The 121,210-nt window shown below is 62.7% G+C and overlaps 6 protein-coding genes across 14 annotated transcripts; 4 read left to right on the forward strand and 2 right to left on the reverse strand.

The window, feature by feature from the left end:
- The first annotated feature begins 2,707 nt into the window (after nt 1–2,707).
- Nucleotides 2,708–23,144, forward strand: LMNB2 (lamin B2). 3 transcript variants are annotated; one of them, XR_007123375.1, is made up of 13 exons: nt 2,708–3,037; nt 10,048–10,184; nt 15,074–15,230; nt 15,472–15,597; nt 17,808–17,978; nt 18,071–18,196; nt 18,485–18,705; nt 18,835–19,126; nt 19,209–19,316; nt 19,796–19,915; nt 20,171–20,284; nt 20,883–21,666; nt 21,902–23,144. XR_007123375.1 is itself a non-coding variant. In XM_047707216.1 (12 exons), the coding sequence occupies exons 1-12, from the start codon at nt 2,762–2,764 to the stop codon at nt 20,922–20,924; spliced, it is 1,890 nt and encodes a 629-aa protein (XP_047563172.1). In that variant the 5' UTR covers nt 2,708–2,761; the 3' UTR covers nt 20,925–23,144. The 3 variants fall into 3 exon arrangements, 1 of the variants encoding a protein (XP_047563172.1); XR_007123376.1 differs by having other exon boundaries at nt 22,099–23,144; XM_047707216.1 differs by having other exon boundaries at nt 20,883–23,144.
- A 237-nt stretch (nt 23,145–23,381) lies between these two features.
- TIMM13 (translocase of inner mitochondrial membrane 13) lies at nt 23,382–24,029 on the forward strand. The gene is made up of 3 exons (XM_047707237.1): nt 23,382–23,567; nt 23,654–23,722; nt 23,865–24,029. The coding sequence occupies exons 1-3, from the start codon at nt 23,448–23,450 to the stop codon at nt 23,961–23,963; spliced, it is 288 nt and encodes a 95-aa protein (XP_047563193.1). The 5' UTR covers nt 23,382–23,447; the 3' UTR covers nt 23,964–24,029.
- A 142-nt stretch (nt 24,030–24,171) lies between these two features.
- TMPRSS9 (transmembrane serine protease 9) lies at nt 24,172–54,744 on the reverse strand. Its single transcript, XM_047707201.1, has 19 exons — nt 54,634–54,744; nt 52,080–52,246; nt 48,778–48,905; nt 45,634–45,701; nt 45,353–45,528; nt 44,463–44,504; nt 43,512–43,625; nt 40,904–41,075; nt 38,267–38,541; nt 36,165–36,301; nt 35,226–35,544; nt 33,413–33,584; nt 32,706–32,977; nt 32,163–32,299; nt 29,153–29,552; nt 26,252–26,423; nt 25,483–25,748; nt 25,257–25,393; nt 24,172–24,890 (listed from the first exon to the last, which is right to left on the reverse strand). Exons 2-19 carry the CDS (start codon nt 52,219–52,221, stop codon nt 24,729–24,731), a joined length of 3,291 nt encoding a protein of 1,096 aa, XP_047563157.1. The 5' UTR covers nt 52,222–52,246; nt 54,634–54,744; the 3' UTR covers nt 24,172–24,728.
- Nucleotides 54,745–72,277: 17,533 nt separating this feature from the next.
- Nucleotides 72,278–87,860, reverse strand: SPPL2B (signal peptide peptidase like 2B). Of its 4 annotated transcripts, none has more exons than XM_047707261.1 (15): nt 87,716–87,860; nt 82,266–82,385; nt 81,430–81,612; nt 80,982–81,071; nt 80,294–80,433; nt 79,894–80,036; nt 79,575–79,671; nt 78,757–78,873; nt 77,590–77,671; nt 76,951–77,025; nt 76,807–76,869; nt 76,617–76,716; nt 76,326–76,403; nt 75,074–75,234; nt 72,278–74,046 (listed from the first exon to the last, which is right to left on the reverse strand). In XM_047707261.1, exons 1-15 carry the CDS (start codon nt 87,773–87,775, stop codon nt 73,780–73,782), a joined length of 1,776 nt encoding a protein of 591 aa, XP_047563217.1. In that variant the 5' UTR covers nt 87,776–87,860; the 3' UTR covers nt 72,278–73,779. The 4 variants fall into 4 exon arrangements, with proteins under 4 accessions (XP_047563217.1, XP_047563206.1, XP_047563235.1 ...); XM_047707250.1 differs by lacking the exon at nt 87,716–87,860 and adding an exon at nt 82,909–83,121; XM_047707279.1 differs by having other exon boundaries at nt 73,914–74,046; nt 75,040–75,234.
- On the forward strand, nt 87,838–93,044 carry LSM7 (LSM7 homolog, U6 small nuclear RNA and mRNA degradation associated). The gene is made up of 4 exons (XM_047707293.1): nt 87,838–87,936; nt 88,029–88,119; nt 91,465–91,536; nt 92,775–93,044. Exons 1-4 carry the CDS (start codon nt 87,931–87,933, stop codon nt 92,915–92,917), a joined length of 312 nt encoding a protein of 103 aa, XP_047563249.1. The 5' UTR covers nt 87,838–87,930; the 3' UTR covers nt 92,918–93,044.
- A 10,103-nt stretch (nt 93,045–103,147) lies between these two features.
- On the forward strand, nt 103,148–118,040 carry LINGO3 (leucine rich repeat and Ig domain containing 3). 4 transcript variants are annotated; one of them, XM_047707316.1, is made up of 3 exons: nt 103,192–103,249; nt 112,297–112,551; nt 113,847–118,040. In XM_047707316.1, exons 2-3 carry the CDS (start codon nt 112,532–112,534, stop codon nt 115,669–115,671), a joined length of 1,845 nt encoding a protein of 614 aa, XP_047563272.1. In that variant the 5' UTR covers nt 103,192–103,249; nt 112,297–112,531; the 3' UTR covers nt 115,672–118,040. The 4 variants fall into 4 exon arrangements, with proteins under 4 accessions (XP_047563280.1, XP_047563272.1, XP_047563285.1 ...); XM_047707307.1 differs by lacking the exon at nt 103,192–103,249 and adding an exon at nt 111,348–111,446; XM_047707324.1 differs by lacking the exon at nt 112,297–112,551 and having other exon boundaries at nt 103,148–103,249.
- The last annotated feature ends 3,170 nt before the right edge of the window (nt 118,041–121,210 follow it).

Raw genomic sequence — 121,210 nt, forward strand, 5'->3', positions numbered from 1 at the left:
GCTTCCTGCCAGCCTCAGCGTCCCCCTTCCCGCCCAGCTTCCACCTGCGATTATAGGTTCAAGCCCCCCAGGTCCCCGAAGCCGGCTCCTAGACTCCAGGGTTAGCGCAGGGCTCTGGAACCAGGGGTCCGGAGCCCCCAGTCCCCTCCGGGCTCGGGAATACGCCGCGCCGCCCAGCCAGGCTCCGGCGTCCGGCCCTTCCCCGGGCTCCGGAATCCCGGCCTCACAGATCCAGGCTCCGGAATTCAGGATCCGGGTTCTCGAGCCGGGCCCGGAGCCAGTGGCAGCCGTTGGACGGAGGTTTTTGAAAGATGTGGCGCCAAACCCTGCGCGGGGCGAGCGCGGCGGCGGGAGGGGCGCGGAGCGCACGGCTGGGACGGGGCCTGACGGGCTGCACCGTGCGGGCGCGGACCCTCCTACCCCGTACCCGCACCCCCGTCCACAGAGCAGACAGTCATCAACTCTCTTGCGCCCCAGGGCCGGCGGGTGGGGGGTTCGCGTCCCGCCTGCGCCCCGCCCCGCCCCGCCCCGCTGGGGGTTCCGTGCCTTAGTTTCCCCCGCCGGCCTTGCCCCGGAGCGTCCTGCTGCGTGCCTGGCGGGGGCAGCCGGCGCAGTGGGCAGCCCAGCCTGGCAGGGCGGAGGGAGCCGGGAGCCCGGACTTCCGGCTCCGCAGAGGAGGGGGGCGGGGGCCTGGCAGCCGCGGTTCCCGCCCCGCCCGTCCAGCGCCAAAATTTGAAAATTGCGGTCACCTCCCAAACCGCGCGGGGAAGGGGGAGCCCAGGGCCCCACCCACGGGAAGCGCAGGGCTTTCTGGGACTTGGAGTCCAGCCCCCAGGGGTCCCGCGTGTGTGGGGGCTGCTCCGGGCACCCGAGCCCAGCCCAGCGCCCAGGGGTCGGGGCGGGGAGTAGGGACCAGACTCGTTTGACAGACACGAGGGCTGAGGCCCAGGCCTGTCCGGGCAGCCCGTGCCGCCGGGAGGGGACTGGCCTCCTGGCCAGGGAAAGACCGGGAGGCGGAGAGGGGCGAGAGCCGTTCGCGGCGGGGTGGGACCCTGCAGGGCCCTGAGCGGGGGGGCCAGGTCGGCCAGGGCTCTGGGCAGCGGTCAGAGGAGCTCTGGTGAGGAGGGGGCTGCAGCTAGGTCTGGGGGCGGGGAGCGCTGACAAGGTGACCCCATGCCACCCTCAAACCTCAGTCACTTTCCTCCCGCTCCGGCCCTGCCCCCTGCAGTATCACGGATCCGTTTTAAGTGCCCTCGCACCCTACATCCTACCCACCGTCTCCTCTGTGTGATGACGGCACAGGCACCGATACCGGGTTTCAAGCACAAAGTCACTTTTGAGAAGGCAGCACAGTGACCGTCTAGCTGGGGACTGTTCCTGACTGGGTTCTAAGCTGGGGCCCTTGGCTTTTGGTGAGAGGGGAATACAGAGTGAGTTTCAGGTGTTGAAGACAGGTGAGCATCCCGGCCCTCCGAGGGCTGGAAGGGCAATCACGTTCTCGTGTGACATTTGCAGGAGTCCCCAAGCGAGGCTGTTTCAGCCCAATTCCCCAAGGTGGGATGTCTGGGAAGGAGGAGTCCTCCCCGCAAGTTCCAGGGTGAGGGGAAGGAAGTGTTTCTCCACTGGGGGTGATGACAGGGGGAAGTCATTTGGTTATTTGAAGTCATTTGGTTATTTGGTTATATATGAAGACATTTGGTTATTTGGACTGGAGTGGGGCAATGGTGCTGCTGGCATCAGGTGGAGGCTGGGGTGCCCAGAGGTGGTCCTCCACATCTTGCCCCACCACAGAGAACAACGGGGCCCCGGGTGGTGTGCTGAGACCTGGCCTATAGATTCCCCTCCGCGGGATGTCTTACATAAGTGGGATTGGGTAGTATGTGGCCCTTTGTGCCTGGCTTCTTTCAGTGAGGTGTTTCTTTTCTTTTCTTAAATTGAGGTGTCATTGACATGTTACGTTGTGGAAGTTGCAGGTGCACGACCTGCTGATCTGAGGTTTGCGTGCATTGTTGAAGTGATAACAGTAGGTGTGGTTGGTATCCGTCAGCGCACATAGTTACTTTCCGACCTACAATACAGTGTTATTAACCTCAGCCACCACACTGTGCCTTATATCCCTGGCACTTACTTATTTTATAACTGGAAGTTTGTGTCTTTTGACGGTTTCGCCTGTGTTGCCCACCTCCCACCCCTCCACCGGCAACCTCCAGCAACCTGTTCTCCGCATCTGCGAGCTCAGTTATTTTTTTTAACTTAATTAATTTTTTTTTTTTTTTTCGTAATCTCTACAGCCAAGCTGGGGGCTTGGACTCACAATGCTGGAGTCGTATACTCTTCCGGCTGAGCCAGCCTGGCGCCGCTGTGAGCTGTTATTTATCTTATCTTACCATTATTTTATTTTGATCGTACCTGTAAGTGACATCCCTGAGCGTGTTTGCGAGGTCCCTTCACCTTTCATTTTAACAGGACTCCAAGGAGGGAGGGAGGTTGTACAAGTGGGGAAGGTGGGCATTGGAAAGAAGCCCGTTGTCCCTCGGGGGCGAGCTGGGAGTTGCAGGTCCGGGGGCCTGGCCCTGAACGCTAGTGGTTTCAGGAACAGCGATGGACAGAGCGGGAAGCGGAGCGGGAGGCGAGAGGAGCCTTGCCGGCGCGGGAAACTACAGCTCCCGGCTTGCCCCGCGCAGCCGCGACAGACTACAAGTCCCAGGCTGCTCCGCGGCGGCGGGCGCCGGGCGCCATCTTGGTCGGCGGCGCGGATTGAATGAGCCCGCCGCGCCGCGGCCGCCGTCCCGAGCCGCGCGGGCCCCGAGCCGCCGCCGCCGCCACCGCCGCCATGGCCACGCCGCTGCCCGGCCGCGGGGGCGGACCCGCCACGCCGCTGTCGCCCACGCGCCTGTCGCGGCTGCAGGAGAAGGAGGAGCTGCGCGAGCTCAATGACCGCCTGGCGCACTACATCGACCGTGTCCGCGCACTCGAGCTCGAGAACGACCGGCTGCTGCTCAAGATCTCCGAGAGGGAGGAGGTGACCACGCGCGAGGTGGGCGCTCAGCCGGGGCTCCGGCCTCGGAGGGTCCCCGGGGGTTCCCGTGCGCGAGAGGGGACGCCGGCCAGGCCCCGCCCACCGGGGGGGTCCTCGGGGTTTCGGGGGGCCCTAGGGGCGCACGCGGGGCTAGGCCTCGGCCTCTGAGGGTACCCGTGGGGTTTCGGGGATCTCCCGTGGGTGAGGCTCGGAGGCCGGGCGGGCCCTGCCCATAGAGGGGATCCTCAGAGGTCTCGGGGGTGCCCCAGGCGACTGGTGCAGACTGGGGCAGGCCCCGCCCACCGCGGCGTTTTTTCGGGGACCTCGGAGCGAGGGGCGCACCCTGGAGCAGGCCCCGCCCACTGAAGGTTCCCCTGGGCTTTTCGGGGGACCTGTGAGCGAGGGGTGCGCCCTGGGACAAGCCCCGCCCGCCGAGGGGCCCACAGAGGGGTTCGTGAGCCCACCGAGTGAGGAATGCAGTCTGGGGTAGACCTGTCCTCTGAGGGATCCCCTAAGGGATCAGGGGCCCCCTGTGCGACTGGTGGATGGGGGGCAAGCCCGAGCCCTGAGTGGTCGGGGGGTATCTGGGGATCCTTTGGCCGAGAGGGTGTGAGCCAGAGAAAGCCCCGCCCCTAAGGGAGAAGCGGAGAGTCTCGGGGCTGTGTTAGGGTGTCCTGGCGTCCCGGGAGGAAATCTGGTGGGGTTCTGTGGTCTCAGAGGAGCCTGAGTTCAAGCTCTCTGAAGGGACCCCGAGGAGGGGTGGAGGACCTCAGTGGCGGGGGGAGGTCTGGGGGAGGCCACGGTGCTCTTCTCTGCGGAACTCTCCAAGGGTCCTGGGATGAATTCTGGGGAGTTGAGGGACTAGGGAGGTGGTTAGGCTGTAGGCTCCATCTCTTACTGGCACCTGGGGTGGGTGGGCACGGGAGGGGAGGGGGTCCGATGCCCCCGGGTCCCATGCCCCCCGGTCCCATGGGAAATTTGAGAGGTCCTCAGTTGGGCCCTGGGGTACCCGCTTGGCCGATGGGCTGGAGCCTGGTGGGGATGGGGAGATGTCTGGTCTTGGGGATCCAGTGGGAAGTTTGGGATTCCAGGTGGGTCCCAGGGCTTCACTGCAGACTGAGGGAGAAGGGGCTGGGTAATCCCCGCCCTCTAGGGGCATGGGAGGGCCCTTGTCTGGGGGTCCTGGGTGGGTTCTTTCCTTGCTTGGGGACTGTGGTTCCAACCCAACTCCCCCCTCCCCCTGCCCCAGTTCCCCCGGGCCCCAGGCTCTCTTCTCACTTAGCTGGACCCTGCTGGCCCCTTTCCAAAACCAAGTGTGATTGCTGGGAATCAGGATGGCTGGTGGGAGAGTGCTCACCTTGTGGTTCCCCCTGAGGGCCCCCTAGGAGAGCCAGGCCCCTATCCTGACCGTGGGCCATGTGACAGTCTTGTGGGGGTCATTTTGGGGAGCCACTTACCCTTTGGGTGACCCTGGGCAAGTCATTTAAACTCCCTGGGTCTCAGTGCCTCTTCTTTTTTTTTTTTTTTTTAAGATTTTATTTATTTATTTGAGAGAGAGAGATCACAAGTAGACAGAGAGGCAGGCAGAGAGAGAGGAGGAAGCAGGCTCCCTGCCGAGCAGAGAGCCCGATGCGGGACTCGATCCCAGGACCCTGAGATCATGACCTGAGCCGAAGGCAGCGGCTTAACCCACTGAGCCACCCAGGCGCCCATCAGTGCCTCTTCTGTAAAATGGAGATGACAGAGCCACCCCCGTTTTGTTCTAGCTGGCTGGCCGGGCGTGTTAATGCGCGTTTTGTAGAATAAAGGACGGGCGCCCCGGGGGACCGTGGGTTGTCGCCCCTGATTAACAGTAGCCAGGACGGGTCAGCTCAGAAAGTGGCCTGGGTTATGACGGGGAGGAGGTTTCGCTGGAAGGTGGTGCTGTCGGTGTTGCGGGAGTGGGTGCGGGGACTGGATTCAAACTCTGATGCAAACTCGGGCAAAGTGCTTTGAGTTTGTGTGACCTTGGGCAGGTTTTGTCATCAGTCTCATGAGGCTAGAATTGTCCGCACCCCCCCACCAGGTGGCCACCTTCCAGAGCGGTGCTGGGGTATTCAGGGTGCGGGTCGGGTTCCTGCCTGCTGGGGTGCCTTGTCTTTCTCCTGGCCTTGCAGGTGTGGTGCTGGCAGGCAGCCCTCTGAGGGTGATGGGCCGGCTGGGCCCACGGCATGGGAGCCCCCTGGGGCTGGGTGGGTGTTGTACCTAGAGCGCCAGCAGGAGGGCCTGGGGAACCGGATCCCGCTGGTCTGAGAGGGGCCGTTTCCTTCCCAGCTGGTGAGGTGAGGTCTCCCAGTCTCTGCCGGCTCCTGGGAACAAAGGATGTGTTGCCACCTCTGGTAAACCTGCCCCACCCTGGGCTCAGGGGCGGGCCAGGGGCTCTGGGTGTCCCCAGGCTGAGGGTCAGGCTACCAACTGGAGCTGGGGACTTGCCACCAGCAGGTTCTCCTGGAGCCTCCAGCTGCCCCTGAGGCCAGGTGATCAGTGCCCCTGGGAACTGGGCAGTGGAGGGAGCTGGCACCTGGGGAAGGAGGGGCGCTGGAGCAGTCCGTGCAAGGGGGGGATCAGTGGGGGGCGCTGTCACAGGCTTTCGGAGAGCACCCTGGTAGTGGCCTTGGCTACAGTGGGGCCCAGGCTGGAGGGGCCCTGAGAGGTGGGTGGGCAGAAGCCGGGTGGGGGCTGGGACTGGATGGTGGCTCCAGGAGGGATGTGGGCGGAGCTGGGTGCCTGGTGCCCCCAGGAGGATGGTGGTCATCATGCGGGGGCGCTCCTGGCATGGAGTGGGTGGGGGAAGGGGTACTGCTCACTCTATTCCCCCCCCAGTGCTCAGGATGACCCCATCCCAGAGATGTTCCAACCCCAAATCCCATTAGGAGAAGCCACTTACGGACCCCTTTGAAGATGCCTTTTACGGTGTCCTAAGTGTGCCCCGAGCCTGTAACAAAATCTGGACAGTGGAGGTGCGCGAGGGAAGACGGAAGCTCCCAAGCCCTTGCCACCCTCCTGCACGTGCCGCATGCGGGTCCCACCGGCCGCTCTGTGCTGAAGAGCCACGTGCTCGTGTCACTGGAGGGCTTCTAGAAGGGCTGGGGCCAGGCTCGATTTCTGTTTGAGCGAGGTCTTGGGTGCTGGCCGGGAGAGGGGGGAGTCAAGAGGGAGAGACAGTTCTCCAAGGAGCCTCCCCACTCGGGTGTTAAGTTCCTCCGACCTTCGGTTTCTTTTCTCTCACCTGCCCAGGTGTCCTGTTGCTGCCGGGGGGTGGGGGCAGGTAGGGCGCCCCCCCCCCGGGTGGACCCTGGGAGCAGGGGCGCTGCACGGCGAGCCTGGTGGGAGAAAGTAGCCCTATGGGCTGTCTGTGTCCGGGGATTGCCTGCAGAACCGTGGTTCCCGGCTGGGAAGGTTCCATCCCCCGGAGACGCAGGAACAGGGAAAGGCCACCTCAGGTTATCTGGACACCCCCGCCCCCACCATGCTCCCCCTCCCTGGCCAACACATGCTAACACATTTGTTCATTCTTGGTACTTGAATAATGCCATTAAAGACAAAACAAAAGGCCCCGGCCATCGGTCTCCGGTCGGCTGTGGCCGGGCCGCAGGGGCCATCGCAGGGGCCGGGCCACAGGGGCCAGGGGCCAGCAGAGCACCTGTTCGGGCTCTGAAAGACGCTCTGTGTGTGTGTCCTCCACAAGAGTTTTCTGAATCGTCCCAGGGCCACAGAGTGGGGTTGGCAGATGTTCTCTGAAGAGGGCCGGAGTCTGCATTTTCAGCTCTGTGGGCTGGAAGTCTCCGCCGTGGCTCCTCAACTCAGCAGTTGGAGTGGAAGCTGCCACAGACACTACATGAAGGAACGGGCCAGGCCGTGTGCCAAGAAAACTTTATTTATACACACTGAATTCCTGTCACCGGCCTGTGTCACAAAATCTCTTTCTCTTTTCTTCCCCTCAGCCACGGACTGATGTAGAAACTACTCTGGGCTTGCAGGCTGGACACACGCAGAGGGCGGGATGGGTTTGGCCGCGGCCCGGGTGTGCCCCTGTGAAGACAAAGGGACGTGCGCCCGCACGTGTGCGCCTGCACGCGGGGGTGTGAAACGCTGCGTGAACTTTGTACCTGTAGCTAGTAATCTCTGTGCCCATGCGGCTCGAACTTCCTCCCTGACACCGAGAGCCGCGGGACAGAGCCAGCCAGGCGCCCCAGAACCTGGGACTTGAACCAGGACACTTGAGGTGACTGCGAGAGCATGGCCTCAGAGCCTAGAGCAGTCAGGACGAGCGAATCCAGGGGGGACCCAGAAGTCTCAGTTGTGGAGACAAATAATACGATGTATTTTTACTTACCCAACTTTGTCAGGCTAGTATTGGATTTACACAAAAATGGCCAAGGACGTGCAGGGTCCCACGTCCCCCAGCACAGTTCTGTTAGCGTCTCACAGTCATGTCTCTGTCACAGTGGTTGTATCAGCGTTGATGCTGTAGCGACATCCTGGGCGAACACCCATGCTCTTTGGATGTCCTCCATTTCCCCCACTCCTCTGGCCCGGGACGCCCTCGGGACCTCACACGGTGTTCAGGTGTCACGTCTCCTTGGGCCCCTCTGGACCGAGAGTGTTTCTGAGATTCCCAGGGGTCGATGTCCCCCGGTAGCCACGAGGAGCGCTGGTCAGGAGTTTGGGGGCAGGCTGGTGTTTCCTCATGGTTAGGCCAGGCAGGGGGCCCAATAATATTTTAATGGATTGTTTAAAAAATTAAAATTAGTGGCACACCTGGCTGGCTCACTCAGTGGCGTGTGTGAATCCTAGTCTCAGAATTGTGAGTTTGAGCCCCATGTTGGGGGTAGAGTTTACTTAAAAAAAAAAAAAAAAAAAAAAAAGTTAGTGCAAACCCGCCCTGGGAATGAAGTATCGAGAACTTACGTACAGTGTCACCACTGCTGGCTTCTCCTGCCCCATGCCCCAACCTGGCTCAGGGCTCGGTGGCCTTAGTGACTGTCGTGTTGGTCACTAGTCATCCCGGGACCCCTGCCTGGTGAGGGGAAGGTGTGAGAGAAAGGGTGGGGGTCAGGGCAGGGGATTTTGTGCGTGCCCTCCCTCAGGCTTAGGAGAGTTCTGGAAGGTGAGATGGCAGGAGGCAGAACAAGGACACACGGTAAACCCAGGTACGCTTGGAGACAGGAGCGGTCACTTTTGTGAACTGAGCTTGATTCCAGAATCCCGTTCCCAGAGGTGCAAACATCAGGCGTGGCCACAGGTGACCAGCTCTGTGCGGGGGAGGAGCCTTGCTGTCCGGGGTGGGTGATGGCCACAGCCAGGGGACAGGAGGGAGGTTGTCTCTGCTCCCCTATCGCGTGTCCTCTTGGAATCGCCCCCAGTGGACATCCTCTGCCCTGCACGTGATGGGTCCGGAGAGACCAGTTTCTTTTTTTTCTTTTTTTTTTTTTTTTAAATAATTTTTTTTTTTTATTTGACAGACAGAGATCACAAGCAGGCAGAGAGGCAGGCAGAGAGGAGGAAGCAGGCTCCCTGCTGAACAGAGAGCCCGATGCGGGGCTCGATCCCAAGACCCCGGGATCATGACCTGAGCCGAAGGCAGAGGCTTTAACCCACTGAGCCACCCAGGCGCCCCGAGAGACCAGTTTCCTATTCCATGCCTCAGTTTCCCCATCTGTGAGATAGGGCCAGGAGCCCACATCCCGTCTCACCTATGGGATGAAGTGACTGGGAGCTGCTGTCTTGAGGCCCAGGATGCCCAGGCCAGTGGAGGGGGCTCAGACTGGCTGTTAAAACCCCAACTCTTCTGAAGCGTCCCCCCTCCTGGAGGCCCCTTGGTCCCTGGGCAGCGGGATGCTGCTTACCTGACCGTGCAGCAGATTGTCGGCCGCTCCCGGCAGTCCCCTCTGCTCTGGGGCCTTCCTGTGGGAGGAAGGGTCCCGGCCGCACCCGCACCCACCCCCCCAAACTGCTGGCGTTTCATGGGAGGGGACGTGGTTCCGCTTTGAGCGGCGGCTCTGTGTCGTCCTCCATCCGCCTTCTGCGCCCGCAGGTCACTGAGCTGCAGTTCCCAGTGCCTGTGGCTCCGACGCTCCGCAGGTCAGCGGCTGGTGCGTGGGGAGAGGTGCACAGCCATCCCCTCCGAACATTGCCGCTTTCCCAAAAGAAGTCCCGTCCCCATCAGTTGTCACCCCAGCCCTCCTCGGCCCCCATGAGTCCCCTTCCCGTCCGTGGAGGAGCCTGGTCTGGGTGTGTCACGCGTGGACTCACACCCCACGTGCCCCTGTGTGTCTGGTTCCCTCCCTGCGTGTCGTGGGCTTGCGATCCATCCCCGGGGCAGCACGTGGGGGCCCTGCTGCTGGTGGTGGCCGGGGACGCTCATGCGTGTGGGGACACGCCGTGTGCATCATGCGTGTGGGGACGTGCCGTGTGCATCTGCTGGTCGGTGGGAGAGTGTTGGGCTTGTTTATACCTCCTGACTTTGGTGGGCTGAGCCGCGAACACGCAGCTTCGTATGCACGCGCGTCTTCTCCGGGCATGGAGGTCCCAGCTGTGGGGTCGCTGGGTTCCAGGGTCCGCTGCCCACCTGGCTGCCCAGGGCCAGGCCCATTTCCCACTCCCGCCCGCTGCCCACGGGGGCCCGAGGTTTCCCGGTGTTGCCACCAGCATTTGTTACCCTTTGTCTCTTGGACTCTGGCTGCCCTAGGGGGACCGAGGGGCTCTCTCACGGCCCTAGTTTGGTTCCAGATGTTTGTAACACCCGTGCCTGGCCCTCCGCATGCGGACGCGGGGGAAGGTTGGGAGCGAGAAGGCGGCGAGAAGCATGAGCTGTGTGCGCAGCTGGCGGGGGACCCGGGACCCGGAGAGCTGGGGCCGGCTGGGGTGCCCCTGGGGTGGGGGTGGGGGTGGGGGGGCCTCGGGAGGAGCCGTGTCCAGGCCGGGAGGGCCCGCTGTCGGTGGGGAGGGGGTCTGTCCTTGACCTGGGCCTGGCTGCAACCCCGCAGGTGAGCGGCATCAAGACGCTGTACGAGTCGGAGCTGGCGGACGCCCGCCGGGTGCTGGATGAGACGGCGCGGGAGCGGGCGCGGCTGCAGATCGAGCTGGGGAAGCTGAAGGCGGAGCTGGAGGAGGCCAACAAGGGGTAGGCGTGCGGCCCTCGGGCATCCTGGACACTGCTGGTGCGGGTCGGGCGGGCTGGCCGCTGGCGGGGGCATGCTCTGTGGCCTGGGCCTCCAGCCGGCCCTTCCCACCACCTTTGGTCCCCCAGCATCACTCAGCCCAGGGAAGCTTTTAAACCTGAGCTGCCGGGGCGCCTGGAGGGCTCAGCAGGTTAAGCCTCTGCCTTCGGCTCCGGGTCATGATCTCGGGGTCCTAGGATCGAGCCCCGAATTGGGCTCTCTGCTCCGCAGGGAGCCTGCTTCCCCCTCTCTCCCTGCCAGCCTCTCTGCCTACTTGCGATCTCTGTGTCAAATAAATAAATAAAATCTTTAAAAAATAAAAATAAAAAAATAGACCTGAGTGGCTCCCCCCACTCCCTCAGGGAAAGGACGGCCCCGGGCCACGCGGCCCAGCCTCCCCTCTCTGCCCTGAGTTTGGGAGCCACCATTGTGCTACCCCCTCCCCACCACCAGGCTGCGGGCCCCACAGACCTTGGCGCGCTGCCTCACGTGTGGTGTGGGGACCCTCATCCTCCAAGGCTCCTGTGGGGCTGTGGGGCTGCCCGCCTCCGTCCCCGCGCCACATCCAGGCTGTGGTCCCCGCTGGGCCCGACTGGCAGCCTTCAGGCCTGGCCTTTTCTCTTCTTCCAAAGTGCTTTGTCTTCTCTGGCTGCTCATGAGAGACAGGCCCGTGCACACAGTGCGGAGAGCCAGGTGCTGTGGCGGGGACGGCACCAGACTAAGTACTGGGTAGAGGACACCATGACACCACGATGACACTGGTGGCCACACGTGACCAGGGCTGGACTGTCATTGTCCCGCCTCAGTGTGTGTGGGGGGGTGGCAAACCGGGCCAGGCTTGTCCAGGGCCCCTCTGGTTGGCAGTGACCTGGACCGAGGCCTGGCTCCCAAGCCCCGTTCACAGTCCCAGCTGCTGACAGAGTCACCTTCACGTTTGTGGGATGTTTTCCTTCTTCTCCATTTTTGGGTTTAGGCAGTTTTGCGTGTCTAGGAAAATGAGTGGAAAGGCCAGAGTTTCCAAAGTCTCTGCTCTGGTTTCCCCACCCAGTAGCGGGCAAGCTCCGCCGTCGTGACCCACACATGGCACCCATGTAGCGTCACTAACCAGAGCCCGAGTCGACATTAGGCTTCCCTCCCAGCGGGGAGGTGCCTTCCACGAGCTCGGACACCTGCGTCATGACGACGCGTCTGCCCTTACAGCTTTGCTGCCCTAAAAATCCCGTGTTTCCCCGTCTCTCCGTCCCGGTCACTGCGGTCTTGCCTTTTCCAGAACATCTCAGACTCAGAGCCCCATGGGGTGTGGCCTCAGCCCAGCTGCTCTGGCTCAGGGACGTGCCTCAGGGGTCCCTCCGTGGAGAGCCACTGGAGTGGAAGCGTGCGCGAGGTGGCCCCGCGGGGTCCGGAACCTGGTCCTCAGCCAGGGAGCAATGCTAGACCCAGGGTAGACTATAGCCCACCAGTTTCATAGGATTTTTGTTTTTGTTTTTTAAAGATTTTATTCATTTATTTGACAGAGATCACAAGTAGGCAGAGAGGCAGGCAGAGAGAGGGGGGGTGGGGTGGGGGGGTGGGGGGGAAGCAGGCTCCCCGCTGAGCAGAGAGCCCAATGCGGGGCCCGATCCCAGGACCCTGAGATCATGACCTGAGCCGAAGGCAGAGGCTTTAACCCAATGAGCCACCCAGGCGCCCTATCGTAGGTTTTTTAATTAAAAGGGGATTTGTGCTTCTTGGGGAAGATTGAGGGAATTCCAGAGTCAGCACTGCTTTCCCTGTGGCCACTGAGGATTCCAGAAGGCTCCACACACCTGGGACTCTGGGTGTGGCTCCTTGTCTGGGCCAAGAAGTCTTGCTTTTTCCTGCTTTGCGGTCCCAGGTGATCACTGGCGAGAAAGTGGAAAATGCAAGCTAGTGTAAGGAGAAAAGTAAAAGTCTGCAGCAGCCTTGCCCCAGACAGACCGCGGGGCCGGTGTGAGCACCCGCACGGCCTTCCGTAAACTCACGGCGGACGCCGGACGCACCGGCAGGGTTGGGCTTGGGAGGCCACAAGCCTCTCGTGGATGTCCCCCCAGAGTCATTGGGTGTCCTCCGTGCTGGGATTTTATCCCAGCCATTGGGATGTTCCCGCACCCGGGACAGGTTCACCAGGGAGCCGTGGCTGTGAGAGGCTGGTCCCATTGTTCCGTGACGGCTTCTGTGGGTGACAGCTGTGCCCATTGTCTGCCGCTTCCCTCGGCCTGATGCAGGGTGCGGCGGGCGGCAGACAGGACACAAGGAGCGGCCGGTGCAGCGGGGCTGGCGGTAGGGACTCTGCACGTCTGGGCCGTCACTTTCAGTGGAGGCCCCTGCTCCACTGGGAAGGCCTCCGGTCCGGCGGCCGCCCTCTGGCCAGCAGAGGCTGCAGGTGCCACACTCCGTTCCCTCACTTCCTGCCCCCCACAGGAGCCCTTCCCGGGCAGGGAGCGGCTGCACGTAGGTCGAGTGGGTTCTCTTCCTGACCCGTTTACCAGCACATCCCGGCGAGGACAGGAGCGTGGGTGACCCGACCGATAGGTCAGATGCTCCCACTCAACCCTCCAGGACTGTCCCACAGATGAGGAAGCCGTGTTTAGCTTGATGCTCGGGAGACGTGGCCCGTGGGAGCCCCTGGTGCCCCTGCTTCCTGGGCCGTTCTGTGTAGCTTTGCAGAATGCAAATACTGGATAGTGTTTAGAGATTTTCCGCGTCAAGGCGGCTGTGTCAGCCCGGCGGGAGAGCGTGTGTTGGGCTCATTTGGTCAAGCCCCACGATGGGTTTAGAGATTATTCAAATGAACTTAAAAAAATTTTTTTTCCACATCACCTGATGCCTCTGTTCCAGTCACCCTGGCTTTGTGGCTGATCTTAAACTTGCCAGGTACACCTGACCCTAGGGCCTTTGCACTTCTGCTTCCTCTGCCTGAGCGCTCCTCTCCTGGAAATAATGGATCTGGTTTGTTCTTTTTTTTTTTTTTTTTTTTTTTAAGAGTTTATTTACTTATTTGATAGATCACAAGTAGGCAGAGAGGCAGGCAGGCGGGGGGGGGGGGGAAGCAGGCTTCCCGCTAAGCACGGAGCCCGATGTGCAGCTCGATCCCAGGACTCTGAGACCATGACCTGAGCCGAAGGCAGAGGCTTAACCAATTGAGCCCTCCAGGTGTCCCTTGCTCTGGCTCGTTCTTAATGCTCCCCTCATCCAGGTCTGTTTCCAGGACGACCCCAGGTGGCTCGTGCCCCTCCCTCATGTCCTGTCCTGCTTCTCTGCCCTCCTGATGCGGAGGGCTTCACTGTCAGCTCCACCCATGAGAAAGTTCCGCACCAGGAGAGCCCGGTGCTCCAAGGTGCATCTCTGGCAGGAGAGCCGGGACCGTGTGGCATAAGCTCGGGTGAGGACTGCGGGGACCCCGAGACCCTCATGGAGGATGGCAGTCAGAGGCGCGGCTGGAGCTCTGTGTTCCAGGGCTGCTGCTGAGGACACGGCAGCTTGGTGGCCGAAGCCACGGGTCCCTATGCCAGCCCCGTCCCCACCTCGTGCAGCGGAAGCTGCGTCCCCAGCGGTTCTCACTGGGTGCGTGGTTGCGGGGCTGGCCCCAGGGACGCTGCTTGGCCCCCATAGCACCCCTGTGTGAGCAGCACTTGGGGGAGACCGTCCCCTTGTTGGGGACGGCTCCCTTGGCTCCTGGGTGGGGGGTGGCGCACATTCTGCTCCTGGAAGGTGGCGAATTCCTTTGAGAAACGACCAGGAGCCCCAGGCCTGTGCTGCAGACAGCTGGGCATTAAAGAATCTGTTTGCCTCTTTAAAGTCGGGGAAATTGTCTCCTGGGGCGTCAGCTGGACCTGTTTCGAGAAGTGCATTAAGTTTACAAGTGAGATCGACTTTTCAAAGGGCAGCATTGTAACCTGCAACTTTACTAAATTATATGTTTTTTTTTTTTTAAAGATTTTATTTATTTATTTGACAGAGAGAAATCACAAGTAAGCAGAGAGGCAGGCAGAGAGAGAGGAGGAAGCAGGCTCCCTGCCGAGCAGAAAGCCCGATGCGGGGCTTGAACCCAGGACCTGGGATCATGACCTGAGCCGAAGGCAGCGGCTTAACCCACTGAGCCACCCAGGCGCCCCTAAATTATACGTTTTTTTTTTTTTTTTTTAAGATTTTATTTATTTATTTGTCATAGAGAGAGAAGCGAGAGTGAGCACAGGCAGACAGAGTGGCAGGCAGAGGCAGAGGGAGAAGCAGGCTCCCTGCCAAGCAAGGAGCCCGATGTGGGACTCGATCCCAGGACGCTGGGATCATGGCCCGAGCCGAAGGCAGCTGCTTAACCAACTGAGCCACCCAGGCGTCCCAAATTATACGTTTTTTAAAACATCATTCTCCCTTACGTGATCCCCCCCACGTCCAAAAATTACACAAAAATGACATTAAAGGGGCGCCTGGGTGGCTCAGTGGGTGAAGCCTCTGCCGTGGTCTCAAGGTCCTGGGTTCGAGCCCCGCATCGGGCTCTCTGCTCAGCGGGGAGCCTGCTTCCCCCTCTCTCACTGCCTCTCTGCCTTCTTGTGATCTCTGTCAAAAAAAAAAAAAAAATGACATTAAAGCTCTTTCCTTGAGGTCTTTTTGAGCGCTTGTACTTGTCAGCTGGTGGAGTCCTGGTGCGCGGAGCGGGTCTGAGGAAGGGTCGCCTTTTGTGCCAGCGGCCCGGGCCCCGTTACCTCGGGAGGTGCGCGCGGCTCAGAGGCCGGAGGGAGCCGGTCCTGGGGCTTCCTGGCACTGCCAGAGGCCCCCATCGTGCCCGACGGCTCGCCCTGCCTGCTCCTGGCTAACGCCTGCCCTTGACTCCCAGCTCCAAGAAGAGGGAGGGTGAGCTGGCGGTGGCTCAGGGCCGCGTGAAGGATCTGGAGTCCCTGTTCCACCGGAGTGAGGCAGAGCTGGCCGCCGCCCTCAGCGAAAAGCGTGGACTGGAGAGCGACGTGGCCGAGCTGCGGGCCCAGCTGGCTAAGGTGGGTTTCCAGCGGCCCCAGTGGCGAGTGCAGGGGTCTGGGGCGGCGGCCGGACGTCCCATCGTAGGGGAGCGGCCCAGGGCCAGGATGCTGGTGTCTGCTGGTCCCCAAGCCCTTGACACCCCCTGGAGTGTGTGTGTGTGTGTGTGTGTGTGTGTGTGTGTAAGGGGATCTCTGGGCCCCGAGAGGCCACACGGTGCAGTAGACTGACTCTCACCTCTGCGTCTGTCCTGTGTCCCAGGCGGAGGACGGTCACGCAGTGGCCAAAAAGCAGCTGGAGAAGGAGACGCTGACGCGTGTGGACCTGGAGAACCGCTGTCAGAGTCTGCAGGAGGAGCTCGACTTCCGCAAGAACGTCTTCGAGGAGGTGGGTCCGGGGGAGGGTCCTGCTGCCTCTTCCAGCCCCGGGGGCTGGGGGACTCTAGGTGCCTCCCCAGGCTCGTGGCCGCATCCCTCCACGTGGGCCTCCGTCTTCACGTGCTTCCCCCGTCTCTGCTCTCCTGTCTCTCATGGGGACACTTGTCATTGGTGTAGGGCCCACCGGGATGATCCAGAAGCTCGGATTTGGAGACTCTTATAAGTCCCATCTCCCAAGCCCCCCTTTCCAAATAAGGTCACGCTCCCGCTTCTGGGGATTAGGACGTGGACACATCTTTTGGGGTGCCACCGTTGAACACACGGCAGACCCTCTCTGTGAAAGGGCAGGGAGGGCCCGTCTGCATCCCTTGCTTCCTGGCCCCCGCCCCCAAGCTTGGAACTGGCCCCAGGCTCTGGGGTATGGTGGGCCCACCTGCCCTTCTGGCAGCTAGAGCTGGGGTTTCTGTGTCCTCTGGGAGGGGATGTGGCATCGGGGCCCCTCCCAGCTCATCATCACAGAGCTCATTGTCCTGTCACGGCCCAGAACGGAACCCTGAGGCTGCAGCTTCCTGCACTCAGTGCCCCGGGCGCAGGTGGGGGGCTGGCAGGACCGATGCCCATACGTCTGAGGAGTGGGCTCCAGCTCCAGCCCGGCCCCCTGAGAGCCAGGGCCAGGACAGCTAGCGGGGAGCCCCTGAAGGCATCCGCTGGAGACCCTGAGCCTTTGAGGGGGTCTGTACTTGTGAGGAGGGATCCCAGGAAGAGAGCCATGCGGGGACCTGTGAGGGGAGCCCGCAGGACAACCTGGAAGGGCTCCTGGCGGGGAGCCACCATGGGGGCCGCCGTGAAGGTGGGTGTCCTGGTCCAACGTTCCCCGAGGTTTACGGGTTCTTTGAGAACAGGACTGGCTTCCTTGAGAAGCAGTCCTCTTGGTCTTACAAGCTGTTGGCACAGTGTGAGTGACGGCCGGCCGTTCGGAGCGAGTTTCTCCTTCCCTCGGAGCCTAAGGCTGGGGAACGGCGCCCTCCGCCCACATCTGTATCTGGGGCAGTTGTGCTCTGGGGCCCAGACCTCCCGCTGGGTTTAGTGTCACTGTGGTGTCCGGCCGCTGTCCTGAGGCCTGGGTCTCTATGTCTCTGTCCCCAGGTACCTGGGATGGGCTCAGCAGGAATTCTTACTTTAAGATTTTTTTTTTTTAAGATATTTATTTATTTATTTATTTATTTGACAGATAGAGATCCAAGTAGGCAGAGAGGCAGGCAGAGAGAGAGGGGGAAGCAGGCTCCCCGCTGAGCAGAGAGCCCGATGTGGGGCTCGATCCCAGGACCCTGGGATCATGACCTGAGCCGAAGGCAGAGGCTTAACCCACTGAGCCACCCAGGCACCCCCTTACTTTAAGATTTTATTCATGGAGTTATTTGAGAGAGCGGGAGGAGGAGCGCCTGAGTGTGCGAGCAGGGGGAGAGGCAGAGGGAAAGGGAGTGGGACAGAATCTCAGGTTGGGTCCCCACCAAGTGCACAGCTGGACATGGGGCCGGATCGCACCACCCTGAGGTAGTGATGTGAGCGGAAACCAAGAGTCGGGTGCCCGACTGAATGAGCCCCCCCCCCAGGAGCCCCTTGTCAGGAGTTCTTTTAACAACAGCTTTATTGGAATGTTCCTGTTCTATAAAACTTGTAAAGTGTACAGTTTGGCTGGTTTTAGTACGTTTCCAGAACTGCTCAAACTTCATCTCTAACTAGACCGTTCTGTCGGCCCCAAAGCAACCCGGTCCCTGTCAGCCGTCAACACCCCCCCCACCCCCCCCCCCCCCCCCGTCCCCGCTCCCCCCTCCCCCCAGCGGCTGGATCCCCCTTCCCGTCCTGGTCTGGGCGGGTCACCCGCGTGGACTCACACCCCGTGCGTCGTCCTGTGTCTGTTTCCCTCCCTGCGGCCGTGGGCTTGGGGCCGTCCCCGGGGCAGTGCGTGGGGGCGCCTGGCCACTGGTCGCGGCCGGGTAGTTCCCCTGTGAGGGGGCGGGGGCACGTTTTATTTATCTGCTTGCCAGTGGGGGACGCCGGGGCCGGGTCCGCTCTGGTGGCCGTGACTCCGCAGCGGTTCGGGGGTCTGGGCGCCCACGTGGACTTGGGGCTCGGGGAGGGGGGAGAATTGGGGTTGTGGAGGCCGGGGGAGTGGTGGTGCGGGGCCCAGGGCGGGGCACTGACCGCGGCCCCGGGCAGGAGGTGCGGGAGACGCGGCGGCGGCACGAGCGCCGCCTGGTGGAGGTGGACAGCAGCCGGCAGCAGGAGTACGACTTCAAGATGGCCCAGGCGCTGGACGAGCTGCGCAGCCAGCACGACGAGCAGGTGCGCCTGTACAAGCTGGAGCTGGAGCAGACCTACCAGGCCAAGGTGCGGGCCGGCGGGGGCGGCGGGGGCGGCGGGGGCGGCGGGGGCTCCCTGCCCGCGGCGGGCCCCTCACACCGCTGTCCGGGCCCATCCAGCTCGACAGCGCCAAGCTGAGCTCCGACCAGAACGACAAGGCCGCCAGCGCCGCCCGGGAGGAGCTGCAGGAAGCGCGCGTGCGGCTCGAGTCTCTGAGCTACCAGCTGTCCGGCCTCCAGAAGCAGGTGACTCCCAGGGCCGGGCCCGCCCTCCCGGCGTCGGGTGTAGGCGAGCCGGAGCGGCAGCGTGGGTGACGCAGCACCCCTTCCCTCCTGGCCCGTGGGGCTGTTGGGCCCACCGGCCTCCGGAGCCCCCGGCCCCACCCCACCAAGGCCTCCTGCCCGCAGTCGGGGCCTGCCCGCGTCCGCAGCAGGCGGGGAAGAACCCCGCAACCCGGTGCGCTTCTCTGCGTGACCCGCAGAGGCCAGCCTGACCCGGCTGCCCGGACCCCCCCCCCACCCCCCGCCCGCCAGGCCAGTGCCGCAGAGGACCGGATTCGCGAGCTCGAGGAGACCATGGCTGGGGAGCGGGACAAGTTCCGCAAGATGCTGGACGCCAAGGAGCAGGAGATGACCGAGATGCGGGACGTGATGCAGCAGCAGCTGGCCGAGTACCAGGAGCTGCTCGACGTCAAGCTGGCCCTGGACATGGAGATCAGCGCCTACCGCAAGCTCCTGGAGGGCGAGGAGGAGAGGTGGGCGTGCTCTGGGGAGGGGGCGGGGCCGGAGTGGGAGGGATGGAGGGGCGGGGCCAGGCGAGAATCGCCCCCTCCCCCCACCGGGCTAGCGAGTGTGTCGGGCCCGCTGTCCCCTCCGTCCCGCAGGCTGAAGCTGACCCCCAGCCCATCGTCGCGGATCGCCGTGTCGCGGGCCACATCAAGCAGCAGCAGCAGCAGTGTGTCCACGGCCGGGCGCTCGGGCCGCAGCAAGCGCAAGCGGCTGGAGGTGGAGGAGTCGCCGGGCTCGAGCGGCATCGGCACCGGCACCGGCACGGGCAGCAGCAGCAGCACCACCAGCTTCCACCTGGCGCAGCAGACCTCGGCTTCGGGCGGCGTCAGCATCGACGAGATCGACCTGGAAGGCAGGTTCGTGCAGCTGAAGAACAGCTCGGACAAGGTGAGGGGCGTCTGGGGCTGGGGTGCAGAGCTGGGGGCGCCATCCTGGAGCTGTGTGTCAGACGCCGTGTCCCCTGTGCCAGGACCAGTCTCTGGGGAACTGGAGGATCAAGAGGCAGATCCTGGAAGGGGAGGAGATTTCCTACAAGTTCACGCCCAAGTACGTGCTGCGCGCTGGCCAGACGGTCACGGTAGGTGGCTGCAGGAGGGCCAGTGGTGGGGAGAGTGGCCACTGGGGGCGGTGGTGCGGGCTGGAATGTGGGGGGTTCTTGGGAAGCAGGCAGTGGTTTGGGATGGGGTGACTTGGCTCTGAGAACAGCTGTGTCCTGTCACTGGACACCTGTGTGCCGTTGTGCCCTTGTACCGTCCCTGGAGCCCTGTGGAGCCCTGGGATAACCTGTCAGCCTCCCACAGTGGAAGAGGGTCTGGGCTGTCTGGGCAGGCAGAGACCGAAGATCACAGGTGTGGACCCCTGAGGCTGATGGGCCTCTGGTTGCTGCTCAGCCTACATTTGCTGACATGAGTCCTTGGGCACCGCACCTCAGTGTCCCCTATACCCTCTCAACTGTCCTCCTCCAGCGGGACCCAGGGGGCAGGGACCAGGAACTAACTGATGGCATGTACTGGGCCCAGAGCCAGCACTGATGGGGAGGCCCTGCTGTGTCCCCAGGTGTGGGCAGCTGGTGCGGGAGTGGCCCACAGCCCCCCCTCAACGCTTGTGTGGAAGAGCCAGGACAGCTGGGGCACGGGCGAGAGTTTCCGGACCGTCCTGGTCAACGCCGACGGGGAGGTAGGTGCCTGAGCCTTGCTGGGGCCACCGTCTCCTTGCTCTGGGGTCCCTCCTGGAGGCTCCCTGCCTCATCCTTACTGCACCACAGGCTGGGCAGGAGCTCTGGGGTGCAGCTTTGGCCCACAGGCCAGGGAGTGTGCGACCTGGGGTTTGCGATGTGGCTCTCGGTCAGAGCATCCTGCCTGCCCGTCACCGAGACAGGTGGCCCCCGCTGCCCAAGGGGTCAAGTGTTCAAGTGTCCTTTCTCTTGCGCAGGAGGTGGCCATGAGAACTGTGAAGCAGTCCTCAGTGGTGCGGGAGACGGAGAACGGGGAGGAGGGAGAAGAGGAGGCCGCGGAGTTTGGCGAGGAGGATCTTTTCCATCAACAGGTAGAGGCTCCCGGGTGGCTCACGTGGACGCACCCTCAGCGCACACACGCACGCCTGCCCGCCGGGTCCCCAGGGCCATGCTGCTCACCAGCTCCTTGGCCACCGCCCAGGCCTCCCCCGCCAGCCAACCCAGGCCACACTGCCCGCTGCCAGAGATGGCCTGTCGGGGGACCGCCCTCGCCTCCTGGCTCTTGCCCTTGTGTGGACCTCAGGGTGGTGGCCCGGGGCCCCCAGGAGTGGGGTGTTGAACCCCAAACACCACCAGGCGGCACCGGTGTAGCCCTGAGGGTCCCCAGTGAGCGGGCTCTGAGGCCACTGCTGCTCCTGCCTGGGATCTCCGGGCTTCAGTGATGGGTTTTGGGGGGGAAGGGCTCCTGAGGCCTGGGGCCGAGCTACAGCCCCTCTGCATGGTACGACTTGTGACGGCCTGTGTGCTCGGAACAGAAGCAAGGCGGACGTGGAAGGTTCTGGAACAGGGACAGTTGAGGTTGAAGCCACTGGCCCCATCAGTTTGCTGGGAGCTGGTGTCCCGGGGGTGGGAACTGCGTGGCCCAGTGGGCTTGTGCGTTCCTCTTAGGCTGCTGGCCTTCCTTTCCAGGGGGACCCCAGGACCACCTCGAGAGGCTGCCGCGTGATGTGAACGGAACACGCCTCATCACTTGTCTTTACCCAGAGCCACTGAAAACTATTTTTCTATCATTGGCTGTCTTTACTCCTTGATACATTTCTAGAGGATTTCTAAGCGTACTGCCAGAACGCGGGCTAGGTGTCCGGGGTCTTTCCTGCGGGTGGGCTCCCTCGGACACTTCCTTCATCGCCACTGGCCAGACATTTTTTTGGTGCCCCATTTCACCATTTGGTTGAATTCGAGGCCAAGGACGGAATGGCTGACGGGGGTTGGGTGTGGAGGTTGGAAGGCCGGGGCTGGGCTCAGGGACTGCTGTCCCTCTGCCTCCCCCGCACAACCGGCTGCTGGGGGCCGCCCTGTGGGCCTCGAGTGCACGGAGAGCAGGGCTGCCGTGTCCAATGAAGCTCTTTAAGAGCCCAGTCCAGAAGCCAGGTTCTGACCTTGGGGGACGGCAGGCGCATCCCCTGTGGCATTTCGGTGGCCTGGCTGCAGGTGTGGCAGGGGCCTGGGTGCGGGTTTTGGCTGCTCGGCCTGGGCTCTGGGGCTCTGGTGTACTTCCTGGTGTGATGGAGAGCTGCCACAGGCCACACTGGGGCACTCAGCCGTGGGCCGCCTTTTCCCTTCCTGGCTGTCTGGTCCTTGGGTTTCTGGAGCTTTCTGTAGTCCAGTTCCTAAGCTTGCAGGACCTCGAGGCAGGAGAGAGAGCTGGAAACCCAGGGAACAGGGACAGCTCCGTTTGGAGACTTGTCACCAGGTAATCAGCCAGGGGGCAGGTGGAAGGGGAAGTGGGATCACCTGGGAAGCAAGTGTCCCCCGGGTCTCAAAGCCACTGTCCACAGGGCACAGCCACTTCCTGCCCTCCCTCAGTGAAGAGTGAGCCACTCGGCCACCCACAAGCTGTTCTCCCACTCTGTGCCTTGTGCATGGGGCTGAGTCCTGACCCCCACCATGTCCCGTATGCTCTGTGTGTGTCTTGCTGTCTGTCCTAGCTTCTGTGGCGACCTTTTCGCTGAAATGCTGTTTCTCAGAGGCCAGTGCTGGCTGATTCCACAGGACGGCTCCACGAACCCCCACCCAGCTCCCGGCTGCCATGCCGCCTTGGCGGTCCCTCACCGTGTGTACCCCTCCCACACAGATACACAGAAGTTATTTTTTTAATGGATATTTATTTTTTTACATTGGTCAGTACTCAGATTGCCGGATCCCGCTTCAGGCCTCATGCCAGCGTCCCTGGGACAGCCCCCCCCCCAGGGGCTGGAGTTGAGGGGGGCCATCTTGGTGACCTCTGAGGCCCCAGACGGCAAATTCCTTCAGAAAGCGCAGCTCAAGTCTTAAAGACGTCACACTGAGCCACGGAGGCAGCTGCCCCCAGAAGGCAGCCCGTTTACAAGCAGCCCGCAGCCGGCCCTTCCCAGCTCGCCCGACGCCGCCCTAGGTCCTCCGCACGCTTGCCTCCCGCCTCGGGCGGTCCGTCTCCCGTCCCTCGGAACCTGCTTGTGGTCGGAGGGTTGAGGCTTCTGCACCGAGAATCTGCCCGCAACCCCTTGCTTGAGGTCTAGTTCTTTCCATGGCTGCCCAGTACCCAGGCCCGAGGTCGGTTCTTCTCGTGGACAGAAACGGCTCACCACCATTCCCTGCCTTTCTGGGGGGCCCTGGGGAGCTCGCCCCGCCCCACGCAGGACCTTTCCCAGGAGAGCCGCACGCTGTGCGTCCCCCACCCCCATCCCGCCTCGCCCACTGCGGGCCTGGACTGCGGAGGCCGAGGCCTCGGGAGCGTGGGGCCGGGGTTATCCAGACAGTGCGCCCTGGCCTCGGCCGCGTCCTGCGATGTGTCTTGGGAGTGCGGATCGGGAGCCAGCCGGTTCCCCGCCTTACGCCCGCCCCGTGGTGGGCCTGACGGGCCCAGGGGGTGGGGGGGTGCCGGTGAGCCGTGCGGGGTCCCGTGTGTCCGCGCCGGCCCGGGAAGCAGTTCGTAGTTGTCCGCATTCTTAGGTTTAAGCCGCTTTAAAGGACCCGGGGACGGTTCCCTCGGCCAGGCCCCCCCGCTGCCCGGCCTCGGGCGCGCCCCGCGGGAGCACCAGCACGACCTGCGGGGGATGGGCAGGGGGCCACCGGCGTCCGTGAATTTGCATGCCAAACGTGTGGTCTTTCCTTTCTCCCGTGTTTGTAATACGCGTTTTACGACCGGACACTTTTGTACAACACGCCAATAAACATTTGGTTTTACTGCTGCCCCCGCGTGCGCTCTGACCAAGCTGCCCTGTCCCCGCCGGAGACCGGCGTCAGACACCACCGCGGGTCGGCCCCCGCCGCGGGTCACGTGACGTGCTTGCCGACCCGCGCGCATGCGCGGCACCCTACCCGCTCCCCGCGCTTGCGCGCACGGGTGGAGGACGCACGGCCTTGTGGTAATTGTAGTCCGACTCCTCCACCAGCACAGCTGGACTCCATTTCCCGTGGCGCCCTGGGCGGCCGACTTCCGGCGTGGGTACGGGTCGGCGCACGCGGTCACGGTTCGTTTGACTTTGCGGAGCCATGGAGGGTGGCTTCGGCTCCGATTTCGGGAGCTCCGGCGGCGGCAAGCTGGACCCGGGGCTCATCATGGAGCAGGTGAAGGTGCAGATCGCCGTGGCTAACGCGCAGGAGCTGTTGCAGGTCCGGGGTCGGGCCGGGGCGGGCGCCCAGGGCGGTGGGGGTCTGCTGGGGGCGGCTGTCGCGGCTGAGCTCGCGTGTCCCCACAGAGGATGACGGACAAGTGCTTCCGGAAGTGCATTGGGAAGCCTGGGGGCTCCCTGGACAACTCGGAACAGGTGAGACCGGCGGGGCCGCGGGGAGGCCGCTGCGCGTGCGCGGGCCGTCGCGCGGGGACCTTTGCGCGTGCGCAGCCCGCTGTCCTGGGGCGGGGGCGCGGGTCGGGGCTGGAGCTGAGCTGCGCGCCCTCCCCGCCTGCAGAAGTGCATCGCCATGTGCATGGACCGCTACATGGACGCCTGGAACACCGTGTCCCGCGCCTACAACTCGCGACTGCAGCGAGAACGAGCCAACATGTGACCCCGGCGCGCCGCGCCCGGCCCTCACCCCCCGTTCCGTTTCCATAAATGCCCTTTGCGAAGCGGGGCCGCTCGTGCGTCCTTCCTGCCCGTGCTTCTGCGGAGACTGGCGCCGCGGCGCTCGGGACGCTGCTCCCCTCCCGCCTGCCAGCGAGCGCGGCGTGGGTCGGGGGGGCCTGGGACTGCGCCAAGCGCCCGCATCCCGCCTCGTGCCTTGGGCGGAGAATCCGCATATGGACCTCGGGATGGGTGGCAGGGAGAACCCGGGCGGTCCGCCCTGCAGGGGTTCTCTGCCGGAGGGGGTAGCGCGTGTTCCTGGGCGCCCCGCTAGCCTGAGTCTCTTCCTCCCGACCCCCCACCCCGCCTTCCCTCTGCGCGGCTGGGCTTTCGCGATCACTGGGAACATGGTGCTTGCGCCAAGGGGACCTTCCTTGGAAGACGAGGCTCGCCAGCTCCCTCCCCAGCTGCGGCGCCGCCAAAGCCTTGGAGGGTGGTCCTCGCCCCAGGAGGCCTCGCTGGTCCTCCTGGCATCCTTCCTCCCACCCCGGGTCCGGGCTGAGGGGTGGGTAGGGGTTCCTTGCTGGGACATGGAGGTGCTGAGCCGGTAGGCTTGGGACGAGGGGCTGTTTATTGCAACAAAATACGCAGTGAGACTGCACCCGGTTATCCGCAGTCCCTCACCTCCCGCTGGCGCCCCAGACTCCCCTCCTCAGGCAGAGGGGTCAGCTGCTTCCTGCTGCCTTCACCTCTCGTGTCCACTGGCTGGTCACTCCTGGATGTTCTGCCCGATCCAGCCTCTCACAGCAGCAACCCGGGTGTAGACACCGGGGAAGTGGGGCCGTCCGCAGCCGTAACCCCAGCTGGTGACCCCAGTTAGCACCCACCTGCCAGAGGGCTCCCTGCAGGCCAGGGGTCCCCCAGCGTCACCCTGGAGGAGAGGAAAGGCCTTAGAGCAGCCCAGCACCTCCCCCACCGCAGCACTTGGGCCAGGGCCCCTTTCCCGGGTCGCCTTCTAGTTCCTGGGAAGTGGGTTCTGTTAGGACCACCCGCTCCTTTGGCTGGCAGACCGTTCCAGACACTGGGCCTTGGTCCCGGGCTGCCCCTGCAGGGCCCAGGGGCAGGTTGCCCAATAAACGGTGGTGGACTGAGAATTCGAGGCCGAGATCGGTGCCCTACTTGGCGGGCTGCAGAAGCGGGCGCTGGAGGGTGGCACCTGGCTAGTAGGGCCCGCGACGGTGAGAACTGCGTCCCCACCCCCCACCCGCCGCCCTCCGCTTTGGCCCGGTGCGCTCACCGAGCAGCTGTCCACGCCGCCCTGCGGGAAGCCGGCGCACAGCATGCGGCTGCTGATCTGCACCGGGTAGAAGCGGCGGCACGTCTGCTCGCTGAGGAGGCGCACAGCCGCTTTCTGCAGCTGCCGCGCCATCGAGCCTGCGGGCGACACGGAGCTGGATGGGCCGGGGCGTGCTCGACGACGCCGCCCGGGGCGCGGGGTTGGGCGGGGGGGCGGCCGCGCCTACCTCCCTCGCGGACGGAGCCCCAGCCGGTGATGACGCAGCGCGCGCCGTCAGGGGGCCGCGGCGTGGGCTCGGGCAGGCAGATGGGCCGCACCAGGCGGCTGCGGCGCACGGGCCCCGCCAGCTCGAGCAGCGCCACGTCGTAGTCGAGCGTGTAGAGGTTGTAGAAGGGGTGCTTGAAGATGCGAGCCACGCGCTCCAGCTGCCCCTCGGCGCCGCTCAGGAACGGCGTGCCCAGGAAGGCCGCCCACTGCTTGGGGTCCCCGTAGCTGCGGGGGCACGGGACAGGCGTTGGCCGGAGCCCCCGCCTGCTCCCACGCACTGATGGGACCCCACAAGCTGTATCTGGGGGTCTTACATGCCCACCCCCTTGGACCCTGACCCCCAGAGGTGCACGGTGCCCCCTTCCGCTGGCTGTCCCCCTGGAGGATGGGGGCCATAGCCCTGTCCACCCTTCAGAGTGCCCTGCCCCTTTAGGTCTGGTGCCAAGTCCCAGTGGGGTGAACCAGGGATGGGAGGGCCCAAAGCTTCCCCAGACACCCCTGCCCCACCGTGTCCCCACAGGCCTGACCCCAGCTGTTGGGAGAGGCTGTGCCCAGGGTTTGGTGGGGGTCCAGCTCGAGGTGGTTCCTGTGCAGGGGAGGGCTGTATGAAGGGGGAGATGGCCTGGGGCAGTGGGTGCCCCGGGGGTGGGGGGGTACTTCATGGCCAAGGCATGGAGGGGTGACTCAGAAAGTCGGCCCAGTGAACCCCACGGGATGGCCGGACTCACACGTCAAAGCAGTGTGCCGCAGACAGCAGCCACCTCTCCGCCACCAGGACAGCCCCGCAGCGGTGTTCCCGGCGCCGCAGCCACAGGCTCACCTGCCACGGCCACTCCCCCTGGCCCGCGTTGCTGCCGCCCACAATCCTGGTCATCGCTGACATGGGTGCCAAGCCACAGTCTGAGGGGGAGTTGGGGGACTGCTCAGCAGGGCTCAGACCCCACCTCCCACAGTGCACGTGCCTAGGGCAGGACTAGTGGGCAAAGGGTTGGGGGTCCTGCCCTGGGTAAACCCCCCAGGCACTTGGTCCTGCAAATGAGCCCTCTCTGGGTGCTTCTGCAGGAACATCTGGAATGCATTTCAACTGGCCGCCTTCCTGGCTGAAGGTCTGGCCCGCACTCCTCTCGTCTCCCTCTCCCCACGCATCTCTGCGAGCGGGAGCCAAGTTCCCTGCGCCTCTGCCCACCCTCGGCTGCTGCCCAGCAGGCCCTGCCCTGTCCCTGCGGCTCCTGCGCTGACTGGTCTCCCTGGATGCCCTCCCTGGTTCTCCTTCCCAGGGTACTGACACCTGCCGCGACCCCAGAACAAGGCGCACTCAGAGCACAGCAGCAGAGAGAACAAAGTGGTGGTTTCAGCAGGTGCTGCGGGAACCCGTCACCACCCATGGGGGCACGCGGGGACCTGCCTGGTCATTCCCACAGGGAATCCTCCTCCTCCAGAATGGCCCCCCTTCCCCAGCCTGCTGTCCCAACCCCCACGTGCCTTCCCTGCCCCTCAGCCGGAGCCGGAAGGGAAGAAGGGGGAGACGAGAGGCCACCCGCCCCGTTCCCTCTCAGTCCCGAGGGCCCGACCAAGAAGCCTGGAGGATCGGATGGAAACGGCTCCTTTCTGGAAATGCTGCCCCCTGCGGAACAAGGCAGCCATGTGTGCCATTTCCAGGGGCTTCCTGCCCTCTTCTGGACCCCAGGCTCAGAACTTGGGGGCTGGGAATGGTATGTCACCGAGACAGGAGGCCAGACGCAGAGCAAGCCAGCTGCAGAGCCAGGGAGACACACGCCTGCTCTCGGAGCGGCTCTGCTGGAGACTGCGCTGCCGTCGGACCCGCAGCACCTGCCGCGGGGAGTCAGTGGCGGGGAGGGGGTGGGGGAGCTGCCCCTCTGGCCGGGCACACTAGTCCCGGGGACGCTAGCTTTCTAGCCCAGGTGCAGAGCCTCAGGGGGCTCTGGACCAGACGCTCTGCCTCCACTCTGCGGCTCCCCAGGAAACCCCTCACAGACCCTCGGCCCGCGGTCGACTGTACCCCTAGCTAAGCAAGACGCTTCCTTCCAACCTCCTCTATGCACCCAGGCCCCGCAGCGGCCTGCCCCTTCCTATGGCTCTGATGGCGCGCGGGCTGCCTGAGGCAGGAGCGCATCAGCCTGACTTCGTGGGGACTGCAGACCCCGGGCAGCTCCAGCTCCTCGGGCCTGGACACCGGACACGTGCGCCAGGGGAAAGGAGGAGGACAGCCTCGGGGACGCATCCTAATGGTTGGGACGGGCCAGAGGACTACTACCCCTGTGTGTCACAGTTTCCGTCACACACACACCCTGAACACAAGGACGACGGGGACCTAGGGAGGTGGGGAGGGAACACCGATGGAGGAGGACGGCAGGGGAAGGTCCGGGGGCCAGAGTCTCTGGAGGGAGGCTGAGAATGCGGGGTGGGGGCACGGAACAGCTGGGGGTTCTGGGAAGCTCATGAGCCAGCAGCGAATTGGGCCAACAGACCGGCGGCCCCGCGCTGAGCACCTGCTCTGGGGGCAGCTCCTGGAAGCACATCCGGTCCCCGCGACCCGCCTCCCCACCTGAATGAAGCCAGACCAGACACTGTCCCTCAGCTTCCGGCGGAGAGCTCGTGTCTGCTGGGGCGAGGAGGGGGCAAGGGGCTCTTGCCGAGGCCTTCCTGCTGCTCCGGCCCCCGGTCCCCACCCCACGCTGCCTCCCCTTTCTCTAGAGAGCCTATTGCTTGCCTCTGTGTCCCGCTCGGGTGACCATCCCATCTCTCAGAACCGAGGCTGGGTGGGAGAAGTGGGCTGGTCGCTAACACGGGGGGCCACTACGTGTCCCGCAGAAGCCAGGCCTGGTTCTCCCCTTAGTTCCCCCGCAGCCAGTGTCTGCGGGCAGGTCTCGGTCTGACTCCGTGAAACGGGCCGCATCTGATGGGTTTTATCTGGGGCCCGCAGACACGTCTCACGCACTTCCGCTTAATGCTCAATAAAACCTAACTGGGCACTTGAGAAGCTCCAAGATCTCCCGGGCGCGGTGTCGGTCAGCGTCCTGCGGGCCAGCTGGGCCGAGCAGGGCTGCGCCTCAGCCAGGGTGTCCCCTGAGGCCCCGCATGGGAGCCTGTGGGCTCGGCTTGCTCGCCTCACTCCTGCTGCCATCTTCCTGCGCGTCTGGTTCCCCACGGCACCCCAGACTTACCACGGGGCGCACACGGGAGGGTTTTGTGAACACTGGTTGGATGGACAGAGCGGTGGGGACCCTCCCACCAAGGGTGTCTGACCAGGGCCTGCGTCCCCGGCTTTCAGGGCCTATCGTGGGCTGACTCACGTCCTCCAGAATCCTACAGCAAAGTCGGAGCCCCCGGGAGCTTAGGATGGGACATGGGGACGCAGGTCTTTAAAAAGATCATGAACTTAGAACAAGGTCCCAGGCGGGCCGTGACATAGTGAGGACACGAGACAGACAGAGGGACAAGCCCGTGAGGACAGGGAGAGAGGACAGTGTCTACGCAGACTTCTGACCTCCAGCACTGGGAGAGAATAAATGTCTGCTGTTGTCACAACGGATGCAGGACCCTGCCACCCACATGTCCCTCCATCCCTCCCGCTACCTGGTGGCATGTCCCTCCATCCCTCCCGCTACCTGGTGGCTGAAAGCCCACGGTGGTGCCGGGGGCACTTGGAAGCGGTGTCTGTCCCCCTGCGGTGGTGCTCGCAGTGGTGGCAGTCCTGCTGGTAGGTTGGCTGGTTGCCCGGCTAGTGGCCCGTGGGGTGGCTCCGCTGGCCAGGACCCCTGGGGCTGTGGGGCCAGCCACCGTCCTGGAGGAAGGTCTGGTGGCAGGTGGGGGTCCCGTGGTGGGCGGGCGAGGGCTGGGTGGGTGGCCCGAGGACATGGTGTCCAGGATCCAGCCCTTCAGCCTGGTGACGCGCGTGTACACGCCCGGCCTCCCGGCCTGAGCGCAGCCGACCCCCCAGCTCACGATCCCTGCCAGGTAAAACACGCCGGGGGCCTCCTCGCAGGCCAGGGGTCCTCCCGAGTCGCCCTGCAAGGGAAGGGAGGAAGGGGAGGGTGGGAGCCAGCCCACGGCCAAGCTGCCCGCCCGACGCAGACACGGTGACGGAGGTGTGGAAACCGAGGGGAGGGCTGGCTGTGACCGCGGACCGCGGTGCCCTCTCTGCTCCGGGCTCTGCCAGGTACTCCCGTTCCCACATCACCGCGGCGGGGGCCCAGGACACCCGGTTCAGCCCCACGCCCGCCTGGGTGACCCTGATCCAGTCGCTTCTCTCCGAGTTCGTTGTTCTTGCTTTTGTTTGGGGGACGTGAAGAAAAATGCAGAAAACTCTAAAGACGATCGTGGTCACGGGTATTCCCATCGCCTGGAATTAACCGCTGCTCGTTCCTGCCGGCCTCGCTCCTGACGGCGCAGAAGGAGGCACACCAGTGACCCAGGGCTTTTCTCCAAGAATCCGGAACCTCGCGGCAAGGCTCAGGCCGCGTCTTCCCAGAGCTGTCAGGAGGGCCTCTCTCGGGCCACCCCCCACTCTGCCCGCCGCCCCGGGCGGCCTCTGCGACTGCCTTCAGCCCCAGGCCGTGGGGACAGCGACGCTGGGTGACTTCCAAAGTAAGGTCAGGCAAATGCTGGCCCCCGGAGCTACTTGCTCTCGGAAGCCTGCCGCCGCCTTTGGAGGGTTCTGGGCGGAGACCCCGTGGGGAGGCTGCATGCAGGGTGCTGCGGAGACCCTCGCCCACGGCCGGCGCCTGCAGCGCCAGGGGACACGCCGTCCACTGCTCCCGGCCCGCCAGCCTCACAGCTGCCCCGGCGGAGGCCGCCCCGCGTGGATACCGTGCTCGGAAGCCGGTGCCGGGTGGGGAGGAAGCCGGGGAGCCGCACCCCCGCCGCATGAGTGCACCCCTGGAGGTGGACCTTGAGCGACAGCTGGGAGAGCCCGGCAGACCCGGGAGCCGACAGCCCGCGGCTGGGGCTATCCACACCGCCCGTTCTCTCCTGGTGCTTTTGCGTCGCCGTTCCTGGCGGTACCCACGTTCCCCCCATTCTCCTTTATCAGAATCATCCCGCCCCGCCGTGTGTGTAACTTTGCCGAGTCACACGGCAGCCGCTGCTGGGACCGGCCCGGAGCCGCACTGGCAAGTAGGGAAAATGGGGAGAAGCGGGTGTCCGTGGCACCGGGTCCTCCCGGCCGTCAGCGCGCTGTTTTATCTGCTCAGACCTTTTAATGTTCTTCTGAGTTTCGTGATTTCCTCCAGGAAAACCCTGAACACCTCTTAGAGTTTACTTCTGGACACCAGACGGATGCTGGTCCCAGGGTCAGTGGGACCCTCGTCCAGGCCGCGGACGTTTGCTGGAAGAACAGCCCTTGACCCCGCGCGAGGCCCTCGTTCCAGCCGGGCGGCAACACTCGCGAGTCGCCATTTCTCCGCCGGCTGGTGTGTTTCTAGCATGTACGGTCTTCTGTTTGGGTGGTCAGCTATGTTCCCGCGGGTCACACGTCTGCCTACAAATGCCGTCTTTCCTCCCGACTTTCCGGGTGAGTCCAGACAGGCAACAGCAGGCGCTGTGGCCGAGGAAAGCTGCTTCGCCACCGAGCTTGGGGTCTGCAGTAGGTTTCTGTTCTCCAGCGGTCATCGGGCCACAACTGCTTAAAATGTAACTAGAAACGGTGGCTAAAAACTACCAAGTGCTGGCGCACCTGGGTGGCGCCGACTCTTGGTGTGGCTTCGGGCCAGCGGTCAGGGCTGCGGGATTGAGCCCCGCACGGCTCCACGTTCGGCAGTCCGCGTGAGAGTCCCCTCTGTGCCCCCCAAATGCGTACATCTTTTAAGTAGTCAATAAATTATTTTTAATTTATTAGATAAATCTCTCTAAAACAAGTCCTTTAAAAAATTATCGAATGCCGGGGCGCCTGGGGGGCTCAGTGGGTTGAGCCTCTGCCTTCGGCTCAGGTCATGATCCCAGGGTCCTGGGACCGAGTCCCGCATCGGGCTCTCTGGCGGGGAGCCTGCTTCCCCCTCTCTCTCTCCCTGCCTCTCTGCCTCCTTGTGATCTCTCTCTGTAAAATAAAATCTTTGAAAAAAAAATTATCGAATGCCTTTCTTTGGGGCTGTGGAGACACCGCTGTTTCTCCCCTGCAGTCCATGGGTGTGATGATGGAGGTACTGGGTTCTCCCGCGTCCGACCAGCCCTCTTAGGAGACAGACGCACCGCGGCTGATTTGTTTTCCTTTTAGCACATTCCTAGAGTTAATCTGCCAACGTCTACCGAGGGTTTTGCACTGGCGATTCTAGGTAAGACCGGTCTGTAATCTCTCAGCCACGGATTTCCCGGCTGTCACTGTCGCCCCGCGGATGAGGGCCGGCCCAGGCCGCCGCCTGCACTGGCTTCGCCTCCCGGGAGCACACGATCACCTCTGAGCCTCCTGTGCCTGGAGCACACACCCGGAACGTGCTTGGAAAGGACATTTCTCTGAAGCAACGTGAAAGACATCTGGGTTCTCGGAAGGGTTTCCCTGTCCGCTGTGTCCGCTGACGGCTCCTTCCCTGGTTTCCTTCCCGTCGAGGTCTGTGGAACCCTGGGTGGGAGCGAGGAGGAGGGACCGGCCGGCGGAAGGGCGTGGGCGGCTGCTCCGCTGCTCACCTGGCAGGAGTCGACCTTGCCCTCCAGGAAGCCTGCGCAGAGCATCCGGTCCGTGAGGGAGAAGTTGTAGAGGGCACTGCAGGCCTTCTGGTCTATGATGCCCACGGACGCCCTCTGCAGAATGTCGGGCTTGGTAGCTGTGACGAGAGGAGAGCCCCCGCCGCGGTTCAGCCAGCAGCACCCCCCAGAGACGGCGCCGTCCCCGGCCCGCGGACGAACCCACAGGGCCCCAGGGATTCCTGCCACGCCACGGGGTGAGGAGGAAGCTGACCCTGGCCCTCCTCACGCCCGAGACCCTCCCCGCCGCCCCCTGCACTCTCCCCGGTGCCGCAGGGCACCTGCAGGAAGGCTGTTCTGAGGCTTCAAAGCTGGCACGAACTGGAGGAGCTCGGGGCGCTCGGAAGGGCCCAGCACCGGGGAGCCCAGGTTCTTGGGACGGCCGTAAGCGAGTGGGCAGGGCCGTGGGCGGGCGTCCGTGGGCCCCGGAGGAGGGGGAGGTGAGGGGTCTGCAGACGGGGGACCAGGCACGCGGCCGGGGCTCACCGTTGCCCTCCTGTGTGCTGCCCCAGCCGGAGACCACGCAGCGGCGGCCCACCGGGAACTTCTGGATGGCCAGCGGCAGGCACACCGGCTGGATGAACGGGTTGAAACCCAGGGGCCTGGCCAGCTCCAGCACGGCCACGTCGAAGTCCAGGATGCCGGGGTTGTACTGGGGGTGCAGCACCGCCCTCCTGAGCCCCACCTTCACCGGGGTGCCGCCGACGCCCGCGAGGGACGCGGTGCCCAGCTGGGCCCGCACCAGCTCCACCCTCGTGCTGCTGACAGGGGCCGCTCAGACACCTGCCGGCACCCCCACTGCCCCCAGGGAGCTGGGCGGCGCCCCGGGCCCGGGCAGGGCACCAGGAGGACAGAGGGCCCACACAGCTGCTCCCCCAAAGCGCCTGAGCTGGGGGCCAGGCAAGGCAGGAAGCCCTTCCCCTGGGCTGTGACGAGAGTGAGTGGCTCCTGGCGCTCTAGGGACGTCAAGCACGGATGCCGGGAGCCCGGGGGGAGGGGCCCTCGTCCCCTCCTCTACTTAGCCCCCCTCTGTCCCCAGAGGCCAGTTCCACAGACTCTCCTCCTGAGAAGGCCCCCAGAACCCCTCCTTCTCCTGCTCCCCCTGTGTTGCGGCTGGACGAGCCCAGGGCCACCCCAGTGCACAGGGGCGGGAGCTGCTGGGGACACCTGGCTGTGGAGGGGGCGGGCCTTACTGGTTGAAGCAGTGGGCGGCCGACAGCAGCCAGCGGTCACCCACCACGGTCGCGCCGCAGAAATGCCGGGAACCTTCCTTCAGGCTGACCTGCCAGGGCACCTCCCCAGAGGCGGCCCCCAGCCCGCCCACGATCCGCGTGGGTTTCTCCATGGCCGGCCTGGCCCCACACTCTGTGAGGGACGAGAGAAGAGGATCTTGGCATCGCAGCCCAGAGTGGGAGCCTGGGGGCTTGGACACCAGAGCGCTGCCTCCCCATTATACAGATGAAGAAACTGAGGCCTAATGGTGGCCTCTGGTCTTACAGCAAGGACATGGCACAGTGGGCGCAGGTGGACTCAGGAGAAGATACGGTCATAGAGTGTCTTGGGTCTGAGGGCCCAAGCCCACCAGACACAGACCTGCGGCCCACGAGGTCGGGCTGATGGGCTCGCTGCGAGGAGGGAGTGCGCACGGGAGGACCCGGGGGAACTGGGCGCTGAGGGATCTGGGGACGGGGTCGGGGTAGCTGACATTTAAACGAAGCGGTGTTCTAACAGGCTCCGCATCGCAGGTGTGGGGGACCATGAAGGTGGACTGGCATCTTATCTGGGTCCTTGGAGACCAGAGAAGACAGAGACAGACCACTGTGTCCAGAAACCCCATCTCTGCAGCTCAGCCCCAGGTCGTAACTGGGGCAGCTTCCCGGGGCCGAAGACACAGGGGCCCCGAGTGAGAATGCGGGTGTGACCGTCACTGAGCGCTGCTGGAAGAGGCCACAGGAGAGCTTGCGGAGGGAAAGAAAGCAGGAGGGGCCCCCGCAGTGCCCCGTGGAGTGTCCTCAGGGGCCGGTGCCTGCACACCTCGCGCTGGCCTCGCCCAGGTCTGCTGTCTCGGGAACGGCTCGGGAGTTGCCGCTCTGTGAGCCGCTGGGCTGCAAACTAGCGGAGAACACGACAGAAATCTCCCGTCTGCCCCGACACCGCCACCGTTAACAAGGACTGGGCCTGCTCCTGCACAAACACCCCGCAGAGGGGCACCGGGGAAGGCGGGGAGACGCGGAGAGACAGGGAAAGACGTGCCGGTCCCTGCACAGGGAGGTCTGCCCGGGGGAGACGTGAAGACGCGGGTTCTCCCCAGGTCCAGCCGTAACTCTGTGTAAAATGGGGAGCACGGAGTGAACCGAGCCCATCACAAAAGGACCGACGTGCCGCGGCTCCTGGGAGGGAGCGGACAGCCGGTCGCCAGTCACCAGTGCGGTGCAGAGGCCGCTGAGGGCTAGGGGCAGGGCAGGGCGGGCTGCTATGTGGAGGCCGTGGAGCTTCAGGTGGAAAGTTCTGGAGACTTGCTGCACAAGGTGAGGATACGTAAGGCCACCGACCTAGACGGGCAAGCAGCTCAGGACGGCCCATTTTAGGTGTTTGACGCGGCAGTTAAAGATCAAATGAAAATTAAAAACCAGATAAGCAGACGTTGCTCCTCTCCTGGAAAAGGAGCACGCAAATGTGTGCAGGAAAATTTGAGGAAAAAAAAGAGAACTGCAGGTTCTCGGATGTTAAAAGGTCCGTGTGTGTGCACGTGTGTGTGTGTGGTGTGTCTGGAAGGACCCTGAGGGCACAGCTCAAAGTCGCCAGTCCCCGGCTGCCCCTGGAGGACATCCCATGGGCATCCCCGTGCGCTGCCTGACTTGGCCGCATGGTCTGAAGGACCCGGCACACCTTCACCTGTGCCCACGGCAGACATCACTAGCCCATCCGCCCTCCGCTCCCCAATACCAATTGACCCACCCCTGCAGGGAGTGGACGCCGACGGCCGCCTGTGTCCCCAGCAAATACCTTGTGGCTTAGAGGCGGTCACCGGATCAGGAGGCGCCGTGCTGGGACCCCGTGTCGGTCTGGTGGGGGTGTGGACCACCAGGCTCTCAGGACTGGTGGGCCAGGCCGTGCTGGGGGTAGCAGAGGCAGGAGCCACGGTGGGGGCCAAAGGCTTGCTCGCCATGGTGATGGCCTCCAGGATCCAGTCCCGCAGCCTGGTCACACGGGCGTAGACCCCGGGACGCCGGGCTTCCGCACAGCCAATCCCCCAGCTTACAATGCCGGCCAGGAAGAACCTGCCAGAGGGCTCCTCGCAGACCAGGGGGCCTCCTGAGTCCCCCTAGGAGACAAAGGGACGCCTTCAGTGGGGGTCGGGCTCCAGGCCGCAGCCAGACCCAATCCCAGGCCTGCAGAGTCGGACTTCTGAGAGCTCCCTGCCCACGAGCTCACGGAGCAGAGGTGGGCCGACCGTCCACAAATCAGAACCGGCTTTCTCTTCTGTAAAAATTCAATGGGCTAAGACTGTTTCCAGTTCCACCGTGGGCAGCTAAAGACCTACCCCAGATAAACACCCATCCATCTCCTTAGCCCACCAGATGCGTGGTGATGTGAGCGCCTGCTAGATGGACAGGGGGACAGGACGGCCGCTGCACTTCCCCAAGGGCCTGCTCCATGCTCGTGCCCCGTCCTGCTGCCCTTCCCCTTCTCCGCACACATGGCTCACCGGGACACAAGCTCCCCCCCACCTTCCCCAGCGTTCTCTCAGGCTTGGTTCAGCTGTGGCTTCCTGGCCACCTGCAGCGACCTCCCCCACCTTGTCCCCATCTGGCTGCTGAGATAAGACCAAGGGCAGGAGCTAAAACGAAGGCAGTCCGCAGCCGTGCTCAGAGTCCGGTAGGGGACATCTGGGCGGTGGACGGGGCCTGGGGCAGGCGGGGCAGGTGTGGGCTGCAGGCTCACCTGGCAGGAGTCCACCTTCCCATCCAGGTAGCCGGCACACACCATCCTGTCAGTGAGCGAGTGGCCGTACAGGCTGGCACACAGACCCTGGTCCAGCAGCTCCACAGTGGCTTTCTGGAGTGTTTCTGGCTTCACCACTGCCCGGGACAGGGGGAGACCGGCAGCATGAGCCTGGGGTCCGTGGGACGTGTCCGCACCGACCCCGTGTCCCCTGCTGGAGGGCACTCGCTGCAGCAGCTGCTCAGATACCAGCGGAGGCCACGCGCTACAAGCGCTCAGCGGTAACCTCCAGGCCCAGACAGCAAGGAGGCATCTGACTGGACACCTCATCTCCCTCCGAAGACCCCTCTGCCCGAGCCTCCCCTCACCAGCTCTGCAGCTCTTCTTGTGCTACTTTGCAGAAAGCTTTCCTCGGCCCGACCCTGGCTGATTTACGGTTCATCTCTGCTAAATGTGAAATCATTATGTTGCCCCTCCTCAAGTCTTCCAGGGCGCCCTCCCCCTGCCCCAGCTCAAACGAAAAGTCCAAGTCTGGCCACCGACCCCAGGGCCTTTGCATATGCCACTCCAGCTGCCTGGAATGTTGTCCCTACAGAATCTGCCTGTCTTCCTCCCTCATCTCCTTCCTCAGGAAGCCCCTGACTGCCTCTTTACCCCCACCCCACCCTGCCTTACTTTCCTCTGCTGTCTCCATCCCCATCTACCGTCCTTATGACCTACTTCCCTCTAAAGCTGTGCTGTCCAGAACGGTAGCCACCGGCTACACGTGGCTACTTAAACACAGATCTAAATGCGTTCAAAGGAAATAAAACGTACAACCGCGTGTCCGAGCCATACGGGCCGCACTGCAGGGCTGGTGGCTCCTACAGCAGGTGACACAGCTTAGGAAAGCACAGTCGCCCCAAGGCAAGTGCTCTTGCATGGCGCAGGTCTGGGCTGAGCCCCACACAGGGAGTCTCTGTTCTGCTCCCAGCCCGGGCCCCGGACCGGTGCTCGGTGAGCCGGGGAGGCCCGAATGTGTCTGGGTCATCTCCCTCCTCGCGGGGTCCACACGGCCAACGCCTTCCCTTCCCAGAAGGTGTGAGAATCACCAGCGCTTTTCCTTCCTTCTACGTCAGATAGAAAGGGACCCGGGAAAGCCCCAGAACGCAGGCGGCGGGCTGTGCGAGGGAGGTCAGCCGCGCTGGGTCCCCAGAACCTTCACACAGGGCAGAGCAGCCCCGAACACCGGGGGCCCCAGGGAGCTCCCACTCCCGTGCGCTGTCCATGGAAACCTGCACGGCCACTGAGCCGGCCCGTGGCTTGTGGCTACTGTGTTGGCCGGTTTGCTCTGGAATGCTCTAGACGGCATCGGCCATAGCACGTTCCACGATGATGGGCGGGCTTGCTGCAGGACACCCTCCCGTCCCACGGCTCTGCCTCCTCCACCAGCTTGGAGCTGGGGCGTCTGTCCGGGGGCCTTCCCTACAGCGGTCCCCCAGCCCATCTCGGGTTCCCCGCAACATGACACTCGGCTCTCTTCCAAGGCCGTTCCGTTCTGTGCAGTCACTGCAAAGCCTGGTTCAGTGAGCAGGAAGCAAGGCTAGTGGGGCTCACGGAACAGGTTCCTACGAGCCTCTGGTCCCCACGTTTTCGTGAACCAATACGGAACCTCGTGTTATGCGGCTTCTGTCTAAATGCACCCTCGTTGACACGCACCGTGGGGTTGCCCACCTGCACGCGGGCCACCACTCGGCCACGCACGCTAAAGGCGGCTGACGGACCACACGTTTCCGCACAGACGCACCCCAGCCTCCTTGCACTTCCGGACACTGGCAAGCACCCACCCCTACTCTAGGGGCCCTTTTAGAAATTACCCTCCCAAAGCACAAAAATGCAAGGGGCATTGCTTTCTGGTCTGAGCTGGAAGAGTAAGGTGGCACGATGCCTGGTCGGCCTCGGCCACAAGCATGCTCCTTGTGCACGCCGGTGACCCCAAGGGCGCCGCAAGGACCCCTCTGGGGCTGTGAATGCACCTCACTGAGCTGGGCGCTCGGAGCACAGAACCCCGGGACCCCGGAGGGGGTTGGGGGCTGGCCCAGCCGCGGGAGCACGGCACTTACGGAAGTCCTCCCGGAGGTAGCCCCAGCCGGAGATCAGGCACTTCCTGCGTGGCGGGAAGACGTGCGTGGCGGCGGGCAGGCACACAGGTTGGACGTGCCTGCCGAAAGCCAAGGGCCTGTCCAGCCGCAGCACTGCCACGTCGAAGTCGGCCGTGTCCGGGTTGTACAGCGGGTGCGGGGTGATGCGGGCCACGCGCGCCCGTACCGTGCTGGGCTCTGCGCCGCTCAGGTATGTCGTGCCGGCGTAGGCCACCCACTCCCTTGGGTCTTGGAATCTGCAGGACAGACAGACCACGGCTCAGGGGCCCACCCACGGGACAGGTGGGAGTGGGAGGTGCGGGAGGCACTCACCCGGGGGGAGCCCCGAAACCCAGTCATCACCACCGAGGTCTCCACGCAAGCTTGTCAGGAACAAGCAGACGCAGAAGAAATCCAGCTGGCGCCAGCGGCCAACACCCCGGCAAGCACAGATCTGGGGACGAAGTGCTAAGGGGGCACCAAGACCACAGACCGGCTGGAAAACAACCAAAGGGACGCTGAAGGCCCCCCGTGAACGAAGCAGGGACATCTGACATAAGCCGGGTGGGCCCGGCCCAGCTCCACTCACTGCCTCGCCCTCCCCGAGCCCCAGCCTACGGGGTCAGCGCTCGACTTCACAACTGGATATTCCGTTCACTGATTTTCATCTTTGCACTCATTTTGGTATTTTTTGCCACATGACGTGAAATACTACTTGTCACCATGGCGGTTTCTGGCGACCCCATATGTTTTGCCCTCCCTGGCGAGTGCCTTGCTCTCCTCACCCTAATCCCGGCCCCATGAGGCACCTCTTGGGCCCACAGCCGGTTGCCGGAACAGCACAGCCCCTGGCAGAAACCCGGGGCAGGGTCACAGAGCCCGCCCCGCTTTGCCCACCCTCGCTCCGTATCTCCACGAACGTGCTGCTCAGCGCTGGGCCAAAACTCTCGCTGCCTTAAAATGGCTCAAGTGGTAAATTTCACGTTTTCTGTATTAGAGTAAAAAAGAAAAAATGACGATGGCTGGAACAGGCCCTCGGGACAACCGGGGCAAGTCGGATGTGGACGGGACGCTGGCGGACGGCTGCGGGTGTGTGACTGCATCACGGGTGTGCGGGGCCCGTCCCTCATCTGTGCAGACATGAGCAGCAGAGTCGGGGGGGGACGCCTCATGGTCAGAAGGGACAGTGTCAAATGGTTTGGCCAAGAAAGGCGCCCACACAGCAGTGCGCACAGGTCCAGCTCCGGCCCAGGCCGCAGGTGGGAGCGCGGACCCAGCAGAACGAGGCCACTCGCCGAGATCGGGGAGGAGGTAACACAGGTATTGCCAGGACCGTTTCCTCCTCTTCTGCTTGCCTTGATACTGTCGTAACACATGGGAGGAAGGAGACTTCAAGGGGGAAACTCCCAGCTCCTACTGTCCTGAGCTGTCCCTGTCTCTGGCCTCTCTCCCCCGGACCGTCACCTCGAGGCAGACAGCAGGGCACACTTGGCGCTCTCCAGCACCCCACAGGAGAGGCCACGGTCTCTGGGAGGAACTGGGCTGCTGCCGCCCTGCCCTCTCCCCAGGACTCCCCAGACCACAGCTACCAAACAGCAATGCCTGGGGCAGAGACTTCTAGAACCTTCTCCCACCTCTGACCAGCTCCTTAAAGATTCTGACCATCCCCAACAACAAACCACAACCCAGTTCAAAAACGGGCAAGGGATTTGAACAAACATTTCTCTGAAGGAGACCTACAGAAGGACACTCCTTGTCACTCAGCGTCAGGGCAGGCAAATCATGACCATGGTGTGACCCCGCTGGACGGCTCAAGTCAAAATGGCAGGCGGGAAAAGTGCTGGCGGGGACGTGAGGCCGGAGCCTCCCGCACAGCTGGCCGTGACAGGAAATGATGCAGCCCCCAGGGGTAGAGGGCCCTCAAGGGTTAAACATGGAATTACCCGATGACCCGGCAACCCCACTTCTTGGTCTATACCCGGGATACCCGAAAGCGGGCACCTGAAGACAGACTTGCACGCCCTGCCAACAGCCTCAGGACTCACAGGAGCCAGCAGCTGGGAACAACCCACGCCTGCCACCAGAAGAGTGGACACCATGTGGTATGTCCACGTAATGGAGTGTCACTGCTGAGACGGAAGAAGAAAGGAGGGACCCTGACCCCTGCCACAGGCGGAGGGACCCCGAGGACACGGGGCTCTGCGAGAGCAGGCAGACCCAGGACACATCCAGCAGGACCTGACTCCTGGGAGGACCCCAGGGGAGTCCCATCTACACAGACGGAGAGGACAGGGTGGGAGCCAGGGCAGGGGTGGGGAGTCCGTGCTTCATGGGGACGGAGTTGCCATGTGGGGAGATGGAAGGTTCTGGGGACGGAGGGCAGGGGTGGCTGCTGGACGGTGTGAGTGTGCTTCCCGCCCCTGAACTGTACCGGTTAAAATGGTAAATTCATGTTACGTGTGTTTTACCATGATTTCAAAAATTAAATAACAGGAACACATTCAGATTCAACAACAAGAAATAAAGGAAAAGAAGAGAGCTCCCAGAGGCTCTGAGAATGCCAGGAAAGGTGGTGCCCCGAGTGGGAAGGAAGATGGGAACAAGGGGTACGGGGCTCACTCGTTGAAGCAGTGGGCCGCAGACACCAGCCACCAGGCCCCGACGACAGCAGCCCCACAGAAGTGTTCATTGTTTTCTCGAAGGCTGACTTGCCACGGGAACTCCCCGGGGGACGCTTCCACGCCGCCCACGATCCGGCCGGCCGTCTTCCAGCCAGGCTGCAGCCCACAGTCTGCAAGACAGAGGTCACCAACCAGGAGCTGCAGAAGGCTCGGCTGTGACTGTGCTCCCAGCGTGCCCACGCGGGACCTCTCGTTCAAAGATGCATCCTAGATTCCTGGCACTTGGCTTTGCCGACTCCTTCGGGGTCTCCCCGCCCCTGCTCTGCCCCATCTCCAGCTGCCCGACAGAGGTCGGACCCCCAAAGGCTGCACGAACCGGGGAGTGGCAGAGAACGCTGACCAGGACCCCGTGCTCAGCCTTGCGCGCAGCTGTCCGGCAGCTGTCACTCTGCCACGTTACACGTCGCAGGGCTCACGGTCACAGCCGGGTTAGGCGGGGACTCACACTTCTGAGTTGATGCGGGGATGTGCCAACTCATAAACCCAAGGGTCAACTCCTTGCTTTCTTGTGTTCCTCCCTGCCTAGGGCATTTTCCTCCTTCTCCTCCCGCCAGGGGCCCCTCCTTCTGAGGTCTCCACCGCAGCTCACGTGGCCACATGGTAACCCTGAACTCAGCAGCCCCGGCCTGTCCAAACACTCACATTTCAAAGAAAGTCTGGCCCTTGACCACCTCCTGGGGGGGCACCTCTATGCCCTTGGAATACTGAGTGCTAAGAGCGGCTTTGTCCTGGGGCATTAGGTCACGCAGGAAGTTTACGCTACAGCGTGACTGACTGACTAATGGCCGGGGGCCACGCGGGGGCCACGTAGTAGCCGCCTGGTGTCTGGAGCGGCTGTGAATGGTTACGGGCTGAGTTATGATCCAAAAAAGATGAAGTTTTAAGACCCAGGACCGGTGAATGTGATTTATTTGGAAACAGGGACTTCACAGATGACCCAGGTAAGATCAAGTCATGAGTGAGGGCCCAAACCAATGACTAGTGTCCTCAGAAAAAGGGGAAATTTGGACTCAGGCACCTGGGGAGAACACCGTGGGAACATGATGACAGAGATTGGGTGACCCTTCTACAAGCCAGCAAGTGCCAGGCATCCCACAAACCCCAGAAGCTGGGCGAGAAGCAGGACCCCAATTCTCCACCAGCTCAGGAGGAACCAGACCCTCGGACACCTTGAACTCGGGCCTCCAGCCTCCCGCATCAGGACAGGTGACATTTCCACTGTTTCGGCCAATCTGTTTATGGTACTTGGTCCTGCCAGCTCTGGGACTCTCCTCCATAAAGCGAGCTGTGCCAGGGCTACGTGGCCGTGGGAGCAACCCCCAGGACAGACCCTGGACACCAAGGCTCTGTGAGCCGCCCTGCTCGGAAACACTTTGTGTGTGCGGTCACATGCTGCCGCCGCGACAGTCAGCTCAGGGTGGTCCACACCGCACCACTGGGAGAGGACAGCCGGACGCTGGCTCACTCCTGCTCTCGCCCACACTCTGCCTGTGCACCTTTTCCTTTGAGGACCTTTTCACAGGAAGACGCAGTCACCATCATCGAGCACCCGAGTTCTGTGACAGCTTTCAGTGACCACGGCCCCTAGGGGAGCCTGGTGGACCCCGACCACAGCCCCCACAGACCACCCTTCACAGCCAGGGGCCACACGCAGCCAGTGTCCCCTTCATCGTGGGTTTTGCCAGTTCCAAAATTCTCATATGTCCCTCTCTTCAGGAAATCTCGGTCTCAGCTGGTTTTGCCCACGTCTACGTCCTTTGTCTGAGTTTTATAACTCTATGACGTCACAGGCTTGACACGGTTACTTCCTGTTGCTACTGATCATGAGTGGGGTTTTCTGCCTTTTCTCTTCTTTTTTCCTTTTTAATTTAATTTATTTATTTGAAAGACAAATCGCAAGCAGGCAGAGAGGCAGGCAGAGAGAGAGGGGGAAGCAGGCTCCCTGCTGAGCAGGGAGCCCGATGCGGGGCTCGATCCCAGGACCCTGAGACCATGACCTGAGCCGAAGGCAGCGGTTCAACCCACTGAGCCACCTAGGCGCCCCCCTGCCTTTTCTCTTCTAACCTATTGTTACTTGTATCAAGCAAAGCAACAGCTTTCGCTGGTGTCTGTCTCACTCCCTCTGGGGGAACCGACCTTCTAGCCGCTGCTGAGTCAATGTATCCATTCACTTACACAGTCGCGCCCGCTGTTAGGACTGCTGTTCCCCTTCCTCTCCATGCCTGCACTGCTGCTCTGACCCTAGTGCATGGGCTAGCATTGCTAGAAAACGTCACGTACCCTTACCGCACTCCGACCGTAAGACTCCCTTGCTCAAATCCCACGGCCTGTCGGACAGAGCCCCAGTTCCTGTGGCCTCCACAGTTCGGGGAGCACCTGACTGTGCACCATGTCATGGGTGGCCCCCTGTGCGTTTCTCAGCCAACTCCAGGGACTCCCGTGCCCGGGTGCCCACAGGTAACGTGCGCAGTGGGCCAGAGAGCAGAGCCAGCCGCTGACCCTGGAAAGGGGACATGGCCCAGAGACTGGCCAGACCGGACACTGACCACACTGAGCCTCGTCAGATCCGTCCGAGCAGTCCGTTCTGTCATCGCACTCCGGGTTCACTTTGGTCACACACTGGCTGTTCCGGCAGGAAAAGGCGTTCCCAGGACAGTGACCTGAGGGCAGAGAAGAACCAGGTTCTGCCTCCCCGCTCCGTCTCTCCAGGCTGCAGCAAGAGGTCTACTCAGAGCCTCTAGAGCATGGAAAACATCTCTTTTTTACTTTTTCAGCCCTGAACATTCCCGAAATAACTTTCTCAGCATTGGTACAGAGACGTAACACAAGCATGCTGGCCAGCACGAAGGCGAGGGCTACACAGCAGAAACACAGGTGTACCACCTGTGTTCCCACGTTTTCTAGCGCCCTCACTTTTCTAGAGCAAAATACTGACGAAACTGAACTTCTCAAGTTGCAGTGAAATACGTACAACATAAAATCTACTGTGCTAACCATTTCAAGTTTCCAGTTCACACTTCGGGGCTGTTCCTAGTGGGGGCTGGGCAGCACTCCTGGTCCTACCCACTCGGCGCCAGGAGGCCCCAATCCTTAGAACCACAGAAGTCCCCGGACGCTGCCCAGCATCCCCTGGGGCCTGGATCACCCCTAGTTGAGGACTCTGTGCGGCAAGCACCACTCTTCTTTTTTTCCAAACTGTTTTTGTCTTTTAACAGCAGATTTCCACCGCTTTAAAAAAAAAATCGTTAATGTTTTCTCTCCCTCGTGTCTGGCCATGTGTAATTCAAAGTGTCTCCTCTTTAAACCCTTTGCCCACACAGGACTACGAACCCGTCCCCTCCGGCCCCCTGGAGGAGACTGGTGCACAAAAGCAGCATGTACTGCGTTCGAGGGACTCCTCTGTGTACTGGAAAGAAGTCTGGGAAACCTTCCGCAAGCCCGCAATCAGACAAACCCTGCAGAGGGCGGGGAGCTCCTTGGGAGAGGGTAAGACGTACCTGACTTCAAGTCTCTTTCTGTCAGCGGCCCCTTCCGGCTTCCTGCAGGGAAACAGACAAGAGCTGTAGGGGCGTTCAGGGAGCTCTGTAGCTCTTTGAAAACGTCGGACTGCAAAGCCGAGAGCTGCACTGCCTACCATGGGAGCCACCTAAATTGTAAGTTAAATCAATTTAAGTTAAATCCAATGAAACGATCTCTTGTCCGGCCTCACTGGCTGCGTGACACGCGCTCAAGAGCCACCTGGGGCTGGTGGTCTCCTCTGTGGGCCACGCAGGCAGGAAACCGAGAATTCAGTCCGCGTTGGTGGAGAGGTTACCGGGACTCAGCTAGCACGTCAGGGCTGGTGGGGAAGGACCGTCCTGTCCTGCGGGGCAGGCAGGGTCAGTGCAATCGGTGTTTAACCGGACGACACACCGAGCTCGTGTCTGGCTCTCAGATCGCGATGCACGCGTCATCAGATTTAATGCGGTTCTGGTACAGGACGGGAATCTGCATCATCAGATTTTGGGGCGTAATCGCGTTTACTCTTATACCTACACCAGGGTTGCCAAGCAATGGCTACGAGCCAAGCGCAGCCCGTCTGATTCTGTAGATACAGTTTTGCCGACACACGGCTGGGCCCGTCTGTTTATGCACCGTCTGGAAGCTTCTGTCACAGCAGAGCCAACTGGTCTCAACAGAGGTCCCGAGGGTGGCCAAGGCAGAAGCAATCACATTTCGCCCCCCGCTGGCTGCGGTTACCGGCTCTGTGCTGCCCAGAGTAAAGCGCCCTGGGGGCGTCCACTTGTCATCGGAGGGAGCAACCCTGGAAGCCTGAAGCTCAATGCAACTTTCAGCTTCCGCTCCCACGGCCGCCTCCTAATCCTTCCAGTGTCCGCCGCCTACTTGCCTGTGAGCTCGGCGGACAGGATGGCGCCGTGGGCGGCCAGGGGGATGCCCCGGCCCTGCAGCTGCGCCCGGAGTCCCTGCTGCAGCAGCTCCTCCTCCAGGCCCAGACTCAGGGACCGCAGGCCTCGAAGCAGGAAGTGCAGCCGGAAATGCACGAAGACACTGGAATTCCCATCCCTGCAGGGAGAGAGAAGCCCGTGGAGGGGGGGCTCCTGCTGGAATCTTCTGGAATCTCTCGGGAGCCCACCGGGATCCCTTCCCCCGGAGGCGGCCCTGACTCACCTGTAACCCAGCACAGTGCAGCCCACACAGCTGGCCTCCAGCGCCGTCTCCTGAAAGCTGTTCGAGAACTGCGACAGAAACACGAGCAGCCCACCCTGAGGCCGCGGGGCAGACACGCCCCACGGGGACCTGCCGCGTGCGCAGAGCCAGAGCGCGTGCGAGAGCGCCCCTTCTCCCGGTACATGCGCCGGTCACAGAGCTACAGACTTTGAAACTATCTGGATGAGAATACTGGCCTATCAGCAGATGCACGGACAAGACATGGTCCATCCACAGGAAGAGCGAGGCCCCCTGTGCTGCCCCCGGGACGGACCCGGAGCCCATGCCACGCAGGGAGGGAACCAGACACAGGAGGCCACGCAGGGTGTGAGTCCACGCATGCGACATGCCCAGACCAGGCCCCTCCCCGCAAGGGAAGGGGGCTCGTGGGGGCTGAGGGCGGGGAGGGGGGTGATGGCCTACAGGGACCGGGTTGCTTTGGGAGTGATGGAATGTCTTGGAACTAGACAGAGGTAATGGTTGCACAATTTTGTGACTACACTAAGTGCCACTGAATTGTTCACTTTAAAGATGGTTAATTTGGGGGCTCCTGGCTGGCTCAGTCGGTAGAGCAGACTTTTATTTTTGAAGATTTACTTATTAACTTGGCAGAGGGAGCATAAGCAGGAGGAGCGGCCAAGGGAGAAGCAGCTCCCCGGTGAGCAGGGAGCTCCAGGACCCCGCGATCATGACCCGAGCCAAAGCAGGTGCTTAACCAACTGAGCCACCCAGGGGCCCCGAGCATCTTACTCTTGATTTCAGGGTTCTGAGTTCAAACCCCACACTGGGTGCAGAGATCACTTAAATAAAAAAACATTTCACAAGTGGTTAATTTATGTGAATTTTACATCAAGAAAATCCTACTTTGTGCAAACAGATGCTACTGGAACTTGCTTATCCTTCGTGTGCTGTTCAAGTGACCACTGTCCTCTTCTCCGGGGACGGTACCGGCTTAGCAGCGACAGGCCCCACCCTGGGAGTTGGTGTGGCTGTTGCTCCAGGTGCTGCCCCAGCAGCATCAAGGCCGGGGGTTCCTACGGCCCCCGGCACCTCATGGACCTCCACCGAGGGTGACAAGACGTCCCAATTTAGCTGCTCTCCCAGTGGAGTTACTAGCAGCGGCCCTGTGCACGGTCAGTGTTCCGGTGTGGCTGTTAAACCGGCCGCCAACCTGCCCTGAAGACCACAGTACACGGTTCTCCCTCCTCAAACTCCCTCCAACCTCGTTCCCTCACTTCCACTCTCCAGTCCACATCCCTGCAGCCCGCACTCAGACTGGCTGGCCTACACGCAGCCCTCGGATTTCAGCGGGTGCTCTCTGCTGCCCTGGCCGCGGGCCCACCACTGGCCACACTGGCTATGGCACTTCTGAAACACGGCTGGTACCACAGAGAAACTGGTTTTTACATTTTCATTAATTCATGCTTAAACTCTACAACAGAGGGGTGCCTGGGGGGCTCAGTGGGTTGAGCCTCTGCCTTCAGCTCAAGTCATGATCTCAGGGTCCTGGGATCGAGCCCTGCATGGGACTCTCTGCTCAGCGGGGAGCCTGCTACCCCGCCCCTCTGCCTGCCTCTCTGACTACTTGTGATCTCTCTCTGTCAAATAAATAAATAAAATCTTAAAAAAATAAAATAAAAAAAGAATATAACTTTCTCTTTAATCCCCACTTTGCCGATGTCAGTGACACGGAACGATAATATTCCAGATGTTCTGAGTTACATAAAAAAATTGTTAAAATTAAATTTACCTTTTTCCCTTAACATAGCTGCTAGAAAATTTTAAATTATGCACGGGGCTTGCATTCTATTTCTTTTGGACACTGCTTCAAGGTGAGGGGCTGACATCGGCAACCCGACACCCATGGGCCAAACTCACGTCATCACCTATGTGTGTACAGCTCACAAACTCGGAATGGTATTCCCGTCCTCAAAGGGTTGGAGAAAAATCAAAAGAAAAGGAAGATCTCGGGTCACGTGGAGGCTAGCTGAAGGGTGTGCTTCAGGGCCCACGGATCAGGCGTCAGCCGTCCCTGGCACTTCTCCGGCTGCCTAGGACAACCGAGTCGCCCGGTCATTGGGCCAGAGGGTTTGGCCCCACGAAGCCCACAACCTTGTCCGACTGGCCTTGGAGGAAAAGCGCGCTGGCCCAGAGTGGACGGTGGGACTTGGCAACGCAGCCCCTGCTTCCTCATCCTACCTCCCAGCCCCGGCAGAGGGGGCTCCTTTCACACCGCGACTGCTCACCCGGTGACCCTGACTCCACCCAGCAGGAGGTTCAGAACACTGTTCCATGGAGATGTAACCCCCGCGCCGTACAACGCACCGGATGGGTCTCTGGGCCCTCCCGGGGTTGTGCAGCCATCACTGCAGCCCAGTTTTGAACAATCCGTCGGCCTGAAAGCAGCCCCGTCTCCCCCAGCAGTCTCCCCCTCCCCAGCCCCAGCCCCTCGAGCTCCTTCCCGTCAGCGGACGAGCCTGCTTGGGACATGTCACACGCACGGACTCACACTCCGTGGGGCCTTCTGTGTCTGGGTCCCTCCCTGAGTGCCATGGGCTTGGGGTCTGTGCCCAGGGCCAAGCGTGGGGGCCTCACCCCTGATGGCAGCTGGGGATGCTCCCATGCGTGGGGACCTCCCTGTGCTGACGCCATCACCCGCCCATGGGCAATTGGGCATTTCCACTTTTTGGCTCTTGTGAGTGCTGCTGCGTGGGTGTGGACGCGGGTGTGCGGGCTTTCTGTGTGGACGTGAACTCTCACTTCTCTCGGGTGGACACGACACACACAACGGCTGGGTTCCGCAGAAACCCTGTTTGACCAACCGACCGCCTGCCTCCTTTCGCAGCGGCTGCCCTCTTTCGGGATCCCACCACCCCCGTGTGCGGCTTCTGATGCCACCACTGGACTACCACTTACAACCTTTCGGCGCGGCTCTGGGCCCAGCAGTGGCCAGTCCCCACCGATGCCACACTCCCCTGCGTGCCAGAGCCCACCAGCGCCGGGGACAGCGGCCTCATCCTCTTCGTCCCATGTGCCCTCATCCCTGCCCGGGCGTCCCCCCTGCTCGACTCTGCTGGTGCGGTCACAGCTCCCGGCCGCCCTCACCAGCCTCTCCAGCGTGGACGTCAGCGCGCGGTAGTAGTCGGAGGTGGTCTGCTTCAAGCTGCCGGCGTACCGGACCCCTCGGAGCTCGGCCGTGTGCTCCACGTCCACACCCTGTGTAGAGAGGAAGGCTGCGGACGAGACCAGGGCCCCGTGAGAGCCCCACTTCGGGGTCAGGGTGCAGTTAAGTCAGCCTCCCAGGCCCCCGCCACCCAGGGGCCATCACCCCGACAGCTGGTGGGCCGACTTCCTGGGAGGCCCTGAGTGATCACCCACAGTGCCCCCTCCCACCCCCAACACGTGTTCTGGGTTGGATGACGGACTCTACGGTCACCCACCTGAAGGCGCCCGCTGTCCCCCAGTTTTTTGAGGACAGGACTAGCTCCTTCTCACCCGTCTCACCAGGTGTGCCTGACTCAGGGCCTGAAGCTGGCTTCAGCCAAAAGTGGCCGAGATGGCCTCCGGAGACCCTACTTCCTGTCTGGAGCAATTCCCACCAGATGCCACAGGGACCTGACCACAGCCACAGCCCCACGATGCCACCCCACGAGAGAACACAGGTTTCCAACCGTCGGAAACACCGTGTCAAAAGTACACAGCCGCGGAGACTCAGACCCAGGAGCACTGGTGGGTGGGGAGGGGCAGAGGGGCTGCAGAGGAGCCGGCCGGAGGCAGGGATCCCGCGGGAGGGCTGCGTGGCACGGGAGGGGAGCCCGGCATCAGCGCGGACCTGTCCAACCGCAGGCCACTCGCCTGCAGACGTCCCGCCCCGCACCTGTGCTGCCCATCACAAGGAGTACACGACAGCCAAGACTAAGAGCCACGCAAAGTTTAAAAATAAAGAACACAGTAGCAACCACGGAAAACGTGTCGAAAATATGTTAGAACTCACAGAAAGACACGCTAACCAAAAAAATGACCATCATCAGGATATTAAAACAGTGAAAGTAGTGGCCACCTTAACCCTTCAAGCTGGGTCCCGATTCTACGAGTCGCGACTGCATGTCCGTCCGGTGGTAAGTATTGGGGTCCCCGTTTACTTAAACATGGGTTCGGAGCCAATCCCGAACACAGTTTGTTTTCTCACTGGGGACACGAACGAAAGAAACGAGCACCCACTGTGTGGATCGGAGTGTTCGTGCCCCACGCCCCACCTCAGCCTCTCCTTCCTCCCTCTCGTTTCACTACACCCGACCTGGTTCTGGAATTCACAGCCCAAGGTCAAGAGTCGGTCGCTCACCCGACCGAGCCCGCCGGGCGCCTGCGCACGAGCCCGTTTTCCCTCTGAAATGATGACTGACGCACGGGAAACCCAGCTTCCCCCAAGGCTGGCGTCCCCGGCTCAAATCGTGAGCTGGGTGGGAAGGGGATACGTTTTAATTTTAATTAAAGAAAAGTTTAAAAAGTGTGTGTTTCTTAAAGCCCCGGACCAGGGGTCCCGGGGGCCGTGTTTATGCTGTTGTTAACGCGTGTGCTCCCGGGATGCCCGCGCCTCCCCCTTCGCGAGGACACGCACACCCAGAGCACCGACCTTCCTGCACCCGCACCCGCGGCCACTAGAGGGCTCCGCCAGGCACGTCCCGCGGCAGGGCACTCGGGACACCGGGCAGTCGGGCCGCTCCGGTAACACACGTCTCCAACACGGAACACAGATCACGGAAACCCACAGGGGCTTCCCACTTACTGTGTCGCCATAGGAGAACCTTTTCTCCCAAACTGCCACTTCCCATCACTATTTCGAGGCGGCAAGGTGACCTTCACGCCCCAGGGGAAGCTGCCGGAAGCCCACCAGCTCAGAACAGGCCTGCTCCGGGTCAGGGCCGCCCCGCAAGCTTCCTGTGATGACAGAATGTTCTAGACACGCACTGTCCAGGCAGTGTCCTCCATGAACTGCCCGTGCAGGTGGCCGGTGGGGACGGGGAACGGACTCCGTTTTCAAGAACGCTGCACCCTGGGCTCAGAGTAACTCACCACCGGGAGACAGAGACAATCCCCGCCAGGAAATGACTCGTAAACACTTATTTAGTGTTAACGACTTTCACAGCAACCAGCCCCCGGGGCTCAGCGCTGTGGTGGGAAGGAATGACAATGGCTCGCAGTCTCACAGGGATGTTCGTAGAAACATGACGGGGGACCCCTGGGTGGCTCAGTCGTTAATCAGGTCATGATCCCGGAGTTCTGGGATCCAGCCCGCATGGGCTCCCTGCTCCGCGGGGAGCCTGCTTCCCCTTCTGCCTGCCGCCCTCCCTGCTTGTGCCCTCGTATTCTCTCTCTCTCTCTCTCTCACTTGCTCTCCGGTAAATAAATAAAATCTCTAAAAAAAGAGAGAGAGAGAGAGAGAAGCATGCGGGGGAATCTAAAACACTCAGTGGAAGGAGCGGGCCCCGCTGTCCCCTCACGAACAGCAGGAGAGCTCAACCCCGGAAACGTGTGCATGTGGAGACCTGTGGGGCCGTGAACCACAGAGACGTCGCAGGAAGACCCAGGGCCGCCGTGGCCAGCCGCGGTGACCCGTTTTGTGCTTTACAATAAGACGACACTGTGGATGGAGCCACAGCTTCAAAATCAGAAGCCATCAAAGGGCATCTGGTGACAAAAGGCCCCTGGGCCAGCCCGTGGGCTGTCCCTCCCGGAGGTGACCTGGGTCCGGACCACCCCCCCAGAAAAACTGACGCACTCAGGCGGACGGGTTTTCCTTCCTTGCTATTCGGCGCCTCTCCTTTCTGCTTTTAACATGGGCATCTCTAGATCATTCTGCTGGGTGAACCCGTACAAAATCACGGCCTCTCTGTACCGTGCATCTCAAGCTGCCGCCACACCCAGCGCAGAGCCTGATGCAGGACTTGATCTCCAAACCCTGATGTCGAGACCTGAGCTGAAATCCAGAGTCGGACGCTTAACACTGAGCCACCCAGACGCCCCACTGTTCGTCCCTTACGCTTCAGAAAGTATAAGCGCTTCTCAAATTCTTCAATATTTAAAATAGTTCATTTCACTGTCCCCATTTGTCTCCTTTTTCACCCCGTGCTGAAAACTTCCTGGGAGAGCCCGGTCCGCGGGAGACATGAATGCCCGGTGGGGCCCGCACGCACCCACCCGCCCCCCACAGCCAACCAGTGCACACCAGGCCCCAGCTCCTGGCCTGCCTGCCTTTTCTCCTGGTGACCTGAGGGCCGGCCTTCAAGTCCATGCCTGCACGCTCAGGCCTCTGGTCCTGGAGTCAGAGCATGGGTACCACCGAGCCACTCAACATCTTTGTGCAAGCTGCCCAGTGTGTGAACCCGTGTGAGTTCACAGCCACTTACCCACAAGGACTGCCAGGGTGACCATGACAATGCTAGTGGCCACCATAGCGGAGAGGGCCACACGGCAGCACGTGGCACCGGGAGCTGAGACTTCCTTTGCTGGCCCAGGCACAAGCTGTAGGTCACCAGCGGTGGGCTCCATGGCTCCTGGACACGGGGAAGGCAACCTGGATCCCAGCAGGAAAGGATGGAAACACAGGGTCAGAGCTGGAGGACACTTCTTGTCCCCTAAGCAAGGGTTTCACTCGTGCAGACGTGGCAGACTTCCACAGCGCCCTAGGTGCCCATCTCCCTGGTGACACATGGGTTCGGGACGCCTGGATGGCTCAGTCGGTTAAGCCTGTGCCGTCAGCTCGGGTGGGATCCAGCCCTGCATGCAGCCTGCTTCTCCCTCTGCCTACGGCCCCTGCTTGAGCTCTCTCCCTGTCTCGGCCTCTCTGACAAATAAACAAGTAAATAAAATCTTAAACAAAAAAAAACCAAGAACAAAAAAAGCAAAACATGGGTTCATCGGGAGCTGGCAGGGACTGTGCATGTGGGCTCTGCACAGGCCCCTGGGGTGGCAGCCACCCAGGGAGGCGTGGCTTTCCTACGACCCTTGTAACAAATTGCCACAAACGGGGCTGAGAAGGAACCAGATTTATTGCTGAGCAGTTCCGGGCTCGAAGTCTTAAAACCCCGGCGCCGGCAGGGCTGGTCCCCCCGCAGCCCCAGGGAGACCCGGCTCCCGCCCTTTCCTGGCCCGCGGCCCCCCCATCCTCCCTGCCGGCAGCGCGGGGTCTGCCCGTCTCTGGGACCCCCGCCCTCTGCCTCCCTCTCGTGAGGACTGGCGAGGACGCCGGGCGCCCCGGGAACCCAGGGTCACCCCCAGCTCGCGGCCCTGACGAGGTCCCCTCTGCCGCGGGAGGGGACAGGTCCGCAGGTCGAGGAAGGGGACAGGCACGTCCTGGACCGCCGTTCGGCCTGACCGCACTGAAGCCGCGGACACCGAGCGAACGAGACGGAGCCCGGCCCTGCGCCAGCTCTGGGGCCCGCTTCGTGCTTCGTGGCCCTGCGTAGCCACCCGCAGCATCCCCTTGGAGGGATGGGCCACTGCCTCCTCCGCTGCCCGCTTGCCGGACACTGGGCCTCGCTAGGGCCTCGGCACCTAAAGGACCGGAAGCAGCCATGTGCTCCTCGCGCCCCTTCATGGCAGTCTCGCGAGAGACTTGAGATGGGGACTCACTAGGCCGAGCCTCGATCTCAGTCTCGCGAGAGACTCCGCGGAGGCCTCCCCTGGATCATGGTCCCGCCAGACACCTCGCCGGGACCCCACTAGGCTGGGCCTGAGGCAGTCTCGCGGGAGACCCAAGCTGGGGGGGGGGGGGGGGTGACTCACTAGGCCAGACCGTCGTCGCAGTCTTGCAAGAGACGCCGCGAGGACCCAGGAGGCCTTGCCGCAAGCCTGCACCCCGGGCTCCGAGGCCGTGTGCATCGCGAGCAGTTCCTGCGCCTGCGCCCGCGCCCGCGCCCGCGGGGGAAGGCTCACGGCATCCGCCTGTCAGGGGCGAAGAGTGCGGCCGCCGCCCACCTTCCCTCCAGGGACGCGCCAACCGGACCCCCCCGCCCAGGCTGCGGCTCTCCTGCCACCCCTTTCTCTGCGCGGGCCTCGCGGGTCGCAGAGAGGCTTCGGGGGCCCCCCGGGGACGCTCAGGTCCCCGAGGAGCAGAGCATCCTTCTGGGGTAAGTGTGTCCCCGACCTGATCACTTTCTCGCGTCGCCTGGCTCCGGCCCAGCGCTCTTCTAGGTGTTGCTCTGACGCTGGTTTTTAGATGGGACTAACTTCCTTTTCCCTTTCTTACTAAGATCTTACTTAGCTGAGGGGGCGGGGAGAGCACAGAGCGGAGAGGGGGAGGCAGGTTCCCCGCTGGGCAGGGACCTCCCCGCCCCCCAAGACGGGGCTCGATCCCAGGACCCGGGGATCAGGACTGGAGCCAAGGCAGACGCTTCCCCGACTGAGCCCCCCAGGCGTCCCCAGATGTGATTAACTTTCAAACTAGTAGAGGTCGAGTCAGCAAGTGACCGTCGGGGTTGCGGGTGGGCCGCATGCCATCCGTTGACGGACTTCAGAGGAGAGGAGGGGGCTGGCGTTGCAGCATCCCCCCCCCCCCCCCCCCCCCCCCCCCCCCCGTCTCCAGTCCGCGTGCGGTTTCCGACTCCCCTCCCCGTGGTCTGTGAGCCGGTTCCTTAAACGCGTCTCTCCTCCCTGCTGGCTGTGTGTCTGTAGAGAACCTCCCTAACACAGCCCTTCATGGGTCTTGTGCAACATCTGGGACATCCTCATACTAAGAAAAAAAGCATTTGCTGCTCATTTGAAATTCAGATTTACCAGCCTGTGCTGTGTGTTCATTGTTAAGTCTGGAGCCCTGCGAGGGGCCCGGCGGAGGTATTCCCTCCTCAAGGGAGCGTGTCCCTGCTGGGAATGGCCAGTCTGTGCCTCAAGGCCACCCTCCCGAGCTGATGAGAAAGGGGAGATGCGTGGGGGTGGCGGGGAGTGGAGCTGTGTAACACTCACCCCTTTATTCTTACACTTGAGCTGCAGGGCCCTCTGAGGAGCCAGGGAATCGCCGAGAATCGCTTGATGAAATGTTTTCGGGACAAAGACACCAAGATTCACCTCTGCGATTAGGGCTGGAAACTCAACTTTAGTGTGTGAGCTCATTGACACGCCCCCAGCCAGACACACACACACTATATTCATTCAGCCCAGCTGCCCCTGCTACCGGCGCCCCCGCAAGCCCGTGGGTTTTCTAAGGATGCCTATGTTCTCCGAATTGTCCTGTCATCACTGTCATTACACCACAGAAGGGGCCCGGTGCTGTTTAGCTTCGAATATAGAAGCACTATTCATCCAGCTTCCCGCCATCTGATGTTTATGACAGGCCAGGCCTAGATGCTCTGTCCCGAGTACCCAGCCCTGAATGAGGTAGATGAGATTCTCTGTGCTCAGAGAGCTTAAACTTCAGTGGCAGGGACCCAGATAAATTAAAATTACAGCTGCAATTAAGGTTTGAAAATCAAGATGTGTCCATGGGGTTTTGAGTCTATAAAAAGGAGCTTTGATCTAGCCGGGGGGTGGGGGGCAGAGGTGGTCAGGAAGGGCTTCCTGGGGGAGGGATGTGTTATCTGAGTTCTGAAGGACAAGCAAGAACTCAGTAAGTGGCCATGGAAGGAGCAGATTTCCACACAGCGACTCCAGGATGCATAAAGCCCTGTAGCAGGAGGAGGAAAAGGGGGGGGGGCAGCGCAGAGAGCGTGAGTCCGCCAGCTGTGGCTGCCACACATTACCACAGACAAAGCAGCTTACGACAGCACAGAGTCTCTTGAGCTTTCTGTGTGCAGGATCCTGGCACATCTCAGCTGGGTCCTCACGGTCTCACTAGGCGCCAAGTTAGGTGTTACTCGGGCTGCATTCTCATCCGGAGGCTCAGCTGGGGAAGGACCCATTGCTGAACTCCCTGTTGTTGCCAGAATTTGTGCCCCTGCGTTATGGGGCTGAGGCCCCCCACTTCCTTGCCGCCTGTTGGCCAGGGGCTGGTCTTAGCTCACAGGCCCCTGAAAACACGGCAGCCCCTCTGTCCGAGCCAGCAGAGGAGACTCACGGCAGTGCGCTGGGCTGGAGTTCTACAGAATGTCAGGCCACAGTGGGAGCCACGTCTGCTCTAGCATGGCCTAATTAAGTGAGTGACCATGCCGTCATCTTCAGTGGTTCTTCTCACTCGGGAGGAAGGGCTAATCCAGGTCGTGTGTGCCAGGGCAGAGATCTTAGGAACCTCTTAGAATTCTGCCTACCACAGTAATCACGAGGAGGGGCAGTCTGAGATGTGCACGGAGGTAAGCAGGGTGCATAGCTCCCTGGAGTTTGAGAAGGAGAGACTAGACAAATGAAATCAGTCTTAGAAAGTAGCTGGGAACTTTCCAGAACTGCCCTAAGACCTGAATCTTCAGATTTGAAGGGCACAGTGCCAAGCATTACAGATAAATCCTCAGAGTAAATCTACAGAATAAAAACAGTGACAAGATTATAGAACTAACTAGGTAGTAAAGACAGGCCACCCACAAAGGAATGCTGGTTAAGAGCACCAGTGGATGTCAGAACAGAAACCAGAGGTGAGGGAATACCGTCTTCAAAGTGCTAGGTGGAAATAAGGGTCCATCAGCAATCGTCTATCTAAACCCACCTGGTCGGGAAAAAGACCAAAATGCAGACATTTGCAGGAAACTGAGAAACTTGGCATTAACAGACCTGCACAGAAAACACTACTAAAGGGTGTGCTGAGGAAGAATAAAATCGGATTCGGAAGGAAGAGGAGAGACACGAGCAGCACCATGAGCCCAGAGACTGGCAAGCGTGGAGAAACACCTGAAAAGCACTGTCTGTAAAATAATGATCATGACAACTTGGGGTGCACGGATCCCAAGGCTGAACCAGCAAGAAGACGGAGGGATGAGTACAGTTGAAAGACTCCAAGGCTCGGAGGGAAAAGGCGAGATTAGTGATGAATTTCAGCCTTCGTTAAATGAAGCACAAGCACGCGTGATAAAATTTTAAGAGCAACTTCAGTAATAGGACTGAAATCGATAGCTTCCAAAAAGTAGAGCGAGAAAGATACAAAATACAGGAGAAGGGGAGGAAAGTACAAATATTCTAAGCTTAAAAGAATTTGTGAGCTTAGGTTTCTTGTTATTTTAAGCCAGGTAGGTGTTTTTAGTGTTTTTTTGTAAAAAATGAAAGGCACAAAAGGGAAGAGAGAAAAATCCTAAACTCTTATGTACCCGGTACCAAAACTCAGCACTAGACAGGTTGACTTAATGGATCTATATTCCCTATTTTAGGAGATAAACTTACTTTTTTAGGCAGACACGAAATATTTACAGAACTTAACCACGCACCTAACCACCAAGCAAATATCAATGAAACCCACAAATTTGACCCTCAGTGCACATGTCTCACAGCAGTGCAGTTTAATTGGATAGCTGGAACTAATGAAATTGTAATTGAAAATCTAAAATTACTTCTAGCATATTAATGATTCCAAGAGGAAATCATAGCCAATTAAATAAAATATTTTGCCGAGATCAAGAGTCGGACACTTAACTGATGAGCCACCCAGATGCCCCTAAATAAACTATTTAGAACTGAACAATAGGGAATGCTTCATGACAAAATACTGGATGCAGCCAAAGCTGTCCTTAGCGGTCACCGTCAGTGTTACATCAAGCCATGTGTTGGACAGGTGCCAGCTAAAACGCTATGGTCCCCAGCATCTGACTGGCCCTACCTGGAAAACACAGATCGCCAGTCTCAGCCCACACACAGCATCCACCACATGGAGGTCAGCGGCTGGAGTCCTGGTGTCCTTGGAAGAGAAGGCCACATTTTGAGTTTTACTCTCCCAAGCAAGACCCCTTCTAGTCCCCATGGCCCATGGGGTACTACTCATGGGGCCAGCATGCTAGCTTTCTTTTTAAAATTTTTCTTGAAGAGTCTCGAGAAGGCCAGTCTTGCCAGAAGAGAGCCGAGGGGGAATTCAAGGGGGCAAAGAGCTTGTTAAAAGGATGTGTAGGCAAAATTTAGGATTGCTCAAAAAGAAAAGCCAGACTTTGCCCTCAGTTCCTGGGAGGTGAGCTCTTGGAGGCTGAAATCAGCCATGTGGGCCATCAGCAAATCAGTCAACGAATCAGTCACGACTATGCAGTGGAGCCCCAGTAAAAACTGTGAACCCCAAAACTGGAAGTTAGGGGGGCCATCTGGATTGGTGATACTTCATGTGTGTCGTCCCACATGTCCCAAGAACAACACCCCCTCACTGCCCAGGGGGAGGGCGGTGGAAGCGCCATGTTGGTGTTCTCCTGGGGCCGTGGGCTAATTAATGGCTGTGTGCCCCCAAAATCCGTATGCTGAAACCCTACTTCCCAAGGTGATGGTATTAGGAGGTGGGGGCTCCGGGAGGGGATTAGGTCATAGGGTGCAGCCCCCATGAATGGGAAGAGCGCGCTTACGAGAGTGGCTCCAGAGAGCTCCCCGCTCCGTGTGAGGACATGGTGAGAATACGGCCATCTGTTAACCAGGAAGCAGGTTCTCACCAGACATGGAAGCTGCCAGTGCCTCGAACATGGACTTCCAGCCTCCAGAACCATGAGAAGTAAATAGGTGTGTTGTTCATCAGCTACTGGGGCAGTGGTGTCCTGCTAGAGCTGCCTGCGTGTCCTGAGACAGCCACCTTCTGCCATGTGCTCCTCTCTCTGGTCTTAATCTGCCGTGTTAATCCCTGGGAACCGCGACTGCAACTCTAACAGCTTTTAGTGAGTTCTGAGTTGTTCTAGGGAATTGTCACAGCCAAGAGTCATATGGGGATCTCCCTGCGAGTCTCCTGGGGCTGCCGGAATGGGGCTCTACAAACTGACGGGCATGAACACCAGGGACTGATTGTCTCCCGGCTCTGGAGGTCAGATCCCAAATTCAAGGTGGCAGCAGGGCTGGTTCCTTCCGGGGCCAAGAAGGGGAACCTGCCCCTAGCTCTCTCCTAGATCCTGCGGGTCACAGCAATCGTGGTGACCCTTGGCCTGTAGAATCGTCACCTCAGCTCTGCCTCTCTCTTCACAGGATGTACTCCCTGTGCATGTCTGTCCAAGTGTCCCATTTTATAAGGACACCAGTCATCTAGGACTAGGACCCACCCTCATGACCTCATTTTAATTTGATCACCTCTGCAAAGGCCGTATTTCCAAATAACAGTTCTGGGATATTGGGGGTGCGGACTTCAGGATGAAGTTTAAGGGGACACAGTTCAGTGCAGAACACCCCAGAACTTGCACACGGCATCAGACGTGGGGGCAGTCTTAGCCTCCGACTTCACAGTTGGCTGTACACTCCTCACAAAGGAGGAATTAAAGAGGGAGAGCTTTCACACCCATCAGGAGGGCTGTTGTCCAGAACCAGACACTGACAAGAGTTGATGAGGATGTGGAATCAGAAGTCTTGTCGGGGGGCGCCTGGGTGGCTCAGTGGGTTAAACCGCTGCCTTCAGCTCAGGTCATGATCCCAGGGTCCTGGGATCGAGTCCTGCATCGGGCTCCTTGCTGGGCAGGGAGCCTGCTTCTCCCACTGCCTCTGCCTGCCTCTCTGCCTGCTTGTGTGTACTCTCTCTCTCTCTCTGACAAATAAATAAAATCTTAAAAAAAAAATCTTGTGGGAACAGAAAATGGGGCGGTCGCAGGGGAAAACGGGTTTGGTGTCTCCTCAAATAGTGAAATACAATTACCATGGGAATTACATAGAATTATCCACTATATGGGAACCGGAAGCAGGGTTGTGAGGCTCTCGCACACCTGTGTTCACGCCAGCAGCATCCACAATGGCCAGGAGGCAGAAACACCCCGAGTGTCTATCAGTGGGTGGAGGATAAACACACCGTGGTCCATCCCCACGCGGAACACAGTCCAGCCTGCCCCCTGCCACGATGCGGGGGGACCCCGAGGACACGGAGCTCAGTGAGAGGAGCCAGACCCAGAAGGACCCATCTCACAGGACCCTACTCCCAGGAAGTCCCCAGAGGAGTCTCGTGCACACAGAGAGGAGGGGGTGGGGGGTCCGTGCTTCGTGGGGACAGAATCTCTGTGCGGGGAGTTGGAACTTTCTGGAGACAGAGGGGAGGGTGGGGGTGGTCGCAGGGCGTGGTGAACGAGCTTCACGCCACTGAGCTGTGCTCTTAAAATGATTGAGATGGTGAATTTTATGTCTCGTGTGTTTTACCACAAGGAAGGAAGGAAAAAAGTAGAAGCAGAAGGAGGAAGGGAGGAATCAGGGGAGAGGGAGAGAGAGGAGGCACATATGCCACAAACTGGAGGAGGTACGGAGCAAGCCAAGAACCGCGGGGAACAGTGGGACACACTTGAGCTGTTTCCGTGCAGAAACATCCAGAACATGCAGAGCCAGGAGCCCGCCTCTGAGCAAACAAGGAGACTTGGGCCCAGCCGCCTGCTGGCTGCTCCTCCGAGTCCCGACGAACCCTGGGCTGGACTCGCACCAGCGCATCCGCGCCCCGGCACGACCCCCACGCGGCCTCCTCCAAGGGCAGGGAAACCTCATCCCGCAGTTGGCAGGCATGGTGAAGGGCAGATAAAAATCAGGCTACAAAATCTGCCTTTGAACCAAGCACGGCCCCGAAAAGGCAGTGACTGTTTGGTCCAAACAATCCGACCGTGTCCCTGGGCACTTCACAGAGACGGCATTTTGCTTAGACCCTGTGGCAGGCGGAATAATGGCCCAAAGATGTCCATGTCCTCGTCCCGTGGACCTTGGATGTCACCTCACTTTAAAGGGACCTTATAGGTGGGACCTTGTCAAGGCCCCCGAGGTGGGGGAGGCCCGGCATCCCCATGGGGTCATCATGAGAGGGAGGCAGAAGGTGGGGGTCCCACAGATAGCCAGACCCTGCACTGCTGGCAGAGAGGATGGAGGGGGGCTACAGGCCAAGAAAAGGCAGGAGCTGGGTGTCCTTGGGCCCCGGTGGCGACCAGTCCCGCCCCCATCTGGTAGACCTGCATTGTTACAGCAGCAGCAGGAAGCTTATACGGGCTTTTTGTGGGCAATGCTGACCCAGGAGAGAGTCGTTGATTCAGGACATTGGGCATCTTTGTAGGAAAAAACCCTGAAGTCAGAACCTGCCCTTCCCCCAGAGTGCTCTCTAGTCAACTGGAAGGAATGCTGGTCATTGGAAGACTGTAACACACGTGCCAGCTCTAGCCAGACTAGTTCTATGACCCCCAGGAAGCTAGTTCACCTCTTCAGGCCTCGTTATGGCCCGTGGTCAGCTTTATCCCTTGAGTTCTCAGTTCAATGTCACGTGGGGTGGCAACATCATTTTTGTCTTCCCCGATCCCTTTCTTTGGGGAGGGCTCACCCCACTCATGTTGCCCACCCACCTGGCCACCAGACCTGCCAATCACAGCTCTCGTGCTCACCCCCATCTGTGCCAGGCCACACTGAGCCCCGCCTGTCAGTCACAGTTGGTCCAAGGGGTGGAACGTGCTGGAAGCACGCCAACTTTCTTTCCTGAGTTTCAGCTACATGAAGCTGCCCTTTTTCTACAAAAACAATGGGACGTGAGCAGTTTCATACAGTTTCAGCTAATAATCCGAGGGAACAAGCATCCTTCTTCACAGTAGCGGCCATTGGCTGCCATCTTGACCACCAGCAGGAAGGAGGACGAGATCAATGCCCCGAAGGAAGAGACCCGGTGGATGTGAGGGGCACAGGCAGGGAATAATTTGAGAGGACAGGACAGACTGACCCAGCTCTGCCAGAGGCCAGGCCTTCCGGACTGCCCAGGCGAAGGAGGCAGTCTTTGCTTGAACGGCTGCAGGATGGGGCTGTTGGCCTTCCAAGATCAAGATCTGTGGCTCATGGACAGACCAAAACTGCTCAGTGACTTCTACAAGGACATGCTCCTCGCCCACCTCTTCAGCTGTGACTCAGTAAGACAAGAACACTAGAGTCAACATGACGTCAGAGGTGTTGGAGTTCCAGCTGTTTCCAGCTCCCCCCACGTCGGGGCGCCCATCCCGCATGGCCTTCGCTGACTCACAGACACGCGGCCTCACCCAGCTGGCGGTCCGGAGAGGAAACGCCATCCTAAGCTCCTCTTCCGATCTGACGAGGGGATCCCTGGAGGCCGCAGGAGTGATAGAATGGCCTCCTAGGAGGTCTTTGTGTTCTCACTAGCTGGCTCCCTTGCTGGGCAGATCTCATCGGAACCGTGGCAGTAGCCACAAGGCAAAGCATGTCGAGGCATTTGTCATTCCTATGCCAGAGTCTGTGCCGAAGCTCCTTGTCACCACTATCTGTACATCCCCTCCCGCCCCACTCTCCGAGGCTCCTTTCTCTGCTGCTGCCCCGAGGGGGGTCCACAGCACCAGTGATCACTTATCCACCAGCAACCCCTACATGGAAGTTTCCAGTTCGTGTCTCTCCTAGAGCTTCAGGTGGGAACAGATACCTGGACCTCTCTACCTGCACCTCAGCGTGTCCCACGTGGGATGTGTCTTCTCCCAGCAAAGCCGCTCACTCCTCCCTCCCCTGAATTCTGGGACCACGTCTCCCAAAGCAGCTCTAGAACAGCACCCCACCCCACCTTCCATCACTTCCTCTTCCTTCCCCTCCTTGCTGGTCACCTCCAAATCCAGCCGCTTACCTTCCTCCTCTCCTGCGGTCCCACTCAGCCGTTCCTGCTTCCCTGGGCTAGCGATGCTCTTGCTAACTCCAGGCCTGCCCTAGACTACTCCTCTTTCATGCAGTTAGAGCGATCTGCCTGGACCCGGCGATCTCACCGGGTGATTCTGCCTCCAGGGCACGCTGAGCAGATGTTGGGGGATGTTTGTGACTGTCACAGCTGAGGGTGCTCTCAGCATTGAAGGGGTGGGAGTCAGAGGTGCCACTCACCACCCCATCACACACAGTGCCCAGGAGACCCCCACAGAGAGGGACCAGATGTCTGCAGTGCCCAGGGGAAGAGACGCTGGTCTATACAAATATGATGGCGCTACTCCCTTGCCTTTCAGTGGCTCCTTACCTCCCTCAGCACCAAGTTCAAAGTCTTGGCCCTGACTCTCCTCCCCAACTCATCACTCGCTACCCTTTTCTCCCACCTCTAGCCATTTCATGTTTATTCTGCTCCCAAAGGAATCCTGACACTTGATACAACACGGAGGGACCATGAGGACACGGGGCTCAGGGAGAGGAGCCAGACCCAGGACGACACATCCCACAGGACCCCACTCCCAGGAGGGCCCCAGAGGAGTCCCGTCCCCGCAGAGAGGAGATGGCAGGAGCCGGGGCTAGGGCAGGAGGTGGGGTGTCTTTGCAAACAGTCGACACAGACAAGGCATGTGTTACTTGAGTGAAAAGCTGACAATTTTGGCAACGAATAAATTGTTGGTGCGCTTATATTAACTTTGCAAAAAGCTGGCTGCAGACCCCCAGTAGCGGCCTCTCTGGATTGCTTCCTCTTCCACTGAATGTTGAGAGACAACAGCGGAAGGCCGATGGGTCACAGGCTAATGAGCAGTCATAAAGCCAAGTCACTTTAAAACTTAACTTTTCCCCAAACACCCATATTCCTAAATAGAATTTGTCTTCTGACTGAGATACAAAGTTCATTTAGGACTTGGAAAAAATGTCAGCCAAAACCAAAGTCTGCCCCTTTCGATGTATCTTTCCCTTTTCACTAAGATGGAATGGAGACAACCCGTCTTAGACAAGTGGGCAATTTTCTTAAGAGAGAGTGAGAGTGAAGGTATGGAAGGTTCCAGGAAGACCCTTCATGCCCTGACTCTCAGACTACGAAATGTCTTCTAGAATTTGTTTTATTTTGTGTTTTGCAAAGATTGGGGGCGGGAGAGAATGGACAACAAAAGCTGAGTGCAAAGAGGGAAGATAGCTGGTTAAGAGAAAATAAGAGCGAACCCAAGACGGCGATTGCTGGCTCTCACAGTGACCTTGAGCTAAGAGAAACCCCTTGACAGGATGAGGCAGAGCTTATTTTTCTGAAAGAAATGTAGGAGGATAAGTTACCACCTGTGCTCAAGAGATACATGAGAACACCCCAGACAGATCTAGAGAATGAGTGTGCAGTTATAAAATAAGAGAAATGAGGAGGCAAGAGACTCGCTGTCCCCAGTTACGGGAACTATCAGTAGAAGGTTCACGAAGAGCTGACACCGGCTGTAAGATCTGCAGCGTGCGCCGAGATAGAGGGAAGGAAGAGCCAGAGTCTCCAGAGCACAGGACAAAAGCCCGGAGCGCGCAGAGCTGAGCTGGGAGCTCTGACCGTCAGCATCTCCCACTAGAGCCTGGGGCTTGACCGGCCTCCAGCGCAGGGGACGTACACCACTGCCCGCACAGCCTCTGGCTCGGGTCGGAGGCTCAAAGCCTGACAGCCCTCCCAGGTCAGCAGTGATGGGGCGACACTTGAGCAAGTGACTCCCGTTTGGGGTGACCAGTCATCTCAGGTCAGCTGGGACTGTTGTAGTTAGAAGCTGAAATCAGGACACCTGGTCACCTTACCCCCCCCACCCCACCCCCACCCGCTGTCCTCATCTGCCAGGAAGGGTCTGGAGCCATTCGGGGCTTCCCGAGGGAATGCAGAGCAAGAAGAAGATGTGAGCTGAGCCATACTGGGAACAAGGCAGGGACAACCACCGCCAGCCTCCCAGTGACGCTACGGAGAGCCTCGGCTTAGGGCCAACGTGTCCTTAATGCCACTCTAACCCTTGCCAGTGACTGCTTCCAAAAGGAGGGCATGAGACGTGGGTGCACAGCCTTCTGGGCAAAAACCCAGCCCAAGGCCTATGGTGAAGCGATCCGGGTACTGGCTCCAGGGGCGAAGTTTAAGCAGAGGCGCCTGGGACTTTAGTTGAGATGAGTATTTTTACCCAACGTTTTAAAAATATAAACAACATCAAAAAAATCCGCGAACAACGAGATATCGATGCTGCACCCAAAGACAGGACCCGCTCAACACGCACCCGACCCTCTCCACCCCACCCAACCCCCAGCCCTGGCACGGGCTGTCTTTGTTAAAAGCAAAAAAATATTTTGCTTGTCAGGAAGCTCTTTGCATTCACTCGATCTTTCCAGGATGTCATACCACAGCACTGCTTCCCGCCATCACTCAGTGTCCTCTGGCCTGGCCTCAGCCTGGGTTTGGCTTTCTTCCCCTGCATGAATTTACGTATTGTTAGTCACCTCCGTTTGTTTTCTTTTTTCTTTTTAAAAAAGATTATTTATTTATTTGACAGAGATCACAAGCAGGCATAGAGGCAGGCAGAGCGGGGGGCGGGGGGAGCAGGCTCCCTGCTGAGCAGAGAGCCGGACGTGGGGCTCAATCCCAGGACCCTGGGATCACGACCTGAGCCGAAGGCAAAGGCTTCACCCACGGGGCCACCCAGGCGCCCCCCCTTTGGTTTTCTATTTGTGTGTAGCAGTGACTACTTTTTCTTTATTTTTTTAAATTTTAAATAGACCATTTAAAGATTTAATGAGTATTTTCATGGCCTACCTGCAAGTCGTCCCCTCCTCTCTGTGATGCCATCCGGTCTTGTGGTTTTAATAACCTCCCTGACATGCCCCAGCTCCTGGCCACACTCTTCTGAACTGCACACTCAGTCCAGCTGGCTACTGGGAGCTCCTGGGTGACCCCATGGGCTCTCCCCTCCTGGTGTTCTCAGCCCTGGGCGGTCTCATTTCCCTGAGTATGTGACTTGCTTCTACCTGTTTGAATGCTGCAGAGGTGACGGGCTGTCCTGTTGTGACTCTATTGTGTGATGTAGGACTCTATCTCAGCGGACTGGAGCTAACAATCCCCTCGCTGGTTGGTGAAGTACGTGGCCTACACGGACAAGCCTGTGTGGCCTGTGGGAGCTGAGGGTGGCCGCCACCTACCAGGCCACCAAAGCCACACCCTCCCTCATCTGCCAACGAATGAGTTTGGAAGTCGGTCCTTCCCCAGTCTGGCTCTCAGTGGAGAACGCAGCCCAGCCAGTGCTCTGATGGCGGGTCGTGTGACCCTGGGCATGGGGCCCAGCTAAGCTGTCCCCTGACTCCGGACCCTCAGAAACTAGAAGGTGTGAAGTATGTGCGGTCTCAAGCTACCACATTTGTGATGATTTATGACCACGACCCAGTGGCTGGCAAGCTGCTCAGATCAGATGGGACCCCACAGCTTTCCCGGCCCCCCACCTGCTCCTCCCACAACCGTGTCTGCGATCACTCAGACCGAAACCCCTGGGGTCCCCATGACCCTGTTCCACAGCGGCCATCAATCTGCCTGGACGTGGTGTCAGCCCCGCCCCCAGAATATCTAGAACTGGGCGACTTCTGCCATGCTTGCCCTGCGCTCAACAGAGCACCACCCACGTCTCCTCGCAGAGCTGGCTGTCTCCATCCTTGGCAGCTGAGAGCGGACTCGGGCCGTGACCCACCTCTGCTCAGTCCTGCCTGTGCTTTCCCTGAGGGCAGAATGCCTGCGGGACCTGATCCCACCCATCCTCTGCGGTCTGTCCTCAGCTCCTCCTCCTTCCTCCCTTGCTCCAGCCACAGGGCCTCCTCACGGCTCCTCAAACAATCCTGCCCCAGGGCCTTTGCATCTGCTGTGCCTGCTGCCTGCCATGCTTATCTACATCCTCATGGCAGATGCCTCCATCCCCCTCCACATCCCCACTTGATCTGTTTTCTCCCGGATTGTGCAAGTTGCACCCACGGGAAGAGACTGCAGGATGGTTTCCGCCAAGGTGCTGAGCCTGGACTTCCCTGCATCCCTTTGGGAGAAGTTCAAGCCAGGGAAAGAACAACTGGCTCGTTCTCTTCATTCTTTAACTCCGTCCTGCCCGAGAAGACAGTCCTCTCGCTCCACACTCTGGCCTCACAGCAGCAGCCGGGATGTCGCTCCTCAGGCTGTGCCGTGATGGGAGAAGTAGGGAATTGGCCCCAGGCCACAGGACGTGGCAACTTCAACACGGGTCCCCAGTGACTTGCTGCTCTGCTCTGTGGTCAAGCCTGTTCGCCTCCCTCTGGGCGTGAGCTGGCCCCCACAACTCGCTCCTAGCAGGGGGAGTATACCCGAGCGAAGGGCCGAGGCTGCAGAGGGCAGCCACGAAAGTCATGTGGCTGCTGCCCGGCTGTCTCAGAGGCCACTCGCCGAGAGGACGTTCCCGCCGTGCTGCGCAGAGGCCTGGAAGCGGCCCCTCCTGCCCGGGTGGGCAGGGGCACTTTACACGAGGCCCCCTGGGCTGGCACCTCCACTGCCACACACCAGAGACCACGAGCCGGACCACCCGGCTGAATGACCCGCAGAAACTGTGGTATAATAAATATGTGGATGTTTTTAAGTAAACCCCAGCCCTAACATGGAGCTGGAACTCATGACTCCAAGATCAGGAGTCACGTTCTACGGCTTGAGCCGGCCCGGCAGCCCTGAGACACGCTTTGGTCGGCTAGCTTCTGGAAGACCAGGCCACGCAGCCTCCGAGCCGCACTGCACAGGCTCCAGGCCTGGCTGGTGAGGCAGCCCCTCACCCCTTCTCTGCGTGCCCCTCGGCTCCCCATCCTTTCTGCAGGGCCGAGAGCCGCCGCGAATCTTCCAGTGGCCACTCAGCCCAGCCGGTTGGAGCGCGGGTCCAGCCTCTCCGAGGGGAAGGGGTGCCGGGGTCTGCTGTTCCCGAGAGGGGCTAACTGCCCACTTCAGTGAAACCCTGAAGGGCTCCTCACCTTCGACCCCCCCAGCCCTCGCACCCCACTCGGCTCGCGGAACGGGCGTCCCTTGTCCGCCCCGCAGCCTCTCCTGTTTCTCCCCAGCAGCTCCAGGGGCTCGGGCCGCGCCAGGAAACTCCCCCGCCTGCTGCCCCCACTTCATGGACGAAATCACTCAGCGAGCCGACGGGAAATTTAATAAGCTTGGGCTCTCTTCTCCCCTGCTTGTCTGTGGCCTTTTTGTTAGGCTTTCATGGGAAGAAGTGTTTGTGAGAAAACTACTGGCGTGACGACATCGTGTCCTCCTCTAGCTAGTGACACGCACATAGGACCTGGGAGTCGGAGACCCCACAGGGCCCCGGGCAGGGGAGCTGATAAACACGGCAGATCCCCAGGAACATGGATGAGGACTTGGAGGTTGAAAAAGAGAGACTCCTGACCACTTACGGCTTGTATAGTTGTAAATTAATGCAGTTCCTCTAATGGCACCCGGGGTCTCAGCCTGGAGCCTGGAACGTGAGGGGAACCGGAGCAAGGTCGCCAGGAGCGCTGCGCCCGTGCTGGTTCCACGGGGGTGGAGGGCGTAACGCTGGGGAAGCTGGGGAGTGTGGGGACCCTCCATGCCTTCTTTGCAATTAAAATGATTCCAAAATTGTTTTTGATGAACAGAGGTAAAGCAGGAGACACAGCAGAGCCTCATATAGGCATTTCCCCCCATTGACATTAGAGGCACGTGTGTTAAAATGTGTAACTGGGGACAGCCACGTCCCCGTCTCTGCTTCCACAGACGAGGTGTGCTTGTTGCAAGAGAGGAGCCGCCATGCGCCAGAAGGTCATGCCTGATGCTGACACTGGGGGCGGGGGGCAGCCTCTGGTTCGTTTGGCCCTCCCAGGGACCCCGGGGGACGGGGCGGCACAAACATCCCCCCTTACAGATGAAGAAACCGAGGCTTGGAGAGATGCCTGGGCTCATCTCCGTGTGTCTGTCTTCCTCTCTGCCTCTGTCTCCCCACCTCCCGTCCTCCTCGCACGCTGCTCTTACAGTTCCAGGGGTTTCTATCACAATATGGGTCCCTGCTGTCCAGGTGAGGCAGGTGAGCCGGCAGAGATGGGGCACCAAGGGCTCTACGCCCACGCTGGGGTGGGGGTCTCAGCTCCCGGGCACCAGCCACACAGCCGCGTCCTCGTGCATCCGGCCTGTGTCTCCTTCTGAGCCCGCACGGATGAGAGCGAAGGCCGGATGGGGGCATCTGCCTCCCCTGCCTTTGTTGTCCTTCCCCAGGATGACCAGGATTCACCAAGCCACGGCCAGAAGGGCACCTGCCTTGGCCAGTTCACTCTGCCTTTCCCGGGTTCCCCCACCCAGGGCTTCAGCTTGGCCACTGTGTCAAGCTGTCCATGCACGGCAGTGGTCACGAGAGGACTTTCTCTCTTCAGGCCACTGGACACAGGCTGTTCCCAAGAGGAGGCCCAGCTCGAGCCAGAGGCCGCCCAGTACATCGTCCAAAGACTCTGTACTGCTCGCCCTGAACATCCACAATTCCGCACCGAGTGAACTCCGCACAGCACACACGCGCTCGTCGAGCGTGGGGCCCAAGGCCAGAAGGGGCTGCGGGGCTCACGGCTCCGGCCACACAAGCCGTCGGCTCGGCACCACCGTCCCAACTTTTGGTTTGGTGGAACGAGAGGGCTGCGTGCCGCAGCGTCTTTGGGGGACTCCCGTGGTCTGGTGATCAGGTCCACATGAGCGGTGGCGAGCCCCATGTTCCAAGCGAGGAGGAGTTCACGCACACGTGCTACCGTACCCACAACCTCCCAGCACAATCACACATGCAATCTCGAGAACACACGTGGTCACACGCTAGTGACACAGACGCACAGCCTCCCCGTAACCGCACACACAACTAGGCACGCCCTCGCACACGGGGCCACACGGTGGCAGATGTGCTCTCACACTCACCGCCGCGGGCCAGGGCCGCAGACAGCACAGGCTCGGGGTCCATGAGGCCTCGTCCCCACGGCCGTGTCCCACCGTGCTGGTGCACAAGACACCAGTCACATTATCTGCCAGGTGCCCAGAGGCTCGCCCTCCGGATCCCAGCAAGTGGACACTAAAGGGGGCTGGATGGCCTGTGTTTGATGTGAACACACAGTCCCCAAAGCTCCGACCACTGCCAGGGACCACGCCTTCCCCCGTGGGGTCCAGGGAGTGTGGCATTGGTCCCTGAGATGGGCGACAGAGCAGGGCCCTGCTGGGCCATCCTCCGCCGATTCTTGGGCAAAGCCCGTCCTCCTGACCGGACTGCAGAGCCCGATGACAGCTGCCCCCGGGTGCCAGGCTGGCTTTCCTGCCTGCCACACATTCCCCCCAGCGTCAGGCATTTTCATGGCACCCCCCAGGGTGACCCCCAGCACTCTCGTCAGGTGGGCACCCCGGGGCACGCAGATACTGAGGGCCAGGTAGGGGAAGCAGAGCAGCTCCCCGCAGCGGGCCTGGCCGCCCTGCCGGGCTCTGGCCCCAGGTTCCTGCCGCGCCCCACACCGGCCGGCTCACTGGGGAGCGAAGGCGGGAAACGGCGCTCTGGGATGGGAGCGCAGGCAGGTGTCCAGGACCGTGGCGCGCCCAGCCTCATCCATGCACCCCGGCCGTCCGCTCCGCCGGTCCAGCCGGCCGCACAGCGGCTCTGCCTGACCCGGGAGCTAAGTGCCCACAGAGGCCGCCCCAGCCCTTTCCGGAGACCCCGACTCACCGCCCTCCGCCGAAGCCGCCTCAGCCTCCGCTCCAGCGGGCCCTGCTGCCCGGACCAGGGAGTGGGGGCGGGGCTGGGGGCGGCACCTGCGGGGGGGCGGGGTCACTGTGGCCTCGCTTGGGCGTCCAGCGGGAGGGCAGGGCGGTCTGGCAGGTGAGCCTTGGGGCGGGTGAGCCAGGACAGGGCCCTGCACGACCCTGGGGAGACAGCCTGGGGAAGGGGCTGTGTGTGAATAACTATGATCGTTTAAAAAATAAATTTGCGGAACAGCTTTGGGTTTACAGAGGTGAGAAGGCGTTACTCTGCACTGTTTCCTGCCTTTACGTTCCGGCCGTACATTGTCACAACCCACGAACCAACATCCACACTGTACTCAGACTCCTGGTTCCCCCAACGCACTCACTCTGTGCTCACGGCCCCCGGCTTGGAGGGTTTCTCAGGCTCGTAGACGCCATGGGCAGTCGGGCGAGGGCCGGCAGGGGAACATAGGATGCCCTTCTGCTGGGGCTGGGGGTGTCTCTCCTGGTCAGGCTGGGGCAGGGGCTTGGCCTCAGTTTTCACGCACCTTCCACAGCCATGCAGCAGCCCAGCTGTCCGCCCGCCCCCAGCTTCCTCCCGAGGCGCCAGCCCACAAGAACGCAACCTTCGTTAGGACCATCATCGCTGCCCAAGATGCTCTGGGGACGCCGAACTGCCCTCGGGCCTGCCGGCTTACCACCGTTGCTGGCAAGGCCTTCTGGCCCCGAGTGGAGACTCACTCTCGTGGGAAGCACTGGAAGCCACGAGGAGCCAAGCGTGGTGCTGGAGAGGGAGCAGTCCCTCTGGGTCCCGGCTGCCTGCAGTGCGGTCCCATTTCCCACGCACACGCGGGCAGGCCCTGCAGAAGACAGAGGGCTCCAGCCCCAGAGAGAGGGCAGTGACCGACCAAGGTCCCTGGGTTCCAACAAGAAGCAGTACCCCAAAGCCAGTGGGCTCTTCCCACCGCTGCACCCAGCCCTGAGCAAGAACGCTATGGGGAGGGGCTGCTTTCCTCTCTCCCCCAGGGCGGCCACCGCTGGGGTCTTTCTAGGACTCTAGTCCCCTCACCTTCAGGCAACATGGGCCATGCCTTCCCTGTGTGGCCAGTGACCCCTGCCCGTCCCACCAGCCACACTCATCTCCCTCCTAGAGGCCCCGCCTGCCTCCTCCAAGGTACCTTCCCTGATATGTTCTCCCAAGACAGAGGCAGGTGCAGGCCCATGTCCACCCGGGGCAGAGTGGGTCTGAGCCCCACCCAGGCGCCCCAGTGGAGTCAGGGGCCTGGCTCACAGCCGGCGCTAAGGAAAGGCGGAGGGAACGAACAGTTAACGGAAACCATTAGCCAGAGCTCAGTGAAGAACTCTGGTGTCCTCACAGCCCCATCCCATCTCCGTGGCGCCCCGGTCACGCAGAGCTGTGCCCCCCCACCCCGGCACGGAGCAGGAACATGGTCTCCCTGGCACCAACTTGTGCCTCCCCACCGTGAAAACAAACATGTAGGGCCCTCCCTGCCTGGGCACCGCTGAGCTCACCGCCCGCGGCCAGCGCATGGTGAGCAGGGCCTGGGGCCGGCCTTCCCAGAGGCTCGCTAAGAAAGGGCCGCCGCTTCCTGACTAGTTCAACGCTACCCAGGGGAGGCTGCTTCCTGACCTGGGAAACCATGTGAGACACAACATGTCCGTGTCCAGCAGTGTCCTGGCCCCGGCCCCACCCATCTGCCATGGGCCATGAGGCGTGGGCTTCAGCAGCAGGGCCGACTGGTCGTGGCAGTGTGACCGGGTGGCCTGGGAGACCCCAGCCACTGGCCAGCTTGGTCCCCAGGCCGACAACAGGCACTTCCCCTCCACGCATCCTGGATCATCATGGAGAAGCGAGGCGTCACCCGACACAGAGCCAACCGAGCTCCCTCCAGGCCCCCCCCAGCTCTCCAGTGCCGGGAATCAGGGCCCCAGCCCCACATGGCCTCTAGCCACGTCACAGCAGAGCTCAATCCTCTGCCTGGGCAAGTGGTGGGCTGCGTGGACAGGCACCCAGACCCCGGGGCAGCTGGCCCTGTGGGCCCGGGCCACACCTGGGCCCACACCCGCCCCACACCGCGCTCTGCCTGCCGCCACGCCGTAGAAAAGCCGAGAGCCAGGCGGTAACTCTCAAAAGCCGTGTTTAATCCTAAGACTCAAACAGAAGCGAGGCAAAGACTGCACACAGAAACTTCCGGAACATCCACCTTCAGATCCCCTGACGTTTGTCAAACACAGAAAACGGAGATTCTGGGTCCTACACCGACGAGTGACACGGCCTAGAGGGACGTGCCAATTGGGGTGGGGACCGTCCGCACGGACCCTGCAGCCGGCTCTGGCCTCCCCATTGGGCGGCTCTCAGGGCCGGCAGGTCCAGCTGGTCTCTCTCCCGGGTCACCCGTCATCTTAAGAGACACGGGGACAGGTGGAAAACGTTTTGTTTTTTGTTTTTTGTTTTTTTTTTTTAATCAACATCATTTCTCCTCGGAGCAGCAGGGCTGGCAAAGGCTGTATGTGAATCTGTCTGGCGCTGGTATTTTTTGGAATGGATCATGGTTGACCCCACGCCTGCCATCTGCAACGGAGCAGCGGACAGACCGGGACAGAGCTGGGACCGCGTGGCTGGGGGTCTGTGACTTCATGTCACGTCGGTGCAAACAGCTTTCGGGCTCGAGTCTGGAGGCTGTGTGGACGGGCGCGCGCCATGGCATGGGGGCCGCCGCCCTGCAGCCAGTCCTACGGCGGCATTTCCGTTGTGACGTTCAGAGAACCCTGTCAGTGAGGTAGAAGACAAAATGCCAATTCCAGAATATTCTCCACATTCCAGAAGCTCCCGGGTGGTTTAAATAGAAAGTGCGCTCGCCTGGCCGGTGTTGTTCCTAGAGGCCGGGCTGGGGTGGGGTTGAGAGCGTGCAGGTGCTGTGGGGAGGATGGGGGCCCGAGTCCATCTCAGCTGGAGGGACGGAGCCGAGCAGAGACGCAGCCCCGTGGACGGCGTGACCGGGGACCGGCTGTCCCGAGGCCCGGCTGAGACTCAGACCCAAGAGGCGACACCACCTGAGTTCGACACGTCGTGGCCGTTTATTCACAGGCGGAGAGGCTGGAGCACGGGCACCCAGGCTGATGGAGGCAGGGCAGGGCCCACCGGGCGCCCCCGCCGACCCCGAGGCGCGTCCGACCCCGAGGCGCGTCCGACCCCGAGGCATGTCCGACCCCGGTGCCAGCACGAGGGGGCTCTGCGGGCCAGAACCTGAGGGAGGACCAGAGCGGGAAGCACCAGATGTGGGCAGACCGGCAGCCATGGCTGAGCGCTTCCTGCTCTTGCCGAGGAAACACCAGGCGGACAGGCAAGACCGTGGAGCTGGGTGCTACTCCTGTCATGGTGACAGCGACAGTGATGTGACCTCGTGGGCCGGAGCGGGGGAGGGGCTCGCGGCAGCCACAGGAGCAGGGAGCAGGGCTGGAGAGGGTCCAGGACACAGCTGGGCTCAGCTTGAGGAGGAGGAAGAGCGGGGGCGTCGGCCAGACCGGAGCACCAATTTGGGGTGGGGGGGCCAGGCAGGTCCAGTCTCGGGGTCTCTCGGCACGGCAGGTAGCAACGAGGGCCCGAGAGTCTGTGCCACCTCCTAGGCCGAGGCGCCCACCATGCTCGTGGGCTCGGGGGTGCAGCCCGCGGGGCTCACGGGCTCCTGTGGGTGAGCCCCGGCCCCCTGTGGGTGCGCCCCGGCCCCGGTCTCCTCGGGCGTGGACACCTCCGGGGGCTGCTCTGGGGACACAGGGCACTTGGCCAGTCCTTCGCCTGGAGGCGGCTGCGAGAGGCTGCTGTCAGAGTCCTTCCCGGGCTGTGGGCCGGTGGCGGAAGACGGCATCCAAGGAGATGGAGGTAGGTCCTTCTGCAAGAGAAGAGGCCGCGTCAGGCCTGGGTGGGGCGGGAAGAGCCCGGGGCTGCAGGGGTGAGGCGGGCAGACCGGCTGGGGTCCCTGGAGGGTCTGGCTCCATGCCCAGGAGCCACCTTCCCTCCAGACCACATACGACCAGCAGCACTGGGACCCCAGGACGGCCACCCGACAGAAACCTTGACTCTGACATCTCTGGCTTGTCCCCCACCACCCGAACCTTCCAGAACTAAGTACTCACTGGGCCTGAGACCCTTCAAGGACGGCGGGCAGTGAAGCCAGCGCACTTCTCCGAGGGTCCAGGGAAGGGCTAAAGGCCCCAGCATCACACTACGGCGTCTGGGTAATTAGTTGGGGTGCCCGGCAGCCCCCCTCCCTCCGCCATGTCTAGGCCAGGACAAGAAGAGTGTTTTGCCGCAAGACATGTGACACAGTAACTCGGGGCTGCGGACCACGCTCGGGAGACACCGAGTGCCCTTCGGAGCTCCCGTCACGGAGGGGCCAGGCCCTGTGATTCACTGACAGGATGGCAGGAGGAGGTCAGCTCCGTCCCAGGGACACAGGCACACGAGACCTCGTGCTTTCACATCGAAGGCATGGTGCTCCAGTAAGAGGGGACTCCCGCCCTGAAACCAGCAGCAGCAAGACAAGCACCATGGGCCCGCTGTGGGAGGCCAGGGCAGGGCCAGTGCCCACTCTGGAGAGAAGCTCCGGGCCCCTCAGAGCTCGGCGCTGCGTTCCTGATGGTGGAAGTGCCTGGAAACCAATATCTGATCCAATGGTGTGTCACCACCCCTGGGACTGGCACTTCACAGCAAGGGCCGTGTCCACAAGCCGCACCCGGAGGGACAGAGCCACACAGGCTGACGCCAAAGCAAAGGCCTCTGGGAACGGGAAGCGCTGAGCAGGGACACAGGCTGTGGGGCTCGATCATCCAACTGGGAGGTTTTACGCAACTGTAAGTCTAGTTAGGGCTTATTGGGCTCTTACTGCTCGCGGACACTCAGAGCAAACTGGTATTCACCGCAAAGCCACTGCCCGTCCAGAACGTGCCCAGCTCCCCGCGCCAGAGTGCCAAGGCGCAGCTTGTCACCAGCGTGCAGGGCACCAGGTAGAGGAGGGCGGGCTGGCCGCGCTGCATCAGGGCCAGGGCCATGAACGTCACCAGGAGCCCGATGCCGTAGGCTGTGGGGAGAGACGGGCGACGCGTTACCCCGGCGGGCGGCCCCACGGCCCAGCTCCTGCCTGTCGCGGGCACGTGGAGCAGGACAGACGGACAGACGGGAGCGCATGGGGCGGACAGGAGACAGATAGGAGCGACACCGCAGTGGTGGCGAGGCCCAGATCTGGGCCGAGAGGCCACCAGACAAAGGCTTGTGACTACGCCTGAGAGTCCCGTTCCCGCGCCCTCAGTCAGAGAGAACTCTGCACACGAGCAACGCGGGCACACGATCAGAAGCCCCACGCTGTGCCAGGGGGACCGCGATGGCACAGCCATGAGACAGGCAGGGAGGCGGCAAGGGGCACGGGGCCGGCTCTCCCACCACACAGGGCACAGTAGCTCCTCGTCCTGACCGCAACCTGGGGGGCTTCAGAAAGGAGTGACAAGGAAACAACCATTTATGGCCTGGTCTTGGGCCCCTCATCCTGCCCATGGCTCTGGCCCGACCCTCGCCTGGTGCCTCGGGGCTCTGTTCCTCACTGCCCCGCATCCTAAATCAGCGGCCCAAGAGCAGGCAGCCTCAGGGGAACGGCGGCGTCTGCTGCCCATCGCGGGGCGCAGGCAGCGCTCTGACAACCACCACCAGGACGCAAGGCCTGGGGGCAGGTTCAGGGACAGCGAGTGGACGAGTGGCCGTGCCCGTGGCTGCACGAGCCGGGCCAGGAAGGGGCAGATGGGGACAACCCCGAAGTGCTCCCGCAAGGTCAGCCTGGGTCGTGCCCCCCCCCACCGCGGGGCTGTGCTCCGGCCCAGTGCACACAGTCTCTGCGCACAAGGAGGGGCCACAGCGCATCCCACCTGGAGGGACGGGGGGACGCATGTGTACCGACGAGTGCTACCGGCGAGGCCTCCCAGAGAGATGCCTGGAGGCGGGCAAGTCAACTGGTTTGGAAAATGTTAAGAGCAACCGGGGTTCCCCAGAAAAGGTCGCTTCCACATCAATGGCTTTGGTAACGGAAGAAAGCAGCAGGAGATGAGGACAAGAGGATACCACGAAGGAAACGCGGCCTCGAGAGTCGTGGGGACGTGAGAGGCCGGGCGCGAGGGCACTTACCCACGGTGCAGGCCACGAAGTAGACCCGGGACGACTGCACCTGGATGTCGAACCTGTGGCAGTACGCCACGAGCAGCCCTGCGGGGACAAGGCGCGTTGGCCGGGCTCACGCCACCCCCGCCACGAGTGCAGCCATGAGCCGCATCCGTGCCACGTCCACCTGCCCCGTGCAGCACGGGAGCCCCAGGGGCCACCCGCCCCCACCCGCTCCTCACCATCCACACCTGCCCCCGCCCGCCCATGGCCTGACACTCCCGAGGACACCCACCACGGCGTGGCGCGCCCCAGTACCTGGCACCAGGATGTCCCCGAAGCCCAGCAGGGAGAAGGGCCGGTCGCACAGGGCCAGCGGTGAGGCGTTCAGTCTGGGCACCTTCAGGACCATGGGGAGCTGGGGGGCGAGGAGGCGGCCATCTCCAGGACCCACCCAAGCCCACCACCCTCCTCCCAGCAGCGCCTCGGCCGCGAGCCCGCCACGTACCTTCTCGTGGGTGGCCGAGTCCGAGGGCCCGGTCGCAACCTCCACCATGATGCTATTCCCGCTCTAACAGAGAGGGGCCCGTGTCAGAGGGGGAGGGCGCGGGGGGGGGGGGCACGGCAGCAGGGCTCGGGCGGGGGCGCCCACCTTGGTCAGGAAGGGCGTGATGAACACGAAGAAGACGTCGTAGACAAACAACACCAGCAGCAGCAGCGTGCAGGCCTGGGGGGTGACGTCCTGATGGGCGCGCGGCGTGGCGGTAGGCACGCGGACCCCTGGGACGCGCCCCCCACCCTCCTACGAGGCTCAGAAGCGCCCCGTGGGGGGTGGGGTGCCGAGCCTTCCTCACGGCGTGCCGCATGCTCCCCCTCGGGGATGATGGCCCGGGCCCTCATGCAGGGCCGCCGACCACGCTTGCTTGCCCGTATGTGCGCCTCAGCCTGGAGCAAGCTCGCCCCGGCACAGCGGCCACCCCTGGAGGAGCCCCAGCCTGCAGCCCCGCCCAGGGCAGGGTTCCAGGGGTCCTCGTGGCTCTGTGGTCACTGCCATGGCTGTCACACTGGGAGGCAGGGCTGCAGCGGATCCCTGAGCCCTGTCACTGGGGAGGCGGCAGGAAGGACCAAAGCCCGAAGACCTCGCTGCCCGGGGAGGGCCAGGGACACCCGAGCACAGGCGGGTGACGGCAGGCCTGGGGCCACTCGAGGTACGTGGTGGGCATGGAGGCTCTCAGGACACAACCGTCCCGCCCATGCCCACCCCAGCGGCCCCGTGTCCTCGGGCTCTCACCTTAAAAGTGGGGAGGCGGATGGTCTTCAACATGTGGAGGCAGAAGGCGACGCCCAGCGCATCCTGAAGGACCCAGGCCCACCTGGAAGGCAGAGCGGCGTCACCGCTGGGCCAGGGGCTGTGCCGGAGGCGTCACCCGCCCGCCGCTCCTTCCTCAGCTGCTGAGGCGGCGAGTCTCCCGAGCTGTCCGTGCCCAGCCGGCGGTGACAACTCGGCTGCCGGCCCCGGCGGGATGGGCAGGGCCGCAGGCTGTGCCGGGCGTGGGTGGGGAGCGGCCCTCTGACACCACACGCCCTGGGGTCTGTCCCCCTCTGGGGACAGCGTCCACACTCACATCAGGGGCAGGCACAGGGATAGTGCAGCAACTTGAATCTCTCTTCAAAAGTACTTTTCCCACAACCTAGAAAAGTCGAACTCGCGCTCAGCCAGGTTCCACACCAGCCTCTCAGCCTGGGAAACGGGGGCTCGGGGACTGGGAGGCGGAGGGGACACAGAGGTGCGCGTGTGACCGCAGCACCGACAGGGAGCTGCCACCATGGGGCCACACCGGCCACGTGCTGGCTCGCCCCCACTACCCCATCTGTGCCGAGGTCGTCACGGAGCTGGAGCTGGTCTCCCGGCCAGGGCAACCAGGGCAGCCACAAAGAACAAAGCGAAGGTTTGCCGGCGGCCAGTTGGCGCCCAGACGCGGTGGCAACGGGGCCTGTTCTGACTTTCTAGAACGAAGCAAGTCTTCTGGCTTCGATCTAACTGTGAGAGCTCATGTTCTCTTTGTGTACAAAGGACTCAAAATATTTTCACGTTTTCCTTCTGCCAATTACATCTGTCACAGATCCAAGTGGCAGCACCGCCAAGAGCGGTTCACCGCCTCACAGAGCTCAGAGCCGCGCCAGACGGCGTCGCGGGGAGCGGGGAGGGGGGCCCACAGGCTCCAGGCCTCCCTACACCCCCCGGCGCCCTGGAGAACATGCGTTCGGGGCGCCCGGGGTCAGGAGGGCGGGCGGCATCTCGGACCCAGATCCCAGTCGCTGGCGACCCCGCGACAGCAGGACAGACGCGCGACCCCAGACGCGGCCGCCACACTGGCTGCCACACGGCCCACGCTCGCAGCTCGGGGAGGCGAGGCCCAGGGTGTCTGAGGACAGGCGGCAGACGGGAGGCACTCACTGGTCCTCGTTCCGGAAGGCACCCCACAGCACGCTGACGGCCAGGCAGAGCAGCGCCAGGAGCAGCAGGCTGACCGGAGGACGCTTGTGGAAGTACGGCAGGTTGTTGTCAGGGACCCTGAGGGCGGGCGGGCCGTCAAGGGGAGCTGGCTCCTCGCCACCGCCTAGCACCCGGGGGGTCCGCTCACCCCCGCCTCACCCCCTCGTCCACTGCACGTTCCCTACGAACACCCCTCTTCACGCCTTACGGCAGCTCCAGGAGGGAGGTCCCCAAGGGCAGAGCAGAAGGCAGCAGGGTAGGAGACAGACCTCCGCCTGCACCCTGCACCCAGGAGCCCACAGCCCAACCGCCACAGGCCCCTGACCTCTGACCTTGGGACAGCAGCCTGGAAAGGCCTCACCCCACAAGCTGAGCTTTCTGAGCACCGTTTGGCAATGGGCCACTGGGCCCATCAGAACCAGACTAGACCCCTTCCAGGTCTGGAGCAGAAGCGCTTGCGCCCCTGTGGTTCTGCCCTGCCTGGGACCAACACACATTCACGCTGTCCCCACAGGGCCTAAGCTGCAACGGGGTGGCGGGGAGGGGGAGGCCGGAGAACTCCCCCCTTCCACTCTGCCCTGCTCTGAGGCCAGGAGCCGCAGCCCGCACGGGGTGGGTGCGGGATGCCTGCCCACGGCCACAGGGGAGGGAGGGGTCCTCGGCACCATCCAAGTAGGGCTCGGAGCTCCCGGGGCCAAGAGGCGGGAGACCAAAGGGGCTAGGCCCAGGCACCGGGGCGGGGGCACAGGGCCCGGCGGGGGACGCCCCCTGGGGCTTACCTGCACCTGCCAAAGGGCAGCCTCTGGACCAGCGGTGACAGACAGCTGTAGAGGCCGGTGGACGAGGACAGGCAGAAGATCCCGATGATCACATAGACTGCAGGTGGGGCCGCCAGTGAGAGGGAGGCCCACCCCACACCCACCGGCAGGAAGGGCCCCGCGGGGTCGTGAATTCAGAGTGAATGGGAGGCACAGCTCCTGGCCCCAAGGCCCCCTCCTTCGGGCTCCATCCACCCCACAACCAAGCAGCAGGGCTCCTCCAGGTGGGGTGGGGGCCTGGGCCTCGGTCTCCCCAGGGCACGGTGGGGCGGGGACGCACCGAGCTGGTCGTAGAAGTAATACAGCAACACCAGCATAGAGCAGCACATGACCACGAAGACACAGATCATGACAGGGGTCACGTCCACCGCCTCGTCCTCCTGCTTCTCGGGCCCGTCATCCCGCTTGTGTTTCATGTACCTTCTGGGGGAGGCACAGACGCGTCCAGGGGACGCCCTCTGGCTGGCACAGCACCCAGATGCTGGGGGCTCCCTCTGCACGCCCACTGTGTGTCCCTGCCGTGTCCTCCACGGGGGGCGCCACACTGGCGCCAGGGACCTCGGGAGCCACGCGGTGACAGCCACTTTGATGGCGAGTGACAGGATCCCCTCGAACAGCGCTGGGACCACCCACAGGCCTGCCCAGCGCGGGCCCCATCGCTGGCCTCCCCGGGCACTCACTTCTTCACGTCCCGGCTCCCAGCCCAGTAGCCCCCGAGGGCCACGGTGCCCACAGCCATGACGAAGATGATGACCATGTTGTAGTCCAGCATGGGCTCGTTGGGGGCGTACAGTGCTGCCCTCACCGCTCGGCCGAAGCTCTGCCTCAGAGAACGCGCCGGAGCTCAAGGCTGGGGCCGCCGTCCCTGTCCCCTCACCCACCCCAGGGGGCCTGTCCCGGAGGGCCCCGAGCCCCAGGCCTTCACCCACCACTCCCACCCAAAAAAAAATCAACTCTGGCAGCACGAGCTTCCCACGAGGTCAGGGGAAGGGGCCCGCGCACATGTGGGGACACGAGCCCTGAACCGGGACACGCATGTGCACAGGAGGGGCACGTCGAGTGGGGAGCGTCTAGCAGGCTTTGGGGGGGGATATTCCGACGCTTCCACAAAGACAGAACGTTCCTGTTCTTCTTGCGTCTGGAAGCTCGCCGGTTCCCGAAGGCCCCCCGCAAATTGCGGGCGAACGCGGGCCCCTGGTCAGACGGGGCCGGGCGGGGGCAGGGCGGCCTGGGGCCCGGGCACTCTGACCTTGGGGCGGTTCTCCATTCCTGCCCTCTCCCAGGGAGCTGGTGACGGGTGCGGCGTGAACCACCCACCCCCCAGGCACGCACCGACCAGCGCAGACAGAAGGAGACAGGAAGCCCCACCTTGAAGATGTCCAGCATGTCCTTGTGGCTGAGCAGGGCCACGGGAATGCCAATCTCGTCATACTGGGTCTTGTTGCCTCCTGGGGGGACCTGGGGGCCAAGGCAGGGAATGCGGCAGGGACAGGACAGCTTACCAAGGCCCACCCGGGGCGAGGCAGGCTGCCCCCAACCGCGGGGTGCGCCGAGCCTGCCCTCTTGGAGGGTGCAGAGACGGACTGTGTGTGTGTGTGTCTGTCCCTCCCTGCAGGGGAGAAAAAGCTCTGGCTTCACTTTCGGGGCCTCAAGGTCAAGTCACTTAGGAGCAACCCTGCCCTGGGATGCCACCCGCCCTCAGAGGGCACCCCCATGCTCTGCCCTGAGGCCTTGTAGGACAGCCCTACAGGACCCCAGGGCCGCTCTGGGCCGCGAACCTCCAAGATGCCCCATCCGGCACAGCCCGGGGCCCTACCAGCGCCTCCTTGCTGACGATGAGCAGCCCGCGCGCCCCGCCGCCCTGCGCCAGCCGCACTTTCTCGTAGAAGGTGCAGTTGCCGCGTGCCACCAGCGGGATCTGGTTGCTGAAGCCCCTGGCTGGGACGTCGGGCGGGGAGCAGAGCATGGAGGCCGTCCAGTCCCGCAGCTGCAGGAGAGACTGGGGGGGGGCGCGTTTACACAGGCTGATCCAGGAATGTGGGGGGAGGGGGATGCACACACGTGTGCCCGCACACACGTTCACACGGACCTGTGCGTTCATACACATGCGTGCCCACACGCACTCACACACACGAGCGCATATGTACACACACCCAAGCGCGAGGCACACGGGAGGAACGGGGTGAGTGCTCAGGGGAAACCGTAGCAAAACCTCGTAGCAAACCCTCAGTGCCTGCCCGGCTGGCGGGAGCAGCAGCCTCAGGCTGAGAATCACGCATGCACCGCTGGGCTGCTGGTCCCGCCCTCACTGCTCTAGGGACCCCAGTGCCAGCCGGCCCCCCGCCAGCGTGTGGGGACATGGCCAGTGCCCCTAGTGGGAGCACCTGGACATCTTTTGTTTCTGACCAAGGACACTGAGGCCCAGAGAGGTTATAGGGCCGCTCCGGGGCCACCTGAGACCCCAGCAGCCCCGGGAGTGTGCCCAGACCCCCCTCATGGGTTTCACAACTGAGGCCCTTCCTCTGTCCTCCTGGACAGACCCGACCCCAAGTCCGAAGGGGGCGTCCCACAGCACCTCCGGGCCTGCCAGGCCCACCGAGAAAGACCCCAGTGGGAAGACCGTCCTGAGGAAGGACCTTGGTGGGCACTCACCGCTTTGCCAAGGTCATGTGGCAGGTGGGCCCACTGTGGGTTGTAGAGTATGCAGTAGTCTTTGCCTTTGGGACCCCCCGACTCGGAGACCACGTGCACCATGCCGTACTCACAGGCCACCTGGAGTGACAAGGCAGGGGTCAGAGCGCTTGGCAGAAGCATCAGGGTCTGAGCCAAACGAGGACAGCCCCCCACCCAGGGCTCAGGCTGGTTTCCTCCCTCCTACAGGACAGACGGGACACCACCAGATGCTGGAGATGCTGGAGAAAACAACGAGGGCAGCAAGGGTGGGGACGAACGTCCCCAGGGAGACCCGGGTGCTGACTGTGGCCCTGTCAGGTCCTCTCCCTGTGGCTCCTACAGAAGGGACAGCACCACCCTACAGGGCCTCGCACGGGATCAATGGGACAGGAAGAAGGCAAATCCCGTGCCTCTGTCACGAGGGGGACATGGCGGGCCGCAGACCCATCCCCAGGCCCTGGGCGGCGGCTCAAGGCCGGGGAAACAGGGCAAGGCCTGGAGGAGCTTCCAGCACACCCGCAGGCGGTGGGGGGGGGGCACCCCTCACCCGCAGGCTCCTGGAAGAACTACCTACTGGCCACTGACTGGGAAGACCAGCCGGCTCCGGGCCCTAGTCCCACACCTTACTTTCCGGGGGGACCTCGCAGCCTCGGTCACATGACTGGCCCCTGCCAGGCACAGGCCAGCGGAAGCCCAGTCGGGACCGGCCGCCCCGCTCAGAGGCAGGGCAGAAGCAGGCGGTCTGCAGGCCGGCCGCCCTGGGGCTGGGAGCTGGGAGACTCTGCGGCCCAGGAGAGTCACGCAGACACCCACGGGGCATGGCCGGCTCTCCGCGCAGGCCCGGAGCCCGCAGAGCTTGTCTCCCCACCCTGCCCCAGCTTCCCAGAAGGAGGAAGAGGAGCCGGCTATTGCCACGGTCCTCCTCCCAAGCCCACGGGACAGCTGGCTGCTCGGGGAGGGCCACGCCAGAGGGTCCTGACGACCCAGCAAGCAAGGTGTGGGGCACCACCCCGAGTCCTCGGACACCGGACGCCCCTCAAGGATAGCGGCATGGCGGGGGGCCTGGGCCAGAGGGGCTGACTCTCTTTTTTTCAGTCGAACACCAGCTTACTCTCCAGGAAAAAACGCAATTTCATACAAAGGTGTCCCCACTTCCTGCCCACCCACGTCTCCTGCCTGGAACACCGCAGCCCTCCCCAGGTTGCTGCCCGGCTGGCTGGCAGGCCGGTGCTGCACAGGGGGCCCTCTCCCACCTCCTCCCTGGGCTCTGGCCGGGGCACAGAGCCCACCACAAGCACAGGCTCCATCTCTTGGGAGCACTTTGTCAGCAGAGACTCACACAGCATTCGGGGCCCCGATCTCAGCAGCTCTGCCCCAGGTGGGCTCACCCCGAGTGTGAGCAGGTGCCAGGGGCGTGCTGAGGGAGGAGGGGTCTTAGGAGAGAAGCCCGGTGCTAGAAGCCGAGGGGGTCAGTCCGGCCACCGCACCTCGGGGCGCCCCGCACACCTGGCCCAGAAGCCTGCTCTGGGCACCTTGGGCTCACAGGGGCCACGCTTCTGGAGCTTGAGCTCCCTGTGGGCTGCGATCACCCAAGACTGAGATAGAAAACTCCCTCCTTGGACCCCCAAGAATGTGCCAAGGAGCCAAACTCCTAGAGCCACTCATCTGGACGCGGACACTCGATAGGGTCTGGCCAACACCGCAAGCCACACACCCCGCCGTCGGGGCAGAGCGCACAGCAGACGGCGCCGCAGGTCCTGCGGGATCATGGCTCCCGACACCAGGCCTGGGCCACTGACCGGACCCCATTCAGCCAGACCGATGGTGGAGGCCTGGCGAGGCCCGGCCACTCCAGGGGCTTCTCACCCAAGCCCTGGTCGTGCTGAGTTGACGGCAGCGTGGAGACCCGGGGGACCCTGACCCCGCAGCTGGCAGGGTCCCCAACGACCGGCTCATCCAGCGGGCACCTCTGACCTGACCCCGCTGCCTGCTGCCTCGTGCACTGCTGGGGGTGTGGAGGGGACGCTGAGCTCCACGAACCCAGGCTCGTGAGGGGAGGAGCCGGGGGCTGCCTGAGGCCAACCAGGGGTCTCAGAGCACCTCAGCAGGCCGCACCCTTCCCTCATCTGCCCTGGCCAACCTCCGCGCACCTCTCGTGGCCCCTCATTCCCTCCACTGGAGGCAGAATCAGGAGCCCTCCCTTCCACTCTCCCCACCAGACCGCACCCGCCAAGGGCACCTGTCGCGCGGCCATAAGCGCTCTACCTGTCCATACACGGCTTCCAGAGGGTCACCCCAGGCTCAGAACCAGGGGCCAGGGTGGGGAACGGAGGATCCCCCGACACCCCGGCCTCCTGCAGCCCTCCTTCTGCACTTTTTTTTTTTTTAAAGATTTTATTTATTTATTTGACAGAGATCACAAGTAGGCAGAGAAGCAGGCAGAGAGAGAGGAGGAAGCAGACTCTCTGCTGAGCAGAGAGCCTGATGCGGGGCTTGATCCCAGGACCCTGGGATCATGACCTGAGCCGAAGGCAGAGGCTTTAACCCACTGAGCCACCCAGGCGCCCCATCCTTGTGCACTTCTAAATGAAGTTTTATTGGAGCACAACTGCCCCATTCCCACACGCAGGGCCTCTGGCTGCTCTCCGTGACCCCGGCAGAGCTGCCAGGTTGCAGCCGAGACCACGTGGCCCATGAAGCCAGAAACGGTCACGGTCTGGCCCTTTTCAGGACACGTCTGCTGAACCCTGTTCTGTGGGGTCCAGACTGTGGGGAAAAGTGTTGTTTGTGTAAAATGGGGACGCACAAAAACTGCTTCTCTCTACAAAGGTCATTTGCAAGCAGAGAAGCGCACCCCATGGACCTCACTGCCCACAGCCCGCACGGCCGGCTGCCCATTAGGAAATGAGCCCACGCGCACGTCAGATGCCAACGTACGGAGTGAGAGGATCCAGACGTTCTCCAGAAGGACCCAGCCCAATCCGGAGAGCCGGAAATCGCTGGGACTACCAGACAGACCACCTTCCGACACATCACAGTCTCTAAGCAGGCTTGGGAGCTTCTAGGGACACCACGCTTCGGGGAGACCACGAAGGCATCCGCAGGTGTCTGAGAAACCTCATGAGTCCAGGCCGGAAGCAGTTGTGCTTCTAAGATTCGGTCAGTTCCAGAACGGGGTGGGGACATAAGAACCCAGGAAGCATGGAAAGAAACACTGAGGCAGAGGAGGAGCGGGGACAGGTGCAGGAGTGGGGGGGTGCGGGTGGCAGAGGGGACAGGCTGAGGAGGGCAGAGGGGACAGGTGCAGGAGTGGGGGGGTGCGGGTGGCAGAGGGGACAGGCTGAGGAGGGCAGAGGGGACAGGTGCAGGAGTGGGGGGGTGCGGGTGGCAGAGGGGACAGGCTGAGGAGGGCAGAGGGGACAGGTGCAGGAGTGGAGAAGGGAGGAAAGGGGTGGGGAGAGCACTGACCCGACTTCAGATCTGCTGAGTAGCAGACCCACTTGTCGCCACTGGGGGACACACGTCTATTTGGGGACTCCCTCGCCCAGGGTTATAAAATGGTAGCAGGTGAATTCGGGGCTGCCCACAAGCAGCATCCCAGCCGGTGGAAAGCTGGCCTTATCCTCAGGCACCAGGACCCAAACTCCCACAAAGAACCACACCCACCCACCACAGTGCCGTCTGTCCTATCCCAGGGCAGACAGATAGACAGACCTGGGCTCTGCGCCCGGAACAACCAGCACAAGTGCTCTCATCACACGCTCCGACACCGTCCTCTGCTCACACACAGGACAAAGTCCAAAACCCTCAGCCTGCCCAGGAGCACCACAAGCCTTCGCCACCTGCCGGGCGCCTGCCCTTTACCCTCAGCCTGGGAGCCACTCCTGCTGCCCCTCCCCCGTGCCCTTCAGCCGAAGGGGCAACCCCAGCTCTCTTCAAGGGCACCTGAGGGCCTCCTCTGGGGTGTCATCTTTCTCGGGTGTGAGCATGTTACCAACCAGGGTGGACTCCTCACCTGCTCAAAATGGGTCGTCAGCTCTCACACCTTCACCCCTGTTCCAGCCGCTCAGCCCCGCGGCCCCTCCCTCTGCCTTCGACACCCAGCAAACTCCTGTTCATCCTTCAGAACACCCCTCGGGGGTCCCTGCTTCCACGAAGCCTCCCCAAGCAAACCCGGTCTCTCCCTCCGTGGGGCCCCCATTGCCCTGTGTCCACTTCTCATCCGGCTCCCATTCAAAATGTCCCTGTCCCCGACGGACTTAGACTGCTGAGGAAAGTGAGGGAGCAGCGTTGGGGCAGCGCCGGGGGCTCAGCCCAGAGCTGGGGAGGGGGCAGCCCAGAGAGCTTCTCGGGGGTGGGGAGAGGGAAGAACTCAGCTGAGACCAGAAGCACGACCAGGGGCATTCCAGGGACACGGGGAAGACCAGAGAGCAGAGTGCCCTCAGCGAACTAGGAAAGGACAGGAAGTGTCCCAGGCAGCCAAAGCACAGGCGCTGGCCGCCTCGGGAAGGCTCTCTTCTGGACGCAGGACCTGACACACTTTCAAAGACCTCGCTCCTGCTGGGTCTAGTCTGGGAGGGGACTGGGGATGCGGGAGAGCACCAGCCACCTGAGGCCGCTGTGGAGAGGCAGTGGGCTGGGGTGCACCGGTCAAGGGGAATGGCTGCGTTTGCAGGGCGGTTAGGGACACCGCGCCCTGAGCTGCATGACCCAGGGCAGAGCGGGTGAGGACCTGCGCTCACGATGACGTCCATCAGCCGGCGGGCGGCAAGACCCCGCCAGCCTGAGACCCTTAACGTTAAGTGCCGGAGAAGGAGCACATACAGCACCCCGTGTGCACCACCGGCCGCGTCCTCACTGCACTCTTCTCCTCCTGCCGCAGGTGACCAACTGACGCCCAAAGGGGCTACCTTCCTTGCCCAAGGTCACCGGACGGAGTCCGTGGCGGTGACGCGACCCCACTTCCAGGGTGGGTCTCCTGGCCGCTCCGCGACACGGCCAGGCACCGCGCGCCGTGCTTACCACAACCACGCGGACCCGCGCGAACATCGCGCGAAAGGGGAAACTGAGGCTCGGAGACTGGCAGCCGCCCGGCCAAGGCCACGCAGCCAGGCAGGGGCGTCCCCGGCGGCGGCTGGATACCTCGAAACGGAGCGGGGCCTGGGGAGGTAGGGGGACTCCCAAACTCCAGACCCAGACGCGCCGAGTGACGCTGCAGCTGGGGAGGGCTCCGAGGCGGGGGAGAGAGAGTGGCCGGGGACAGGCCCGCAAGGTCACGGCCCGGCTCCCGGCCCGCGGGCCACTCGCGAGGGGGGCGCGCAAACCCGAGGCCGACCCCCAGGCCAGGTCGGGCGGGGCCCGCGCGCGGCCCGGGGCACAGGGGCCGGGTGTCACAGCCGGCGGGGCCGGCGGGGCCGGCGCAGCCTCACCTGGGCCACGAGGAGGAGGAAGGCCGCCGCGAGCCGCGCCAGCGCCGCCGCCGCCGCCATGTCCGCGGGTTCCAGCCGCAGGCGTCGCCAGATGTTTCCCAGCAACGCCCCGGCGCGCCCGGCGCGCCTGCGCCGTCTGTGCTCCGCGCCTGCGCGCGCGACCAGGGTCAAAGGGCGCGCGGCGGCGCCTGCGCAGAGGGGCGCGGTGCGGCAAGATGGCGGTGAGCGCGCGGCGCGGCCGGCGGGGCCGGCGGGGCGGGCGGCGTGGGACCCGGCCGCGCTCCACCCCTCACGCGCTTTGCTTCCTCTGCAGGACAAAGAGAAGAAGAAGAAAGAGAGCATCTTGGACTTGTCTAAGTACATCGACAAGACGATCCGCGTGAAGTTTCAGGGAGGCCGCGAAGGTGAGACCCCGCCGCCCGCACCCCGTGAGCGGCCTGGGGCGAGCGCCGGCGGAGGAGGGCGGCGGAGGATGCCGGCTCCGCCTCGAGCGCTTGGCCGGGAGAAGTCGGGCGGACTCCCAACCCCGCCGGCGTCGGCGCTGCGCCTCGCGTTGCGCGCGCGGGGAAGCCAAGGCCTGGGCGGGGGCCGGACAGCCCGAGCCGCGGACGTGCCGCCGGGACAGGCATCCCCGGCTTGCGCGCTGTGCGCCCCTCTCTCCCAGTTCCTCCCGGGCGGCTGCCCCAGCTGGCCCATGATGCTCGCTGCCCGGGCTCCGCGCTCGTGATTTTGGGGCCGGGTCGTTCTCGCTCGCGGAGCCTGCCCGGGGCGACCCTGGGTGCCGCTGGGGCCATGTGACAGCCCAACCAGGCATCTCCCCGGGGAGACCACCTGCCCCTGCAGTCAGCCTTGAACGCGGGCTCCGCTCGCTCGGGCGCCGTCAGCCGCCGCGATCCCGGGGAAAGGACAGCCTCGTGGCTCCCAGAAGCCCTGCGCTACCTCAGGGCTGCCGAGGGTGTGCCGCGCAGTGGGCCGACAGCTCGGGCTTGTTGCCGGTTGAGATGGAAACCTGTGAGCTTCGTAGCTCTTGCCGGCTTTCTCCCGCAGCACCCCGTGTAGACCGGACGGAGCCGCGCAGCGGGCGGAAGGGGAGGTCTTCGGGGACAGGAGGCTGCGGGAACAGACCGAGGGGCCCTCCTCGCCCTCCTTCCAGGGGTGGTGGGGATCTCTCAGGAAGACCAGCTCCCTGGAGCCAGCCTGGAAGTTCCAGAGTGACTGGTGGACGTTGTGTTCCTGGGAGAGCCCAAGCTGCAGTGAGGTTAGGGGCGTGGGCTTGCTGCAGGTCACTCCTTTTGGGGTCTCTTATCTCTTTTTTTTTTTTTTTATTAAAGATTTTATTTATTTATTTGACAGAGAGATCACAAGTAGGCAGAGAGGCAGGCAGAGAGAGAGGAGGAAGCAGGCTCCCTGCCGAGCAGAGAGCCCGATGCGGGGCTCGATCCCAGGACTCTGAGATCATGACCTGAGCCAAAGGCAGTGGCTTAACCCACTGAGCCGCCCAGGCGCCCCTCTTATCTCTTTTTTAACTCCGGGTTAACGCCAGAGTCATTTTCCTGCTCTCAGCTGGAGGTTCTTGCTCTGGGAAGCATCCCTGACCCTCCACTCGGGGCCACGCCCCTTTGGTGTAAGCGCCGGGTACCACCTGTCGGGGTTCCCTGACACTGCCTTGTGCATCTTCCCCTGAAACGCAGTGAGGCCAGGGCAGGAAGGAGGCCCGGTGCTGTGCGTGCATGTGGGCAGTGCGGCCTGGGTATCCCTGCAGCCTAGCCTCTGGGGTCGGAGCCCTAGCGCTTCGGCACACCGCCTAGGGGACCTGGGACAGCTCGCCTTCCCTGAGGCTCCGCTCCCTCGTTTCTTCCCTCCGCCTACCTGACAGGCCGCGGTGAGCCCCTCCAGGGCTGTAGGCAGGCTTAGCTCGGTTCCCGACACCAGCAAGCACTCAAGCGACACCAGCAAGCACTCAAGCGACGTCCTGTTCCTCCAGCTGCCTCTGACCTCCGGGGTGTGTCCTGAGACAGCGATCCCGAGGCGAGGCGAGGGTGCCTGGGTGTCACCGGCGTGGTTCACGGCGCGGTGCCTGCAGGTGGGGGCGGCTGGCAGTGGTGAGACGGCTCTCGCTTCCCAGGGTGCTCGTGCGGGCTTTCCACCCTGCGTAGCAAATCGCCAGCCCTCGAGCAGCTCAGACAGCGCGGACTTACCGTCTCGCAGCGTCGGTCAGGACGGAGCTGGGTGCTGTGGCTCCTGTCTCACAGGTCGCAGGAAAGCAGTATCGAGGAGCCTGTCCTCTCCGGCCCGGGCTCTTCCCCTGCCCTGCTGCTTGTTGGCGGAATTCAGTTCCCTGTGGCTGTAGGACGGGGTCTCCATGTCCTGCTGCGCTGTCTGGGGACATGTGGCTCCCGAGGTGGCCTGCCAGCCCTTGCCACAGGACGCTGTCCCCAGCATGGCAGTTTGTTCCCTCGGGCCCAGCAGGAAAATCCTTCCCATAGTTCCAGTTTCTTCTTTTACGAAATTCCTGTTCCCTTCACAGCTCATCTGATTAGGTCAGGCTGAGCGGAGTCTCTCTCTCCGGGAGCTGGAAGTGCACTGGTTCGTTTGGGGACCTCAATCACTTCTGCAGACTCATTCGTTTTCCTAGTCCTATAACGCCCTTACAGGAATGACCTCCCGTCATATTCGTGGGTCCCCACCCACACTTGGCGGGAGGGGTGACACAGGGTCGTCACCGGGGTGGGAGACATGGGCTCGCGCCCCACTGAGGCAGACCCACAGGTGTGGGCGCAGTGCCTGCTGCTCATAACCCCATCGGGCAGGTGTCCTCGTGACCTTTGTTTTGCAGGGTGGGGATTGGGGGCAAGCAGGGAGAGGAAGCCACAGAGCCAGGGGATCTAACCCAGTAAGTAGGAGACTGGCAGACATTTTCCATGAAGGGCCCGAGTGTCTCTGTCACAGCTGTCACTCCTGCCCCTGGAGCAGGAAAGCAGCCACGGACCGTTCGTCAGCAAATGAACGCGGCTGTGAGCCAGCCTGGCTACTTAGGGAAGCGCAGCGGGCCGGCTTTGGCCTGCGGGCTGTACTTTGCAGACCCCGCCCTACACCCGTGTGGCTGCGGGTCACACCAGCCGAGCTCGAAGTACAGACCCCACAGCTCTCCCCCCGTACTGACATGGGGGCACACCCGCTTCTCCCACTGTGCCTGGGAAGGGGAGGCCTGCGCAGCGGGGTGGGGGGCTTTCAGACCAGATAGCTGGTCCCCCTCATCTCCCGCGCATCACATGGCGGCACTGGTCGTCGCTCCGCTCCTTCCCGTGCGCGGGGCCGTGGTTGGTAAGGTGGGAACAGTCTTTGACAATCCTAAGTATTTGAAGACAATGAGACACTTGTCACACGTTTCTGTATCCATAAGGGGAGTCTCCGCGTGGCGCAGCCACTCCCGAGCGTCTGCGTGTCCCGGCGCTGCTTCGCCCCAAAAGGGCAAGCGGGTGGTTGCTGTGGAGACATGGGCCCAGACCACGGGCCCACACTGCTGAAACTGCCCCCGCAGGCCCTTTGCGAAGACGTTTGCCGCCCCGTTCCGTGGGCGGGTTGGGCTCGACCTCCTGGCTCCCCGGCTGGAGCCCGCCCTCACCCCATCCCCGAGCTGGTGTCCCGGCTCTCCCGTCCCTGGAGAGGCACGTGGGGGAGCCCGACGGCACCGGTCCCAGACAGCCGCTTCCCTGATGCCTGTTTCTCTTCTCGGTGGTTCCTACAAGCCAGTGGCATCCTGAAGGGGTTCGACCCGCTGCTCAACCTCGTGCTGGACGGCACCGTGGAGTACATGAGAGGTGGGCACGGCCGCGGGGCGTGGGGGCTCCTTGCCCGGCTCGTCCTGCCCCAGGCCCCCCCAGCCGCCCCCGCACTGCGGACACTGTGCTTGTGAACCACATGGCTGGTCTCCCGTGTCTCCTGCCACCCCTGGTGGAGCCTCCACTGCTAGCAGAGGGTCCTGGTCCCTGTCACCCCAAGTTTCCAGATCCCACACGGCAGCGTAGGGCGGTCAGCCGGCGGCTGCCCATCTGACACGAAGGGCAGCTCAGCTTGCCTGAGGCCCAGGAGGGCGGCAGTCCTACCCCTCGGGGACTGCCTGTTGTACTCTGGTGACAGTCACAGGGCCCCCTCTTTGTGGGGGAAGTGCGGTTGTGGCTGCACAGCCGGCGCCCCAGACCTCTTGCTTTGCCCTCAGTTTCCCCGCTCCCATCTGGGGCCACCCCTGTGGGGATCCTGGCCCAGCCTCCGTGGCCAGATGATGTCTTCCTTTGTGAGAGCCACACCACGAAGGCCTGTTAGGAAAACATGCCGGTGCTGCGGTGCACGCTGGGCCTCAAGGCCCCAGGAGCCTGCTCCTCCGGGGCGGCCTCACCGTGGTGGGGCCTGTGCCGTCTTGTCACAGCCCCCAACGTCGGTTCCTGGAGGGATCAGGTCTAGCACAGAGGTTACCCCTACACGATCTGGTCAGGGAGAGCTGTGCCCCAGAGACCTGGTCTCCGGCACGTGGGACCGCCTGGCCCCCAGCATCCTGCAGAAGAGATCAAGGTTTTCAGCCGCTGTGACTGGGCCTTTCATCCCAGCCCTAACTGCCCACGAACCTGGGGCTAGCAGTACCCCCACAGGCCTTCCAGGATTTTCCAGGAGCCGGGAGTCCCAGCCTAATTGTTTTTCCAGCAGCTCCTAACGTGGTCCCTGCTGGCTTAGCCGCCAGGGTCCCCGCTTAGTGGTGCCCCGGAATCCCCCCATGCCGTGTTTGCTTGTAGAAAGAGGGCAGGCGTGGCCCGCTGTCGCCAGAGCTCCTCCTGGCCCTCGTGGTCCAGGGCCATCTCAGAGACAAGGGCAGCGTGGCTGGGCTTTGGGAGGAGGGCCAGGCACTCACCCCGTGGCTCAACCCAGCATGTTCCCTTTGATTTGGCTTCTTAGGGCCACACCCCCTCCCCACCCTGTCTGTCTGCAGTTCTCCCTCATCCCCGTCCCTCGGGTCTAGAAGCCACTGGGGGCCGTCTCACTGCCACTGTTTCCTCTCACTCCACAGACCCCGACGACCAGTACAAGCTCACAGAGGACACCCGCCAGCTGGGCCTGGTGGTGTGCAGGGGCACCTCTGTGGTGCTCATCTGCCCGCAGGACGGCATGGAGGCCATCCCCAACCCCTTCATCCAGCAGCAGGACGCCTAGCGGGCGCCGTCGGCCGCCCAAGGACTCGGAGCTGCCCTCCCCTGCCACGTGTGCCCCATGGGACGGTGCTCTCCTTTTTATATCGGTTATGTTTCTGTTTTCGTAATAAAACTGCAGACCCCAAGTGTCCCGGAGCCCCAGAACCTTGCTCTCAGCCTGGGCTTTCTGGCAGGCCCTTCCTCCGGGGGGCGGGTACAGCCCACTGGTCGGTTGGGTGCTGGGCCCAGGCTGTCCTCGCCAGGGAAGAGGGCCGTGTGAGGCTGGAGCCCCCAGAGCGCCGTGGCAGGTGTGGCCCCCCAGGCCAGCCTGTGGGTTGGGCCGCACGCGCCAGTGGGAAGGCCCCAGTGGCCCATCCCTGCTTCTGCTTTGTCCTTTCAGTGCGCCCTGACGCTGGCCAGCAGGGTCCCCTGAAACCAGGGCCTCCTGGGTCCACACGAGAACAAAGCAGGGAGATGTTCATCTCGGCTGGGCCCTGCGGCTTCTGTCTTCCCCTTAGTCCCGTCCCAGCAGCCCCCTGAGGGCCTCTCTAGACTGCCACCCTCCCCGGACGGCTCCAGACCACCCTCAGGAGTACCTGTCCGTGTCCTGTCTTCCAAGTGGGACGTTTTCCCTGACCCTTGTTTTCTAAACTCCGTGTACTTGTTAGGACTCCCCAGGGGACTGTCCCTGCTCCAGCAGGCTTCCTTTGCCCAATTTGTCACCCAGGGGGGCTGGGAGGATCTGTGGCCCCATCACCCCTTCACGGCCAGTGAGGCACGTACCAGAGGCTGGTGGTAGTCAGGACCGGGGGCTGGAGGGGCTGAGAACGGGGGGGTCAGACGGGCTCAGAACGGGGGCTGGCTGGATGCACGAGCTACCGTTGGGCGTTGCCACCAAAGAAACCGAAGCCGCCGGCTTCCAGATTATCGCGGGGATCTGGGTTCTGTGGCTGTGGGCAGTGTCCGCTGCTGCTGCTGGGGAGAATTCGTTGTCCGCCACGTGGCCAAGCCCCGTGCTCGCTCCTCACCCCTCCCGCCTGCTTTCCCTGCAGCCCCGCCTCCCTTATGAGAGGCCTCATCCCAGAGCCAAACCCTCAGCAGCTTGGCAGGTAGGGGGGGACGAGGGGGACAGATGCAGGGCTAGCTGCGGGCGGCAGGCTGTGACCTAGAATCGGCGTCCAGCCTTCCCAACCTCAGTGCAGGGGAGCAACTCCCTGGTGCCTGTTTGACAGGGTCAGTGAGGCCATGTGGGGGAGGGGCCAAGCCCGCAGGCACGGGGGCTTCTGCTTGCTCACACACCGAGTCCGTCCAGCGGGGCTGAGACCTTGGGGTCACTACTGAGTCGGCCCAGAAGCCTTGACCCCAAGGTGGGGGGGAGTGTGCAGCAAGGTCTTGGAGGTCAGCGAGACATTAGAGCCCCGGGGGCAGCCTGGCTTCCTGTCCCACTGCTGTACCCCCCGTGCTCTAGACCGCTCCCCACCCTCCGTGTCCCCGCAGCAGAAGTGGCCCTCTGTGGCCACAGAGCGCAGGGCTCAAGCCCCCTCCCTCCGTGGCTGTGTGGTTTAGAGGATGGGTCCCACCTCTCTGAGGCCCCACTTCTCAAGTTCAAGGAAAGGCATCACACCGTGACTCTGAGGCCAGGTGCTGGGCCACCGCTGTGTAGGGAGTGGTGAAGAGCGCAGGGCTTTGTGTCAAGTCTGAAAACGAGAACACGATGCTCTGGGGCCCTTGAAAGAGGGAGACTTCACCCCTGGGGGCTCAGGCAGAATTCCCCAGCAGGCGAGTAAAATGGGCCTGTCCCACGTAACCATATCTGCCCTAGAGAGTCCGTCTGACCTGGTTTGTAGAAGACTGGAAATAACCTCGCTGCCCGTCACCGGGGGTCTGCAGCGTAAACTCCGCTTCCTCCGACCAACTGGAAAGTGACTTTGTGCAAAGAGGAAGCTCTCTGCACGTGGGGCGATGAGATAGAGCCACTCGCTCTCCACAGCTGTCACAAGCGAAAGGGGGCATCTGCACCCCCCAGAACCCGGGCACCTGCTTTGACCATCAGGACGTGGTGGAAGGAGCCTTGCAGCGCCCACCTTCCCCGGCGACGTGCGCCACGGTGGAAGGAAACGAGGCCCCTGCCCAAAACCCTGAGAGGGTCTCACAGCCCCAGCCCAGGTGCCCCCGCAGTGGGGGGAAGCCCCCCACAGTAAGCCAGGTGACAGCAGCAAAGGGATTCACAGCCAACCTGCAGCGTCCCGGGGAAAACCAGTCGGACGCTTCTGAGCCCGGCAGTGTTTGTGACCCAGTGACACACTCCTGAGACTCAGGGACAGTGTGACACAGCTGGGCACGCCAATTCCTTTGCTCTGACCCCATTTCCTCAGGACGAGAGTGGTTGAGAAGGCCTCGTGCTTCTGTGCTTTTGAAGGTCTAGAGAAGATCTGGAAAGATTGTGCTGACCTGGAAGCGAAGACGGTGCTCGAGGGGGTGTGGGCCTCTTGTTCGTGTTCTGACGTCTCACGAGAGAGTAGATATTTAATATCATGCTGAAATTTTAATAGTTCACGAGGAGCCAGGGTAGGAGACCAGAAACGGGGAGACGCAGGGGTGGACGTGGGGAGACAGCACAGGCGGAGCAGGGAGGGGGGAGAAATGAGGGCAAGGCAGCTTGGCCGGTGACACCGGATCCCATCCTCCCGCCTTCCCGGCTGGGGTATAAATCCCCAGCCGGCCCACCAGCCGGCCAGCTGGCGGCCATGCCCCAGGGAGGCGTCCCCCTCCCCCTGCCCAGATCCCGCCCTTCGAGCTCCCCGGCCGCTGCTCGCACCGGCCTTGGCACACGGGGCAGATGCAGCGGCCGCCGGACCAGGGGCCGGCGCTGCTGCACGTGCACACGGTCACCACGGCCCGCGGCTTCCGGGTGCTGGCCGAGAGGCCTCGGGTGTTGTCCGCCGAGGCCCCACTCTGGGAGACGGTGCCAGCAGCCTCTGGCCATGCGGAGGGAGGGGCGGGGCCCAGCTGGAGGCCGGAGCAGCCGGAGAGACCCGGGACCCCACCACATGGCAGATTCTGGAGGCTTCCAAAGGTGGACGGGATCCTGAGGTTATGGCCGGTCAGCCTGGCTGCCCCGTGCAACGGCTCACACACCCCGGGCTGGCACAGGCCTCCCCAGACCCTGTCACGCCCCCGCTTCCAGATGAGGACGCTGAGGCTCCGGGGGTGGGCAGCCCCCAGCATCCTCTCCCCGGGCCAAAGCGGGGTGGGTGACATGCGTGTCGGGGACGGGCGCACGGGGGAAGGAGGTACCCCCGCCCAGCCCACCCTGGCCCCAGCAGCTCACGGGGAGCCATCTCCTCCCTCTCGCACTGCGGGTGCCTTCCCGCCCCCGACGGCCAAGGAAGGACCTGCCTTCGACCACCACACCCCCGCGGAAGCACCCAGACGCTGCAGCGTGGGGCCATCTGCTGCAGAGCCCGGAGGCCCCGTGGCATCCGGGTGTCCCTGTGCGTGTCCAGGCCTCCTGCCCGTGAACCCGCACAGGGCTCAGCTGGGGGCCCAGGTGTAAGGGGCTTTGGCCCGCAGGGTGAGCCTGGGGGGGCTCTCACATCCACGGGGTTATGGCTTGAGCTCGGGGCTGGCCCCCCGGACCGGCTGCTCCCAGCGCCGAGCTCACCCAGAGCCTCACCACCCGCAAGCACAGCCGCCCCACGGCCTCCCTGTTAGACCAGGAGCTGTGGCCTGGTGCCCTGGGGAGACCCCGGCCCTGAGGCCTCCACCTGGCCCATCCCAAAGGCGTCCCTGGAGGCTCCCGGTCTGTCTCCTCCTGAGTAACATTCAAGGACAAACGCGGAGTTTGAGCTGAGCAGGTGGGGTTCATGGAAGCGCGTGTGCTCCCAGACGTGAGAGTGGGGGTCTCCAGGGACAGTGGGGGTGTGGGTCTACCTGTGACCAGACCCCCAACGAGGGGGTAACATTTGTTACTCGGGGGGGACTTTGGGAGCAGGTTTTGCATCTTTCCTCCCTCAGTGGGTCAGGGCCTCTGCCTTGTTGGTCTTGGGCCTGTCTGGTTTGACCTGGCTTCCTGGGGTTTTGTGTGGGGCCGTCGGGACCGGCCTCTGGCCCCCCCTTTGCTGGCCTGCGGACGTCCTCTTAGAACCTGCCTGGCCGCCACCTCTGATGTTCCCCTCAAGGACTGGGCGACAGTCCCTCTTCTGTGATGACCTCAGAGCGAGCGGGACGCTGACCTGCCTGGGACCCCAGAAGTCCCCGTCCAGGTTTTCGGAGCCCTGGAGGGACAGCGGGGAGCAGCTGACATCTCGGCTCGCCATGTTTGGGGGTCCCCTTCAGTGTTGCCATTCTCCGGCAGCTAGAGGTTTACCTGGCCCAGGCACGAGGAGATGCGTTTCGTGCGGGACTTGAGGCTCTGGGGAGTGGACATCAGGATGGGGTGCGTGGTCAGGAAGAGGCCAGGGAGAGGCGGTGGGTGCAGCGAGAAAGGCCCAGGAACCTGGCAACACGGCACCCCCCAGGAGAGGCGGTGGGGCTGGGTTTGGCGGCCGCCCCACAGACCTGGAGGTCTCCCTCGACCTCCTCCATGGGCTGCGGCGACAATGACGGGTCTGCTACCCCTGCTGGTTCTGCTCGCAGGAGATGGCGGTCTTTGAGGGGGGTGCAGAGGGAGCTCTTGGCCATTGAAGTCCCCTTGCCTTGAGGACTGCAGCAAGGGGCAGAGGAAAGAGGGCACCTTCTGCGAGGCTGGTGGACGTCCACTCTTCAGAGCCTCCCTGGTCCCAAGGCTCTGTCCAGGGAGGGGCCCGGCGTCCGGGCAGAGGGGCTGATGCGGGGCACCCGCCGCTAGAGGCTGGCGGAGGTCCTGCTTCTGTGAAACTGCAGCCGTCGGTGGGCCCCGCGCCGTCCTGGTCCTCGGCCAACTACCCCTCGGCCACCACTTGCCCTTCGGATATGAGTGAGGCGAGGGGCTCTTCAAGGTCAGGCATCCCCCATGGGGACTGTGGCCCCAGGCACTTCATCGTCTGCCCTTTTGTCCAAGCAGGTCGGGGTCTGGGCCTCTTAAAACCTCCTGCAGGGCTTTGGCTAGTTCCCAAACCCTGGAGTCCAGACCCTGGAAAATCCTCCCAGCCCGAGGGACCCCCGAAGTGCCCGTCTTCCCAGGCTCGGGACGTTGTCCCAGGCGGGTCCTTGTTGGGGACTCCGGGCCTGTGTCAGGGCAGCTCTCTGCCCTGGTTCCGGGGGACATCGGTCCTTCCTGGGGGGTGACAGTGGAGCGGGTCACCCACAGGCTGTGGGGGCTCCCTGAGTTCTCTGGTGAGAGCATGGCCTGGCGGGTGGGGCCTGTCCCTGGAGCCCTGTGGTCCCTGTGGCAGGACCTGAGGTCACTGCTGAGCCACGCTGCCACGGGGACCACCTGAGCCGCCGGCAGACGTACTGAGACTCCGGGTGTCTGGGCTGACAGCGCCGGGAGGAGGCACGACAGGGTGGAGGGGATGGCAGCTCCGCGGGGCCCACAGGGGTGCCAGATCCCCCGGTCCTCCCCGTCGGCTTCCAGAACGGGCAGGATGGGGTCCTGCAGGGAGACCGAAAGGCCCCGGAGGCCACGCTTCAGGAACGGGTCTGTTATGGGCGGGGTTCAGGCTTCGAGGGTGCTGGCCTTTGCCGGGCCAATCACCCTTGTCCTTTAGAGCAGTTTCAGCCGGCGTCACAACTTAGCCTGTCCTGGGGTCCCCTCGTGGCACACTGAGGACTCACCGGATCCCATCCCTGCGGCCGGGGCTCCTCGCTCGGAGGCTGGCCCGGAAGAGGCCCCCAGCCCCCCGGGGGGCCAACAGGAGCTCTCGGGGCGGACAGAAAATCTCTTTCCAAGACCGGGCCTGGACGTTCCAGCACCGCCCAGGGTCTGGGAGCCGCAAGGTGGTTTCTCCAACGAGACAGGGGATGGGCGAGGTAATTCGGCTCTGCTCTCCCCCTCCCCCGACGATGCGGCAGGCCAGGGTGGAAGTCAGGGAAGGCGCCCGGCTTGAAGACACGCCCCTCCCTGTCCTCCCAGAGGCCCGGCGCCCTGTGGTCCCCGAGGGCCAGGCCTTGCTGCCCAGGCTGGTGGGTCCACCTGGGGCCCGTCTGAGGTCCTGCTGCCGTCCCCAGCAGGTGCACACAGGCAGGACGGTGGGGACGGCTCCTGCACGGGTCTGTGCCCCTGTCCGGATGCAGAAGTCCCCGGGTTCCAGCAGAGGGTGACAGCCATGACCCAGGGATCCCTGCCGGTGAGATCGAACCTGGGTCAGGGCCACGAAGTCCTCCTGGAACGACCCAGGCGCTCGGGACGCTGCTCTGACACAGAAGAGGGGACATACTCTGGTTGTTCCCGGAGGATCCCACCATGTTGGCAGGCAGGCAAGGGGCTCCTTCTGACTGGGCTCCAGGGACGGGGACAGATGAGCTGGTAGGGACTCGCGGCTCCAACTAGGGCTGGAGGTGATGGGGAGTCCCCTTCGGTCTTGGGCTGTCCCCCGAGGGGGCGGGAGAGGACTCCCTCTCTGGGAATTTGCATCTGTGGGATTGTCCCGGGGCGGAGGGGCATGGAGGCCAGGACGTAGGGGGTCTCCATATGCAGTGTGGGGTTCTAAGGAAGACCTCCCTCTTCTGGCCAGACCTCCCCGCCCTCCAGCTTCCATGGGGGCCAAGCAGGGCTACAAACGCGGATACACTTCTTCTTTTCCAAGTTGTCCCATCGGAGCTGGTTGTTTCCAGGTACGACCCAGGCTGAGTCCTTGGGGATGGACGCAGAGCCTCCCACGGTCTTCAGGCAGTGGCTTCCAGATCAGCGAGGGTCCCTGTCACCCTCAGGAGGGCTGGCTCTGTCCCGGGCGGTACCCCGCTGAGCCATCGCGGTGGGAGCTGGCATGCCGTGTGCCAGCACAGCCGGCCCTGAGGACGCGGGCCCCATCCTGGCTCCCGGGAGCGCTGGCCTTCCTGCCGACCCCACAGCTGTCGTGGGCGTCACAGCACCCACTTACACTCGCTGCGCCTGGATGCTGCTGTCCAGGGCGCACTCCTCTGACGGACCAGTGTGGGTTCAAGGGCTCCGCAGGCCGCGTGGGGAGACGAAGTGAATGCTGACGAGAGGTTTGGTCCCTAGAGTAAGGTCCCACGGCAGGGACCCCAGGGATGGTCTCCGTCGCTGTACGTCTGCCCCTCAGGAACCGATGACTCCCTTCCCAGTCACACAGGGAGGCCGTTGCGTGGGGCCACACCCGTGGTTCCCCGGCCACTTGCCCCCACAGCCTCCCTCGCGGGCACGCAGCAGAGAGAGGCCAGAGGAGAAGGGCTTTTAATTTTAGAGAAAATTGCTGCCCCCTAAGGGCTCCCGCTGGCTTTCTCGGGGGCAAGAGCACAAGATGGCAGAGCCCGAGACCCAGGCACACCCCCTATGGGGCGCACCAGAGCCCTGAACCCCCCCTGGGCAGGAGGCCACCTCCCTACCCCCCACCCCCTCCCATGGCTTCCGCATCTGAAGCTGTGCTCTCCTCCTGGGTGCTCCATCTCCATGGCAACATCACAGCACAGGTGGTTGTAACCTTGGCAACCAGGTACTACCGCCCCTCCCAGGCTCCACCCAACTCAGCTGCACTCGCTTTCCAGGTCCCCTCATCCCCCGTGACCCCCCCGCCCACAGCATCCTGCTGGGGATGCTGGCTGGCCTCCCTCACCCTGCTAGACGCAATGGAGCAGCACTGGCCAAGGGGCGCGTTCTAGCTGTTTGCTGAGCACCCACTGTGTGCTCCAGGGGCTCCCTGGGGACAGGGAGTGGGAAGATGCTGGCCAAGGATAGAAGGGAGAAGACAAGCCGTGGTTTTGGGATGGGGTAGGTGCGCAGAGGAACATCAGGGTACCACTTCCCCACTCAGAAACCCCACCTCTGGGAGCAAACACTATCTAGGGGACGCCTCCTGTGTGCGTCCCCGAGCCACAGCAATAAAGAAGGAGGAACACACGACAAAGAAACTAAGTCAGTAAATCACACAGTGTCCCAACGGGGGAGACACCCGGAGAGGGGAGGAGTGGAGACGGGAGTCAGGAGGGAGGGAGCAGGGGGCATCCGGGGAAGGGCACAGTGGACAGAGGGAACAACCCCGCACAGGTCCTGAGCTGCGCTGGTATGAGGCCTCCCCCTGCCCTTCAGCTGGCTTCGGAGCCACGACCACAAGCTGGGCAGAGTGGCCATTCCCCCGTGTCCCCTCTGTCATTGGCAGTGGAGTCTGCGGGCCGAGCAGATGGGTAGCATCTGACCCCTGCATCGCAAATGCGCTGGCAGAAGGGGGATCTCCCACGGACCCAGGACCAGGGAGAGGCGGCAGCATCTGGATTTGAACCCGGGCCACAGCTCCAGGCTGCCTCTCGGCCTGTAGGACCCACCCCCAGCGCCCCTCCTCAGGGAAGCCTCCCTGCCCCCTGCCCGGATTGGGCCCTGCCCGTGTCTGCTGAGCTTTCCACCCCGCTTCATGATTATTTCATGTATCTGCTTCCCCCGCCAGCCGCAGTTAGCCCCCTCATTTCCCCAAGAGTCTCCTCCCTCCAGCACCTGGCCTGGTACACAGTAGGCGCTCAATGACGCTTTCCTCCAAGGGCCCCGAGGAGCAGAGGCCGGTATCAAAAGAGAGACACAGAAGCTCAGAGAAGGGAAGTGACCACCCTGAGGTCACACAGCAGGTCCCTCGTGACAACCGCTCTGCACAGCGTTCTAGGCTGGGCCTAGGGGTGGGGAGCCACGAGGAAGGGCCACCCGCATCCTCCTTCTGGACCTCTCTGCGGCCAGGGAGGGGCCACCCCCCACCCCCGGCCTGTGGGGGGCCTGGCCTGCAGCCTCCTGAGATGCAGTTTCTGGGCCTCCAGCCAACGCGACAGTCTGGGAACAGAGCCTGCTTGAGTCACAGGTGGCTGAGCGGACGCCAAGCCACCGGGAAGATGCTGCAGGCCTGGAAGTCGGGGGTGGGAGAGTACAAGGTTACACTCCGGCGCCGAGGCAGCTCTGCAGGCCCCTCCCTGGGCAAGGGCGTCTCCCAGCCTCAGTGTGCTCATCTGTGAAATGGGAAGGGGACCATGAGCACAGCAAGCCACCAAGGGCCCGAGTGTCAAATGAGCTGAGCACTGGTGGTGTTAGCACGATGGGGGACGGGGTGCCCCAACCCATCCTCGCCCCCCGACCCCCAGCTGTAGTAACGTCCCCCTGCCCTGCCAGACTCCACAGTGTGAGTCCCCTCCGTGGGTCTGGGCTCAGCCCTGGCTGGTGCCGGGCAGGCCTGTCCTGCAGGTTAGGGAACCCACTCCTAATCCCACTGCTGCCCCGTCCTGCTTCCGTGCAGAGGCCGGGGCATCCCAGCCCCGGGCTCGGAAGTCGGGAGCCTGCACAGGGACATCCCGTGATTCTCAGCAGATGGGGTGGGCCCCCTCCGAACGTGAGCTTCCCAAGCAGAGGGGCACCCACAGGCCCCAAACTAGTCACAGTGTGCAAAAGGAGACCCAACATTCACTGGGCGTGGCGGGCCAGGGCCACGGGCCCTGTCCCTCACACACACGAGTGATGACAAACCGGCCAAGGAAGGATGAAGGGAGAGGCACTCCAGGCAGAGGCAACAGCAGGTGCAGAGCCCTGAGGCGGGCCAGCAGGGCTTGCGAAGAGCAGGGGCCCTCCCTGGGGACAGTGCGGGGGAGAATGGGAGGAAGGGGATGCGGCAGAGCCAGAAACACACCGACTTTAGACAAGACCCTGAGGGCAATGAGGAGCGAGGGTCGTTCGGAGCCCAGCGGCTCAGTTTCCTCTGGGCCCCGCGGGGAGCTGGCTGGGGCGGAAGGTGCTGGGGCAGGCGTCCAAGAGCCAGGTGGGGAGGCCGGGCCTGAGGACGAGACAGGGGCAGGGAGCAGGTCCCGGAGCGCGCAGCCAGGGCGCCCCGGCCTTTCCCGCACCGCGGCGTCCGCAGCCCCACCGAGCCCCGGCCCCGCGGGTCCTCAGACCGGCGCCCACGCGGGCGGGTGCGCACAGACGGCTCGCGCTCCCGGGCCTGCTCCGGACCCTGCCCGCCCCCCTGGCGCGCGGCCCCGCACCTGCGCGCACGTGGCCCCGCGCGCCCCGCACACCTGCGGCCCTGGCGCCGCGCACTCCGCGAGCGGGTGGCGCGCACGGCCCGGCGCAGCCCCGCGCGCCCCCGCCCCGAGAGCCGGGGAGGGCGGCCGGGCACGCGCGGCGGGGGCGCGCACGGCGGCCCGGGAGGCGGCGGCGGCGGTGGCTCCTGTCGGCTCCGGGCGGCCCCCGCGCCGCAGCCCGCGCCGTGTCCGCGGCGGAGCCGCCCAGGTGAGTGGCCGCGAGGGCCGGCGACCCCGCTCCGCCCGCGCCCCGCAGCCCCCACCCGCGCCCCTCTCCTCCCCCCGGGGCGCTCGCCCCGCGCACCCCTCCTGGGGGCATGGCTCTCCGCCAGACCCCCAGCGCTCCCCCTGGAAACTTTGGGGGCCCCCTCCCGTCCCCTGGGGCACTGGGGAGCGGGGAGCGGGTTGGGCGGCTCTGTGGGGCAGTGGGGACAGCCGGAAGGATGCGCCCCCTTCCATGGGGGAAGAAGGGAGCACTGACTGGGTCTGGGGGGTGGTTTGGGGGACCATGAGGATAAAGGCTTCATTCCTGCTGCTGGGTCTGATTCAGCCTGGAGGTGCTGAGATGCCGAGAAGGAGAAGGGGGCCTTTGGGGTCCGCATCAGGACAGGCTCCGTCCTGGGGGCTGGGGACTGCTCAGCCTGGCGGGGAGGTATTTGGGGGCATGGGGCTGAGCCCTCTGCACTGTGGGCCTATGTCCAAGCGACACCAAAGACGTGGTGAGAAGCTTCTTTTCATCCCCTCAGGCTGGGCCTGGGTGCCCCCTGGGCCTCTGGAGCTGGTCAGTGAGACCACCGAGCTCCATTCAACAAGTTGGGGGGGGCAGACAGCGGCTTGTGCCTTGGTCTGGGCCCAAGAAAAGAGTCGGTCCTGACTTTGGGGAGCCTTAATAAGTGGTTTCTTTAACATGTGCTCTGGGCACTAAAGACACAGGTACCCCAGCCCCCCAGTTCTGAGGTTTGGGCCCCAGACCTTGCGTTATTAACAAGCAGACCTTGGTGATTCCGTGTGTGTCCTGAGGTGGTTGAGAACCTCTTGCAGCTGGCAAAGGGTGTGAGGGAGGGTGTCTTGTGTGACGTGGCAGCAGGCCGAGGGACCATTTGGGACTTGATGGGGGACCTCTGGGCCAAAAGAGCAGTGAGACCTGGAGCAATCCGGGAGGGCTCCCTGGAGGAAGTGTGGAGGCTGGGAAGGGTGTGGCATGCGAGTGACAGAAGGTGGAGGACACGAGGTCTCAGTGTGGACGAGGTGGTGAGCAAGGAAGGGTTTGTCTTTGTCAGGAGTCTCAGCCCAGGCGGGCTCTGGGCCTCTCTGAGCCAAAGCAGCCAGCTGAGGCAGCATCCAGACGCGAAGAGCCCACGGGCAGAGCGCTTAGGCTTCCCCCACAGACCCTGCTCCTGCACTCCACCCGGAGGACATAGGGTGACAGCAAGGGACTGCCCAGTCCCGGGACAGGGCTTCGGAAGGGCTAAACCCGGTGCTCTCATCCTGGCTTTCCTTCCATTCTGCGTCCCAGCTGGTGACGTGGGGCATCGGAGAGACCCTCGCAGGAATCCAGGGCCGAGGCCGATGTGACAGTGCGCGGATGCACGCCGGGCCCTGGTCTGGTGCTCGGTGTCCCCTGATGGCAGACTTGCCCTGTGCCCACTCGGCCTCAGTGTGCTCTTCTACAGAATGGGGGCGGCTGCTCCCCGCCACCCCAGCGGAGGCCCGGGATCTGCAGGTGCCTCACTGAGTGGGCCCAGAAAGCGACGTGAGGCAGCCACTTGATTGCTCTCCCCCGTGCTGTCATTCCTGGGCTCCCCTGAGTCACCACCTAGTCACCAGGTAGACAGCCTCCCCGGGGGCTCTCCAAGCAAAGCTTGTGCCCGGTGAGCCCCCGGCCACCCACCACCACGTGTCAATCCTGGGCCACAGGAGGGCACCCTCTGCCCTCCAGTAGCGCCCTGGAATTTATTGAAAGGAGCTGGCATCAGACCCACGTTCAAATGTTGACCCTTAAGCTTCGTGACGCTAGGTGAGCTGGACCACTCGGACCCTCAGTCTCTTTTTCTCCAAATGGGCTTTATTATTCCCACCCTCAGGGCTGGGCCAGCGGGTGAGCAGCCTCAGTGTATGGTGGGCATTCGAAGAACGGTTCTAGATCAAGAAACCTCTCCTGGAGAGGGTAGTTGGCAGCGCCCGTGTGTAGGCTGGCAAGGAAAGTGGGTCGGGAGGCCCCCCAGCCCCCCTAAGAGTTAAGTTAAGGGACTAACAGCAGACGGAGGCTAATTAGGGCTTAATGAATTGTCATGGATGAAAGCCCCAGGAGGGCCTGGATCTAGGACGAAGGATGCACCAAATGGGATGGGGGGGTCGGCAGTGTGTTCCCAAATGCAGGCCCCGGAGGGCCGGTGCCGCTGCGGCTGGGTCCCCCCAGTCTGTCTAGAAGCTTAAATGGGAAATGGGGGATATTTCTAGTTCCTGCCAAACCCAGTTTCCCTTGCTCCCTCCTGTCCCTGTTGTGACAGGGAAACGGGTTGTGGTGGGGGGCGATGGGGTCCCGCTGTCAAGCTTCCACCATCTCTCTCACCTCCCCCACCCCACCCCCGTGGGTTCAGCTGCTGCCTCCAGGGGGGCCTGGCTGGGCCTTGCCCAAGGCAATCTTCAGCATCCCATGGCCTGGGATAAAGCTCCGCAGAACAGCAGGTGGGTGGGAGGCGCGGGGGGGGCCTGGCCAGGCCAGGCCTGGCCTGGCTCAGACCACCTCCTCCAGCCTGCATGAGTCTCCTGGGGTCGCCGTCACAAACAGCCACCTGCGTAGGCTTAAAACCACTCACTCCAATTCTCTGACACACTGGGCTCACACGGCCTAAAACCCCGGCGCAGGAAGGGCTGGTCCCCCCAGGGTTCAGGGAGACCAGGGAGACCCAGCTCCTGCCCTTCCCTGCCCCACAGCCCCCCTCCGTCCTCCCTGCCCGCGGCCCGGGGTCTGCCGGTCTCTGCCTCTGCCGCTCTCTCAAGAGGACGTCGGGTCCCCCTGGATCCCAGGATAGTCTCCCCGTCTGAGGTCAGCTCATCATTACCCTTGATTTCGTTGGCAAACTGCCTCTTCTTGGCCTCAGAGGGTGACAGGCACACGTTCCCCGCGTTTTCGGGGCGCCCGCCGTCCCACTGCCTGCACACCCCGCCCGCCCCCCGTTGATCTTCATAGCACGGTCTGCATGTGGCCTCTCTGTTACCTCTTTCTTCTGTTTATCCCGTAGACGGAAAGGCAGGGATTTTGTCTCTTTTGTTCAAAGCCGTTGCCCTGGAGAGGGAGAATAGCACCTCGTAGCCAGCAGGTGCCCTTGAAGCGCTCATGGAGTGAGTGAGTGCGGGCAGGCCCCTGCCGAGCGAGGACTCGAGGCTCCTACCCCAGCCAGCACCCAGGGCAGACTCTTCTGGAAGGATCCTTCTCTACAAAGCATCTGTCCCTCCCCCTGCAGTCAGCCTGGGGAGGTGGGTGCAGGGAGGGATGCGGGGCAGCCTGCGGGCGCTGACGGGACTGGGCGTTGTCCCGCCCCAGAGGCTGGCGGGTCCTTCGCTGTGTTTGCGGGGTAGGCCGGGCCCCAGAGCAACCCACCTCTGAGCACGCTGCGGGGGCAGAGTGGGACAGGGTAGAGCCCGCTGTCAAGACCTTGTGGGGTAGGCAGGACGGTCCGGACTCAGGGGCTGCAGGGCGACGAGGTCAGGCCACACAGAGCGGACGCACCTTCAGAAGAACACAGACGCCCCGTGGTCCTGCTCCAGGCCCCTCCTGACGGCGGCCGCGCTCAGCCTGGGCTCCCAGCCCCTCGGCGGGGTCCAAGCCCTGCGGGCTTCCACCCTGGCCAACTCCGGCTCCCAGCCCCCAGACGCAGACACACACCAGCCCCTCAGGGCTGCGCCTCAGGCACCAGGCTTGTCCCCATGCCAGCGACTTGGCTCCCACAGTCCCTCGACTCAGAACACCATTTCCCAGACTGTCGCCTGGCTGACCCCCGCCTCCCATGCAGATCTGGGCTCAGAGAGCCCCCAGGCCATGCTGGACAAAGCGTCAGACCGCCACAGACCCCCACTTTTCCCAAGCCGTTGTGTGTTCACTTTCCTGACCCTTGTCCGCTCTCACCCAACATGAGCTCGGGGAGGGAACCAGACACAGGAGGCCACACGTGCTGTGAGTCCACATGTGCAACACGTCTAGACCAGACTCCTCCACGCCCGGGAAGAGGGCTCGTGGGGGCTGGGGAGTGATGGCCGACGGGGACGAAGTTTCCTTTGGACTGATGGAATGTTCTGGAATCAGATAGAGGTGATGGTTGCCCAACACTGGGAATGCGCTAAAAGGCACTGAAACAAATAAAAACTTGAAATGGGAAAAATGTGCCAGTGGGGGCCGGGCACCAGTCGGAGCGTGGCACGCACGCAGTAGGTCTCAGGAGGAGAAGGGGACACCCGGAGTGTGAGTGGGTGGCAGGGTGCCTCCACGCCCCGGCCCGGGTCCCCGGTGACCACCGCCGCCCCGTGGACAGCCTGTCACAGCAGTGGGGCGCTGTCCGGGAAACACAGGTCATCTGCCCACTGGGATGCTGGGGCCAGGCCGCCCCCGTGGGATTTGGCTTACAGGAGGCAGACGAGGCTGTGCTCCCAGTCCCCGGTGCTGGCTTGTCCATCTGGGGCATGCGGGGGGAGGAGGCCTGGTTCTGTGAGGGGGTCTGGGTGGCCCCAGGCTGAGTGTCAAGCACCCAGCACAGTGCCCTCAGGGACCTTCATCTGGGGCAGCCCGCACGCCCGGCTCCCCGTGCTGCCGACCCCAAGCCTTCCTGTGGGGTGGGAGGAGGGCGCGGCGGTGCTGGGGGCCTTGCAGTCCTGCCCGGCTGACACACGGGTCTTCGGAGCACGCAGATGTCACAGTTCCGTGGGGGATGGGGTCCCCTGGCCCTGGGAGAGCTGTGGAGAAGAGGAGACGGCGTCCTGGGCTTGAGCCTTCATCTGCTCGTCACCTGCTGTGTGGCCCTGGGCAGGTCCCTTCCCTTCTCTGGGCCTCTGCGTCCCCGTGTGTACCACAGACTGATGGTGAGCTGATTTCCGGGGGGAGGGGGGGCACCGTGTGCCTGCCATGTGTTGTGTGACCTCCAGACAGGGCTCTCACCCCGGGGTGCCCCACTTCCCCGTGCGGGGACGCCTGTGGTGGTCATGGCGGGTGGCGCTCCTGGCCTACAAGTGGGTGGAGGCCGGGGATGAGGCTCGGCCCCCCAGAGAACGACCCCAGCCCCACGTCTGTGGTGCAGGTCTCCTCTGACCGCCCCCAGGGCCATTCTGCAGGTGGGACACTGAGGCCACAAGAAGGAAGGAGGTGGGTTCTCGGTGGGAGCGGTCTGCCCCGCGCCGTGGCCTGGCGGTGCCAGGAGAGGCCGGCATCTGGAGGTGCAGCTGATGGCACCTGCCAGTGGCCTGGCTGGGGATGGGGGTTGCCATGATTCCAGCGTGTGCGGGACGGGGGGTGGAGTGGGGACGGCTCCCCGTTGCCGGGGCTGGGGCGGGGTGGGGGGCACTGCAGCCACCTCGCAGGAGAGGTCGGGGATGCCGCCGGGCCCCCAGGACTGGAGCTCGGGGGAGATGTGCTGCCCAAGACAGAAAACCGAGAGTCGTCAGCTGACAGGGACAGGAGGAGAGGCCCTGGTGGGCGCCCGGCCCCAGGGCAGGGAGGGAGGGTCTGGAGCGTGTGTCCCCCAAGACCCCAGCCCTGGGAAGAAGGCAAGGGGCAGAGAAAGGGTAAGAACAGGGCCCTCCTTTCCCTGTCAGCCACAGCCCACCACAGGGCCTTTGTCCACGCTGTGCCCGCTGCCCTTCCCGCCCACCTCTGCCCTGCAGAGCAGTGGGCACAGGGCCCTGAGAACCCCCAGGAGCAGGATGGGAGCCCAGACCTCCAGCTGGATGGGAACCCCACTGCGGGACCCAGGGTCAGGACACAGGCCCATGAGGGTCCCTCCCGGGCTCGCCATACCCCTGGCTTGCCTCACCCCTGGCCTTGTGGAGGCAATGACGGCCGCGCCTGAGGGACGGTCAGGGACACGCTGGGTCACAGCTGGAGGGGCCCGCGGCCGAGGGCCAGCTGTGCTCCCGTCAGGGGCATCGCCGTGGCTCGGCCGTCCTGTAACAGGTGAGGGACGCGGGTGAGGTGCTCCCCAGCGTCCTGCCAGCCCCCACCGGGCCCCCCTCCGGCCGCCGAGTCCTTCCTTCCTGGTTTTGTCCTCATCCGTGTTCTGGGCCAGCTCTTGTGTAAGAAGAATTCTTTCCGACCTAGAAACAGCTTAAGAAACGGGCAACGTCCGTGTTCGTCTTGCCCGAACCGCAGGGCCTCACCCCAGGGTGTCTGTGGGCGCACACCCCCCTTCCTGCCACCACGGGCTCAGCCCCGCCCCCCTCCACGGGGCGAGCCTGCGAACCCCTCTGCGGCCCCACCGTCCCTCCCCTGGCGTCCTTCTCCGACCGGAGCCAGGGGTGTTCATGAAGCTCCCCCCGCCCCACCCGGCTCCGGGGCGGGGCCCTTTGTCTCCCGGGCTCCGCGTCTCACCGGGTCTGGCTCAGCACCGGGCAGCTGTTCGTTGACTGACTAGTGGACAGAAGCGCGGACCGAGGGGCAGCTGCATGGCCGTGTCTCTGAGGTGCCAGAAGTAGGCCCAGCGTTATGCACAATAAAAACCGTTTCAAGATTCCCCTGAAACCCACGCACCACTGCTGTCAGCCGCCCTCGATTAAATCGTCCTTTTAAAAAGCCGGGCGGCAACCGCTGTGCTCTGGGCTACGACTGGACGCGCTGCCCGCTGCCCCCCGACACGGTCTCCCGCCACCCCGAGGTGCTGTGCTACTCAGTGTCCCCGACTGGGAAGGGAGGGCGACGGCGAGGTGCCCCATGCGGTGGGGTTCCGGTGGAGACCCTGCACCGGGGCCGGCCCAGAGCCGAGGCTCCGCTGTGTTGCCGTGTTGAGGGTGGTGGCGGCGGCGTTCACGGTCCAGCAGACGGGAGACCAGCGACAAGCAAGGGTCTCGATGGCATTCAGAGGGACTAGGATGGGGGCGCCCGGCTGGCTGTCAGTGGAGTGAGAGTCTTGATCTTGGGGCCGTGGTTTCGAGACCCACGCAGGGTACAGAGCTTACTTTATCGAGAGAGACTAGGACAAGGACTGTAGTACAGAGTTACCAGGAAGTGACACAAAACCAGACCCAAGTAAAGTCAGGGAGGAGCCATTCAGGGAAGGTGTTCCAGGCAGAGGGAACATCACATGCAAAGGCCCTGGGGCAGGACCAGGCCTGGTGTGTGGGAGGAACAGCCAGGAGGCCCAGGTGGCTGGAACAGAGTGGGCACAGGGGAGAGAGGGAGAAGGGGAGGGCAGGGAGAGGATGGGGCAGGTTGTGCCGAGCCTTGGGGCCTCATTATATGCCAGACGGGGGCACGGTTCTCCGCTGCAGAAAGAACAGACCAGACAACTCTGTCCCCACAAGGACTCTGTATTTGGTGCTGAATCATACCACCCATTCCCTCCTTGGGGCAAAGCCAGAGGGGCCCCAAGTCCCCCTGAATCAGGCTGTTGAGGCCCTGTCCCTAGTTCCCAGGGCGAGGACAGTTACCCCTTGACCACAGGGAACAGCACAGGCTGGGGCAGGGACCTGGGAGGAAGCTCAGAGTCAGGGGCAAGTTTAAGGTAGGAAGTTGCCAGACATGGGAGATGGACAGCTGAGTGGGGGACCATCCGTTCCAGCTCTCTTGTCCCCTCCTGGGACCCAGCCTCCCCACGTGCTGGGCAACAACATGGGCAGAATGACCTAGAAAAACAGCCTCAGCAGGAAGTTTGCCTTAGGGAGAGACTGTGTTCCTGCAACTCCCGGTCAGAATTAAGGACAGCCGTGGTGGGAGGGCACAGCCGGCCGGCTCCCACTCCCTCCCACAGCCTCCCTCCTGGTCCCCTGCTGGAGGCCAGGAGCCAAGACCCACCGATCCTTGGTTTCCTCGTGCCGTGAGCAGCTCCGTTCCCGCCACTCCCGGGGCTGTTCCGTGGGGTATGTGAAATCCCAGGCATGGGGTGGGGAGCATCTAGAATTCAGTTTGGTGTTTCTTTTCATTTTATTTGTGCAGTCTGTCGCTGACAACCCAGATTTTTTTAACCCCCGTCTAAGTGCCTCTCAGCTGTCTTCCCCGGCGGGTGTGTTCACGTCTCCCAGGTTCCACAGCAGCCACGGACTGCCACTTGTTTGATCCCCTGTTGATGAACACTGGTTAGTTCCATTTTTCTTCCGTTTAACTAGATCTCAGCTGTCTTCCTCTGCTGGTACACGGGAATCTCCTCGATGCCACAGCAGACACAGACCATAATTTAACCAATCCCCTAGTGATGGACGCAGAGGTTAGGTCCAGTTTCTTTTTCTCTCTATCTCCAATGACCCTGCAGCAAATTCAAGGGGTCTGTCCACAGTGCTGGGCTCCCTCGCAAGTCTCTAGGGGTGGCGGGGATCCTTCCTGGCATCTTCCAGCTCTCGGGGGTTCCTGGTGGTCCTCGGTGTCCCGTGGCTCCAAGCCACACCCTCCGACCCACTGTCTTGAAGCCTCTGCTCTGTGCATCTGTGTCCATGTCTCCCATTTGTATCAAAATACCAGTCATGGGGTGAGGGCCACCTGAGCCCAGGGTGACCTCGTCTTACCTGGATTGTGCCTGCAAAGTGCAGACCCTCCCCGCCCAGCCCGTTACATGGGATTCATGCTCGGCGTGAAGCAGGCGGGGACCAGGGGCTCTGGGCTTGTTCATTCCCCGAGGAGTCTGGGAAGGCGGGAGCCGGCCTCCCAGATGTCCAGCAGATGGAGAACCTGGAGCCTGAGTCCCTGCCCAGCCGGTCCTGTGGGAACAGTGTGGAAACAGGCAGCCTCTCATGGGGGATGCTTGGGGAGATCCAGCTGCTACGAGGCCAAAAATAGCTGACCAGCTAGTGGGCAGCCCCCATCCAGCTGCCATCTGGCTGGACCCTCGGCGCCAAGCCCCACCTCGACCCCCAGGGTCTGGCTGCAGCCGAGAAGAGTGGAGGGAAGAGCACAGGGCGGTGGGGCGGGCAGGCTCCATGCCACACGCCAGCTGGCTCCCTCCCCCACTGCCGGCACCCACTCCTGCCCCAGGGCCTTTACACTGGCAGTTCCCCCAGCCTGGCACTCCCTTTCCCAGACACCATGGGCACTTTCCCAATCATTTACTGGGTCTCTCCTAGCTGCCTGTCGCCATCACAACAAAAATGCCACACGCGGAGGGACTTAAAACAACAGAGACCTATCCTCTCCCAGTTCTGGAGGCCGGAAGTCTGACATCGGGGTGTTACAGGACCCAGTCCCCTCCGAAGGCCCCGGGGAGGATCCCCTCTTCCTCTTCCAGCTTTCTGTGGCTCTGCACAATGCTTGGCTTTCCCGGCTTACAGACACACCAGATCAGTCCCTGCCTCTGTCTTCATGTGGCCTTTGGCATCGATGTGCGTGTCCCTGTCCCTCTGGTTACAAGGACACCCATCCCTGGCTGTAGGGCTGCCTGACCCCAATAGAACCACATCATAACTGAACACATCTGCAGGGCCCTGTTTCCAAACGAGGTCCCCTTCACAGGTACCAGGGGCTAAGACTCAAACATGGCTCTTTGAGGGAGGCAAGCCAGCCCTCTGCCGGGTCTCAGCTCAGATGTTGCCTCTGCCAGTCTGCGGCAGCAGCCCCATTCACCCTCACCGCCCACCCTTCCTTCCAGAGCGTCCGGGTATGTCCCCTGGACTTGCTGTCAGTGTGGATCGAGCACTGGTGTTCCCCCAGCAGGTGCCAGGTCTCACGCACAGTCCTGGGCTCTCGGGAAGTCCAAGTGATGAAGACAAAGGCCTTGGAAAGTCCCCTGGGAGGTCGCAGACATGACTGGGGTTTTAAGCTACGTCCTAATTTCATGTGGTGGTTGGACCAGTGTAGACACAAATACAGGGAAGAGGGAGGACAGCATGGGCGGGGCCCCAGGAAGGCCTCTGGGGGTAGCCAGGGAGAATATTGAGGCCACCTGCCACCCGGCTGGGAGGATGTCAACAAACCCCAGGAGGGCGGGACCTCCAGCTGCCTGACCCTTCAGCAGACTCCGAGCCTGTATACAGAAGGCACTCAATAAGTTGTTGGGGGGTTACCCCAAAATTGTACACTATGTTGTGAAGTTCTTCTCCAGTTCAATAAGTGCTTTCTCTTGCAATGTTTTTATTGAGATAATATGGACATAACATAAAATTTGCCCTTTTAAAGGGTACATTTTGGTGACTTTCAGTGTATTCACAAAGTTGTGTAACCATCAGTACTAGCTAGTTCCAGAACATTCCAAGCAGCCCCATCCCCATCAGCCACCCCCTCCCCCAGCCCCGGGCCCCCAGGAGCCCCCTTCCCGCCCGGGGAGGAGCCTGGTCTGGGCGTGTCACACGGGTGGACTCACACATCCCGTGTGGCCTCCTGTGTCTGGTTCCCTCCCTGAGCACCGTGGGCTCGGGGTCGTCCCCGGGGCCGCACGTGGGGGCGCCTCGCTCCGGCTGGTGGCCGAGGGACGCTCCCACACATGGGGGACCCGCTGTGTGTGTCCGCGCATCTGCGGATGCACGTTTGGGCAGTTTCCGTTTTCTGGTCATTAGGAGGGCGGCCGCCGCGATCGCGGGTGGACTGGCTTTCGTGCGGGGCCCTCTGCGGAGGGACGCGTCTTGTGCGCAGCGGGGTCAGGGCGGTGGGCCCCGCGTGCTAATGCCTGCCCCGCCCTCAGGTGCCCACGAGGATGCTGGCGCGGCCCTAGGCCCACGCTCCGCACCATGACCTGCTGGCTGTGCGTCCTGGGCCTGCAGCTCCTGCTCCTGCCCGCCGCGCCCCCGCCGGCCGGCGGCTGCCCGGCCCGCTGCGAGTGCACGGCGCAGACGCGCGCGGTGGCCTGTCCCCGGCGCCGGCTCACCGCCGTGCCCGACGGCATCCCGGCCGAGACGCGCCTGCTGGAGCTCAGCCGCAACCGCATCCGCTGCCTGAACCCGGGCGACCTGGCCGCGCTGCCGCTGCTGGAGGAGCTGGACCTGAGCGAGAACGTGATCGCGCACGTGGAGCCGGGCGCCTTCGCCAACCTGCCGCGCCTGCGCGTCCTGCGCCTGCGCGGGAACCTGCTCAAGCTCATCCCGCCCGGGGTCTTCACGCGCCTGGACAACCTCACGCTGCTGGACCTGAGCGAGAACAAGCTGGTCATCCTCCTGGACTACACCTTCCAGGACCTACGCAGCCTCCGCCGGCTGGAGGTGGGCGACAACCACCTGGTGTTCATCTCGCGCCGGGCCTTCGCGGGGCTGCTGGCGCTCGAGGAGCTAACCCTGGAGCGCTGCAACCTCACGGCGCTGTCGGGCGAGTCGCTGGGCCACCTGCGGGGGCTGGGCGCCCTGCGGCTGCGGCACCTGGCCATCGCCGCCCTGGAGGACCAGAACTTCCGGCGGCTCCCGGGCCTGCTGCACCTGGAGATCGACAACTGGCCGCTGCTGGAGGAGGTGGGCGCCGGCAGCCTGCAGGGGCTCAACCTGACCTCGCTGTCCGTCACGCACACCAACATCACCGCCGTGCCGGCCGCCGCGCTCCGCCACCAGGCCCACCTCACCTGCCTCAACCTGTCGCACAACCCCATCAGCACGGTGCCGCGCGGCTCCTTCCGCGACCTGGTCCGCCTGCGCGAGCTGCACCTGGCCGGCGCCCTGCTGGCCGTCGTGGAGCCGCAGGCCTTCCTGGGGCTGCGGCAGATCCGCCTGCTCAACCTCTCCAACAACCTGCTGTCCACGCTGGAGGAGAGCACCTTCCACTCGGTGAACACGCTGGAGACGCTGCGCGTGGACGGGAACCCGCTGGCCTGCGACTGCCGCCTGCTCTGGATCGTGCAGCGCCGGAAGACCCTCAACTTCGACGGGCGGCTGCCGGCCTGCGCCACCCCCGCCGAGGTCCGCGGCGACGCGCTGCGCAGCCTGCCCGACTCGGTGCTCTTCGAGTACTTCGTGTGCCGCAAGCCCAAGATCCGCGAGCGGCGGCTGCAGCGCGTCACAGCGGCGGCGGGCGACGACGTGCGCTTCCAGTGCCGCGCCGAGGGCGAGCCCGCGCCCACCGTGGCCTGGGTGACGCCGCGCCACCGCGCCGTGACCGCCGACAGCGCGGGCCGCGCGCACCTGCTGCCGGGGGGCACGCTGGAGATCCGGGGCGCGCGCCCGCAGGACAGCGGCACCTACACGTGCGTGGCCAGCAACGCGGGCGGCAACGACACCTACTTCGCCACGCTGAGCGTGCAGCCCGAGCCGGCCGCCAACCGGACCCCGGGCGAGGGCCGCAACGAGACGCAGGCGGCCGCGCGCTTCCCGCTGGACCTCACCACCATCCTCGTGTCCACCGCCATGGGCTGCATCACTTTCCTGGGCGTCGTGCTCTTCTGCTTCCTGCTGCTCTTCGTGTGGAGCCGCGGCCGCGGGCAGCACAAAAACCACTTCTCAGTGGAGTACTCCTTCCGCAAGGTGGACGGGCCGGCGGCCGCGGCGGGCCAGGGCGGCGCCCGCAAGTTCACCATGAAGATGATCTGACGGCCCCGCGCTCGCCGGCCCGTCCCAGGAGCACCTATGCATTTCCCAGAGGCCGCCCGCCGCCGGCGCCCCACGCGACTTACCCCCTTTTTTGTAGGGACCCGCACACAGGACTGTTTTTTCATCAGGACTCATCTTTTGCATAGTTTCTCGAGCATTTTCTAAAGGTTTCACCCCGTCTTCCTGTCCCTCCTGAGCTGGGTGGGAGCTTGGAGACCCCCACAGCCCTCTCTGCAGATGGTTCACACCCCCCTACCCCTAGCTGGGGGCCCCTGACACCGCTCACACCCGGAGGGACGATGGCCTACATCCAGGACGTGGGGGGGGGCACCCAGCCCCCGGGGGAGGCATGCACGGGTACTGCACTCCGCACACCGAGCACACAGGTGTTCACACCCAGGACACACTCTCGGACACACAGCTCCAAAACAGAACCCAGCCGACCCTAAACCGGCGCCCCAGGCTGCCGAGCTCACCTCGAGCACACAGGGCTCTTGTGAGAGCACAACTCACACCTGGGACATACCCTGCTCACACTCAGGACACACCCAGCTCACACTCGGGACACACGCATACCACCCCTGAGACACTCAGCTCACACTTGGGACAAACCCAGCTTACACTGGGATTGCACTCGGCTCACACCTGGGACACAGCTCCCAACCAGGCCACGCTCAGCTCACACACGACATCCAGTTCACACTCAAGACACACCCAGCTTAGACCCAGCTGACACTGAACGCGCACCCCAGGCTGCAGAGCTCGCCATGGGGACCCAGGGCTCTCCTGGGAGCACAACTCATGCCCGGGACAAGCCACTCACACCTGGGATGTGCACAGATCATAGCTGAGACACACTCAGCTCACACTCAGCTCCTGCTTGACTGGCTGTCTCTGGGGGAGTGTCAGAGCTGCACTGAGGTCTTGCAGAACAGGCAGTGCTCCCGCTGGGGGCCCAGCACGAAACAGGCTAGTCTGGGCCCCTGCCCCCAGACTCTCCCCCAGTCCGAGACCCACCAGCCCAGCAGGGTGGGCTGCCCACTAGCAGAAGCCGTCTCCCCCACTTCCTCTGCCACCCGCAACAGCGGCCACTTGCCTCCTCTGCCCGCGCCACACAGGAGGGGCAGCCGTCCTGACCCCTGGCTGGGGAGCATGGCTTCTGGGGTGTCCCCCTCCAGCAGGCCAGCTGGAGTGACCTTTAGTCCTGAGTCTACACGACCCCTCACCCAGCCTCAGAGGGGCCCCAGTGCAGCCCTACCAGGCCCGGCCCAGCGCTGTGACCCACTGCACCTGCGGGGAATGAGGCCAGAGAGTGTGTGAGGTTCTGAGGGTCCCTGTTAAGTGCAGTCTCTGCCACTTTGGAGCAGAGCTAGGGCTAAAGGGTAAGGGAGCCACAGGCAGACGGAAGCTCGGGTTAAGGAAGAACTCCCCTAAGCTTACTGCCCTGTTACTTTTCAGATAGTGAGTTCCCCATCAATGGGGGTAAGCAACAGGAGCTGATGTTTTACAAAAATCTTTAGGAACCACACGGGGTCCATCCATGACCCTGCCTCTGCCAGGTGGATTACTGCCCCCACCTCCACCTGGGCCAGGTGACAGGGCATCATTTGAGGAAGGGGCACAGGAAACACTGTGGACCCCTCGACTAGTAAGGAGCTTGGCCTCCCCCCAGGAGGATAGGACAGTATTCTTAAGGACCTCGTAGGAAGGCTCGAAACCAGGTCTGTTCCTTTCCAGGTGTGCAATTATAGCTGATGGCTGAGAACCCCTGGACCCTGGGTCCTCGTCTGTAACGTAGGTCTGAGGTCAAATCCACAGCTGCACATATCTGAGGCCACGTCCACGGACCGGCTTGATGGTTGTCCTGGATCCCGGATCCTTCAAGATCTTTCTGAGATAAGCCAGAGAAAAAGCTGGGCCAAGCCTGGGGGTTTTGAGCACAGGATTCAGACAGAACCTGGAGGGGACACTGGCCCTCCTCCTGGGCTATGTGGCTGGACACGGTAGGCCTTGGTCCTGCTCCCACCTGCCTCAACCCCACTCATGGCGGGGTGTAGCGACGGCCGAAGGGGGTGTCCGGTGCCCCCAAACTCCACCTGAGTTGGGCAGAACCGACTGGTTTTCTCCCTTCACATCCTCCTGACCTTGGTTGCCATAACAACCCCAAGGGCCCCTCAAAATGACATCCAAGTGCCTTTAGCATCATCAGCGAAGGGAGGGGTGTGTTCTCAGCAGCATCAGGATGCGCACACCGGCGGCGCCCTGGGATCCCCCACCTCCCACCCCAACATGAACCCGGAAACCCCCAGGCCCCCAGCCCCCTCCTGCTGTGTTTGGTTGGAACCCAATAAAAATGAAGCTGATTTAATAACAGACTTTGGGGCTTTGTTTTTTCTTTTTTTCTTTCAACGCTCACGGGAGGAGTGGGGGCAGGAAGGAGTGGCTGCTGGGGTCCCCAGGGGGAACCATCTGGTTCCAGTTCCAAAGCCGGCCCTGCGTCGCGGGAGATGGAACGGCTCGCAGTGATGGCTTCGGGTCCTGCTTCGGGAGCGCCCATGCTGTTCCGGGGGCTGCTCCCCAGAGCCCATGTTGACTCCTTCCAGCAGGTAAGAGCCCTGAGGGCTGCGTCCTCTTAGGATCCCACTTTCCAGTGGGCAAAGGCAGGGTCAGGGATGGAGAGCATTTGCCCAGAGTCCCCGACTAAGGGAAGGTGGGGTGCTCCCTGCTGCGCTTCCTCCCTCCAGGCTTGGGGGGTCCTAGCAGTCTCCCTGCTTCGGGGGGCTGGGAGAAAAAGTAGGCAGCTTAAAAAAAAAAAGATTTATTTGTTTATTATTTAACTCAGCTCTCCCCGCAACGTGGGGCTTGAACTCACACCCAGAGATCAAGAGTCACGTGCTCTCTGACTGAGCCCGCTGCTTTTAGGGGCGTCTGGGCGGGTCAGGTGTCTGCTCTTGGTTTCAGCTCAGGTCGTGATCCCGGGGTCCTGGGATCGCACCCCACGACAGGCTCCCTGCTCGGCGCAGAGCCGGCCTGGGATGCTCTCTCTGTTGGAGCCTCCCTGCCCCCCTCACGCGGGGACAGGCACTCTCTCAAATAAAAATAGGGGTGTGTGTGTGTGTGTGTTTTATAGAGCAGGCTTTTTTTTTTTTTTAAAGATTTTATTTATTTGGGGTGCCTGGGTGGCTCAGTGGGTTAAAGCCTCTGCCTTCAGCTCAGGTCATGATCTCAGCGTCCTGGGATCGAGCCCCGCATCGGGCTCTCTATTCAGCAGGGAGCCTGCTTCCTCCTTTCTCTCTGCCTGCCTCTCTGCCTGCTTGTGATCTCTGTCTAATAAATAAACAAAAATCTTAAAAAAAAAAAAAGATTTTATTTATTTATTTGACAGACAGAGATCACAAATAGGCAGAGAGGCAGGGAGAGAGAGGGAAGCAGGTTCCCCGCTGAGCAAAGAGCCCGATGCGGGGCCCGATCCCAGGACCCCGGGATCATGACCTGAGCCGAAGGCAGAGGCTCAACCCACGGAGCCACCCAGGCACCCCCAGAGCAGGCTTTAAAACCAAGCACTTTATCCGCCCTTTCTGGAAGGAGGTAGGCCGGGTCAGACCAGTCAGCAGACTCTGACCTGGGTGAGATGCCCACGGGCGGCCTCTCATGAGCCACTCAGGGCCTCTCTCCAGGCCTCCGGGTTCCCATCTGACGCTGGGAAGAAGTGTCCTTTCTTGTGCTGCAGGAGGGGGACACATCAGGCTGTGGGCAACCCTCCACGCCTGACTTCCAGGAAGCTGCTAGGCGAGGACGCGGGCCCTGGAGCTCCCAGAGCCTCCCTTCCGCACCCCTCCCACAGCAACGGCAGGACAAACCATGGCTCCGCAGCGACGCCCAGCTCCCTGGTTCAAACCAGGTCCAAGACTCAGGATGTCCTGAGTCCGTCTCGTTCTTGGGGTGGGGCGGAGGGGTCCTCCTTCCAAGGCCCAGTGGAAAGGAACCCGAACAGAGGATGGGCCACTCACAGGGTCTCTGTGGGTCCTCCCAAAATACAGGACAGGGGTCCAGTCAGCATGCCTGGGCCCGGGAGGGGGGCGCTGAACATCTCTGTCTCAGTTTCCCCTCCCAGACAGAGCTGGAATGGCGAGCGAGTTTCTCCGGCCGCGTCCGCACACCGCGCATCTCTAAGGCCCATCTTCCCAGCGCAGACCACTTTCTGTGTGGCTCCCCTCTCTTCCAGGCCCCTCTGGCCTTTGCCCTCCCCAGGGAGTCCCCGAGCCGAGCACAGGGACGCCCCGTAACGGAACTGAGAGGCTTACAACAGCTGGGATCTCTTAGTTGACCTCTGGAGCTCGGAAGTGTAGAATGGGTCAGCAGGGCTGGTCCCCCAGGCGGGGCAGCCCCAGGGCGTCTCCCTCATTGATGGTGCTGAGGCCTCAGGGGAGGCCCACCCAGCGGGGCTCGGCGGGGTGCTGGGCGCTCTGCCCTCCCCGCCTGAGAAGGCCCCCCAGGAGCCCTTGGAGAGGCCCGCCAGAGGCAGGCAGGCGATCCCCAGGCAAGCCCGCCACCCTGCCCCATCCTGGGAGCAAAAGTCCCCAGAGAGGTCACCCGGGTCCCAGCCCGCCGTCCGCTCACTGCCCCCACCCCAGCCCCAGCTTGGCTGCGGGGAGCGAGGTCCTGCCCTCAGGCACAAAATGGAAGGGCAAGCCCGGAATTCGGTCATCCAAATCAGCATTCCGCCAAGAAAATGAACTCCCGTCCCCGCTCCACCACAAGCAAGAATCCATCTCAAATAAAATAGCCCCCCCTGCTCCGCGCAGGACCCCGCCAGGCCGGGTTCTAGGGACAGACAGGTCACTTACCCGCAGCGCTAGGAGGCCCCGGGCCGGACAGCCCACAGCATCTCTTCCGTCTCACATGGGAATGCTCTGTATCTTGACGATGCAGTGCGGTTTTCTGGCCTCACCATACATGCCGTGCTCGGGTGGGTGCCTGGTACATGCTCCCCTGGGGGCAGGTCACAGCCAGCCGCCGGCTGGGGGTCCCACGGGTGTCTTGTTGGGAAAGGACCTCAGAAGGGTGTGGGCTGAGCAAGCACCTCTGGTCCCACCCTGACCACCCCGGAGTTGCGAAATCCGTCCCTCAGAGCCCACACCCTCCCCTCTCCTCCTGTCGCGAGGTTCCCAAGTGGCCCAGGGTCACGGGGCGCCCACTGGTGACAGATGGAGACCGTTAATCTGTCGGCTCAGGAAGCTGAGTGTGGGGAGAAGGGAGAACACAGGATCAACACAGAATCTCACGCTGGAAAGGCCTTGAGCTCAGTCTGTCGCTGTTGCCCAGAATGGGGCCAGGGACCGGTGTGGAACCTGGTCACACGTGGCTGCACCTGCTTCCCCCACAGACAGGGCCCTGGGCACTCAGCACTGCCCCGAGGACCCATCACTGTGCCTGGCCCGGCCATGGAGACGCACGAGAATTCCCTACCCTCTCTGCGCTCACAGCCCCTGAGCGAAACCACAGGGGCGGGGACAGAAGCCCAGCACGGACTGTGCCA

Source organism: Lutra lutra, chromosome 1, assembly GCF_902655055.1.
Source record: "Lutra lutra chromosome 1, mLutLut1.2, whole genome shotgun sequence".
In the NCBI taxonomy this organism is placed as follows: Eukaryota; Metazoa; Chordata; class Mammalia; order Carnivora; family Mustelidae; genus Lutra; species Lutra lutra.

Coding starts and splice junctions, on each gene's coding strand:
- LMNB2 (XM_047707216.1), top strand. CDS start 2,762: ATGAGCCCGCCGCGCCGCGGCCGCCGTCCCGAGCCGCGCGGGCCCCGA. Junction 15,598..17,807: donor GCAAGAACGTCTTCGAGGAG/GTGGGTCCGGGG, acceptor GGCCCCGGGCAG/GAGGTGCGGGAGACGCGGCG. Junction 18,706..18,834: donor CTGGAGGGCGAGGAGGAGAG/GTGGGCGTGCTC, acceptor TCCGTCCCGCAG/GCTGAAGCTGACCCCCAGCC.
- TIMM13 (XM_047707237.1), top strand. CDS start 23,448: ATGGAGGGTGGCTTCGGCTCCGATTTCGGGAGCTCCGGCGGCGGCAAG. Junction 23,568..23,653: donor ACGCGCAGGAGCTGTTGCAG/GTCCGGGGTCGG, acceptor GTGTCCCCACAG/AGGATGACGGACAAGTGCTT. Junction 23,723..23,864: donor CCCTGGACAACTCGGAACAG/GTGAGACCGGCG, acceptor CCCCGCCTGCAG/AAGTGCATCGCCATGTGCAT.
- TMPRSS9 (XM_047707201.1), bottom strand. CDS start 52,221: ATGGAGCCCACCGCTGGTGACCTACAGCTTGTGCCTGGGCCAGCAAAG. Junction 43,626..44,462: donor AGAAAGAGACTTGAAGTCAG/GTACGTCTTACC, acceptor CTCTGCCCTCAG/GTCACTGTCCTGGGAACGCC. Junction 41,076..43,511: donor ATCTGACGAGGCTCAGTGTG/GTCAGTGTCCGG, acceptor TCTGTCTTGCAG/ACTGTGGGCTGCAGCCTGGC.
- SPPL2B (XM_047707250.1), bottom strand. CDS start 83,106: ATGCCCCGTGGGTGTCTGCGTGACTCTCCTGGGCCGCAGAGTCTCCCA. Junction 82,386..82,908: donor AGGTCCCCCCGGAAAGTAAG/GTGTGGGACTAG, acceptor TTGTCACTCCAG/GTGGCCTGTGAGTACGGCAT. Junction 76,717..76,806: donor ACTCGGCCACCCACGAGAAG/GTACGTGGCGGG, acceptor CTCGCCCCCCAG/CTCCCCATGGTCCTGAAGGT.
- LSM7 (XM_047707293.1), top strand. Junction 88,120..91,464: donor GTTTCAGGGAGGCCGCGAAG/GTGAGACCCCGC, acceptor GGTTCCTACAAG/CCAGTGGCATCCTGAAGGGG. Junction 91,537..92,774: donor CACCGTGGAGTACATGAGAG/GTGGGCACGGCC, acceptor CTCACTCCACAG/ACCCCGACGACCAGTACAAG.
- LINGO3 (XM_047707316.1), top strand. CDS start 112,532: ATGTGGCCTTTGGCATCGAT. Junction 112,552..113,846: donor ATGTGGCCTTTGGCATCGAT/GTGCGTGTCCCT, acceptor CCCCGCCCTCAG/GTGCCCACGAGGATGCTGGC.